Source organism: Nycticebus coucang, chromosome 20, assembly GCF_027406575.1.
Source record: "Nycticebus coucang isolate mNycCou1 chromosome 20, mNycCou1.pri, whole genome shotgun sequence".
Taxonomy (NCBI): domain Eukaryota; kingdom Metazoa; phylum Chordata; class Mammalia; order Primates; family Lorisidae; genus Nycticebus; species Nycticebus coucang.
In genome coordinates, this window is record NC_069799.1 from 40,884,504 (window position 1) to 41,028,682 (window position 144,179).

The window sequence follows — 144,179 nt, forward strand, 5'->3', positions numbered from 1 at the left end:
TTTTTTTTTTTTTGTAGAGACAGAGTCTCACCTTATGGCCCTCGGTAGAGTGCCGTGGCCTCACACAGCTCACAGCAACCTCCAACTTCTGGGCTTAAGCGATTCTCTTGCCTCAGCCTCCGGAGTAGCTGGGACTACAGGCGCCCGCCACAACGCCCGGCTATTTTTTGGCTGCAGTTTGGCCGGGGCTGGGTTTGAACCCGCCACCCTCGGTATATGGGGCCGGCGCCCTACCGACTGAGCCACAGGCGCCGCCCTGTAGAGACTGGGTTTTATTTTGTTCTGGCTGGTCTCCAACTCTTGAGATTAAACAATCCACCCAACTAGGCCCTCCCAGAGTGAAAGGATTACAGGTCTGAGTTATTGCTCTTGGCCAGTAATCTCAATTTAATATTGAGAGTTTAGATTCTGGCTTGGTGCCTGTAGCTCAGCAGCCAGGGCGCCAGCTACATACACCGGAGATGGCAGGTTCGAACCCAGCCCAGGTCTTCCAAATGACAATGACAACTACAACCAAAAAATAGGCAGGTGTTGTGGTGGGCGCCCATAGTTCCAGCTACTTGGGAGACTGAGGCAAGAGAATCGCTTAAAGCCCAAGAGTTTGAGGTTGCTGTGAGCTGTGTTGCACTCTACCAAGGGCAACATAATGAGACTGTCTCAAAAAAAAGAGTTTAGATGCTGATAATCTTTAGAGAGGCCAGGGTGCGTTGGCTCACACCTGTAGTCCTAACACTCCGGGAGTCTGAGGCAGGTAGACCGCTTGAACTCAGGAGGGCAAGATGATCCCAGATTCCTATAAAAAAAAAAAAAAAAGCGGTGGAGCGGGTGGATTGCCTGAGCTCAGGAGTTTGAGAACAGTCTGAGCAAGAGTGAGACCAGTCTCTAAAAATAGACAAGCTTGTGGTGGGCACCTGTAGTCCCAGCTACTTGGGAGACCGAGGTAAGAGGATCACTTGAGCCCAAGAATTTGAGGTTGCTGTGAGCTATGACGCTGTGGCACTCTACTCAGAGTGACTGAGTGAGACTCTTTCTCAAAATAAAAAAAAAAAAAGAGAGAGAGATTGTGTAAGCTGTGAAAGGGTGGGAGGTATCTGGAATTTAGTAGATGGGGGTGTTACAGCAATTCTGCTAGTCCAACCAGAGTTTACAAGGAATGTGACAAGACCAGAGGAATTTCATGAGTAGCAGTCCTCAAACTTTTGGGTCTCTGGACCACTTACACTCTTAATACTTAGTGAGGACCTCAAAGAGCTTATGTTTGTGTAAACTGTTTATTGATAGTTACTATATTAGAACTTCAAGACTAAGCAAGATGGCTCACACCTATAATCCTAGCACTATGGGAGGCCAAGGCCTGTGGCTTGCTTGAGCTCAGGAGTTCAAGACCAGCCTGAGTAAGAGCTAGACCCATCTCTACTAAAAGTAGAAAAACTAGCTGGCCTTTGTGGTGGGTGTGGGTAGTCCCAGCTACTTGGGAGGCTGAGGCAAGAGGATCACTTGAGCCCAAGAGTTTGAGGTGGCTGTGAGTTATGATGCCACAGCACTCTATCCAGGGCAACAGAGTGAGACTCTGTCTAAAAATAAAAAATAAAAACAGGGTGGGCGTGGAGGCCAAGGTGGGTGAATTGACTGAGCCTATAGGTTTGAGACCAGCCTAAGCAAGAGTGAGATCCCATCTCTAAAAATAGACAGGCATTCTGGCAGGTGCCTGTAATCCCAGCTACTTGGAGGCTGAAGCAAGAGAATCGCTTGAACCCAAGAGTTTGAAGTTGCTGTGAGCTATGATGGCACTACACTCTACTGAGTGTGACAAAGTGAGACTCTATCTCAAAAACAAAAACAAAAGACCCAAAAAGAACTGCAAAAGAGAGATTAGAAAAGTTGAATAATTTAAAAATAATAAACCTAAGCACATTTTAATGTTAATTGTTTTTATAAAAAATAACCATGTTTTCCAAAATAAAAAGATTTTACTGAAAAGAATAGTATTGGTTTTACATTTTACAAATCTCTATTTGGTTTAATGGAAGATATCTCTATGGTTGATGTAAATGAAGAAACACAGGCTTTAGAGGAAGAATTTATAGTCTTTTTGGATAACTGTAGATTTTTTTTTTTTATGGTGAATTCAACAAGTGGTAGTTTCTTTTTATTTATTTATTTATTTATTTATTTTTTTGTAGAGACAGAGTCTCACTTTATGGCCCTCGGTAGAGTGCCGTGGCCTTACACAGCTCACAGCAACCTCCAACTCATGGGCTTAAGCGATTCTCTTGCCTCAGCCTCCCGAGCAGCTGGGACTACAGGCGCCCGCCACAACGCCAAGTGGTAGTTTCTTAAACATTTGTTACAATGATGAATCTGAAACCATATCAATGAACTTTTCTTTCACATTCACATTATGTGTATATACACACACACAGATACATAAATATATCCATTCATCTTGCTATCTTGCACTTTGAATGAATCTTTTATTTTGCATGATTTTGTAACACTCATCATTGGTTATTTGGAGAATATTGGTTATGTTGACATACTTTATCATACACCATCAAAAAGTCACATCATTTTTAGCATCACAGTGCCATCAGAAAATTCTTTTAAGCAGTGTAAGCTGTCAAGCTTATGTTGATGAACACGAGTTTTCCAAATTTTCAAATTTCACTTGAAAGCTAAATTCTATCATTGGCAATGAATACCACCATCAGATGTTTGCTTGAAGTGTTAGGCTCACTTTGTTTATTGCGGAGAAAATATTTGTGAATTCCCAAGTTAGAATTTCATGTTTGTCTGTCAATTGTTCTTTCAAGGAAAAATGGTGTTTCATGAAAAATGCAGCCAGCTCATCTTGTGACTCAGGCACACAAGTGCTTTTTCTTTAAGACAACCATCCTGCTTTGGCATGCAGCAGAGATGTGTGTGTACTTCCCATTTCTTTAAACAAAATATTAGATTGCTTTTAAGGGTCAAAATTTAATAGAATTGGCTCAGCACCCATTGCTCAGTGGTTAAAGTGCCAGCCACATATACTGGGGCTGGTGGGTTCAAACCCAGCCCGGGCCTGCTAAAAACAACAATGACAACTACAACAACAACAACAACAACAACAACATAGCCAGGCTTTGGGGTGGGTGCCTGTAGTCCTGGCTACTTGGGAGGCTGAGGCAAGAGAATCACTTAAGCCTAAGAGTTAGAGGTTGCTGTGAGCTGTGATGCCACAGCACTCTACGAAGGGCAACCTAGTGAGACTCTGTCTCAAAAAAAAAAAATTTTTAATAGAATTAATACTTTTTACTAGTTCATCAAGGATGTCCCTAAGTCATTATTTTTTAAAAACAATTCTTTCCTGTATGTGGCAGGGAAGAATACAATGATCTGGTGACCACTGGGACAGGTTGGTGCCACTGTCTTGATTCCTGCCAAGGCATCAGCCGTGTCACTATTGCTTGTACCATTAGTGCAAATGTAAACCCAGCAAAAAAGACAAAGAACATGTTGTATTGTTACAAAAATAGTTTTTAACCTTGAGACCTCTGAAAAGGTCTTGGGAATTTCCTGAGGTCTGGCGACCATACTTTGAGAATTGTCAGATTAAGAAGGAGAACATAGGAGTAAAAAAGGTCACAGAACGAAAACAAAGTGTTGAATTTAGTACATAATAACTCTTTATTAAGATAAAGAGTACAGACTTCAAGTATCATGAGAAAGTCAGAGGAGAAAGATTGATGGGATTTATCAGGTCAGGAGACAGGATTTTTATTACTATTATTATTATTGGTATTATTATTGAGACAGAGTCTCACTGTCCCCCTGGGTAATGTGCCATAGCATCATAGCTCACAGCAACCTCAAATTCTTGGGTTCAAGAAATCCTCTTGCGGGCGGCGCCTGTGGCTCAGTCCGTGGGGCGCCGGCCCCATATACTGAGGGTGGCGGGTTCAGACCCGGCCCCGGCCAAACTGCAACCAAAAAATAGCCGGGCGTTGTGGCGGGCGCCTGTAGTCCCAGCTACTTGGGAGGCTGAGGCAAGAGAATCGCTTAAGCCCAGGAGTTGGAGGTTGCTGTGAGCTGTGTGAGGCCACGGCACTCTACAGAGGGCCATAAAGTGAGACTCTGTCTCTACAAAAAAAAAAAAAAAAAAAAAAAGAAATCCTCTTGCCTCAGCCCACCCAGCACTACAGGTGCCCACCAAAAGGCCCAGGTGGTTTTTCTGTTTTTAATAGAGAAGGGGTCTTCCTCTTGCTCAGGTTGGCCTGGAACTCCTGAGCTCACTCGCCTCAGCCTCCCAAAATGTTAGGATTACAGGCGTGAGCTACCGTGCCCAGTTTAGGAGGCATGATTTTCAGTGGGCCCTGACGTATTGGCACAATTTGGAAGAAAGGGTTGGAAAGCAAAAGCTTGCTCAGAAGGTACCTAGGACCATGAGATCTTGCTGATTTGGAATGCAAATAACGAATAAAACCTGGCTTTTTTTCTCTTGTGGGCCTGTGTGTATGAGGAGGTGATGAGTAATTCTACATTTGTATCAACGTCACCTGCCATTCAAAACTTCTCATACTCAATGGGTATGGTTGGAGATTGGGGAGGATGAGGTGGGAAGTTAGGTGACCAAAGCTGTGAAAAGAAGTTCCTTTATTGAAACTACATTTATGTCCCAGAATTTGTAGATATGCACCCAGTAGAAAAGGAGTTTTTCAGAGGGTAAGGTAGCTTTGCTAATGTTTTTCATCATTTGCAAAGCCTGTGGAATTGTGTTGCCAAGAGGATTGAGGTGCCCTAGCACACACACACAGGTCTGAAACAACTCAAGAAAAAACACTGTTGTTGAGAACGCCATTCTGACGTATTGGTTGTAGTAGTCCTCAAACTTGGTGGGGACTGTGCGTCTTGAGCCCAGCGTACCGCGGTAATCTTGACTGAGAACACAGCAGGGAATCATTTCGAATATCGGTTTCCATGGCCTTTAGCAATGGTACTAAACTGGGCTCCCTGCGCTTGCCGTACCGCGGACTTTACCATTGCTTTCCGAGGGGGGATTTGGAAGCAGCGGAAGAAGGAGACCGAAGGGTGTGTGTTGAGAAAAGCCAGGCGCTCAGGAGCACGATTGTTGTGCCGATCCCGTAATCGGCCCATCCTTTCCCCCTTCTCCCCCGTCCCCATCGCTCCTGTCCCGTCCCGGCTGCGCTTTATTTCCTCGCGGAGGCAGGTGAGTGTCAGCGCGCGGGCTCCCGGATTCGTTCCCCACCCCCCGCGTCTCCTGGGCTGGTGGCGGCGGCCGGCCGGGGAGGCGGCCTCGGCGCACAGTAATGGCAGCGCTGTGATCGGGGAACGCGAGCTGACAGCCGCCGCCGCCGCCGCCCACCTTCCTCGCCGGGGGCTTCGTCCTTCACTCTTTCGGGCCGCCTCCCCCTCCCCTTGTCCCTAGTCCCCTTGCCCCACTTCTGCAGAAGGTAACCCGCTGAGGGTCGCGGAGCCGGGCTGCAGGCGCCGGGAAACTTCCCTTCTCGGTTAATGGGTAGTGGGGATGGGGCGAGGGAAAGGAGTTGGGGGCGAGGAGGAGGGGAGAGGGATGAAAGGGGGAGGCCTGGGAGCGTGGTGTCCTGTAAGTGACCTCGGCTCCCCAGAGCGCTGACCCCTAAGCCCAGCCACCCCCCTGGACTGGATCCTGGGCCTCCCCAACCCGATCTTGGCCGCCCCTCCCTCGGCCCCATTTTCCTCCTCAGGGAGAGAAGGTGAGAGAGTGCGTGGACTCCTGCTTATTTACGTGCTGATGGGGATACACAACTCTGTGTGTCAAGGAGGGGCAGCAATCTCATACATCCTTTCCATGAGTATTTTCACTTTTGTTTCTGCAGATAGGCACGATTGATAGCTTTGGGGAGGAGTATTCTACGTGCTTGCTAGACCTCCTATTTCAGCACTTAGGGTCTGGTGAAATAAGATCCTCAGACTCTCCAGCACTAGCTTGCACTCTGGGGAATCTGGACCATTCCCTACCATTACAAGGATGCAAATAAAATCTGTGAATTGCAGATTGTTATTGTTATTAAGTCTTCACCTTCCCCACATGGATGATTACTATTACCAGTTAAAGGGCAGTGCCGTGGAAGCTTAAATTTTGAAGATAAGCTGTAAACTGTTAAGATGCCCTATAGGCTTTGACTTTTTAATAGGAAGATATTTTGAGTTGGACTTGTTCCAAATCTAAATTCATGGTAAAGTATGGGAAATAATCAGTTTGTTCTGATTGACTACCGAGTACATAGTTAACATTTAAAAATATTCAAAGCGCCATTCCCTGCCCTTTAGAATCTGACATCCTTTTCGAGACAGACAAATGAACAAATTAGTTACTTTGCCCCTTTTGCCTATAAACAGTATTTGAAAGACCCTTCCAAAAGAGTCAGATGAAGTAACAGGTAGATATACACAGTGTTTTGAATTGTCTGTGTTTTCAGCTGCTGTTTATGAGTTTGAGGAACATTTCTACAGTGTGCATATGCATAGTCTGTGAAAAATATCTTTTGATGATTATATGCATCTGAAATACTCTTCATTTGCCATCATCTCTGGCGATTTTCAGTGTCCTATAAATGTGTTCTGTCCATGTCTTCTGTCCTCACCAGTTTGTCACTTAACTAAATGTTGTGGACCTTCTGTAAGGTCATTTTGCCTTATTTATCAGTTGACAAATATTTCTTAAGCATCTGGTTTATCTCCCAAGAGGTATTGCAGGCATTATGGATACAACAATATAAAAGACATATGAAATAACCTCTTCTTTCTGCCCAATTGGATCTTCGATTCTGTCTGGGGAGAGAAAGACAATAAGTAGAAAATAAAAATAATTTCAGAGAATAAGTGATATGATGGAAATACAGATAGGGTGGGAGAAGACTATTTCAGATGCTGTGTTTTGGAAAGGTCTTTCTGAGGTGACCTTTGACCTGATACCTGAGAAATGAGAAGGATGTAGCCTTTGGAAGTTCTGAGAGAAGAGAGTTCCTGTCGGAGGGAGGAACAAATGGAAAAGGCGGAGGTGGTATCAAGGTGATTACCAGCCAGCTGAAAGTAGCTCAGCGCAGGTGAGATACAATAGGTTGTATATGTCCTAGCCAGGGGCAAGATCCTATGAGGTCCTGCAGTCCAAAGGAGTTTGGCTTTTATTCTTATAATATATTGAAAAGCTATTGGAATTCTATGATAAGCTGGGAGTCATATGGTCTGATTTGCAATTTGACTTGTAGATTGGAGAAAAGGGGAGACTAGTGAGAAGAGTAGTGACTATGGAATTTTTATTTTCATTTTTTTTTGAGGCAGAGTCTCAAGCTGTCACTTTGGGTAGAGTGCTGTGGTGTCATAGCTCACAGCAATCTCCAGCTCTTGGGCTTAGGCGATTCTCTTGCCCCAGCCTCCCAAGTAGCTGGTACTACAGGTGCCCGCCACAACATCTGGCTATTTTTTTGTTGCAGTTAGGCCAGGCCGGGTTGGAACCTGCCACCCTCTGTATATGGGGCCGGCGCCCTACTCACTGAGCCACAGGTGCCACCCAGTTTTTCTATTTTTAGTAGAGACAGAGTCTTGCTTTTGCTCAGGCTGGTCTCAACTCCTGAGCTCAGGCAATCCACCTACCTCAGCCTCCCGGAGTGCTAGGATTACAAGTGTGAGCCACCGCACCCAGCCTGTGAGTATGGAATGTTAAGGGACAAGTGAAAAGGTTTTGTGGTGTATTTTGGAGTTAAAGATATTTATTGAACTTGGCATGGTTTGGATGACAGGATTTACATCCTGTTGATTGGGACAGGAATGACTTCTGGGCTTTTGTCTTCAACTGGAGGATGATGGTGCCATGTACTGAGATGGGGAAGAGGTGAGGGGAGCAAACTGCTACATGGGATGGTGTTGGATGGGACATATTAAGTTAGATCTAGTTGTTCAGATGGAGGTGAGAAAGAAGTAGGCAATTGGATCAATTGGATTTGCAAGTCTAGAACTAGTGGTGAGGTCAAGGAGTCATTGATTCATTCAACAAATGTTTCTCAAGCACCAGAGTTGGACCAGATTGTGGAAAAAATGGACATAAATCTCTGCCTTCATGGAACTTAAATTCTAGTGGAGAGAGATGCAGAGTCATCACATTTATTTATTGGTATACTATATTTATGTTTTAAATAAAAACTATATTCACATGGCTCAAAACTTAAAATGCCCAATAGGGAATAGAATTAAAATCTCCCTCACCCAGTTTTCCTTAGAGCCAGTGTTAGCTCTTACCTATCCCTCCAAAGAAATACTTCGTGCACTTACAAGCAAATATATTTATATTAGTCCTCCACTTTGCAGAAATGATGGCATAGGTTGCTTTGATCCCTTGTATTTTTCAGAGTATTAAGTACTATTTAAGTTGTGAGACAGGATGAGAACACCTAAAGAGAAATTGTAGAAAGAAGAGAAAATCTGATTTGGTCCCTGCCCTCTGAGTTTTTGATCTACAGATGTGGAGTTGTTTAAAGGGCAGTTTATAGGCCAGGCGAGGTGGCTCACGTGTGTAATCCTAGCACTTTGTGAGGCTGAGGCTGGTGGATAGCTTGAGCTCTGCAGTTTGAGACCAGCCTGAGCAAGAGCAAGAACTCCATCTTTAAAAAAACTAGCGAAGTATTGTACATGCGTGTAGTCCCAGCTACTTGGAGACTAGAGCAAGAGGATTGCTCAAGCCTAAGAGTTGGAGATTGCTGTGAGCTATGACACCATGGCACATGGCACTCTACCCAGGGCAACAGAGTGAGACTGTCACAAAAAAAAAAAAAAAAAAAAAAGATTGTGAGTTTTTTTTTTTAATAGAAGTTTGCACTATTTCTTTTCTTTTCCTTTCTTTTTCTTTTTTTGAGACAGTGCCACTATGTTGCCCTCAGTAGAGTGCTGTAGCATCACAGCTCACAGCAACCTCAAACTCTTGGGCTTAAGCGATTCTCTTGCCTCAGCCTCCCAAGTAGCTGGGACTACAGGCACCTGCCACAACGCCCAGCTATTTTTTTTTGTTGCAATTGTCTTGTTGTTTAGCTGGCCCAGGCTGGGTTCGAACCCACCAGACTCTGTGTATTTGGCTGGCACCATAACCACTGTGCTACGGGCACTGAGCCAGAAGTTTGCACTAATTCTTTCCTTTTTTTTTTTGCACTATTTTCTTTTGTGCTTCATCTTAGCTGCCTATTTTTTGTATATGTTGGAGAAATGGTTATGATTGAAAACAATTTTTTCATGTGTGTACTATCAAGTTTAAAATATTGATGACAGGATCAGCTTTTGAGTCTTAATATTATCAAGACTTATGACTGGCTAACGTTAAATCTTGGAAAAACAAGCAGAAATTTGGAATGTTACCATGAGATTTATAATAAGTTATTGATACTTGAGATGTATTACTGAATCCTCTCTTAGTAATCAGTTAATCAAAATATCTGTTCAGGGTGATCTGGCTCTTTGCTTGGGTTTGAATTTTAACAGTAATGTGTCTCTCAAATCACACATGTTAGCATAATCCTTGTGCTACCTGTCTTCAAGAATATGTAGATTTATCTAATTCGTATTTGGCTTTTAATTGGGAAAGACTTATTGGAGATACTCCTTTGATTCTTCAAAGTTTTGAGACAATGGGAAGTGTTAAGGTTATGATGTTAGATCTGCAGTGACTTTTGGGGTGCAGTGGAATCCTGAGTGAGTCATTTGTAGGAAAGGAGGTGGAATATTTTTTCTTTCTTTAAGCTTTATTATTTTGAAGAATTAAAAATCCAGACTTGCATTGTATTCTCTACTGAATTTGTAATACGTTTCATATTGGTTGACATTTTAGCCAGATGCTTTTTTTTTTGGAGATAGAGTCTCACTTTGTTGCCCTTGGTAGAGTGCTGTGGTGTCATAGCTTACAGCAACCAGCAACTTCAAACTCTTGAGCTCAAGCAATTTTCATGCTTCAGCCTCCCAAGTACCTGGGACTACAGGTGCCTGCCGCAATGCCCAGCCGTTTTTAGAGATGAGGTCTCGCTCTGTCTCAAGCTAATCTCCAACCTGTGAGCTCAGGCAATCCATTTGTCTCGGCCTCCCAGAGTGCTAGGATTACAGGCGTGAGCCACCTCGCCTGGCCTCAGATACTTTTTGTGTAAATTGTTGTACCTTTTTTAAAGATTGTTCTTGATTTAAGAACTGTTCAGTTCAGTTTGATTTTTTTTTGTTATTTTTGTTATTGTTTCCTATCTTTTAGAAGATTTTTTTTTTTTTTGGTGAGATTAAGTAGCTGGTTTCTAGGTCAGAGAAGCATAATCTTTCGTAGAAAATATTTAATAGAATGTTTTTAAAGCATTAGACAACTATGTATAAGACTACCATATAAAATATGTGTAGTATGTTAGGTTTATATAAACTCTGTAAGTGTACAGATTTGACGATTTTAGTTATTTAAATCTAAAAGATTTCTTTTATATACTTTAATATTATAAATGATGTTACAGTTAATCATTGAATTATAGCCTAATTGTATGTGTCATTTTTTTCATCAATCAGATTGACAGTTTATCATTTTTTTCCTTATCAGCTGTAAGCTTCTTGAAGGTAACATTTCCAGTCCCTATTGGAGGTCTAGACTATTTAATAAGTATTTAGTAACTCAGTGAATCTTGTTCTAACACAGATTGCTTTTCAAAGAATGAAATGTTAGATTTACCCTATGTGAATACTTCTTGAATTTCTCAGCTTTGTTTTAATTTAGTTCAAGGAGAGAAAGCACAGGACACTTTTTTTTTTTTTTTTAGAGACACAGGCTCACTATGTCACCCTCGGTAGAGTGCCGTAGTGTTACAGCTCACAGCAACCTCAAACTCCTGGGCTTAGGTGATTCTCTTGCCTCAGCCTCCCAAGTAGCTGAGACTACAGGCGCCCGCCACAACGCCCAGCTATTTTTTTGTTGCAATTTGGCTGGGGCCGGGTTTGAACCCGTCACCATTGCTATATGGGGCCGGCGCCCTACCCACTGAGCCACACGTGCCGCCCAGTTTTCTTTTTTTGTAAGACAGAGTCTCAAGCTGTTGCCCTGGGTAGAGTGCTGTGGTGTCATAGCTCACAGCAACCTCAAACTCTTGGGCTTAAGTGATTCTCTTGCCTCAGCCTCCCAAGTAGCTGGCACTACAGGCACCTGCCACAATGCCTGGCTATGTTTTGGTTGTAGTTGTCATTGTTTGGCAGGCCTGGGCTGGATTCGAACCCACCAGCTCCAGTGTATGTGGCTGGCACCCTAGCTGCTGAGCTACAGGCTCCGAGCCTTCCCTGGGTTTTCTTCTAGTGTTTTTGTAGTTTCAGGTCTTACATTCAAGGCTTTAATCCATTTTGAGTTGATTTGTATATGTGGTGAGATGTAGGGATCCAGTTTCATTCTTCTGCATATGGCAGTCCAATTTTCTCAGCGCTATTTATTGTAAAGACTGTATTTTCTTTGGTGTATGTTGTCAGCTTTATCAAAGATGACTTGACTATAGGTATATGATTTTATTTCTGGGTTCTCTGTTCTGTTCCATTAATATATGTTTATTTTTTTATACCAATACCATGCTGTTTTGGCTACTATGGCCTTGTACTGTAATTTGAAATCAGACAGTGTGATGCCTCCAGCTTTGTTATTTTGCTTAGAATTGTTTTGGCTATTACGGCTCTTTTTTTGGTTCCATATCAACTTTAGAATTGTTCTAATTCTGTGAAAAATGATGTTGATATTTTGACAAGATCATGTTGAACTTACAGATTGCTTTAGGCAGTATGCAGTATGATCGATTTAGTGATAATAGTTCTGATCCATGTGCCTGGGATGATTTTTCACTCGTTTATGTCATCTACAGTTTTTTTCATTAGTGTTTTATAGATGTCCCTGAATAGTCTTTTACCTTCTTGGTTAAATATATTCCTAGGCATTCATTTTTTGCAGCTATTGTAAATGGGCTTGCCTTCTTGATTTGGTGCTCAGATATGGCACATGAATTCAGAAAAAATTTTAGGATACAAATCCATGTACACAAATCAGTAGCATTTCTGTATGCTAATAACAATCCAGCTACGTTTTTTTTATAGAGTCCTTAAGGTTTTCTAAATATATGATCATATCAGTAAATAGGGACGACTTGACTTCCTCTTTTCCAATTTTGATGCATGGTATTTTTTTCTCTTCCCTAACTGCTCTGTTGAAGACTTCTAATACTTTGTTGAATAAGAATGGTTAACGTGGACATCTAGTTCTTAGGGGGAATGCTCTCAGCTTCTCTTCCGGCTTCATATTGGCTGTAGATTTGTTATATATGGACTTTGTTTTTTTTTTTTTAATTGAGGCAGGGTCTTGCTCTGTCATCATGGCTAGAGTGCAGTGGTGTCATCATAGTTCACTGCAACCTCAAACTCCTGGCCTCTCATATAGTGGTGACTATGGGCATGCACTACCACACCCACCTGTTTTCTTTCTTTCTTTTTTTTTGTAGAGAGGGTCCTGCTTGTGCTCAGGCTGTTCTCCAATTCCAGACCTCAAGTATTTCTCCCACCTCGTCTCCCAATGTCTAGTTTGTTGAGGATTTTTATAATGAAAGAATGCTGAATTTTATTGAATGCTTTTTCTGTGTCTGCTGAGATGATCATATAGTTTTTGTCTTTAATTCTGTTCATGTGATATATCACATTTATCGACGTGTGTAAATTTTTTTTTTCCGACTTGTGTAAATGGAACCATCTTTGTGTCCCTGGTATAAAACCCATTCGATAATGGTGCATGATCTTTTTGATATGCTGTCGGATTGCATTTGTTAGTGTTTTGTTGAGGATATTTGCATCTGTGTTTATCGGGGATATTGATGTGTAGTGTTATGGGCATATGTGTGTTCCCTTGTCTGTTTTTGGTATCGGATGGTACTGGCCTCATAGGAAGGTGGGGAGAATTCGCCCCTCCTTGATTTTTTGGAACTGTGTTGGGAGAATTGGTATTAGTTCTTCTTTGCAGGTTTGATACAATTCATCTGTGAATTCATCTGGTCTTAGACTTTTTTTTTTGTTGGCAGATTTTTTTATTGTTGTCTCACTGCTTGTCAGAGGTCTGTACAGGACTCCTCTTTCTTCTCAGTTCAATCTCAGGAGTTGTATGTTTACAGGAATTTATCCATTTCCTCTGGCTTTTCTAGTTTGTAGGTGTGTAGTTATGCATAATACTCTCTGATGACCTTTTGTATTTCTGTGGTATCATTTATAGTGTCTCTGTTTTCATTTCTTTCCTTCTTTCTTTCTTTTTTGAGAGAGTCTCACTCTGTTGCCCCAGGCTTAGAGTGCCCTGGTGTCACAGCTAAAGCAACCTCAAATTGCTGTCTTCAAAGATCCTTTTGCCTCAGCCTCCCCAGTAGCTGGGACTACAGGTGCCTGCTACAATGCCCAGCTAGTTTTCTATTTTTAGTAGAGATGGGGTCTCGCTCTACTTTAGTAGAGTAGGCTGGTCTTGAACTCCTGAGCACAGGCAATCCACCCACCTTGGTCTCCCAGAGGGCTAGGATTACCATGCCTGGCCTCCTTTTTCATTTCTGATTCTGTTTCTTTGGATCTTCTCTTCTTGGTTAATCTAAATTGTGGGTAATTAATTTTGTTTATCTTTTTTGAGGAACCAACTTTTTATTTCTTTTTAAAAATTTTTTAATTTATTTTAATTTTTTTAACTTTTTATTTCATTGGTCTTATTTTTGCGAGGGGGGCCTCAATTTAATTCTGCTCTGATGTTTGTTATTACTTTTCTTCAGCCAACTTTGGGTTTGATTTATTCTTTTTCTACTTCCTTGTGTTATGACATTAGGTTATGAATTTGTGATCTTTCTAATTTTTGGATGTAGGCATTTAATACTGTAAACTTACCTTTGAGCTCTGCTTTTGCTGTACCCAACAGGTTTTGGTATGCTGTATTTTCATTTTTATGTATTTCAAAAAAACTTTTAATTTCTGTTTTGTTTTGTTTTTTTTGACCCAGTGATAGTTCAGGAGCATGTTGTTTAGCTTCCATGTATTTGCATTGTTTCTGAAGATCCTCTTGTTGATTTCTAGCATATTCCATTGTGGTCTGAAAAGATACTTGATATGGTTTCTATTTCTTAAAAATTTGTTGAGATAGGTTTCGTGTTGGCTGGGCACCTATTGCTCAGTGGTTAGGGTACCGGCCACATGCACCGGGGCTGGTGGGTTTGAACCCGGCCAGGGCCTGCTAAACAACAATAACAATAACAGTAGCCGGGCATTGTTGCGGGCACCTGTGGTCCCAGCTACTTGGGAGGCTGAGGCAAGAGAATCGCCTAAACACAAGAGCTGGAGGTTGCTGTGAGCTATGACACCATTGCACTCTACTGAGGGCAACATAATGAGACTCTGACTCAAAAAAAAAAAAAAGAAAAGATTGGTTTTGTGGCCTAATGTAATCTGTCTGGGAGAATGTTCTATGTGCTGGTAAAAATAATTTTTTAATATTTGCTGTTGTTGGGTAGAATGTTTCTGTAAGTGTCTATTAATTCTGTTTGGTCTAAAGTCCAATTTAAGTTCAGTCTTTCTTTGTTAATTTTTTTCTTTTCTTTCTTTTTTTTTGAAACAGAATCTCACTTTGTCACCCTTGGTGCAGTGCCAGGGCATCAGAGCTCACAGCAACCTCGAATTCTTGGGCTCAAGTGATTCTCTTGCCTCAGCCTCCTGAGTAGCTGGAACTACAGGCACCCACCTCAATACCCAGCTATTTTTAGAGATGGGATCTCGATTTTGCTCACTCTGTCTTGAACCTGTGAACTCAGAGCAATTCACTCGCCTTGGCCTTCCAGAGTGCTAGAGATTATAGGCATGAGTCACCGTGCCTGGCCTTTGTACCTTTTCTTTTTTAATTTGAGATAAGCGTTTCATTCTGTTGCCCAGGCTAGAGTGCTGCGGTGACAGCCTAGTTCATACCAACCTCAAACTGCTGGGGCAAGGGATCCTCCTGCCTTAGCTTCCCGAGTAGCTGCAATTATAGGTGCCTGCCACAATGCCTTGATAATTTTTCCTATTTTTAGTAGATTCTTATTCTGCCTTAGGCTGGTGTTGAACTCCTGAGGTCAAGGGATCCTCCCACATTGGCCTCTCAGGGTGCTAGGATTACAGGTGTGAGCCTCTGCACCTGCCTCTGTATCTGTATTTTTTGAGTGAAGCATTTAACTCATTTATGTCTAAGGTTAATACTGATATGTGAGGCTTTATTTCTGTCATACTGTTAATTATTTTCTAGATGTTTTATAATTCTTTGTTGTATTTTTGTCTTTGTGGTTTGGTGAAATTCTATGATTTTTGCAATTTGATTTATTTCTCCCTTCTCTCTTTGTGATATGAGTTTTCACTACGGCGAATATCAACCTTTCATTTCCATGTTTAACACCCATGGGTATATTTTATTTGGAGAAATGTGTATTCAACGTTTTCCCAGTTTTAAATTAATGAATTTATTTTTTAGAGCCAAGGTCTTGCTTCGTTACCCAGGCTGAAGTGCAGTGGCACAATCTAGCTTACTGTAGCCTTGAACTCTTGTGCTTGGTGATCCTCCCACCTCATCCTGCTGAGTAACTGGGACTGCAGACCAATGTCAGCTTGCTGAGCTAATATTTTTCAAAAATTTTTATGTAGAGATGGCATCTTGCTATTTTGTACAGGCTGATTTTGAACTGCTGGCCTCAAGTGTCCTCCAATCTGCTGGAATTATAGATGTGAGCCACTATGCCTGGCTTGCTCATTTTTTTTTTTTTTTTTTTTTTTTTTGTAGAGACAGAGTCTCACTTTATGGCCCTCTGTAGAGTGCCGTGGCCTCACACAGCTCACAGCAACCTCCAACTCCTGGGCTTAAGCGATTCTCTTGCCTCAGCCTCCCAAGCAGCTGGGACCACAGGTGCCCGCCACAACGCCCGGCTATTTTTTGGTTGCGGTTTGGCCGGGGCTGGGCTTGAACCCGCCACCCTCAGTATATGGGGCCGGCGCCCCACCGACTGAGCCACAGGCGCCGCCCGGTTTGCTCATTTTTAAATGGAGTTGGGCTTTTTGTTGTTGAGTTGTAAGCATTCTTTATATACAATGAATATTAATCCTTTTATTAGTCATATGATTTATATATTTATATATATGTGTATATATATATTTTTTGAGACAGTGTCAAGCTGTCACCCTAGGTAGAATGCCACAGTGTCACAGCTCATAGCAACCTTCAGCTCTTAGGCTCAAGCCTCCTCTTGCCTCAGCCTCCCCAGTAGCTGGGACTACAGGCACCCACCACAACACCCGGCTATTTTTAGAGATGGGATCTCACTCTAGGTTAGGCTGGTCTCAAACTCCTGAGCTCAGACTGTCCACTTGCCTCAGCTTTCCAGAGTGCTAGGATTACAGGCGTGAACCACCTCACCCAGCCAGATTTATAAATACTTTCTTCTATTCTGTGGTTTGTTATTTTATTCTTTTGGTAGGGCCTTTGCATGTATTTTTTTTTTTTTTTTAAGAGTCAGAGTTTCACTTTTTCACCCTTGGTAGAGTGCGGTGGCATCATAGCTCACAGCAACCTCCAACTCCTGGGCTTATGCGATTCTCTTGCCTCAGCCTCCCGAGTAGCTGGGACTATAGGCTTTTTTTGAGACAGAGTTTCACTATGTCACCCTCCATAGAGTGCTGGGGCATCACAGCTCACAGCAACCTTAAACTCTTGGGTTTAAGCGATTCTGTTGTCTCAGCCTCCCAAGTAGCTGATACTACAGGCGCCCACTACAACGTCCAGCTTTTTTTTGCTGCAGTTGTCGGTGTTTAGTTGGCCTGGGCCAAATTCGAACCTGCCACCCTCCGTGTTTGTGGCTGGTGCTGTAACCACTGTGCTACAGGCGCCAAACCCTTTGCATGAACGTTTTAATTTGGGTGATGACTAGCATGTCTGCCTTTTGTTGCTCATGCATTTGCTGTTATGTAGTATATCCAGGAAATCATTGCTAAATCCAATGTCATGAAGCTTTTCCCTTGTGTTTTCTTCTAAGGCTTTTATTGTTTAACTTTTATTTAAGTTTTGGTCCATTTTGAGTAAAATTTTTTTTTTTTTTTTTAAGTCTCACTCTGTCATCTTGTCTAGAATGCAGTGGCATCAGCCTAGTTCACAGCAACCTTGAACTCCTGGTTTAAATGATCTTTCTGTCTCAGCCTCCTGAATAACTGGGACTATTAGCCTACCACAATGCTTGGCTAATTCATTTATTTATTTATTTATTTTAAGTAGAGATGGGGTCTCATTCTTTCTCAGGCTGGCATTATGAGTTAATTTTTGTATATAGTGGAAGGTAAGGACAAAATATATTGTAGGGATCAGCAGTTTATGGCTTTATATTGGCACTTCCAGGTAGGTAGATATTTTAAACTTTGACTAGCTTGTAAGTTAATTTTTAGGCAACTAAAATGAGAGTAATTTTTTTGTTTCGAGACTGAGTCTCACTTTATCGCCCTTGGTAGAGTCCCGTGGCATCACACAGCTCACAGCAACCTCCAACTCCTGGCCTTAGGCGATTCTCTTGCCTCAGCCTTCCGAGTAGCTGGGATTACAGGAGCCCACCCCAGAGCCCAGCTATTTTTTTGTTGCAGTTTGGCCGGGGCCGGGTTTGAACCCGCCACCCAAAATGAGAGTAATTTTAAGGACGATCATCAAGATGAAGGAATTTGTATAACATTCTAATTAAAGGGATTCTATTTCTTCTTACCTAAAATATAGGCCTTAAAACAAAGTGGTTTTGAGAGAAATGGAATGAAGGAAAACCTTTTTGCTTTTTTTAAGTGAGACAGGGTTTCACTGTCTTGTCCAGGCTGGAATGCAGTGGCATCATCAGAGTTCAGTGCAACATCAAACCACTGGGCTCAAGCAGTCCTCCTGCCTTAACCTTCTGAGTAGCTGGGACTATACACCACTACCCCTAGTTTATTTTCTTCTATTTTTAGTAGAGATGGGGGTCTGGCTTTGCTCAGGCTAGTCTCAAGCAAGCCTCCTGCCTTGGCCTCCCAGCATGCTAGGATTATAGGAGTGAGCTACTGTGCCTGGCTAGAATACATACCAGTGTTATATTTCTTAGATTAGTGCTCTTTTTTTTAAGCTTTTTGATTTTTTATGTGCCTTTTTCCTTATACTTATGAAAACATTAATGATGTTGATGATGAGAATAATTTTTACAGTTTCATTCTGATAAATTGTAAATATAGATACAAAAGGAATAAAATAATATATCTCCAAGTCCGTGTCACTCATTAATTATTGTCAACTCTGAGTAAGCAGTTTAATTTTTTTTTTTTTTTGAGACAGTCTCACTTTGTCACCCTCAGCAGAGTGTTGTGGCATCATATCTCATAGCAACCTCAAACTCTTGGCTCAAGCCATCCTCTTGCCTAAGCCTCCCAAGTAGCTGGGACTACAGGCACCCATTAGAATGCCTGGCTATTTTTAGAGATGGGGTCTTATACTTGCTCAGGCTGGTCTTGAACTTCTCATTTTCACATGCAGTTTGTTGATTATCCAGTAGTTTCTGACAATATTCATTTTGCTGATTTTTAGGTTAGAGGGTTAGCAAAGCTTGTGTATATAGTATGTATTGAACAAAAGGCATGCAGAAGGCCTTTAATAAATGGCAGTTGAAGAAAATGGTAAAATCAGTGCAGTTGCTTTTTCTTATCAGTAAATATTGTAACTTTTTGTTATCAAAACCTTAAATGAAGGCTGGGTGTGGTGGTTCATGCCTATAATCCTAGCACTCTTGGAGGCCAAAACAGGCAGATTGCTTGACTTTAGGAGGTAGAGATCAGCCTGAGCAAGAGCAAGACCCCATCTCTACCAAAAGGAGAAAAATTAGCCAGGCATTGTGGTGGGTTCCTGTAGGCCCAACTACTTGGAAGCTGAGGCATCACTTGAGCGCAAGAATTTGAGGTTGCTGTGACCTATGATGACACCACGGCACTCAACAAAGTGAGACTCTGTTTCAAAAAAAAAAAAACAGGCTCAGCACTTGTAGCTTGGTGGTTAGGCACTGGCCACATGCACCGGGGCTAGTGGGTTCCATCCCAGCCTGGTCCAGCTAAACAAAAAATAGCCAGGCGTGTTGTGGTGGGGCCTGTAGTCCCAGGTACTCAGGAAGCTGAGGCAAGAGAACCACTTTGAGCCCAGGAGTTTGAGATTGCTGTGATGTTACGACACTCTACTAAGGGTGACATAGTGAGACTTTGTCTCAAAAAAAAAAGGAAAGAAAAAAACTTTAAATGGGCTTGGTGCCTGTAGCACAGTGGTTATGGCAGCAGCCACATACACTGAAGCTGACAAGTTCAAACCCGGCCTGGGCCAGCTAAACAACAACCACCATAACAAAAAAATAGCCAGGCGTTGTGGTGGGCACCTGTAGTCCCAGCTACTTGGGAGCCTGAGGCAAGAGAATCACTTAAGCCCAGGAGTTTGAGGTTGCTGTGAGCTGTGACGCCACAGCACTCTACCAAGGGCGACAGCTTGAGATTCTATCTCAAAAAGCAAAAGCAAAAAAAAAAAAAAAACTTAAATGAAAAACTTTATTAAAGGTAGTGTGAAATGAGTTTGCTAATAACATTTGAAAACACATTTAGCTTAAAATTACCGATATTAAGTTAGGTATGCATGTCATATCAAACATTAGAGTGTGTTATAAGTTCAAGGAATGAAATGCTATAAGGTCAAAGCTTTTTGTATTAATATGGAATGCTTTACTAAATATACTCTTAAGAAAAAAAGCAAAGTATATAACAATGTGATTAGTATGCCATTTATATAAGAACGATTATATATATTATTTATGTCAAAAGGAATAACAAACCATATGCATAAAATACCCCTAGGAACATACCCTACTTACTACCTACCTCCAGTGATGGAAGCTGGTAACTAGATTATGCAGAAGTAGGGGAAAGACTGAAATTTTGTTCTATGCAGTGATGTGAATGTACCTATTCTCCCTTCCATCCTCATTAAATTACTCTAAATTTTTTGGTAGGATTTCTATAATTCACTTTTTTTTTTTTGAGACAGAGTCTCACTATGTCACCCTCGGTAGAGTTCCTTGGCATCACAGCTCACAGCTCAAAGCAACCTCAAACTCTTGGGCATAAGTGATTGTCTTGCCTCAGCCTCCCAAGTATCTAAGACAATAGGTGCCCGTCACAATGCCCAGCTATTTGTTTGTTGTTGTTGCAGTTGTCATTGTTGTTTAGCTGGCCTGGGCTGGGTTGGAACCCGCCAGCCTCGGTGCATGTGACCGACGCCATAACCACTGTGCTATGGGTGCAGAGCCTATAATTCACTTTTTAAATGCATGGCAGCTTTATTGAGATATACGTCACATACCATTCAATATACCCATTTGAAGTGTACAGTTGAGTGTTTTTTAGTATATTTGCAGAGTTGTGCAACTATCATGGCAGTCACTTCTAGAACATTTTCATCCATTAGCAGTCACTTCCTCCTCAAGTTCCCTAGGCAACCACTAATCTATCTCTGTGTCTATAGATTTTCCTATTCTGGGTATTCCATATAAAGAGAATCATACAATATGTGGTCTTTTGTGACCTACTTCATTCACATAGTATAGTGTTCTTGAGGTTCATCTACATTGTAGTGTATATGAGTATTTCATTTCCTTGTATTGCTGATTGCTATTTTGTTATAAGGCCATAATGCAATTTATTTGTCCATTTATCCATTGAGAAATGTTTGAGTTATTTCTACTTTTTGGTTTTTTTTTTTTTTTGTAGAGACAGAGTCTCACTTTACCGCCTTCAGTAGAGTGCCCTGATGTCACAGGACTCACAGCAATCTCTAGCTCTAGGGCTTCCGCGATTCTCCTGCCTCAGCCTCCCGAGCAGCTGGGATTACAGGCGCCCGCCACAATGCCCGGCTATTTTTTGGTTGCAGTTCAGCCGGGGCTGGGTTTGAATCCGCCACCCTCAGTATATGGGGCCGGCGCCCTACTCACTGAGCCACAGGCGCCACACTACTTTTTGGTTTTTATGAATAATGCTGCTACAAACATTTGTTTGTCAGCTTTTGTGTGAAAATATTTTCACTTTTCGTGGGTATATACCTACAAATAGAATTGCTGATTCATATGGTAACTCTATGTTTGTATAGTTCACTTTTGTGATTATTTAATTTATTATTGGCTCGGCGCCTGTGGCTCAAGCGGCTAAGGCACCAGTCACATACATCTGAGCTGGCGGGTTCGAATCCAGCCCGGGGCCTGCCAAACAACAATGATGGCTGTAACCAAAAAAAATACCCTGTTTCCCCGAAAATAAGAGTCTTATTTTAAGGTGTGCTCCCAAAGATGTGCTAGGTCTTATTTTCAGGGGACGTCTTATCTTTCCTGTAAGTAGGTCTTATTTTCAGAGGATGTCTTATTTTCAGGGAAACAGGGTAGCTGGGCATTGTGGCGGGCGCCTGTGGTCCCAGCTACTTGGGAGGCTGAGGCAAGAGAATCGCTTAAGCCCAGGAGTTGGAGGTTTCTGTGAGCTAAGATGCCATGGCACTCTACCCCGGCTGACAGCTTGAGGCTCTGTCTCAAAAAAAAAAAAAAATTATTATTATTATTGACAGTCATGTGTATTTAGAAAGGGTACTGTGAGAAAATCTAATCAATCAGTGTTCTCAACATGTATTAATTTCACAGATACTATATTTATTAAGGTTGACAATGTTTTCTGTAAATAGGCAATTAGATATTTATTTTTATTTTGTAATGCTTTAAAAATTTGAAGCCTATGTTTTATGTTTAGGGCCCATAACGATCAGGGGCCCCAGACACTGTACTTGTGTACCTAAGTGCTGAAATCTCTGTCACTGCAAGAGTGGAACTCAGAAGAAAGCTAAAGGAGGTTATGGTAGTGTGAGGTTTGAACTTTGCAGATAATTGATGGGACATGGTCTAAATGAGGGGTGATGGGGATCCCTAGGAATATGCAGGAATAAAGCACCAAGCTCATGTATTTTTATGAGTTGTGTGATAGCTTGGGAGGAGGAAACAGTGAAGCAGTTGCAGTCCTGTCTCTTTCCTTGCCCGATCTCTTTCATGTCCTTGTGTAAACTCTCCAGGTTGTCATCATTTAAATGATTTCAAGGAAATGAAGATGTGGCTTGGCGCCTGTAGCAAGTGGTTACAGTGCCAGCCACATACACCAAAGTTGGCAGGTTTGAACCCAGCCTGGGCCAGCTAAAACAACAATGACAACTGCAACAACAACAACAACAAGAAAATAGCCGGGCGTTGTGGCAGGTGCCTGTAGTCTCAGCTACTTGGGAGGCTGAGGCAAGAGAATCACTGAAGCCCAAGAATTGGAGGTGGCTGTGAGCTGTGATGCCACGGCACTCTACCGAGGGTGACATAGTAGGACTCTGTCTCAAAAAGAAAAAAAAAAAAAAAAGAAAATGAAGACATTTTAAGTTTTTTTATTTTCTTATCTTTTTTAGAGATAGAGTCTCACTTTATTACCCAACCTCCAACTCCTGGGCTTAGGCAATTCTCTTGCCTCAGCCTCCCGAGCAGCTGGGACTACAGGCGCCCGCCACAGCGCCCGGCTATTTTTTAGTTGTAGTTCGGCCAGGGCCAGATTTGAACCTGTCGGCACCCTACCCACTGAGCCACAGGCGCCACCTGACATTTTAAGTTTTTTTAGTTACATGGGCTTTAGGGCAAACAGAGAATATACTAGAGCATTTCAGTGTACTTTCTGCATTGGCTTGTCAGGTTGTTTGCTTATTATTATTTTTTTATTTTTTGAGACAGAGTCTCACTGAGTCACCCTTGGTAGAGTGCAGTGGTGTCACAGCTCACAGCAACCTCAAACTCTTGGGCTTAAATGATTCTCTTGCCTCAGCCTCCCAGTAGCTGGGACTACAGGTGCCCCCCACAAAACCCAGCTATTTTTTTTGTTGTTGTTATTATTGTAATTGTCACTGTTTGGCAGGCCTGGGCTGGGTTCGAACCTGCCAGCTCTGGTGCATGTGAGCTACAGGCACCGAGCCAAGTCAAAAACTGTTTTTTGGCCACTGTATCTGAACCTAGAATAGTATCACTGAAAATGTTAGCAAGGTGGTACATTTGTACATAGCAGATGAGAGCACAGGCCCCAGCATTGTTCTCAGTCCTGATGTACCATTACATAGCTCTGTGACCTTAAACAAGTTTCTTTTTTTTTTTCCCTCCAAGTATGTAAAAAGAACATCTTTTTTTTTTTTTTTTTTTTTAGAGACAGAGTCTCACTTTGTTACCCTCGGTAGAGTGCTGCGGCATCACAGCTCACAGCAACCTCAAACTCTTGGTTTTAGGCGATTCTCTTGCCTCAGCCTCCCAAGTAGCAGGGACTACAAGTGCCTGCCACAATGCCCGGCTATTTTTTTATTGCAGTTTGGCCGGGGCCAGGTTCAAACCCATCACCCTCGGTATATGGGGCTGGCACTCTACTCACTGAGCCACAGGCACCACCCATAAATAGAACATCTTAATTTTCTTTCTCCTTCCTTCTTCCTTCCATCATCCCTTCTTTTCTTCTAAGAAGAAACATCTTTATTTTATTATTTTTTGAGACAGTGTCCTTGCTCCATGGCCCAGGCTAGAGTTCAGTGGCATCATCATAGCTTACTATAACCTCAGACAGTTCAACTGGGTTCAGATGATCCGTCCCCATCAACCTTTTGAACAGATGAGACTCATAGTCATGTGCTACCACACCTGACTAATTTTTTTTCAGTTTTTGTAGAGACTCACTCAGGCTGCTATCGAACACTTGGACTCCTAGATGAGATTATAGGCATGAGCCACCAGAGCTGGCCTGAGCAAGTTTCTTAATCACCCTGTGACTTGGTTTTCTTATGCAAAAAATGGAGAGAACTGTGGGACCTACCTATCAGGTTGTTGAAAGGATTAAATTAGCTTATGCAGTTAATGCACTTAGAATAGGGCTTAGCCTGTAGTAAGCACTATGTTTTAATTCTGAAACGTCTGATTTTGCGTCAACAGTTTATTGTATCCTCACACCTGTAATCCTAGCACTCTGGGAGAACAAAGTGGGTGGATTGCTGGAGCTCAGGAGTTTGAGACCAGCCTGAGCAAGAGCGAGACCCCATCTCTACTAAAAATAGAAAAACTGAGGCAAGAGGCTCTCTTGAGCCCAAGAGTTGGAGGTTGCTGTGAGCTATGACACCTCTATGCAGGGTGACAGCTTGAGACTCTGTCTTTAAAAAAAAAAAAAAAGTTTATTGAGAATAAACTTCATATATAAAGTATGTAAGAATTAGTACAGTTACTAAGAAAATGCCATGAAGGCTACGTTGAACAGTTTGATGAGAATATTTCAGATTGTATATGAAACTCGCAAATTGTACCCCTTGATTGCACTAATGTACACAGCTATAGTTTAACAATAAAAAAAAAAAGAATTAGTACAGTTAGTCAAAGTATGCCTAAACTATTGACATAGTTTTTCCATCTGAACAGTAGCCTGTTTATGCCAGCGGTGAAGAAGCCTTGAGAGCAAATGGCAATGAAGTTACAAAAGATGTTATCCGCAGCTTGTTGGGAGTTGAGCACTTTTCCTTGCAAGAAGTAGTCCAAAGCCTGGAAGCAGCGGTAGTTGGTGCAAAGTCTGGCGGAGAAGGTGGATGACAGTTTCCAAGTCTAGCTTCACTTCTGTAGTTTGAGCAAAGTTTATGGGACATGTGATCCAGCTTTGGACTGGTTTGTCTCTATTGACCAGTCTCGCTGCTTAATCACAAGCATCCTCATCATGTCGTCCATTGGGGTGCAGTGGACATCTGCTGTAATCTATTGGCCCGGTTTCATGCGGCTGTAGTGACCATCAAACAGACACTGTTAGGATTTGGGGGTGAATATTTGATTTTGGACTGTGTTTTTGCAGTTCATCTTTATCCAGCCACTGTGCCAAATGCTTGTGATTGTCAAAAAGAATCCATTTTCATCACACGTTAACAGTATGGTGTAGAAATGGTTTGCCTTTATGTTGGGAGAGCAAAGAAAGGCGAGAAGAATTTGAGATTTCTCTTGTGATGCTTGTTTAATTCATGAGGAACCCATCTATCCAGCTTCTTTATTTTACTTTGGCAATTTGTTTCAAATGGTCCAATATTGTTGGAGTAGCGATGTCAAACCTTGCTACTAATTCATGCACAGGTTGAGATGAATTCACTTCCACTATAACTTTGAGCTCATTATTATCTACCTTGGTCTCAAGTCTTCCACATAGCTCATTTTCAAGATTAAAATCACCCAAACTGAACCTCTCAAACATCCGCACTGCATTGGTGCCATGATGGAACTCATATTTGAAAAATAAGAGGAATTTTTTACTTACTCATGGTTTCACAAAAATTGCTGTAAAAAAAAATCAAAAGATAATGACAAGCCAAAAAGCCATGAGTTTGAAAGAAATGAGGATGTACCTTTACAAAAAAATACCCCATATGAAATGTCAAAGTGAAATGTCAGAGCTGTCAAACTTAGTACTTAAGAAAATCGGACACTTCTTACTTAATAACCTAGTAGATGTAACAGCTGTTATTTCTGCTGAGAGCCTGGATCCAGGGCATTTGCAGGGTTGCACAGTAATAGATAGATTCAGGAAATACTCAGGAGCACAGTAGTTGGATAAGATGTGGCGAATAGGAAGAGGAGTGACAGTTCATTCCCTAATTTACAGCCAAGTAAAATTGGTAGGTTTTTCCATAGCCTCCTCCCTACCCCCTACCCTTTGCACAAGAAATTACTGCTATTCCATTCTAGATGGTTCAGGAAAAAATTGAAGGTAAAGAGATGGAGCCATTGGTATGTACTTTGTTGCCCTCTGTAGAGTGCTATGGTGTCATAGATCACAGCAACCTCAAACTCTTGGGCTCAAGCGATTCTCTCTCTCTCTCTTTTTTTTTTTTTTTTGAGACAGAGTCTCACTATGTCTCCCTCGGTAGAGTACCATGGCATCACAGCTCACAGCAACTTCAAACTCTTGGGCTTAAGTGATTATCTTGCCTCAGCCTCCCAAGTAGCTGGGACTATAGGCATCCTCAACAACGTCCAGCTATTCTCTGGTGGTGGTTGTCATGTGGCTGGTGCCCTAATCACTGAGCTACGGGCACTGAGCCTCAAGTGCTTCTCTTGTCTCAGCTGGAACTACAGGTGCCTGCCACGGTGCCCCACTGTTTTAGAGGTGAGGTCTTGTTCTGGCTCAGGCTGATCTTAAACTGGTGAGCTCCAGCAATCCACCCGCCTTGGCCTCCCAAAGTGCTGGGATTACAGGCATGAGCCACCGCACACGGTCCCCTTACACTTTTTGAGAACTACAACCTACATCCCTGCCTCAGGCCATGGTCAGGTGGGGCAGGGGAGTGCCCTTTGTTCTGTACCACTAAAGATGGGATGAATCCAGGTGGCAATGTTGAGATTGACTTAGCCAAGATGGGAATCCAGGCAGTGGTCCCAAGATCATCTTAGCTGAAGATAGGACTGATCAGAACTACAAAAGCTTGTTACTTCTGCTCAGAAGGAAGATTCTGCCAGCCTCTTTGTCTGTGGATCAGTCTTCTGATGTGGCCTTGGGGACAAGTTCTGAAGTCTTGGGTAACATTTTTCTTTGAATTTTTTCCGCCACCCCCATCCCCAAGGATTTTATTCCAAGTTTATTTGTGGGGCTCCTCTTGCGTTCTTTCTTCTCAGGATAGAAACTGGAAGTGCCTGTGGTGGTTTATAGCTCCAGGGTAGCTGTTCTCCACTCCATCTCCTTTGCTCTTTATGTCCCGTTCCCTCTTACCCATTGTTGCTCCCCACCATTTTTCCTCACTGTGGGAGACAAGAGAAAAGATACTTCATCCCTGTTTTACTTTGGCCACAGATTAGGTTGGTGTTTCACAGTCCTGCTAACAAGGGGTGAGTTTGCAGAGGTTGTTAAAACACCAGAAAAGCATTCCTTTGGGCAATTCAGTTTAACTTACAAAGTTTTTCTTTTAATTCTGTTCTTCCAAAGCGATCTTGGGAAAGATTGAGAATCTAGCTTGAACTAAGTTTCTACCTTTTTGTTCTAGAAGTCAGCTACTGTCCTGTAAAGTCCTATCAAGTTCACTGGAACTGGGGTTCCATGCTAGAGCTGTGCTTCTCACTAGAGAAGTCGGTGCATATAAGCCAAGAAGCTGAGAAGGAGCCTAAAACTCTCTGCTGTGATCTTGGCATTTCTTTGAAATCTTTAATTTTTATTTATTGATTGATTGAGTCTCACTCTGTTGCCCTGGATAGAGTGCTGTAGCGTCAGAGCTCACAGCACCTCAATTCCTGGGCTCAAGCAATCCTCTTGCCTCAGCCTCCCAAGGAGCTGGGACTACAGGCATCTGTGACACTGCCTGGCTAATTTTTTTATTTTTAGTAGAGATGGGGTCTTGCTCTGGCTCAGGCTGGTCTCGAACTCCTGAGCTCAAGCAATCCTCCCGCCTTGGCCTTGCAGAGTGCTAGGATTACAGATGTGAACTGGCTGCGGCTGGCTTGAAATCTTAAAGGTCATGTGAATTTTGCATTCTACCCATATTTACTATCTGTTTTAATATAAATGTAAATTTCCTGCCTCATCTGTTACCAACACTGATGCTCCAGGAAGATAAACCCTTTCATTTTCTTGTGTCTTTTCATATTCCTTTGATACTACCACTTTCTCCAGTTTTAGAGTGTCGACATTGAAGGTTTGGGGCCAACACTTTTTTTGTTGAGTGTCCTGCCTATTTTCCATGATGGGATTTGGCTCTGCGGTTAACTGGTCCCAGCTTCTTTCCCTCAGCATGTTCAGTGTGGATTATATATCTGTGAAGCAGTACCCTTAGTCATAAGTAATTTTACTAAAAGCTTTCCATTTGTAAAATTTGTAATAAATGTAAATGGTCTATGAAATTTCTTGTCCAGATAGTTATGAAAAGATGGTAGTCCATGTTCAGTCTGTCCTTACTATGTACCAGGTTCTGTTCTTATTCCATTCATGTATCATGCTATTTAATTATGTGGTGCTTTAAAAATAATTAGCGACACTTGCAGAATTCATGCTAATGCAGTTATTGTTTTTGATTGACAGATTCAACACTAACCTTGCACAATGTCCTTGAAACCAAGAGTAGTAGATTTTGATGAAACATGGAACAAACTTTTAACTACTATCAAAGCTGTTGTCATGTTGGAATACGTCGAAAGAGCAACTTGGAACGATCGCTTCTCGTATCCTTTTAGTGGCTGCTTGTTCTAAAATTGATAAATTTGGGGTGGCGCCTGCGGTTCAGTGAGTAGGGCACCAGCCCTGTATATCTGGTGTGGCGGGTTCAAACCTGGCCCCGGCCAAACCGAGACAAAAAATAGCTGGGCGTTGTGGCGGGCGCCTGTAGTCCCAGCTGCTCTGGAGGCTGAGGCAAGAGAATCGCCTAAGTCCAAGAGCTGGCGGTTGCTGTGAGCTGTGATGCCACAGCACTCTACCAAGGGCAATGGAGTGAGACTCTGTCTCTTAAAAAAAAAATAAATAGGGCGGCGCCTATGGCTCAGTGAGTAGGGCGCCGGCCCCATATGCCGAGGGTGGTGGGTTCAAACCCAGCCCCGGCCAAACTGCAACAGAAAAATAGCCGGGCATTGTGGCGGGTGCCTGTAGTCCCAGCTGCTTGGGAGGCTGAGGCAAGAGAATCGCGTAAGCCCAAGAGTTAGAGGTTGCTGTGAGCCGTGTGACGCCACGGCACTCTACCTGGGGGCGGTACAGTGAGACTCTGTCTCTACAAAAAAAAAAATAATAATAAAAAAAAATAAATAAAATTGATAAACTTGTTGGAAAATGAGAACAAGTTTAAGCTTATATAAATGGTAGAACTTCCAGTGTAAGTATTTTCAACTGTATTATTCTTTTATTTTTTTATTTGTAGTTTTTGGCCGGGGCTGGGTTTGAACCCGCCACCTCCGGCATATGGGACTGGCGCCCTACTCCTTGAGCCACAGGCGCCGCCAACTATATTATTCTTTACATTTCCAAGTTCACCATCTCTTTTGTGGTGGTCAATATTTGATAATTTTTCATTCAACAACTATTTATTTAGTACATAGTATCTGTCAGGTATTACTTTAGGCTTTGGGAATACAGTTGTGAACGAAAAAAACTCCTTTCTTTCCATTGTAATAAGGGATACACCCCCGGTGATGCCTAGCAAGGTACTTAGTTGGTATTCAAAAACTTAATTGATTGATTGATACTGTTATTCGTACTACATCTCTTCTAATAGAATAAATGCTGAGGGACAGTGGATAGGTTGTAGTATATCCTGAGTAATTCTTCGGTTTCTTAGAATTGCTCAGACATGTCTGCCTCTTTCCTTAGCCCTTTGTTGATGCTGCGCTTATATCCATTCTCACATAAACCTTATTCTGTAGGTTTCTGGGTAATTTGATTTTCTAGAGAACCCCTTTGGATTTTAAGCTCTTTTTTTTTTTTTTGTAGAGACAGAGTCTCACTTTATGGCCCTCGGGTAGAGTGCCGTGGCCTCACACAGCTCACAGCAACCTCCAACTCCTGGCTTACGTGATTCTCTTGCCTCAGCCTCCCGAGTAGCTGGGACTACAGGCGCCCGCCACAACGCCCGGCTATTTTTTGGTTGCAGTTTGGCCAGGGCCGGGTTTGAACCCGCCACCCTCGGTATATGGGGCCGGCGCCTTACTGACTGAGCCACAGGCGCTGCCCTGGATTTTAAGCTCTTTAAAAAGGAACCACTTTCCTCATGATGACTTTAAATAATTTTCAGCAAATACTTGTTGAATGAATCCTATTGTGCGGTGTAAGTACATGGTTAAAGTAAGCCTGATTATGCGTTTCCCTTTGGTCATATATATGACAATATTATGTATATCGTAAGACTAAATCAGAAAAAAAGAAATGATTTTTCATTTAATGCCAAGTGAGTTAAATTTCATCTTAAAATTGTATCACCAATGAATATGAAAACCTTAATAATATAACTAGAGATATCTATGCTTTATGTGTGGCCTATCCTGAACCCCTTGGAGAAAGACTTTATACAGAAACTAAGATTTTTTTGGAAAATCACGTTCGGCATTTGCACAAGGTAAGGAATGATCTATCTGCAATATAAGTGTGAAGTTTTGTGTTTTTTTTTTTTTTTTGATACAGTCTGACTCTGTCTCCCTGGGTAGAATGCCGTGGTGTCATAGCTCATAGCAACCTCAAATTCTTGGGCTCAAGCAATCCTCTGGCCTCGGCCTCAGCCTCAGCTTCCCCAGTAGCTGGGACTACAGGTGTGAACCTTCACACTGGGTTTACTTTTCTAATTTTTTTTTAGTAGAAATAGGGTTTCATTCTTGCTCAGGCTGGTCTTGAACACTTGCACTCAGGAGATTTACCCCCTGGGCCTCCCAGAGTGCTAGGATTACAGGCATGAGCCAGTGCACGCAGCCTGATATAAATATTTTTATAGCTATGTAGTTATTGAATAGTTTGCTGTTTTCTCGAATAATTCATTGTTTTTCAGTGCAGGACATATTTGTTTTGTTTTGTAAATATTATTTTCTAAACATATAGTGTATGTAAGTTTGTGTGCATATACTTTTATATATATGAGTAAATAAAAGATTTTGGATTAAACATTATGATGATGTTAGGTTCTCCAAGGGAAGTCAGTTTTCTTGTTCAAGATAATTTAACTAGTAAATGAAGGAGCAAGGTGAACTCAAGATTTGTTGAGTTTTAAAATGTACTCTTAGCCTTGGTGCCCATAGCACAGTGGTTATGGCTCTAGCCACATACACCAAGGCGGATTCCAACCTGGCCCCAGCCTGCTAAACTGCAATGACAACTGTAACAAAAAATAGCCGGGTGTTGTGGTGGGCGCCTGTAGTCCCAGCTGCTTGGGAGGCTGAGCAAGAGAATCATTTAAGCCCAGGAGTTTGAGGTTGCTGGGAGCTGTGATGGCACAGCATTCCACTAAGGGCGATATAGACTCTGTCTCAAAAATAAATAAATAAATAAATAGAATGTGCTCCTAAAGAAAAAAAAAATGTGCTCCTGTATCCTCTGGCTGGTGTTTATACAGCCAAGTTTTCTCTTACTTTTGATCCCTATCTCTTGGTAAATCTCTATATTATTTTCAATATTTTAGCTGCTTTTTCATATGTTATATAAAGTCTTTCAAAATCTAAAATTAAAAAGGGAAATGGTAAACGGTGATATAAGTGGTCTCTGTAACCAATTATTCTGCATGCCAAAGACAGATCTGTGTATAAACACTGAATTTTGCAATATAGACAGTCCCTGGGTTACAGATGACCCACATAATGGCGTTCCATACTTGCACATGGGCTCCTAAGACTCCCCATCAGCATGATTTATAATTAAATAATTAGATTACTAATTGGGAACTAATTTCTTCCACACAGGTAAACAGATCTGCATGGCGTAAGCAGTTTGATAGTGCAGCATCTTTATATTAACAGCTAGTTTCACTGTACATACAGTTGCTAGGCACAGTATCACTTTCATCTTAACTTTCTTATTTGATTTTGAGTCTGTGTTTACCCTTACAATCATGCCTCCCAAGCAAAAGTCTATTGCAAGTCCAGATGATCCTGCAGTGAAGAGAAAGGTAATTACAATGGATTTGCTTTCAGAGAAAGGCCAGATGCCATCATTCATTGGGAAAGCATTGGGCATTTGTTGCTTAAATATAAAGGATACAGTGAGAATACTGGAGCATGTGAGAGGCAGTACTCTTATGAAAGCATCAATTATTACTAAGTGTAGTAGATTAATTATTGAAATGGAGAGGTTATTATTGATTTGGTTAGAAAATCAAAATAAGAATAGGATTTGTATTAGCCTAGGAATTAAAAGATCACAGTAGTTTCTGTAACTCCTTATTACAACTTATGGATAATTATTGGTGTTACAGTATTATACCATATTATTATTACCAAACGTGAGCCATCATTGTATTATTGTTATTATTACTGTTGCCACTGTACATGCGCTGTTCCTCAGGGATCCAGGTTGCATGCAAACCTGACCTGAAAATGATCTCAGAAGGGTATTTTATCCATAACCCTGGGACCATCTGTATTGTGCTGTAGACGGCATTTCTAATGAGCTTATCGGGAAGGGGATGAGCTAATTTGTTGCCCGGGCCAGAATTTTCTTTTTTTTTAATATTCTAGATAGAATCTTGACTGTAGTGGTTATTAGCTGTTGGGACCAAGAATAACTTACTTACCAACTTTATTGAGCTTTAAACTTCTTTAGCTATAAAATGAGAACAACATAATTTATATAAATTGTCTAACCCTGCCAAGGGCTGGGAGTATACCCTTAAAAGTAGAAAGAACCCATGATGCCAGATTTGCAAAATAGTAGAGAATTCTCATATCCTTTTCAACAACTTCTTCTTTTTTTTTTAACGTTTTATTTATTTATTTATTTATTTTTTTTATAGAGACAGAGTCTCACTTTATGGCCCTCGGTAGAGTGCCATGGCCTCACACAGCTCACAGCAACCTCCAACTCCTGGGCTTAAGTGATTCTCTTGCCTCAGCCTCCCAAGCAGCTGGGACTATAGGCGCCTGCCACAACGCCCGGCTATTTTTTGGTTGCAGTTCGGCCGGGGCCAGGTTTGAACCCGCCACCCTCGGTATATGGGGCCGGCTCCTTACCGACTGAGCCATAGGCGCCGCCCTCAACAACTTCTTAATGTTAACATCTTACATAAAATGGTAGCATTATTAAAACTGAGAAATTAACATTGGCATAATTCTGTAATTTAGAAGCATTGTGAAGAAGTTTTATGAAAGATTGCAAAACTTAACATAAATTGTTACATAGCTAACAGAATTAAAGCCGTTTCACCTGAAAAGAAAAAAAAAGCTGTTTCATGGAAATTTGATTTGGTTGAGGGAGTAAACTTTTTTTCATTAGTAAAGTGTTGCATTACTATTATGGATGATTTAGAACAGGGGTTTCCAACCTTCCCTTTGCCTCACATTGGAAGATGAGTTACTTTGGGGCACACCTTAAATATACAAACACTAATGAAAGCTGATTAACAAAAAAAGGGGTCTGAGCGGTGCCTGTGACTCAGTGGGTAGGGCACCACCCCCCCATACTGAGGGTGGCGGGTTCGAACCCGGCCCCGGCCAAACTGCAACAAAAAAAAATAACCGGGCGTTCTAGCATGTGCCCGTAGTCCCAGCTATGCAGGAGGCTGAGGCAAGAGACTCGCCTAAGCCCAGGAGTTGGAAGTTGCTGTGAACTATGATGCCACGGCATTCTACCAAGAGCAATAAAATGAGACTCTGTCTCTAAAACAAAAACAAAAGAGTCTGTGCATACTTTTCATGATATCTGACACCAGAGGTAAGTGAAAAAAGTCCTCACAAAACAGCTGCAGCCTTCTGGCTGCAGGTTGGACACCTCTGATTTAGAACATACAGAGTAGAAAAAGAACACGAACATTGCCCATAATATACCTTTGGAAATAACCAGTGTTCTTTTTTTTTTTTTTTTGCTGGTTTTTTTTTTTTGGCCAGGGATGGGTTTGAACCCACTACCTCTGGCATATGGGGGCTGGTGCCCTACTCCTTTGAGCCACAGGCACTGCCCCAGTGTTCTTATTTTTGATGTAAGAAACAAATAAGATACACTTATTTACTTAAGTGTATCTCTTTTAGTGTATACATGTACTAATATATACTTAATTCTATGAGGACATCCTTGTAGCTAAATTACTGTTGTATAACTAAGTTGTCTACAGGATAAATCCCTAGACATGGAATTGCTGGGTCATACACATTTTTATTATTTTTGACATATATTAACAAATTATGCTGGTTTATGTTATATCTAACCAGTAGCAGTACTTCACATAAGGGTTCCCTATTCTCTAGCATTATTGAGTAGTTACTATTTATAATTTATTTACCAATTGGGTAGGCAAAAAGTGTGATTTATGGGTTATTTTTATCATCCTAAGCCTGAATTGCTAAAACTACAAGTTTTTTTTTTTTTTTTTTTTTTTTTTTAAAGAGACAGAGTCTCACTTTGTGGCCCTCAGTAGAGTGCTGTGGTTTCACAGTTCACAGCAACCTCCAGCTCTTGGGCTTAGGCGATTCTCTTGCCTCAGCCTCCCAAGTAGCAAGGAGCACAGGCGCCCGCCACAATGCCTGGCTATTTTTTTGTTGCAATTAGGCTGGGGCCGGATTTGAACCCACCACCCTCAGTATATGGGGCTGGCGCCCTACTTATTGAGCCATAGGCACTGCGCCAAACTACAAGTTTTAAAGCATAGCATTTCATAAAAGAATTAATTAGATAGAAATTGAGGTCGTGAGTTACTTAAGGGTTTGTGATAAGAGAACCTAAGATCTCCTGCTTATCAGTCCAATGGAGTTTTATTATTAGACTAGTTCCTTTAAAAATAAATTGTTAAAAAACAGGGCTGAGATATCAGTTACATTTTCTTTTTTCAAAAAATAATAGCTTTCTATTAAGTAAATAGAAAGCAACTTATTTTGGGGGAATGTCAAAAAGGTATCAGTTTCCCTAAATAGTCTTGTTCACAGAAGTGAATAGTTCAATTTCGAGTGATGATATACTTGACTCAGGCTGATCAAAAGTAATGGATGCACTATGTAGTGCATGTGTTAATTAGCTAGATTTAACCACTCCGTAATGTATATATACTTCAAAACATGTTGTACACAATAAAAACATACAATATTATCTGTCAATTCGAAAAAAATTTAAAAGAAATGGATCAGAGGAAATGCATAAGGTAAAAAATAATAGAATTGTGTTCTATTTTAGATTGATCTTAATATTCTATCCTAAAAACACATCAGACTTACATTTTGTCCTTCTATCTTTGGGAATGAAACCATTTTCTATTATGGGTGCCTCATGTTCATAGCTAAGTCTTTTTTATTTTTATTTATTTATTTGTTTTAATTTTTTTTTTTTTTTGAGACAGAGTCTCAAGCTGTCACCCTGGAAAGAGTTCTGTGGTGTCACAGCTCACAGCAACCTCCAACTCTTGGGCTCAAGTGATTCTTTTGCCTCAGCCTCCCAAGTAGCTGGGACTCATAGGCACCCGTCACAATGCCCGGCTATTTTTTTTTTTTTTTTTTGGTTGTAGTTGTCATTGTTGTTTGGCAGGCCTGGACTGGATTCGAACCCCCCAGCTCCGGCGTGTGTGGCTGGCACCCTAGCCACTGAGCTACAGGCGCCGAGTCTATTTATTTATTTTAATATTTTTAATTTTTAAAAATTTTTTTGAAAGTTTCATGTCTCTCTCAGTCACCCTGGGTAGATTGCCATGGTATCATAGCTCACACCAACCTCAAACTTGTGGATTCAAGTGATCCTCTTGTCTTAGCCTCCTCAGTAGCTAGGACTATAGGTACCCACTGCAACGCCTGGATAGTTTTTTTGATTTTTCTATTTTTAGTAGAGATGGCGATCTCACTTTGCTCAGGTTGATCTTGAACTCCTAAGCTTGGGTAATCTGTCTGCCATGGCCTCCCAGAGTGCTAGAATTACAGGTGTGAACCATTGCATCTGGCCTCATATCTAAGTCATTGGTAGTTTCATTTTTACTAAAGGTAGTGAAATTAAAATGTAACTGGTAGATATAATTTATCATGCTTGAATTATAAGACTTACCTTTGAACATTAATTTTGATATATTTCATAGTTTATAGTGAAAATAGTGATTTCCAAGTGAAAATATTTTTCTTCTTTATACAGACAGTTCTGGAGTCTGAAGAACAAGTACTTGTTATGTATCATAGGTATTGGGAAGAATATAGCAAGGGTGCAGACTATATGGACTGCTTATATAGGTAAGTATGCCTTTAAAATCTTTACTATCTAAACACTATTACCTGCATTCAGTGAATGAAGAAGTAATATTTTTATTACCTATTTCTCATTGAAATGTGCAGAACTGAAACATGCCCTCCAACATGGACTTTTTTGCTATGGAGAAAGGTCCATAGTCTGAACAAAACTGTATTTATTGGCATGGTGTTTCTGCCCATCATCTGGAACCCATAGCACATGTTAAATCTTGATAGCAATGACCAAAAATTCAACTCACATGAAACTTAGAGGAGCCATTCTAAGTTTATGACCCCTCCAAATGTTATTTGACTCCAGTATTGAGTATTTTATATTTGAGAGAATGTTATTAAAGTACTCAGCATTTTTTCTCTTGAAATTCTCCTTTCCTATTCTCTAGGCATATTGAATTACCTGTAGTTCATAATGCATGCCTCATGGTCTTGCTGATCTTCTTGTCTTTCCTCATGCTATTCCGTCTGCCTCAGTTGCTTTTCTTCCATTCTCTGAATAACAAATGCTGATGTGTTTTGTTTTGCTTTTTAAGACAGAGTCTTACTCTGTTGCCCCAAGGTTGAGTGCTCATAGCACTCATCATAGAGCTCATCATGGCTCACAGCAACCTCATAATCCTGGGCTCAAGTGATCTTCTTGCCTCAGCCTCCCAACTAAATGGGACTATAGACACCTGCCGGAGTGCCTGGCTATTTTTTAGAAATGGTATCTTGTGCTTCCTCAGGCTGGTATTGAACTCCTGAGCTCAGGTGATCACCCTCCTCAGCCTACCAGAATCATGAATGTTCTTAATGACATCTAGAGTAGTGAATCCTTTCTAGAAGGTTATGCCTTGATCCCTGGGCCGTAGAATGATGTTGTGTTAGCAGGCGTGATAACAACATTAATCTCTTCTACATCTTCTGAGCTCTCAGGTGACCAGGTGCATTGTCATTGAGCAGTAATTTTTTGAAAAGATTCTTTTTTCCTGGGCAGTAGGTCTCAAAAGTGGGCTTGAAATGTTCACTACAGTATGCTATAAATGGATGTATTATCCTTCTGGCTTTGTTTTTCCATTTCGGTTTTTTTTTTTGTGTGTGTGGTTTTTTGGCCAGGGCTGGGTTTGAACCCTGTTTTTCCATTTCTAGAACAGAGGCTGGATAGATTCAGCATAATTCTTAAGGGTCCTAGGATTTTTGTGATTTTATTTCTTTTTAGTAGTAAGATAGGATTTTATTAAAAAGGAATACAGAAGCAGTAAAAAAGTGCCAGAGCCTCTGGCAAAGGGGGAAGACCCAAGCCGGAAATCTCTCTTGGGTTCTTTGTCTAGGGGTATATATTGTCTGGAGAATTACATTTTGGCTAGGATTTGGTAGGTGGAAAAATATCCTTTCAAAGTTGAATGCAGTCTCTCCCCTGGGGCAAGGTTATTAGGTCTTTGCTGTTTTTGTCTCAGGGAAGGGATTAGGGTGTGTGTTCCCTACTCAAGGTGTAACTACCCAAAAAATGTAGGCACGGTTTGTGGCCCACATACTTGCCCCCTATTACAATAGGGACACCAAAGATCAATGAACAGGGGTGGCGCCCGTGGCTCAGTAAGTAGGGCGCCGGCCCCATATCCCAAGGGTGGCGGGTTCAAACCCTGCCCCGGCCAAAATGTAACAACCAAAAAAAAAAAAACAGTGAACACAGATAACCGTAACAGATGTTAAGTTTGAAATACGATGAGATTTACCAAAATGTCTAAGAGACCCAAAGTGAGCACCTGCTGTTGAAAAAGGCAGAGTTGCCACAAACCTCTTTTGTAAAGCACAGTGATTTCTGCCCAGTGTAAAAAAGTGAAGCACAATAAAGCACAACAAAACGAGGTGTGCCTGTACTGCACGTTCTTTCTGGGGGATCTTAATTACTCCTGGTTTTAGCTACAACCTGAGTATTGATAACCACCCAGATATGTGTTCATCCCACATGGTCTAAGTTTTAGAGGAGTTTATTTAGCAAGAGCGTATGCCTGGAGGCTGCTCCATCGGTACGTTGTACTACTGCAGATGTTCAAAACTGAGCTTGGCAACTTTCGTACACATCCTGTGCTTGCCCGGTATTAACCAATTTTAGTTATTAGTAATACTAATGTGAGCCAGAAGTCTCAGTTACATTTCAGTTGGGTTTATCTTCTCAACCCCTATTGGTCAAATCCTCAAGTAGCTCTTAAATCCTTTCCTTTGCACCACTATTGTAGTTGAAGCCTTTTATCAACTTGTGCCTGTGATATTAATGAGAAAATTACTATAATTGGTCTTGTAGCTTTTGATTTCCAATTCATTCTATCTAGAGAACCTTTTACATTATCTTTCTTAAAGCATAAATTAGATCACTGTCTCAAATCATTTAGTAACTTTCCACTTCTAGCAAAGACTTAGAACTGATGGCCCACAGGAGTCAGTTTACAGACTTTCTTTTTTTTTTTTGAGACAGAGTCTTACTCCGTCCCCCTTGGTAGAGTGCTGTGGCATCACAGCTCACAGCAACTTCAACACTTGGGCTTAAGTGATTCTCTTGCCTCGAGTAGCTGGGACTACAGGTGCCCATCACCACGCCCGGCTATTTTTGTTGCAGTTGCCACTGCTGTTTTAGCTGGCTGGGGCCGGGTTCCAACCCACCACCCTTGGTATATGGGGCCAGTGCCATAACCATTGAGCCACAGGCACTGCTCTACAGGCTGTTTTGTTTGGCTTCTGTAGCATTGGCATCATGGCCCTGATCATTATTTATATAATTATATTGGTAGGATAAGTGGAAGATCCTTTTCTTAGAGGACACAGTTGACAGTAATTGGATGAAAACTGTGTAACTGTATTTTATATGCTTGGCAGCTGTGTATTCCAGGCGATCCCTTGGTTCTAGTCACAATTTTATAAGGAAATTTATAATGAAATGTAAAGAGAATAAAATCATTCTTATTTCAAAAACATTTTTTAGTAGTACTTTTATGAAGTAATTGCTAGTCCATTCTTTGTTCTGATTTCACAAGATGGCTGTTCTTTAATATAAGTGACTTAGAGATTTTGATTTTAAACATGATCTCTTGTGCCCCATTTGTCTCAATTGCTTTCTGAATCTGTTTAAATTGGACGTTGGAGGTGAGTACTTAAGAAAGGATCTGGCTTGGGAATAAATGACCATTGAAATCCTAGTACGTATTAGCATGAGAATTATTCTTGTGATGAAATTTTCTTGGATAGACTGGAATGCCTGATTTCAGAGGCTCCAATTTACCCTAGGTTATTAGTTCTTGTCAATTACAATTGTTAGTTGTGTTGTTAATACTGCAGAAAAGTAAAGGACACTTGTTAACCATTTGGTTGACAGAATAAATTATAAGAACATGTACTACATTATACTTGAATAGAACAATTAGGTATTGCCTCTGGTGTAGAATATAAACTATTCTAAGAAAATTACTGAGAGCTCTTTTGTTTTATGATTTTTCTAGAATATATATCTTTATTAAGAAACCAAAGTGTGTGGGCGGTGCCTATGGCTCAGTGAGTAGGGCGCCGGTCCCATATGCCGAGGGTGGCAGGTTCAAACCCAGCTCTGGCCAAACTGCAAAAAAAAAAAGAAACCACTGTGTGGCTAATATATTCGATTGTAAAATTCTACAGTGACCTATACAATAAATTAAGAATGGTACCCATATCAAAGTTAAAGATGGTATGTTTACATTTTAAATTATGACTATTTTAAAAGCTAATCAAGCTTAAACTATCAAGAGTAGAAGTCTGGACCAGGTGTGGTGGCTCTTGCCTGTAATCCTAGCACTCTGGGAGGCCAAGTTGGGTGGATTGCTTGAGCTCAGGAGTTGGAGACCACCCTGAGCAAGAGCGAGAGCCTGTCTATTAAAAATAGAAAAATTAGGGCAGCGCCTGTGGCTCAAAGGAGTAGGGCGCCGGCCCCATATGCCAGAGGTGTCAGGTTCAAATCCAGTCCCAGCCAAAAACTGCAAAAGAAAAAAAAAAAATAGAAAAATTAGCTGGGCGTGGTGACATATGCCAGTAGTCCTAACTCCTAAGGAGGCTGAGGCAAGACAATCTCTTGAGCCCAAGAAGTTGAGGTTGCTGTGAGCTATGATGCCATGGTACTCTACCCAGGGTGACTGAGCCAGAGTGAGTCTCAAAAAAAAAAAGTAGAAATTTGTCAGGACAGATGGATGCTAGGCCACCTGGGGATGGGACTGCTATGTGTTACATGTAGAGAACTTTGATCTGTTTATAAGTGGAGTTCAAAAATTCAGTGACTATTGGGTTCATTCCCCAGTACCTCCAAAAAGAAAAAAATTCAGTGACTATTTAATACTGATCTACTATAGTGTATACTATATTTATATGGCTTCAAAGACTCCTGTAATAAAGGATACCCTCCCCACAGTGTCCATCCAGTCCCACCTCGGAGGGTAGGGCAGAGGTGTGTATTTATTTTTATCTCGTCTGTGGGCTTACCTGTTCAGAATCCTGCTTAAGGTTTTAGGATGCCTTCAATACTTTTTCAAATAAAGATATTTCCTATAAAAAAACAAAGTAGAACTCTGGAATGAGAAAATATATAGTTACTATGAGTTAGTTTAAATTGTATTCTGTGAGGGGAAGAGCACAGTGGCTTGTGACATCCAGTTCTTTGGAATGGGTTAGTGAACACAGACTTAATCTAGCTGCTGTTTCTTTTCTGAGACAGAGTCTTACTCTTTGGTCCTGGGTAGAATGCCATGGTGTCATAACTCATAGCAACTTCAGACTCAAGGGCTCAAGGGATTCTCTTGCCTCACTCTCCCAAGTAGCTAGGACTATATGTGCCTGTCACAACTCCTGGCTAGTTTTTCTATTTTTAGTAGAGATGAGGTCTTGCTCTTGCTCAGGCTGGTCTTGAACGTCTGAGCTCAAGCAACCCATCTGCCTTGGCCTCCCAGAGTGCTAGGATTACGGGTGTGTGCCACTGTGCCTGGCTAGCTGCTGTTTCTCTTCTTCTTTTTTTTTTTTTTTGGTTGAGACAGAGTCCCAGTCTATGCCCTGAGCAGAGTACAATGGCATCATAGCTCACTGCAGCCTCAGACTCTCCGGCTGTGGTCATCCCACTGCCTCAGCCTCCAGAAGCCACTGAGATTACAGGCACTCGCCGCGGCACCCAGCTGGGTTTTTCATTATTTTTTTTTTAGGAGTCGGTCTCACTTTCACTAAGGCAAGTCTCGAACTCCTGAGCTCAAGCAATTCTCCCTCCTCAGCCTCCCACAGTGCTGGGATTGCAGGCGTGAGCCACAGTGCCTGGCTAGCTGCTATTTCTTAGAGTGAAGAATTCACTATGCTAAGAAGTTTACACTGATTTTTAGGTCATTAATCTAAAACGTCTGGTTTAGAATCAAACGTTTGATTTATTATATGTTAAACAAGGAGCATTACAGCTGATCAAAGTGGGCACCTAAACTATTGACATAGTTTTCCCATCCTAACAGTAGCTTGTGGGCTGAGCATGGTGGCTCATGCCTGTAATTTTAGCACTGTTAGAGGCTGAGCCCAAGGATCTCTTGAGGTCAGGAGTTTGAGGCCAGCCTGAGCAAGAGCTTGGCCCCCATCTCTAGTAAAAATAGAAAAATTAGCCGGACATTATTATGGTGGGTGCCTATTATAGTCCTAGCTACTTGGGAGGCTGAGGCAGAGTTGCTTGAGCCCAACGGTTTGAGGTTACTGTGCCCCGTGGACACTCTAGCCTGGGGCAACAGAGTGATACTCTATCTCAAATACATACACACTAAAAAATAACTTATGTGTGCCAGTAATGAAGAATCCCAGCAAGTAGATGGCTATGACATGGCAAAAGGCATTTTCCACAGCTTGGTGATAATTGAATATTTTTCCTTGCAGAAGTGGTCCAAGCCTGGAAGCAGTGGTAGTCTCTTGGTGGGAGGTCTGGAGAATGTGGTGAATGACAGAGGGTTTCCTAGTCCAGCTTTGCTTCTATAGTTTGAGCGGCATCGTTTTTGTGACATATGGTTAAGTGCTTTACAAGAGGAATGGCCCGTCCCTGTTGACCAGTGTTGGTTGCTTAATCGCAAGCCCTCTTATCCTGTTGTCTAGTTAGTTTCAGTAGACGTCTGTTGTAATTGATTGACCAGGTTTCATGAAGCTGTAGTGGATACTGGCAGTGGTGGACCACCAAACAGACACCATTAGTGGGTTTGGGGATGATTCCTCTTCTGATGCTCGTTCAGTTCATGAGGAACCCATCTATCCAGCTTCTTTATTTTACCTTGGTGATTTGTTTCAAATGGTCTGGTATTGTTAGAGTAGTAACATCAAACCTTGCTGTGTAGGTAAAGATGGATTAGCTTCCACTATACCTTTAGGCTCATCATTATCCACTTTGGTCTCAGAACCTCCCATGATTCATTTTCAAGATTAAAACCACCAGAATGGAACTTTTCAAACCATCCATGTACTATGGGTTCTTTTGCCACAATCTTTCCCCAAACTTCACTGATATTTTGAGCTGTCTATGCTATATTGGTTCCACCATGGAACTTATATTCAAAAATAACAAGGATTTTTTCTTTTTTTTTTTTTTGAGACAGTCTCACTATGTCACCCTGGGTCGAGTGCTGTGGCGTCACAGCTCATAGCCACCTCAAACTCTTGGGCTTATGCGATTCTCTTGCCTCAGGCTCCCAAGTAGCTGGGACTACAGGTGCCCGCCACAGCGCCCAGCTATTTTTTTGTTGTAGTTGTCGTTGTTTGGCGGGACCAGGCTGGGTTTGAACCCGCCAGCTCCGGTGTATGTGGCTGGCGCCCTAGCCGCTGAGCTACAAGCGCTGAACCACAAGAATTTTTTTGACTTACCCATGGTTTCACAAAAATTGCTCTAAAAATTTTTTTGAAATATAATTGCAAGAAAAAATCTTGCATTTGAAAGAATAAGGATGTGCCTTTGCAATAAAAAAAAGTCAAAGTGAAATGTCAGTGATGTCAACTATCAAACATAGTACTTAAGGAGGACATTTCATCCTTAAAAACCTAATATATCGGTATAAAAGAGCTACTGTAGAATCCTGAATTGGGAAGTGATATTTTGAAAGCAGGAGTTTTGATACCAGAAACTGGGAACAGACTAGTCAAAAGAGTGTTGCTCATGATCTAAGCAGAAGGTTACCAAGTAGCAAAGAGTGACTGGTGACAGGAGACAAAAATGAAAGGACGGGGCGGTGCCTGTGGCTCAGTGAGTAGGGCACCGGCCCCATATGCCGAGAGTGGCCGGTTCAAACCCGGCCCCGGCCAAAAAAAAACTGCAACAAAAAGAAAAAATAGCCGGGCGTTGTGGCGGGCGCCTGTAGTCCCAGCTGCTTGGGAGGCTGAGGCAAGAGAATCGCGTAAGCCCAAGAGTTGGAGGTTGCTGTGAGCCGTGAGACGCCACGGCACTCTACCAAGGGCGGTACAGACACTCTACCAAGGGCGGTACAGTGAGACTCTGTCTCTACAAAAAAAAAAAAAAAAATGAAAGGACGGGGTAAGCGATACTGATGTTTCAAAAACATTAGAAAGTTTGAGAAAGTTGTGGGATGGCCATGAAAGAAAACTGGCTTGGAGCAATGGTTCCAGATAGAAGGGTGCATATAAATGGTAAAGGTGTGACAATTAAATTCCCTCTACTTAGGAAGTATACAAGATCGCATTAATGTACACAGCTATGATTGAATAAAAAGCAAAAAAAAAAAAGGGTGGCGCCTGTGGCTCAGAGGAGTAGGATGCCGGCCCCATATACTGGAGGTAGTGGGTTCAAACCCGGCCCCGGGCAAAAACTGCAAAAAAAAAAAAGAAAAAAAAGGAGGTATACATCATTGTTAAAGTGTTATATTTGTTCGTATGTTCTAGCAGATATAGAAGCTTTTTTGTGGGCAGAGCTGTTTTGTTTTTCCTTTTTTTGTTCCCAGTACCTGGCATACCTTGCATATCGCACACACTTGTCCAATGCTTGTTGAATGAGAGTGGGAGAACTCCTGAGATTCTATGCCAGTTCTGCCATTTACTAGCAGATTGACTTTGGCAAGCTCATTAACCTCTCTAGACTGCAGTTTTCTGGTGTATAAAAAGAGGATCATAGTAGCATGACATCTACCTGATAGTATTCAGTCATATGATGACTTAGGCTGTGTCTGACGTGTCATCTCCATAAATGTTAGAGATTAGTTTCATTTCCTGGCATGCGTGGCTTTTATGATGTAGCTCCTGGCTCCTTTTCCAAGTTCCTGTTCTAACATTAGCTTGTGCTGTCCCTGCTGTCTGGAATGTTATCCATTTACTTACTCAGTAATTCATGAATCAGGTATTTTTTGTGAACTTGGTATTTGCCTGCTAGTTTTGGATACTTTGTTCTGAATGCCTTACGTTATATAGAGAAGGTAGACTATCAAAAAAAGTAAACCAATAAAAGAATAGGGTTGTGTCACATAGTGGCAAGTACTGTGAAGAGACTAAAATGTCAAGTGGCACATCTAGGTTGTAAGCTTTGGATTCCAGAGTTCTGCCACTAGTGAATTTTGAAGAGGAGCTTGTTTAAACAGTTGTGGATATACCGCAATGGAGTTGATTCCAGGAATTATATTTTTCATTGTCTCCCAAAATCGGTGGAGTTAATGCAGTATCAGTTTTTCCTGTGTTTGTTTTAATTTCAATTGTCTTTAAATGCTAAGTGGATCCTTCATTTTGGGGTAATAAGCCTTGGAAAGTATATGTTTTAATATGCAAATTTTATGATTGTTACCTAAATACTTGTATTATCAATAGCTATTTACACATTGGTAGACTCTTTGAAATGAGTAGTTTTAGGTGGTGAGCATTAAAATCTAGGATGGTAAAAAGTGCACAGTTGAACATACAGGTCCTTACCGCATATATTTTATTTTAGGACTCTATTCGTCTCAGTTATTCTTAGAGTTCACCGTAGTCATTAGCTTTAGAATATGTCGAAGCATTTTTCTCTTGAGACAAAGTCATTTTAAGTCTGTCAGTTTTGCCCTTACTGTCTTTAACTGTCAACCCCATTTTCTTGCCTATTGATTATGGTCTGTTTTTATTTAAAAATGAGAAGTTATATTTTTTTCTGGTGATAAAATATAGAAACCTGACTTGATTTGATCTTTTAGCCTTTTTCTGTTTATTTTAGAAAGTGAACTGTATCTTGACTTTACTAAAAAGAGTCTGGAAATTAGCAAATGATACTGTAGAAGGTCAGGGAGAAGAACTGTTGGGCTGTAGGGTATTGGGAATTTTTAGAGCAAAACCCTTGAGGTTTTTAAGTGAGACTGGGGTAATAGTTTTTTTATTTATTTTGCTACTCTAGAAGTCGTATTCTTTGTCTCGTAGGGCCTTACCGAGAGAGATGGACTGATAATTTAAATTTTTATTATATTGGTAATTTCTGCATAATTAACTTCTTCTGGACTTTTTACTGGACTATTCTGTAGTTAATTTACAGTCCTAAAATTATTATTTTAAAGGTACAAATTATTAGCTTTTCTGCTGATTTTGACTTAATATCCAATGACATCACATTTATTTTTCAGGTATCTCAACACCCAGTTTATTAAAAAGAATAAATTGACAGAAGCTGACCTTCAGTATGGCTATGGTGGTGTAGATATGAATGAACCACTTATGGAAATAGGAGAGGTAGGAAATTCTTTAAATGACTGGCAGAGCGTAAGAATGTTTTTATACATTGAGGTAATTTGATTCAATGTCCTTTTTCTAAGGACACTGAGTTGACTGAAAATTATCAAGATTTAAAGCATCCTAAATGTCAAGTAAATAAAACACTGTAATGAAAATTGAGGTGGGGGCAGCGCCTGTGGCTCAGTCGGTAAGGCGCCGGCCCCATATACCGAGGGTGGCAGGTTCAAACCCGGCCCCGGCTAAACTTCAACCAAAAAATAGCCGGGCGTTGTGGCGAGCGCCTGTAGTCCCAGCTACTTGGGAGGCTGAGGCAGGAGAATCGCTTGAGCCCAGGAGTTGGAGGTTGCTGTGAGCTGTGTGAGGCCATGGCACTCTACCAAGGGCCATAAAGTGAAACTCTTGTCTCTACCAAAAAAAAAAAAAAAAAAAGAAAATTGAGGTGGATCTGAGGAGTAGAGCTTTTTCTAATGATTAAATGAATGATGGATGAATGAAATGGTTAATGGTTCTACATTGTAAAAAACCTCATAAAATTATATAGAAAATGTTGGGACACTTGTATTTTTTTAAACTTTATTTAAGATGATTTTTTTATTTATGAGACTCTTGTTGGGCGGCGCCTGTGGCTCAGTTGGTAAGGTGCAGGCCCCATATACTGAGGGTGGCGGGTTCAAACTCCGCCCCGGCCAAACTGCAACCAAAAAATGGCAGGGCGTTGTGGCGGGTGCCTGTAGTCCCAGCTACTTGGGAGGCTGAGGCAAAAGAATCACTTAAGCCCAGGAGTTGGAGGTTGCTGTGAGCTGTGTGAGGCCACGGCACTCTACGGAAGGCCATAAAGTGAGACTCTGTCTCTACCAAAAAAAAAAAAAAAAAAAAAGAGACTCTTGTATTGCTTTAAACTTTATTTAAGATGATTTTTTATGTATATTTATTTGTTTATTTTTTTAAGAGACGGTCTTACTTGGCTGCCCAGGCTGGTGTGCAGTGGCAAGATCATAGCTAATTGTTAACCTCTCATTCAAGTACTAATCAGGCCCACCTCTGCTTAGCTTCTGAGATCAGGGGCATTGAGGGTGGTATGACCGTAGACTGTTTTTTTTTTTTTGAGACACAGTCTCACTTTATCACCCTGTGGTGATAGGAGTGCTGTGGCATCACAGCTCACAGCAACCTCCGACTCCTGGACTTAGGCAATTGTCTTGCCTCAGCCTCCTGAGTAGGGAGGCGCCTGCCACAATGCTTGGCTATTTTTTTGTTATGGTTTGGCGGGGGCTGAGTTTGAACCCACCACCCTCGGTATATGGGGCTGGCGCCCTACTCACTGAGCCATAGGCACTGCCCCATAGCCTCAATGTTAACCTTAAATTCCTGTGCTCAGGTGATTCTCTTCTTGCCTCAGCCTCCCGAGCTCTGGGATAACCAACAGGAAGCACTGCGCCCAGCTGACTCTTGTAATTAAAAAGTGTAGAGGCCAAGCAGGGGTCCTCAAACTTTTTAAACAGGGGGCCAGTTCACTGTCCCTCAGACCACTGGAGGGCGGACTATAGTTTAAAAACAAACAAACTATGAACAAATTCTTACGCACACTGCACATATCTTATTTTGAAGTAAAAAAACAAAATGGGAACAAATATAATCACACTACCTTATGTGGCCTGTGGGCTGTAGTTTGAGGACCCCTAGAGGCTAGAAGAGAGGAAACACAAATTTATAGACATTTCAGATTTATTGAACTTTACTTAAAAAATAAAAATAATTCAGAGTAAAACAATGAAATGTGCTGTTCCAGTAATTCATCCAGTTCTTGGGAGTATGGTGCAAATTTAAAAGTTGAATATTACAATATTTAATGCATGTACTGATTGTGGAAGAAATACTCCTATACAAATTTGTTTATTCACTCAAAACATTTTGAGTAGCTGAATATTGAGAATGAAACTGTAAACAGAAAGTCCTTGTCCACATAAAGCGTATAAATTCAGATAAGGGAAGCACATGCCAAATAAGTAAAGAAAGTACTAAGGGTGGTGCCTGTGGCTCAAAGGAGTAGGGTGCCGGCCCCATATGCTGGAGGTGGCGGGTTCAAACCCAGCCCTGGCCAAAAACTGCAAAAAAAAAAAAAAAAACAGAAAGTAGTATTAAATTGTGATGAGTCTTAGTGCAGGAAATAAACAGCTAAGGTTCAGTATCATTAGAAATTTAAATTTACATAATCCTTTAAAAAAGAAATCGACTAGTCTTTTAGTACACTTTCAAAATATTTAACACTTTTTAACCAAGTAATTTCATGTCTAGAAATCTGTGCTTGGAAAATAATAAATATGGGGGAAAGGTTTAAATCTTTAAAAATGTTTTTTGTAATCATTGGTAATAGAGTGACTAGGGTGAGCAGTAAAAATGATGCATAGAAAAATATGTACAGTATGTTTTGTTATAATGATTGGCAAATGGGCTCTCGCTTAGAAGAGCATCAGAAGGTAGATAAAAGACAGTGGCATTGTTCTCTGTAGCAGAAAACTGGAATCACAAACACATCAGCAGTTATCAGTGGAAAAGTAACTCATGGTGTCTTCATTGGTAGGGTTCTGTGTACCCCTGCCCATTGTTGAGCTATAAGCTATGTGTTTCAATGTGGATGGGTTTCAGTAACAAAGTTTAATTTAAAAAAATCATACACAGAAGAATATACAATGGGATTTTGCTGTCAAGGTCAACTTGAAACTGTTATTGGGGGATGTGTACACATTTGGTAGAATTGTAAGCATGTGAATTGTTTAACACAAAATTTAGGACAGTGTTAACCTGAGGGGAAAAGAGGACATTTGGGGCAACAGTAGTGGTGAAGTTGTATTTCTTAAATTGGATAGTGAATACAGTGGTTGTTTTATTTTATTATTCTTTAAACTTACTTAACTCTTTTTATGTTTGTAAATATCTCATAATTTAAAAAATCAGCCAACAGCCAAACAAATCACATTCTATTCAATACCAATCCTTTGCTTCTGTTACAGCCTTGGGATCTGTAGGCCATCCATAATGTCGAGCATTTAACAATCAGTATAGCAAGGTTTTATAATAATCAGATATTTCTGTAAGATTTTCAGTTAGTAATAAACCCTAATTCTATTGTTACAAACCTGTTATGATAATTGTCATCTTAAATTAGAATTTGCTTCCTTTGAATTTTTGAATTTTTACGTAGTTTTCATCAAACTGAAATATTAGATATAAATTCTTCTTTTGACAAGTATCTTTACTTTAAAAAAAAACCTTGAGCAGCTCTTAAAAACAAATACTGAGTAATTCAGCCTTGATTATTCTTTTTTTTTACCCTGGCAGCTAGCATTGGATATGTGGAGGAAATTGATGGTTGAACCACTTCAGACCATTCTTATACGAATGCTGCTCCGGGAAATCAAAAAGTGAGTGCTGGCATTGATGTTTCTGAGTCAAGTCTGTTTTGCTCTCTGATCTGCTTTAAAAATTGGCTGGTCTTGGGCCTAGTTTTACAGTAATGAGCCTTCTTTTACTTCTTAATAACAGTATTTTAATGTTGCTTTATAATTTTTTCTTTTTTTTTTTCTGATTGCTTTTTAAAAAATTATTGTTGGGGATTCATCGAGGGTACGAAGAGCCAGGTTACATTGATTACATTTGTTAGATAAAGACCCTCTTATAATTGTGTCCTGCCCCCCAAATTCTTTTTTTTTGTTTGTTTGTTTTGAGCATATCTCTTCTTTACTTATATCGTAATATGCTTAGTAAAAAATTGTGAGAGACGTGACTTGTTGCTTTTCAATCCCGAAACCTCGTGGACCTGCCAGCAGTGCCTAGAGGTGTTTGTACGTATTCTCAGTTTAGATCCTGATGAGGATTATTATTCAAGAAAACAGTTTCTTCTAGGTAGTTGGTTACCTTTCAGCCTCCAGCATTATCTGTAGCTCACCTAATATTGTGATGTAAATTTATGGGAAAATGGCTTCCCACTCTACCCAGAGTGGTTGCTTCTTTACCGTATGGCTGTGTGAGTGCAGTTTGGGACAAAGAAAGTTTTCCTGTGAGGTCTATAGTAGAACATCTCTGGATCAGCTCTGGCCTAGAAGATTCATAGACTTTAGATTTAGAGAAATGAAGGCACTATGTTAGTCCTTCAAATATATGTGTAATAAATTCCAGGCTATTCAAACTGATGTTACGGGAATTAACTATTCAGGCCAGTGAATAGTGTGGGAATGGCCATTCCAACTGGATCTATTTTCTTTAAGACCCAACTATAGAGTTTTTATGTGAAGAATAATTTATCCAAGGGTTGTCATTACTGTGGTGCTCCCAGTAGGAGGTAAGAGGTTAAACACACACACACACACACACACACACACCCTTCACAAAAGAGGATAGAGGAGGTTTTTAAATTCTATCTACTGCCCAATAGAAAGTAGTAGTAGAGGGTGGCACCTGTAGCTCAAAGGAGTAGGGCACTGGCCCCATCTGCCAGAGGTGGTGGGTTCAAACCCAGCCCCGGCCATAAACTGCAAAAAAAAAAAAAAAGAAAGTCGTAGTAGAGCTTAGTAACTTGATTTTATTTACTTTTTTATTTCTCTCTCTCTCTCTCTCTCTCTCTCTCTCTATATATGTAAATGCATGTATATATGAATGTATATATTTAAATTTGGGGTTAATAGGAGGGTTCATGTAATTAGATAAAGACCCTCTTATAATTGTGTCCTGCCCCCCAAATTCTTTTTTGGGGGGGTTACACAAAATTTTCACTGACCATTTTGTCACATCTCATTCCTGACACCACTTGTCAGGGCCTAAGACTGGCCAGGTCTCTGGCTGGCTTAACTAGGTTCCAGACGTGGAGCGCTAAGTTACCTTGCTCAGGTCTGTTAGGTGGCTGGGGGCTATCTACTTTAGTTGGAGAGTTCTTAGAGAGACTAAAGCACTCTTAGAATAGATAGATCTTAGTCTTTAGTATATAGCTTGGTAATCTTCAGCAGAGAGACGCCGTGCTGGCGTTCTGCAGGCAGAAGAGAAGACAGAGTCAGAGTTAAGAGTAAGCGTGTCTAGCTGGGCTTTGTGGCGGGCGCCTGTAGTCCCAGCTATTCGGGAGGCTGAGGCAAGAGAATCGCTTAAGCCCAGGAGTTGGAGGTTGCTGTGAGCTGTGTGAGGCCACAGCACTCTACTGAGGGCCATAAAGTGAGACTCTGTCTCTACAAAAAAAAAAAAAAAGAGTAAGCATGTCTGTGATAGAATGCGCATGCTCCCAACTGCCTGCTTTTCCAGCCTAATATAAGGCTGATCTCGTGCCTGTCAACACCACAGGTGTAGAGACTGCCAAGTCACCACTGCTCTCATCTCATGAGCTCTCATGCTTGGTAGGAGAGCTAAATCCGTCTCCATGCCCTTTCCACCAAGGTGTTCCATTATTGAGCTATACAGGTATTTCTTATAACTCTCACTCCTCCTAGCCATAGGCTGTATGGGCTGCTACACCACTTTAATGATTACATTGTTTTCAAAGATTAGACAGATGGAAAGAAAAGGCAATAGTGAAGCAGTAGGGTTGGGACCATTTTCCTTTCTCTTTTCTCTGCTAAACTATGACTATTTAAAAGAACATTTCTGGGTGGCACCTGTAGCTCAAAGGAGTAGGGCACTGGCCCCCATATGCTGGAGGTGGTGGGTTCAAACCCAGCCCCGGCTAAAAACTGGAAAAAAAAAAATAAATAAATAAAAGAACATTCCCAACATATATGTTCTAAAATAATTTATTTTGGTAAAAAATACTAATTTCTTTTTTTACTTGGAATTCAGCTATTTTATATTAAAAGTATAAAGAAAATATTCTTATACTTTCTAAATGTACTTTTTAATATTAAATTTTATCGCAACCTAGTAAATTTTTTTAAGTGTGATTATTAGCTTGAATGAATTTGATAAAAAATGAAACTGTAAGAAAAATAGTACAACTATAGAATATTCTAGAGAAGACAGAGATCATCTGATCAACTTGTCTCATTTTTATTGTCAGCTTCCATTAAAGCATTATCGAATGTGCTGCAATAATAATCTCATTTATTCTTGTGTCAGCTCTTAGGTACAGTTTTACATTTTATAGCCAAAGAAAGCATATTAATAATAGTAAAAATGAAACATGGGAACTATGTGCCAAGCAGTATGCTAAAATTTTTGCATGCATTTTCCTATCTAATCCTCATAGCTCTGGAAGGTTGGGGCAATAACCATCCATCACCATTTTACACATGAAGAAGTCAGTGGTGATGATCTCCCTGAGATAATTTAAGTCTGGATCCCATCTTCTCAATTCTAGGGATTCAGATCTGGGTTTAGCTACCTCCTAATCCATTGCCTGTCTTGTCTTTTTTATTTTACTAAATCATAGCTGTGTACATTAATGCGATTTTTTTTTTTTTTTTTTAGACAGTCTCACTATGTCGTCCTGGGTAAAGTGCTGGGGCGTCACAATTCACAGCAACCTCAAACTCCTGGGCTTAAGCAATTCTCTTGCCTCAGCCTCCCAAGTAGCTGGGACTATAGGCGCCCACCACAACGCCTGACCATTTTTTGGTTGTAGTTGTCGTTGTTTGGCAGGTCCGCACTGGATTCGAACCTGCCAGCTCTGGTGTATGTGGCCGGCACCCTAGCTGCTGATTACAGGTGCCAAGCCATTGTCTATCTTTTTAATTCATAAAATATTTCTTCTTCTGGCTCCAATACCTTTAACTTAATGATGAGTATAATTTAGGTTTTTTTTTTTTTTTTTCCTGAGACAGAGTCTCAGTATGTCGCCCTCGGTAGAGTGCCATGGTGTCACAGCTCACAGCAACCTCAAACTCCTGGGATTAAGTGATTTTCTTGCCTCAGCCTCCTGAGTAGCTGGGACTACAGGTGCCTGCCACAATGCTGGCTATTTTTTTGTTGCAGTTGTTATTGTTGTTTAGCTGGCCTGGGCTGGGTTTGAACCTGTCAGGCTCCATGTATGTGGCCCGTGCCCTAACCTCTATGCTATGGGTGCCGAGCCAAGTATAATTTAGTTTTATAATGCTTTGAATATTCTAGCATTTTCTTACATATTTTTTATTTGGTCCTATAGAGACAGCGGGTTTTATTTATGTGTAAGTAAATTGAACTTGGTAAAGCTAAGGAAATATAGACATGCTTCTGGACTTCCAACTGGGGTCTTTCCACCGCATTGCTTCCACATGTCTTTACCCATTGTCATTTAGCTAATATTGTCATAATATCATAATTTCCATTGCCATAGTTGAGCAGCTGTGGTAGATACTTTCCATTTCTAATCTCATCTGATCCTTATAACAGGATATAATGATGAATATTATCATAAGCTCACTTTGCAAGCAAGAAAAATGAGGTTTGAGAGGATAAGCAACTATCTTATATAACTAGCAAAAGGCAGAACCAGAATTAAAATTGAGGTCATTTAGGTCCCTGTATAATATATATTCTTAGAAATAATTTGCACAAGTTGCATCTCATTGCCATTTTTACTAAAAGAAAACAGTTTCATTGTACATATCTATAACTTCATATGGAAAGAGCTCCACTGTATATACTGAATGGAATCTTTTCAGATCCTAGCAGAGGGTGTTGCAAATTGATTTCCTATCAGTTTATTCATAGTTTCCCTTTCCTATATACTTCCCTGGGTTCCTAGATATTTTCTCTAAATCCCTAAGAGCATTACTCTGTGCTAGTGCTTTCTTAGATCCGGGCAATGAAAATCAAGATTACACTGGGAATGTTTAAAAAGAGTTATCTTTCTATAAAAATATTGTCAGTAGTATATGCTAATTATATTTTTTTAATGTGCAGAAAGTTAAAAAGTAAGTGACCCTTTTCTGTCAGTACCTCAATTTTGCTATTTATTTATTTTTATTATATTATTATTATTTTTAATTTTTGAGACAGAGCTGCACATTGTCACCTGGGTAGAGTGCTGTGGCACTGTAGCTCACAGCAACCTTGAACTCTTGGGCTCCACCAACCCTCTTACCTCAGCCTCCTGAGTAGCTGGGTCTACAGGTGTGCACCACAACATCCAGGCACTCTGGGAGGCTGAGTTGGGTTAATCGCTTGAGCTCAGGGGTTCCAGACCGACCCAAGAAAGAGTAAGACCCCATCTCTACTAAAAATAGAAAAATCTAGCCGGGTGTCAAAGCAGGCACCTGTAGTCCCAGCTCCTCAGGAGGCTGAGGAAGGAGGATCACTTGAGCCCAGGTGTTTGAGGTTGCAGTAAGCGGTGATTACACCAGGGCTTTCTACCCGGGTGTGTGTGTTGGGGGGGGTGGGGGCATTCTATCCAGGGCATCTGAGTGAGGCTCTGGCTCGGGACAAGAAAAGTTTAAATAAGAACAAATCAGTGGTTGGTATGAGACTATAAACTGGCAATATTTGGAAATTACTTTATTGTGTCTTCAATATGGTGGTGGGACATGAATCTAGAGATGTGGTAGAATTACATAGATGTATGCACAAGCATACATTAATGATAGTATGTAAAAACTGGAAAAGTCTGATTAAAGTCTGTAGATGGTACCAATGTCAGTTTGTGATTTTAACATTGTGCCATAGTCAGCCGGGTGTTGTGGCGGGCGCCTGTAGTCCCAGCTACTCAGGAGGCTGAGGAGGCTGAGGCAAGAGAATCGCGTAGGCCCAGAAGTTGGAGGTTGCTGTAAGCAGTGTGATGCCATGGCATTTTTATCTACCGAGGGTGATAAAGTGAGACTCTGTCTCTACAAGAAAAAACAAACAGTGTGCCATAGTCATGTCAGATACTACCTTTGGTGAAAGGCATATGATGGGTATGCAAGACCTCTCTAAATTATTTTTGCAACTTACTGTGAGTCTATAAATATTTCCAAATGTGAAAAAAATTTTTTGGTTTTAATAGTGCTTAATTTTCTCTTCTTGATTTATCTCAGACTTTCTTTCCTGTCCTCATAAATATCTACTGAAAACAGTTTGGTTTTATCTTTATATTTGTTGATTTAGCTATATTGGCTTTCATCCCTTTTGGGAGGATCCTGGTATTTCTTTAGGGTCATGATGAAAGGTGTGGAGCTTCCCAATAGAAAAATACTTGGGTTGAGGCCAGGTGTGGTGGCTCATGCTTGTAATCTAGCACTTTGGGAGGCTGAGAGGGGAGGATTGCTTGAGTCTGGGAGTTCCAGACCAGCCTCTGCAGTATAGCGATACCCCTTCTCTAAAAGAAAAAGAATAATCGGTCAGGTGAGCTGGCGTGTACCTATAGACCTACCTACTCAGGAGGCTGAGGGGGGAGGACCACTTGAGCTGGGAAGGTTGAGACTGCAATGAGCTATGATGACACTGCTGCACTCTAGCTAGGGCAACAAGGCAAAACCCCCATCTCAAAAACAAAATGAAACAAAATGCAAAAAAATCTTGGTTTGCACATGCACAAAAAATTCTAGCTTACTTTGAGAAGGTTCATGGATTCCCAAAGTTAGGATTGCTGCCTTTTCATTGACTTATTGGGCTTCTCTGTCCCTAATCAATCAGGGAATCATTTGGGAAATTGTCTTCACACGTAATGTTTGGTGAAATGGTAAAAGTTTTTGTATGTTCAGAAGCAAAAACTCAAGAGGAAGACAGTCTTGACTTAAGCACTGTCTTTCTGTTTCAGGGCTCCTTTCTGTTTTATCAGTTTGTCTGTCCTTGTTCTTTGTCACTTTATTCTTCCATGTAATTATTATAGTCATCATTTCTAAATTATAAATCACTTTCTGTGGGATTACAATTGAACTGAGTTTCTAAGTTAGTTTGAAGATAATTTATATCTTTATGGTAAGAAGCCTTCTAACTGTGAATATAGTAAGTCTTCTCTTTATTGTACTTTCTTTGATCACTTTTTACAAATTTTAATATATTTTTCTTTAAAGGACGTTCATGCCTTTTGTTAGATTTATCTCAAGATATTTGGTATTCTCTGGTAACTGTTACAAAAAGTTTTTTCTATATAGTTACCCATTCTGTTTGTGCTAGTGTATAGAAATACAACCTACTCTAGTATATAAATCAGCCACTGGATTAAATCCTGTTATTTCTAACAATTTCTCTGTGTTTTTTTTTTCATTGTCTGTGTAAGCTATTACAGTCTATATATAATGATGGTTTGGTTTCCTCCTCTTGTGTGTCAGTGACATGTATAACATTTCCTCATTGAAGGTGATGTTTCCTCTAGTTTTTTAGGAATTTTAAAAATATTAAAATTAACTTGGTGTTGGCTTTTCTTGTTTATGTGGCTGGCGCCCTAGCTGCTGAGCTACAGGTACTTCTGTTGAGGGATCACATGGTGGTTATCTTGTTCTGTTACTCTGTTAATGGAGTGAATTACATTTGTGGATTTTCTGATACTGAACCATCCTTGTATAATATAGGCAAAAACCTAGGTTGGTCATTTTACATTATAGTTTTTTATACTTTGTTGGATTTGATGAACTTTTATTTAGAATTTTGCATCTATATCCATGAGTGGAATGCATCTGTAATTATTCTTTCTTGAAATGTCTTTCTTTGGATTTGGTATGCGGCTTATTCTTATCATGTGAATTAATGGATATTCCTTCTCTGTTTTGAATAGAATAGTTTGTATAAAATTGGGATTATCAGCTTCTTAAATATTTGGTAAAATTCCTGCAAAATCATCTGTGGCTGAGGTTTCTTTGTAAGAAGATTTGTTTTTTGGGTTTTGTTTGAGACAGTCTCACTTTGTCACCCTTCATAGAGTGCTGCACCATCACAGCTCACAGCAACCTCAAACTCTTGGGCTTAAGCGATTCTCTTGCCTCAGCCCCCAAGTAACTGGGACTACAGGCACCTGCCACAACGCTCAGCTATTTTTTTGTTGCAGTTGTTTAGCTGGCCCAGGCCAGGTTCGAACTTGCCACCTTCGGTGTATGTGGCTGGCGGCTTAACCACTGTGCTACAGACACTGAGCCTTGAAATTTTTGTTTTCAGACAGTTTCACTCTGTTGCCTGAGGCTAGAGTGCCTTGTCACAGCTCACAGCAACCTCAAATTCCTGGGCTCAATCTATTTTCTTGCCCCAGCTTCCATGAGTAGCTTGGACTACAGGCATGTGCCACCAGATGCAGCAAGGTTTTGTTTTGTTTTGTTTCTTTTTAGTAGAGCTGGGGCCTCGCTTTTGCTCAGCCTGGTCTTGAACTCCTGAGCCCAAACAATCCACCCACCTCGGCCTCCCAGAGAGCTAGGATTATAGGCCAGGCCTTCTTTTTGATGGGGCTGAAATGGAATGCAGTATCCTTGCAGAGGGGGATATTACACTTTTCTTTCTTTCATGTATTTTCGTGGAGTATAAGTGACACTGCACTGTGAAGTCATGGCCTTCACTGCGCATCTGTCACTGGAGCAATGCACATGGAACCCGTCAAGCAACTTCTTATTATCCACTCACCACCTTAAAAATGGTAAACCAAATCATTTCTTTTTTTTTTTTTTTTTTTGTAGAGACAGAGTCTCACTCTATGGCCCTTGGTAGAGTGCCGTGGCCTCACACAGCTCACAGCAACCTCCAACTCTTGGGCTTAAGCGATTCTCCTGCCTCAGCCTCCCGAGTAGCACCAAATCATTTCTTACTCTAATCTGATGTTTTCACTCACAGAATTGAGGGACTATTATATGGTTATACAGTAGACAAACAAAAAATGGAGGTTGAGGCAGGGTTCCTGATGCGAGTCCATACCTTTGCCTTATAGTGAAAAGAATGCCTATTATTTAAGAACTGTTTTCCTGACAGTAATCTCAGTTAAAGGAAATAAATTAATAATTTAGTGTAGAACAGTGTGTTAGTTCTCCAGCAATAATTTTTGAAAACATTTGAAAGTTATAATAAGAAATGGTAGTTGAATAGTTCTGCTGTACATTCCCATTGACAGTAAAATAAATTGATGGAAAAGTATGAGTTTTTCAGATATCAGGATGGAATAATTTATTTCAGTGTCTTTATGCCCTTCTGTGATTCAGCTGCCAATTATTATTATTATTATTTTTTTATGCCAAAAGGATTTTATCCCTCTGGTTATAAAATTAAGTCATTAAATGAGTGTTTTAAGTTACACAATAGTTTTATTATGAAGAGGAAATGAGGTGCTTTATGTAAAGTATTTACTACAGTGCTTGGGGTTTAGTAAGAGTTCAGAAAAATTAGCTATGTCCGAGTGAATACTTGCCATAATACCTTCCTAAAGCAAACAGCTTGTGTGGATGTTTTTCTTTCTTTCTTTTTTTCTTTTTGAGACAGAGTCTCACTTTGTCGCCCTCAGTAGAGTGCTGTGGAGTCACGGCTCACAGCAACCTCCAACTCCTGGGCTTAAGTGATTCTCTTGCCTCAGCCTCCCAATTAGCTGGGACTACAGGCTCCCACCACAATGCCTGTCTATGTTTTGTTGTTGTTGCAGTTGTCAACTGTTGTTTTAGCTGGCCCGGGCCGGGTTCGAGCCCAACACCCTCAGCGCTGAGTTACAGACACCGCCGTAGGTGTTTTCTTTTCTTTTTTTTTTTTTTTTTTGTAGAGACAGAGTCCCACTTCATGGCCCTCAGCAGAGTGCCATGGCGTCACACAGCTCACAGCAACCTCCAACTCCTGGGCTCAAGCGATTCTCCTGCCTCAGCCTCCCAAGCAGCTGGGACTATAGGCGCCCACCACAACGCCCAGCCATTTTTTGGTTGCAGTTCAGCCAGGGCCGGGCTTGAACCCGCCACCCTCGGCATATGGGGCCGGCGCCCTACCAACTGAGCCATAGGCGCCGCCCGCCATAGGTGTTTTCTATAAGCAGGGTCTTATATAAACTTGTCACAGTTTACTGATGGATGCAATTAACATATCCATTATTCTTTAAGTCTGCAATATATTTATCAAGTTGAAATTGCTTTTTGGTAGGATCAATTTTGTGTCTTTTTTTTTTTTTTTTAATTCTTCGGGATTTTGCTGTTGTACTTTCCTGAGATTAGTTACACATACTTATAGTCAGTAAAATGACTCTCACCCTGTATGGTTATATGATCTTTCTTATTTTTTCATGATTACTTTTGTTTGATTCCTTAACCTACTTCTTGGTTTTTTTTGTTGTTGTTTGTTTTGTTTTGTTTTGTTTTTTTGAGACAAAGTCTCACTCTGTTGCCCAGGCTAGCGTGCCATGGCGTTCAACCTAGCTCATAGCAACCTCAAATCCTGGGCTCAAGTTATCCTCTTGCTTCAGCTCCCAAGTAACTGGGACCATAAGTGCCTGCTGCCTTGCCCCATTTATTTTTCTATTTTTAGTAGAGATGGAGACTTGCTCTTGTTCAGGCTGGTCTCAGAAATGTGGGGCAGCACCTATGGCTCAAGGAGTAGGGCACTGGCCCCATATACCAGAGGTGTGGGTTCAAACCCAGCTCCAGCCAAAAACTGCAAAAAACAAACAAACAAACAAAGTGTGAACTTAAGCAATTGACCTGTCTCGGCCTCCTAGAATGCTAGGATTAGGCAGATGGTCTGTTTTTTAATTTTTTACAGCTGCTTTCTCTGAATCATTTGGGTGAACAACCATTAGATTGTAAATCAGAAGATTCTAGTTTCCTTAAGACATTTTTTTCCTGAGTAAATGACTTCACTAGATGCCTTAAACTATACATAAGGAAGATTGGATCAGCTGACCTTTGAGGCCCCTTTTAGCTCTAAATTTCTATTTTTTAGTATGGAGTTATTTATATGAGGTCCAATTAGTTTCAAATTAGAAAGCTAATACCCATAAATAGGGTTACCAAAATGGATGATGTTCACAAATATTTTGTGATAAGAGATTGGTAAATTGGGAAACACAGATTGAAAAAGATGAGAGGAAGTGAGGATTATGTAGTGAAAAGACTTCAGGGTAGAACTGATCCGCCGGCAATCTGTAGTAGCCAGACCGTGGTCTTGCTTGGTGCTGAAAGTATTTAATGTAGTCAGAGAGGTTATCTTCTTATCATATTGGCCAAGAGTTGCTAAAAGAAAAGATATGTATCTTTGGTAGTTCTTAAATACGTTTAGTACTTAGTACATTTTTTTCACTCAGGAAAATCAATATTTATGAGGTATTGTGACTTTCATTTGTTTTGTCTTTGATTCTTGGCCCTTATCCTTTAGCTGAAATGCTGGCTTCCACTATGCAGGTCGTTAACTTATGAGATTGCTTACTTATCTGTGGGGGCAGATATTCATGAAATTTATGCGTGAATTTTTTTGTTGTTGTTCATCAGCTTTCTTTAGTGTTTGTGTATTTAATGGGTGACCCAAGACAACTCTTAGATGAGCATTCATTGCTAGCTGGGAGCCCTGGTTGGGCTCCCTTGGCAGGTAATCTCTACTTCAGTTAAATTTGTGATTATTCTTTACCTTAGCCAAGTAATGTACTTTTTCCCTCATTAGTTACAAGTTGTCTTAGACTCATCAGTGTATGGATTAATTTAATTGGTGCCTTTAGACAAAAGAGATAAGAAGACTTTCTGACTTTGCTGCCCCACCACCTACATCTCTTTAGAATTTATTGTGTATAATCACACATTGAATTTTCTTCATTTGCTTACTTTAATAGTATACAGACCATAAAGACTTCCTAGTGCCCTGGGTAATGTGTTAACCTTCTTTGAAGATTTCAGGAAAATGAAGGTCATCTCAACATTGAAAGAAGTAAAATTATCTCTCAGTCCAATGAAGGGGTTTTTTTTGTGAATTTAAAATGTTCCACTAAGTGAATCTTCTTTTGGTTCATGATTGCTGAAATGCTCAATAACATGCAGTCAGGGGTTTCATGACGTTTGAAAGATGTCCTGGCTGAAATGGGGTCTGCAGGGAAGCTGAGAAGAAGGTCTCAAAGGATGCAGACAGAAAAACAAGACAGCACTGAAATGTGTTAGAAAGAGAGGGAAGGAGGAGCCCTTGGCTTAAAGATCACAAGCTGCCTGCTTTAAAGATAAGCTGGAACTATTACAGATGGCTCCGTTGAGGTATAAAAATGCTATGGGAATAATATCCTATTTCATGCGGTTTGAAAAACTGTTTCAGTGAAGTACAAGGTAAAAAGTTGTATTAGTTCTATAACCTATATTCAAAGAATTGTTTGCTTCAGAAAGCCTTTGCAACAACTGTTAGTTTAAATTTTTTTTCACGGTATCATAAATTCTGTACATGCAAAATTTAATTGATAAACTAAGTAGTGGGTGTCTCTTCTATATAAGGAAGAAAAAACCCAGTGAAGTAGCCATAGGTGATGAATGTATCTGCATGTTTTCATAGTACTTAACTTCACTAGGAAAGGTGATTCTATTTATATAATAACTTACCTATCTTTTTTGAGTGATATATTAGACTTCTTTTTTTTTTAGAGACAGAGTCTCACTTTGTCACCCTTGGTAGAGTGCTATGGTATCACGCTCACAGCAACCTCCAGCTCAGGGGCTTAGGAAATTCTCTTGCCTCAGCCTCCTGAGTAGCTGGGACTACAGGTGCCCGCCACAACGCCCGGCTGTGTTTTGTTGCAGTTTGGCCGGGGCTGGGTTTATATGGGGCCCGCGCCCTACTCACTGAGCCACAGGTGCCGCCTGATATAATAAAATTCTAATTCTACTATATCACTATGTTCACTATAGTAACAACCTAAGTACTTAATAATTTTAACAAAATATTGTATTTTTATGGATCTATGCGTTATAGTATAAGAATTTTAATACTTTTTGTGATACATGAAAAAGCAAGCATAACCAAACAAATAATTGGAAGCATAAGCAACAGTGCTTATTCTGGTATAAATTTTCATCAAGCTCTTTAGTCTTACTTTGAAATTATAAATGGATAAATGAAATTACAAAAAGAAAAATTACTATAGATATATATTTTTATTTCATTTTATTAATTTTTTTTTGAGACAGAGTAGAGTGCTGTGGCATCCCAGCTCACAGCAACCTCAAACTCTTGGGCTCAAGCAGTTCTCTTGCCTCAGACTACCATGTAGCTGGGACTATGGGCGCTGAGCCTGTAGATACATATTTTTAAATCCAGGTAAAAGGAATTGCTTAGATGCTTAAAGATGCCTTTGAAAACACTGACTTTGTTGTGCTAAAGGGATTCAAAATTGCTTTTCTTTTTCCCAATACTTTGTAATAACTTTGTAGTGCTCTTTGAGAAAAATGAAATTCTTTCTTCCTCTTTAATTGGAAAAAATATCGGAAGGCTGTGTGGCTGATTTGCATTTGCCCTGACATGTCCGTATGCACGAAGCATGTTTATACGTTCCTTTGTCTTCTGTGTTTCCTGCAGATTGGCGGTGCAGGGGTTTACTCAACACTCAGAGTTGATTCCTCTGGCAAAACTGAGTGATGTTGTATTCTTTCATAATTTCCAGTTTTCACTATTCTTTGGTATTAGCTGATGCTCAATACTGACATCAGTTTGTTAGTATTTGTAAAACTGTCACTCTAATCCTATCATTTTGTTTTCACTTATTACTTGGACTTACTTTATAAAGATATGCTTCCTCTCATCTACTGTTGGCTCCCTAGTGGTAAAGTTCACATAGGATAAGCAAAATAACTGTCCGTTCCTTTCCTTTTTCAACCTGGTTTTTATGATAATGAATTAGTTTGCTGCCATCCTCATGCAACTAATTAGCTTTTCTTAATTTACTGTGATAGACTCACTTGATGAGTTTCTGTTCATTGTAAGTCTTACTTTATCATAGTTTAAGTCGCCTCCCTTTTGGCTGGTTGATGCCAGTCTTTTTGACATGACCCAGTCATCTTGGATAGCTTTTTTGCTATCTGATATGTCAGGATGTTCCAGATTTATCCTGTACATTTTCTTCCCAACACTTGCCACCAGCTATTCAATAAAAAACTTAGTTCTAAATATACAAATGATACATAAATACATTCTTGAAAACTAAATATTCTAGGGCAGTGCCTGTAGCTCAGTGGGTAGGGTGCTGGCCACATACACCGAGGCTGGAGGGTTCGAACCTAGCCTGGGCCAGCTAAAACAACAATGACAACTGCAACAACAAAAAATAGACTGGCATTGTGACGGGCACCTGTAGTCCCAGCTATTTTGGGAGGCTGAGGCAAGAGAATCGCTTAAGCCCAAGAGTTTGAGGTTTCTGTGAGCTGTGACAGCATGGCTCTCTACCCATGGTTTCATCTTGAGACTCTGAAAAAATTAGAAAAAGAAAGAAAGAAAAACTAAATATTTCAGATCCTTTTCTTAATCTTCTTCCTTTCCACAGTTGTAATCTGGGTTGTCATTTGGCTAACTTTCTTTTCCTAGGAATTTTTTTTATCTTCCGACAGAACTAGAAAATTGTTTTATTTGCTTTTATAAGTGTATATTTTTCCTTTTTTCTAACTTTTGAAAGTCATAAATGATATGTATGACATAGCTTGATAATTTTTCTTGTTAGTGTATAGAGCTCTACCACTTTCTTTTACAACTGCTACACAATATTTGATATAATTCTACCTCATTTTAAACAGATTTTTGTTTTTTGAGACAATCTCACTCTGTCAACCTGGGTAGAGTGCTGTGGCATCGTCATACCTCACTGCAACCTCAAACTCTTGGGTTCAAGTGATCCTCCTGTCTCAGCTTCTTGGGTAGCTGGGACTACCTACACCCACCAGGATGCACAGTTTGTTTTTCTCTTTTTAGTGGAGATGGGGTGTTGCTCTTGTTCAGGCTGGTCTCGAACTCCTAAGCTCAAGCAATCCACCTGCCTCGGCCTCCCATAGTGCTAGGATTACAGGTGTGAGCCACTGCGCCTGGTCCGTTCTACTTCATTGTACTAAACTCTTCTTTTAGTGGTAATTACTAGGTTTTTTTCAATTTTTCCACTAGTGCAACTTCACAAAGCAGATGTTGTTTGGAGTCATGTGCATTTAGATTTTCACCAATTTGCCCTCAAAACTACCTGTTCTTCCCCTCAAAGCAAAATAAAATACCTGTTTCTCTGTCAGTCATCAATACTTGATATCAGATTTCACCAATCTGAGGCCAGGCGTGGTGGCTCATATCTATGATCTTAGCACTCTAGGAGGCCTAGGCAGGCAGATGGCTTGAGCTCAGGAATGCGAGACTAGCGTGAGCAAGAGCAAGACCCCCATCTCTACTAAAAACAGAAAAACTAGCTGGATGTTGTGGTTTGAGCCTGTTGTCCCAGCTACTTGGAAGGCAGGAGGATCGCTTGAAACCAAGAGTTTGAGCTCTGACGCCACGGCACTCTACCTAGGGTGACAAAGTGAGACTGTTTAAAAAAAATTTTATTTTTATTTTATTTTATTTTTTTTACCAATCTGAGCATGAGTAACATGCCAGGATTTCCCAGTGCCTTTCTGAGGGGGAAGAGAAGAAGCCTAGCAGGCGCTTTTGGGCGGTGCTGCAGCCGGCTTCTGGGTACAGAGGGTTCCCAGTCCAGGGCTACCATTAGGTCTGAGGCGCCGGTGAGGCCGCTGCTTGCTGCCTGGGTGCAGAGACCAGCCTGTTCTCTTGATAAGCCCTTGTCCTCCCTCCAGCTCTTGGCCTCTGCCCCTTCCTTCTCCCTGCTCTTTCCCTCTTGTTGCAGTTCCTTCCCTTGTGCATTTTGGTCTGCGGCTTTATTTTCTTCCTCTTTCTTTTCTTTCCACCTTTTTCCAATTTTTTCAAGCCTGGGGCTACTGATGACAAGGAAGTATTAAAAATGTGTCTTCCCAGGGCGGCGCCTGTGGCTCAGTCGGTAAGGCGCCGGCCCCATATACCAAGGGTGGCGGGTTCAAACCCAGCCCCGGCCAAACTGCAACCAAAAAATAGCCGGGCGTTGTGGCGGGCGCCTGTAGTCCCAGCTGCTCGGGAGGCTGAGGCAAGAGAATCCCTTAAGCCCAGGAGTTGGAGGTTGCTGTGAGCTGTGTGAGGCCACGGCACTCTACCGAGGGCCATAAAGTGAGACTCTGTCTCTACAAAAAAAAAAAAAAAAATGTGTCTTCCCTGTCATTTCTCAGATTTAGAGTGGGAGCAGGAGGCAGCATTTGAGTTTGGCGGAACCCTATTCTCTTCAGAAACACAGGGGTTAATGAGAATGCTATTCGAGTGTTCCCTAGGCTCACTTTTTTCCCTCAGATTTTAAAATTTCATTTGCACCCTTTAAAATTGTGCAATCTAATAGTTAAAATCACTTGAACAACGACAGAAGGCCCTGACCTGCATTTTACAGCCTGCCCAGACACCTTGAATCAGCCTGCTTTCCTAGATTTCACTGTCCACCCATCTAGCTTCTCTCTTCTTTCCCTCCTTGCAAGCCAGACAAGCAGATGGAGAGATAGTCACAACCTTCCTTGTCGGTTGCTCTTGATTTTTTGTTGTGAAAAAGGCCAGCACAGTCGTTTAAACTTGATCTTGTATCTTACACAGTAATAAAATCGCTAAAGGAGCTGAAGTATACCAAGGCTTGTGGAATGGACAGCACATATGGCAGCAACTCCCCCGCCCCCATGATTTCCCTGCTTGTTTCTCTTATCGGATCATCTCTTTAGAAGGCAAGGGATTTTTCTCGTGAGCTTCTTCAGTTTACTGAATAATTTCTCTGTCAGCCTTATAGGATTTGTCAGACATGGAGGGAGTCACATGAGTGAGCTGCCTGGTGGCCGCTGGAGTTTCTCCCCAGCCTAACCTTTAACCCGTCACACACCTGCCCTGTTTTCTGAGTTACAGGTTCAGTTAGTTGGCTTTAAAAGCCTTTAAAATTCACAGTCTGTTTTTTGATCTCTTAGCTTTTTTTCTCTTCTCTGATAAATTGAAAATACTCCATATTGACTCCTGTCAGTATTTAAAATACTGAGTAATGTTTATGGTTTACTTATGTACCAGGTGCTATGGTTTCTTGGATTATGCTTAATCTTTACCACTCCCCAGTAAAGTAGGTGCTTTTATTATTTATCCTCACTTTACAGAAGAGGCAGTCTCAGTACTGAGAGGTACACAGCTGTCTAAGGTGACATATTAATGCATCCAGAATTCAAACCTAGGCAGTCTGACTCCAAAATTCTGGTCTTAACTGCTGTGCAAAACTTCAGCTCATAATCCCCTTCATCCCAAGTAAGTGGTTTCATTATCTTGATAATTTCATTATTGATTGTGTGGGCATTTCTTACACAGTCCTGTTAAGATCAAAAATGCTAAGTCATATTTCTAGAGATTCTTCGTATACTTTTCTCAAGGCTCATCTTTTGTGACCACTGTTTTTGGATGGGAACACAGTTTATTCTGATGACCAATTCTATCAGTGCTTTTGTGAATTAACAGCATCATTTTCCAATTTACTTTCATTATCTGTCAGCCTAATACATTATAAATATGATGTATTTCCATTGATTTTGAGTAGAACGTTTTGTGGAGTTATAAAAATATGTGTTTTTGTGTATTGTATAATCATGCCTACCCTTAGGGTTTACTTATAAGGAGGACAATTTAGTTGTTAAGCACTAGGAATGTCAGTGTTTTTTCCTGTTTATCTGGGAATTAGGGGATTAAAAACAAATGGAGGGAGTGCAACAAAGAGAAAGAAGGTGTAGGGTGGCGCCCATAGCTCCATGGGTAGGGCGCCAGCCACATGCACCAGGGCTGGTGGGTTTGAACCCAGCCCCGGCCTGCTAAAAAAAAAAAAGAAAGAAAGTGTAGTTTTCCTGGTGTTGAGAAGGGACAATAGGATTTGGTCATGAGAAGAATTTGAGATAATTAAGGTATTTTTTGAATATTCAAATATTTCTTATTTTTGACTGATTGCTTTTGATTCCTGGCAATGTTCAAAGGGGAAAAAAGTGACATGTTCCAAGTAGATAACATACATTAAGTCATTACTTCACCAGACTAAATATATGCTTAAGAAGGAACTAATGGATGGTGAACTGCAGAAATGAGCTCACTTACACGAACTAATTAGTAATTATTAGAAATGAGAAGGTGTAGACTGTGTATCTAACACTCTATCACTGACCAAATTCCTGTAGCCATATTAATTCATATATGAAAACTTTACCCAGAATATCCAGATAATTAAAGGAAGAATCAAAGAGGATTAGAGGGCTGCAGAGGCAGGGAGGGACACTAATATATGAAGGTAATCACCTCCATGCTTTTCTTAAATGCTAGAAAATCCTTATATCCTCTATCAAGAGCAAGAAGCTTTTACTTGGGAATGATGACAAAATATTTTTCTACTGCTGTATTTGTAAAATAACTAGTAGTTCTAAGAAAAAATTATTTTAAAATAGGGTGGAAGATTGCCAGTAGAAAGATAAACCTTTGACTGCAGAATGGTTTGATTTGACCATTAGTACTAGAGTCAGAAACTTCTTTAAGAGCCAGACTGTTCCACTGTGGTGTTAGGCAAACTATTTTTTCTTATTTCATTTTTCTATTTCTGTAATTCACCTACATTTTTTAATCTGAGCCTTGGGTTGCAGTAGTGCCTTCATACTAAGTTGTAACATGTCAAGTAAATGTCACATCCATAATTGAGATGATCTTAGATCTCTTTGCAACTGTAAGGGAATGTAGAAATATTAAAGCATTATCTCTAACTTTTTCAATAGAATGACACCTTTGTACTCTAATGGAGAGCAACTTTCATTTTATAATTATAGCTTCTATTGAAATGATATCTAATTTGTACATTATCATAAATATTAAGTCAAGTGTGGTATGAAAAAATTGTTTTACTACGTTACATTCATTTTAATGCTTTATAATTTGATTAAATCAATAGAATAAGCAGCCATATTTTGGCATACGTTGGCGTATTAGAGATTTGTATTCTTAAGAATATTTTGTGTTGTACCTTTTTTTAGTGATCGTGGTGGAGAAGACCCAAACCAGAAAGTAATCCATGGGGTTATTGACTCCTTTGTTCATGTTGAACAGTATAAAAAAAAATTCCCCTTAAAGGTAAAAACCTCCTTTAAAAACATAATTAGACCTTTTATTCCTTACATTAGTGTTCTAATTTTTTCTAATACGATGTTAATTGATTTATTCAGTTTTATCAGGAAATATTTGAGTCCCCCTTTCTGACTGAAACAGGAGAGTATTATAAACAAGAAGCTTCAAATTTATTACAAGAATCAAACTGCTCACAGTATATGGAAAAGGTAAGAAGTAACAAATACTGTGTTAAATACATTTGTCTTTTGTATGTCTGGCATCGTTTTATTTAATACAGTTTTCTTAAATTTTTGGTCGAAAAACTTCTGTTTATTTGCTTGTTACCTCTGGTGTCATGTGCAATGTCTTTCAATAAGTCTTTGCTCTTGCTGTAGCATTTTATCAGAGAGAAAAACACTGTTCTGGTCACCATGATGATTGATGCCTTTGATTATACCTGTTTGCTTGGTTTGCTTATTCTTAAAATTAACATACATGCACATTTTTGTCAAAATAATGAACTGGGTTTTGTGCTAGGTGATTCAGAGGGTGGGACAAGCAGGGAAGTTAGGTGAGTGGTATACCATTATGTAGTTCACAAATCCCAGGTCTAGAAGTCTGAGTTATTTCTCTTCTTGCTTTGGTCACCAATTAGCGTTAGACCCTGAGTAAATCATCTAGGACTCTTTGCCCCATCCAGTAAATGCAGGTTAAACTAGTCAGTCAGAGTTCTTAGCTCTTCACCCTTACTGCATCTTAGACTCTTGGCAAAGCTTTTAGAACCAATGCTAAAATCACACAGAGTGTCCTTGGTACGTACATGTCTTATTATGTCTGGTCTCAAAAAGAGGCCATTGGCAAAGGGAGGAAACAACCCAGATGTCTAACAGGAGTTGAAGGGATAAGCACCATATGGTGTGTACATGCAATGGAAGATTATTCAGCCTTAAAAAGGAGTGAAGTTCTGATAGATGCCACAATATGGACGAACCCTCAAAACATGCTAAGTTAAATAAGCTAGATGCAAAAGAATCAATACCACATGATTCCACTTATATGAAATGTTGAGAATAGAAAAATTCATAGAGACAGAACATAGAATAGAGGTTGTCAGGGAGGAAGGTATGGGGAGTTATTGCTTAATGGTTATAGAAGTTATATTTGAGGTGATGAAAACGTTTTGTAAATAGACAGTGGGGATGGTTACTAACATTGTGAATATATTTAATGCCACTAAATGGCACACTTAAAAATGGGTAAAGTGACAGATTTTATGGTATGTATTATACCATAATATAAAAAATGTTAATGTAATATTCAAAACTATTGAATTATCCACTTTAAATGTGTGAATTGTGTATAAGTTTCATCTCAAGATATTAAAGGGGGGCATTGGAATAAATTATGTTTGGGAAATAGTGTTTATTAGAGAAGTTCATTTTGGGAAATAATGGTGAATGAATCATATTAGCTTCAAGTGTTAGAATCCTGGAATTTGATGTCCATACATTTAGTTAATTAACAGTAATTAATGTAGCCTTCCAGCTTCCCTTGACCTTCTTAGTCAATGAAATATGTGAACACCTTTTTTTTTTTTTTTTTTTGTGGTTTTTGGCCAGGGCTAGGTTTGAACCCACCACCCCCGGCATATGGGACCGGCACCCTACTCCTTGAGCCACAGGTGCTGCCCGTGAACACCTTTTTCATTTAGATCCTTTCTTACCACCCTTTGTTTCTGTGACTTTGTCTGGAGCTTCTGACTTCACAGGGTAGCACAGTAGGAAAGACAGGACCGTCGGGACTCTTCTTATGTCCAGGAAGACTCAGCAGTACTTTCCAAAGGCTTAACTGTACATAGCTCCCCGGCCCTGCTTATGGTCAGAAACTCCAGCTACATACCTTCACATCAAAGAGTGTCTTCTAAGCCTGTGCATTTATATGTGTATGTGCTGTGCTCGTGTGCTTTTCATTGTGACAATGTTAGGGTGTTGTTTTGAGACAAAAATTGGTCACATTCTTTAGCTTTTACTAACTTGTTCTCGTTTATATTGGTCAGTGTATTGTTTGTAGCACAGAGCTTTTTATGTAGGATATGTTTTAATAAAGGTTTTGATTATGAACATATTTGTCTATGACTAAATATATATATATATTTTGCTTTCTTTCTTTCTTTTTTTGAGACAGACTCTCAAGCTGTCACCCTGGGTAGAGTACAGTGGCGTCACAGCTCACAGCAACCTCAAACTCTTGGGCTTAAGCGATTCTCTTGCCTCAGCCTCCCAAGTATCTGGGACTACAGGTGCTCGCCACAACACCTGGCTATTTTTTTTTTTGCAGTTGTCATTGTTGTTTAGCTGGCTCAGGCTGGGTTAGAACCTGCCAGCCTCGGTGTATGTGGACAGCGCCCTACCCACTGAGCTACAGGCACTGCCCATATGACTAAATATATTTTTACTTTGGAAAATTTTAATGAAATCTTCCATGTGATAGTTAACATGCTGTTTATTTCCATTTTACAAGAGAAACCAAGGTAAAATAATTATTCTACTTTGTCTAGTTGATAATAAATTACTTTTTAGTTTGGTAGTTAAATATTCATATAGAGACCACCTGTGTGGTTTTTATTTATTTATATGTACTTATTTATTTATTTTTGGAGACAGAGTTTCAGTCGCCCTGGGGTTAAGTGCCACGGCATCATAGCTCACAGCAACCTGAAACTCTTGGGCTCAAGTGATCCTCGTGCCTTAGCCTCCCAAGTAGCTGGGACTATAGGCGCCCGCCACAATGCCTGGCGGTTTTTTAGAGATGAGGTATCCTTCTTGCTTAGGCTGGTCTCAAACTCCTGAGCTCAAGCAATCCACCCTCGTCGGCCTCCCAGAGTGTTGGGATTACAGGCGTGAGCCACCGTGCCCAGCCTTGTTGTGGTTTTTAATAACCTTTACCTGCTTTTCATTTTACATGTTAAGTTTCAATGCAGTAAGGTGAGTGGGGTTTATAAATGAAGACAAATGCAGACCATTTAGTTTGGGTTCTTGTTCATAAGACTGGTGAAATGTAGGTGACAGCTAGTAGCTTAAATAAAAAAATTGAAATGGGCTCGGCGCCTGTGGCTCAAGCAGCTAAGGCGCCAGCCACATCGGGTTCAAATTCAGCCCTGGCCCGCCAAACAACGATGATGGCTGCAACCAAAAAATAGCGGGCGTTGTGGCGGGCGCCTGTGGTCCCAGCTACTTGGGAGGTGGAGGCAGGAGAATCGCTTGAGCCCAGGAGTTGGAGGTTGCTGTGAGCTGTGATGCTACGGCTAGGTGATGCTAGCTGCAATGCTAGCTGTCTACCCAGGGCGACAGCTTGAGGCTCTGTCTCAAAAAAAAATTTGAAATGATTTATGAATGAAATTAAATTGAAATTGTTTATGTAAACCTTATTTTAATATTTATTACCTTTCCCATGTTTACTTGAGCCATTAAAATTCAGCTACTTCAGTCACTCACTGATACTACAGATTTTTCCCTATAGCAATACTTAGTGACTATAAAAATGTATTTTCACAGGTTCTAGGTAGATTAAAAGATGAAGAAATTCGATGTCGAAAATACTTAAATGCCAGTTCATATACTAAAGTGATACATGAATGTCAGCAACGAATGGTAGCAGACCACTTACAGTTCTTACACGCAGAATGTCACAATATCATTCGACAAGAGAAGAAAAATGGTAAGTGACATCAGACCAAATGTGAATAGAAAAAAAGTTATAAACCCACTTTCTACATCATCTCTTAGCCTTCATTGTTTTAAAGTGTATTTTAGTCAGTGTCTTAAAAATATTAGATATATATCATAATCTTAAAAAAGAGAATTAATAATGTATTTTGAAAGACTGCTTTGGAAAAGTATATTTTCAAAGTGTGTTCTAAAGTCAAGAAAAATGACTTTGTAAGAAAATGTGTTTATATATTTTTATGTATCTGAAGGACTAATTTTCGGAACACACTAAGAATTTTCTAATAAATAGTGAGAATAAAGGCAGAGACTTTGAAAAGGAAATATAGATTTCAAAAATAAGAAGAGATGCACATGTCATTCAAAGTAGGAGAAATACAAAATAAAGATACATGATACCAGCAATAGACTGCACCTGTAGCTCAGCGACTAGGGTGCCAGCCACATACACTGGGGCTGGCAGGTTTGAACTGGCCCGGGCCAGGTAAATAACAATCACAACCACAAGAACAGCAAAAAAATGCACCAGCTGGGTCTTGTGGCGGGCACCAGCTACTTGGGAGGCCAAGGCAAGAGAATTGCTGAAGCCCAAGAGTTTGAGATTGCTGTGAGCTGTGATGCCATGGTACCCTACTGAGGGTGACAGAGTGTCCTTTTCGCTCAAAAAAAAAAAAAAAAAAAGGGCTCTTCACCCATAGCACAGTGGTTACGACGCCAGCCACATATACTGAGGGTGGCAGGTTCAAACCCGGCCTGGGCCAGCTAAACATCTGCAACAAAAAATAGCCAGGCATTGTGGTAGGTGCCTGTAGTCCTAACTACTTGAGAGGCTGAGGTAAGAGAATCACTTAAGCCCAAGATTTTGTGGTTGCTCTGAGGTGTGACACCATAGTACTCCACTGAGGGCAACACAGTCAGACTCTTGTCCCCACCCCACCGCCAAAAATACCAGCAATAAACAGTGGGGAAAGATGGAATTTTTTAGGAAAGTGAAAATAATATAAAAAATTACCAAATAGCAGAGAATAAACATAGTAACACACCTGCTAGACCTATATGGAAAGCTAACATAAACTTACAGATCCTGGGCAATCTAATCAAAACCCAATAATTTGGCTTGGCACCCGTAATTCAGTGAATACGGTGCCAGCCACAAACACTGAGGCTGGTGGGTTTGAGCCCAGCCTGGGCCTGTTAAACAATTATGGCAACTGCAACCAAAATATAGCCAGGTGTTGTGGTGATACCTATAGTCCCAGCTACTTGGGAGGCTGAGGCAAGAGATCACTTGAGCCCAAGAGTTTGAGGTTGCTGTGAGCTGTCACGCCACAGCACTCTACCGGGGGTTACTTGGTGAGACTCTGTCTCAACAACAACAAAAAACAAAAACAATAATTTTTTTTTTCTTTTTTTAATTCTAAAACTTATACTTTTTTTTTTTTTTTTTTTGTAGAGACAGAGTCTCACTTTATCACCCTCGGTAGAGTGCCGTGGCATCACACAGCTCACAGCAACCTCTAACTCTTGGGCTTAGGCGATTCTCTTGCCTCAGCCTCCCGAGCAGCTGGGACTACAGGCGCCCACGCCGACTATTTTTTTGTTGCAGTTTGGCCGGGGCTGGGCTTGAACCCACCACCCTCGGCATATGGGGCCGGCGCCTTACTCACTGAGCCACAGGCGCCGCCCCCTTTTTTTTTTTTTTTTTTTTTTTGTGAGACAGAGTCTTACTTTGTCACTCTCGGTAGAGTGCTGTGGTGTCACAGCTCACAGCAACCTTAAACTCTTGGGCTCAAGTGATCATCCTGCCTCAGCCTTCTGAGTAGCTGGGACTACAGGCGCCCGCCACAACACCCGGCTATTTTTTAGTTGCAGTTTGGCCGGGGCCGGGTTTGAACCCGCCACCCTCAGTATATGGGGCCGGCGCCTTACCTACTGAGCCACAGGCGCCGCCCAAAAGAGTAACACTTCTAAAAGATAATTTATAATAGTAGAATATATTCATAACCTTGAGGTAAGGAAAGCTAGTTTATTTTTTTATTTTTTTATTTATTTATTTTTTGTAGAGACAGAGTCTCACTGTACCGCCCTCGGGTAGAGTGCCGTGGCGTCACACGGCTCACAGCAACCTCTAACTCTTGGGCTTACGCGATTCTCTTGCCTCAGCCTCCCGAGCAGCTGGGACTACAGGTGCGCGCCACAACGCCCGGCTATTTTTTTTGTTGTTGTTGTTGTTGCAGTTTGGCCGGGGCTGGGTTTGAACCCGCCACTCTCGGCATATGGGGCCTGCGCCCTACTCACTGAGCCACAGGCGCCTCCCCATTTTTATTTTTTTTTTTAGAGACAGTCTTACTTTATCACCCTCGGTGGAATGTCGTGGCATCACAGCTCACAGCAGCCTCCAACTCCTGGGCTTTCTCTTGCCTCAACCTCCCAGATTAGCTGGGACTATAGGCACCTGCCACAATGCCCATCTATTTTTTTTTGTTGTTGCAGTTTGCCTGGGGCTGGGTTGGAACCCGCCACCCTCGGTATATGGGGCTAGTGCCCTACCTACGGAGCCACAGGCGCCACCCAGGAAAGATATTTTAGATAGGACACAAAGGCACTAAACACAAAGGAAAGATTGATCCAGTGGACTGTGATAAAATAAACTTTGGGTCATTAAAAGACCATCAAAAACAGTTTAGGGTAACATACTTGCAATGTTGAAAAATTTATATCCCAAATAGAAAATGGTCAAGAAATTTGAATGGGTTCTGCAGAATACATGCTATCCAAATGGTCACGTGGACGGAGTGTGTGGAGTAGCAGGAACGTGTAAAACCCTAGAGTGAGAGTAGAAATTGGTGCAGTCATTTTGAAGACTGCTGATCAGGATAAATGCTTATTTTATGATCCAGCAATTCTAAGCATATAACCACCCCCCTCCCTTCACATTTGCACACATGGTCAAGAAGATAGATGACAATGTTCATAGTAGTGTTACTTGTGATACCTCCAAACTGAAATAGCTCAAATGTCCAATAATAGAATGGATAAAGTATAGTGTATTTATACACTGGAATTTTTTAAAGGAGTGGAAATTAACAAATTAAAGCTACATAAAACAACATAGATGGTCCTTATAAATGTTATATTGGAAAACAATCAGACATGAACAAATTACGATTCCACTGTTAAACATGGTTCGAGCTCATCTGTGGTTGAGTAGTCATGACAGTGGTTACCTTTACAGAGGAGGGGAGTAGAGATTGGGAGGAGGCATGGAGGAGACTTCTAGGTATAGGGAATGTCTGTTTCTTACCCTGAGTGTAATTTCTTTTTCTTTCTTTTTTTTTTTTTTAAAGGGACACAGTCTCACTTTATCACCCTCAGTAGAGTGCTGTGGTGTCACAGCTCACAGCAACCTTCAACTTCTGGGCTTAGGTGATTCTCTTGCCTCAGTCTCCCAAGTAGCTGGGATTACAAGTGCCCACCACAATGCCCGGCTATTTGGTTTTTTTGGTTGCAGTTTGGCTGGGGCTGGGGCGTACCCGCCACCCTCCGTATATGGGGCCGGTGCCCTACCCACTGAGCCACAGGTGCTGCACGGCCCTGGATGTAATTTCATGGGTGTGTTGTTCACTTGTGGTATTGTATACTTTTCTGTATCTGCTTTATACCAGTAAGAAGTTTAAAACCCACTATACTGAAACATCATATTTCACGTCTCACTGTCAGAGATCAGCATTTGGTAACTTGCTGTTGGCAAAGGAACTCCCCACGATTGGGAGGTCTATTTAGAAGGATCTATTAAGCTTTAACATGACAGTCCCACCTTTAGGTGACTTATGCTACATATATTCTTGTCCATATACTAGATTATTATTTTTTTTGAGACAGTTTCACTATGTCATCTTTGGTAGAGTGCAGTGACATCACAGCTCACAGCAACCTCAAACTCTTAGACTTAAGCAATTCTCTTGCCTCAGCCTCCCAAGTAGCTGGGACTACAGGTACTATCCACAATGCCCGGCTATTTTTTATTTTCCTTAAAAAAAAATTTTTTTTGACAGAGTCGCACTATGTTGCCCTCAGTAGAGTGCTTTGGTGTCACAGCTCGCAGCAACCTCAAACTCTTGGGCTCAAGTGATTCTCTTGCCTCAGCCTCTCGAGTAGCTGGGACTATAGGTGCCTGCCACAATGCCCGGCTGATTTTTTGTTGTAGAAAAAGCATTGTTTAGTAAGCCCCGGCAAGATTCGAACCCACCAGCCTCAGTGTATGTGGCCAGCTCCGTAACCACTGAGCTAGGGGCACTGAGCTATCGGCTATTATTGTTATAATTGTCAATGTTTAGCAGGCCCAGGCTGGGTTCAAACCCGCCAGCTCCGGTATATGTGGCTGGCACCCCAGCCCCTGAGCTACAGGCACTGAGCCATATACCAGATTATTAATTGCAACATTATTTGTAATGTCAAAAGATTGGAAGCCACCTAAATTTCCATCAATTTTTAGATAATTGTAATTTATCCATATCATGGATTATTGTGCAGTTGTAAAATATGTGGAAACACTTTACATACTAATCAAATATGCTACATTATATAAAAAAGGACGGAATATGTGTGTTTGCTTGAATGTACATAAAACATCTTCAGAAAGATATTAAATAACGACAACATTTCGTTCCTGTGGGAAAGGGGATGATAAGGTGGATGGGAGATGGCTGCGGGGCGACTTTCCTCTGCATGCTCTATTGTACGTCTGCATTTTGAACCATATATTCCTACTGATTTAACAGTATTTGGGAATTTAATCATCACATTTCTTTTTCCCCTTAGACATGGCAAATATGTATGTCTTACTCCGTGCCGTGTCCACTGGTTTACCTCATATGATTCAGGAGCTGCAAAACCATATCCATGATGAGGGCCTTAGAGCAACCAGTAACCTTACTCAGGAAAATGTGAGTCATGGAAGGGACTGGGAAATGTGTCTCTGAATCAGATTTGTTATGGAGTTTTGCTTTTGTCTTTACCATCTTTTCAAAGATAAAAAGAAAAAGTCTTGCCATGCCAATAAATGGAATGTCTTTCTTTTCTTTTCTTTTTTTTTTTGAGACAGAGTCTCACTTGGTCCTCAGTAGGTAGAGTGCTGTGGCATCACAGCTCACAGCAACCTAAATGGAATATCTTTATTTAAATGTTTTAAGCCTAGAATTTGTTGGACTCATTTTGGAATTAGCACATGAAAACCATTGAATGAGATAGGCTGCCTCTTGGCATCTTATGTGTTCATTTTAACAATTGCTAACTTCTCACAGGAAAATGTGTTTATTGTTTCTAGATAATTGGTTTCTGTGTGATTGGCATTGATACATAGTCAGTTGTAGTGACAGGGTTGCAATTTGCTTTCTTCACATGTTGTCCAAATTTGGTTGTCCATGAAGCAAATTTAGGTTAAAATAGTCCTCCATAAACATACACTTGCTGCCCCAAGTAACCAGGGGTAGGCTTTGATGTAGGAGAAAACCTACATCAAAGTTGTAGGAGAAAACCTACATCAAAGTTGTAGGTTTTCCCTACTACCCATCTTTCTGCATAGTACTTTGCCGAGGAGGTCACTGTTTACAAGAAATGGCTTTTCCTAGTTGCCTTTCTTATTAAAGCGTGTTCCTATCATCAAATCTTGTAGTACCCACTTCCTTGTTGTTCCTCGTGATAGTTGATGAGTAAGAGACATAATATGAAATATGTAACAAGAACTCTTTGCTCTTCATCTGCAACATAGTAGATCCCATTGGTCAAGAGCATTTATTAGATGTCAGTTACCTGAATTGTAGATTTGTCTATTTGTATGTTTTCATATGCATAATACATACGTTTTCCATTTTTTTAGAACTCTTAGTTGATATTATTTAGTTTTTTCACTCTGTATTACTTATTAGACACATTAGTTTATATTATTAGATTTACAGATTCAGGGTACAAAGTGGGCATGGAAGCAGAGTTTGGTGTCAAGGCTGGGAGGCAGAAATACAAGAGAATGCATTTGTAGTAAACTCAAGTACATGCTTAAGTCTTAGATGCTAATTTCTTCATAGTTATCTCTATAAAGTGGAAAAATTCACTTTTGCATTCTTTCCCCTGAGATGTGGGGGATGGTATTGCCACCAAGTTCCAGGGGCCTCTGTTTTCGCAGAAACTGGCTTTTTAATTCTTACAGCTCTGTCAGCTTTTAGTGACTTCGCAGGTACTCTGTGTTTATATGATTCATTATGAAAGTGACGGGCCTGGTAGTTCAGAAATCCTATCTTGTTATCCTAAAGATAAGGTATTCCAGTGCGAGAGAGAAGGGTGTTTAACAGCACAGTAAAGAAGTGGGTTCTTCGGCCAGAGGTACTAGACAGCCTCTGGCCTGCTGTTGAATGACAAACTCATTTCCGCATCAAAGTTGTAGGTTTTTAAGACTGTCTTAGCTAAAACATTTTCTGAGGAGTGTTAATGAATAAAACATAATTTGAGAGAAGACTTCACTATTTTAACAAGTTTTAATAAACCACATTTTATTCCTGAACCTCTTAACATACGATTTTATATTTATTGTATTTATAAAATACAGTTTTATATTCCGTGTTTGCAGATGCCAACTCTATTTGTGGAATCAGTTTTGGAAGTACATGGTAAATTTGTTCAACTTATTAACACTGTTTTGAATGGTGATCAGCACTTTATGAGTGCATTGGATAAGGTAACTTACAAATATATATGTATATAAAGTTCTTTTTCATTCTTTAGCCAGTTTCAGGGTTAGACTTTTAATTATGAGATTTTTGATCTAGACCTACAGATTAAGGTTAAGTAACTCTTTTTCCTCCTCCTCCTGCTACCTTTTATTAGGTCAAGTAACTAATTTAAATGCGAAAGTTAAATAGAAACAATATAACTTTTAACTAGTGATTATGCCATATAAGGGGAACTGTTAATAAACTAGTATCTTTTCGCTATATATTTTAATATTTTTAGTACTAATTTTTTCTTTGAATGTAATACTTACGCTATAATATTTGAAAGTAAAAGAAATATATTTTATAAACTTCTGAATTTTTGTATTCTTCAAAGGAAATTTGTTTATAAGGTTTTTTAAAAAGTAGAGTTATTTTATCTGTGTTAAAATTTTAGTAATGAGTTATAGAGAATATCTTGCAATAGGACAGGATATATAGTTGCTGTATAATTAGGAATAAGGTTAGAGATGTCTGCCCTGTGTTAGATATGAAAGCACTGTTAAACTATCACCACATGCTGCCTTTTAGGTGGGGTGGTCATTTTAGATGTACAGGTTATAGATGATTATAATACACTGGCTTTCTTTTTGCCCTGTTGCTGGTAGCTAATCACTGGCCTATTTTCTATTTAGGCCCTTACATCAGTTGTAAATTATAGAGAACCCAAGTCTGTTTGCAAAGCACCTGAACTGGTAAGTTTGATGGCTACTTAGAAAGTGAAAACCAACGAGAATGTCAAATTTAACTTGTTTTTTTTTGTAGCATTTTTCTAAAAAATAGAAAAAATTATATCTTATATAATTTGGCATTTATATGTGGCTTTTCTTTTCTTTCTTTTTTTTTTTTTGAGGCAGAGTCTCACTATGTCCCCCTCGGTAGAGTGCTGTGACGTCACAGCTCATAGCAACCTCCAACTCTTGAGCTTAAGCGATTCTTTTGCCTCAGCTTCACAGTAGCTGGGACTACAGGAGCCCGCCACAACGCCTGGCTATTTTTTGTTGTTGTTGCAGTGCCCGGGCTGGGTTCGAACCCGCCAGCCACGGTGTATGTAGCCAGTGTCGTAACCTCTGTGCTGTGGGCGCCGAGCTGATATATGTGGCTTTTCTTAAGAATAACTGAAAGAGAAAATATTTCATTTTACAGTAGTTTGCATTACATTTCATGAAGATTTTGTTATATCTGAAATCTAAAGGAAATCTGATGATAAAGTTTTGGTAACCTTTGAAGATTAAGAAATGTACTTATTTAACGTCAAAAATTACAGAACTACTCAAAACTCACCTAGGGGTTCTTTTAGAAATTTATATTACATACACCAGTGCTTTATTGGTCAGTGGGTGTTGATTACGTTCTTGACTTATTTCTAGTTTGATTTTTTTTTTTAATTTATCTTATGACATATGTTTTAAATTAGATAGTTTATGTTCATGATTTTGGTGTGTGCCTCTAGCCCGGCTATTCAGAAGACTGAGGCAGGAGATCTCTTGAGGTCAGGAGTTTGAGGCTGTAGTGCACCATTATGCTGCCTATGAATGGCCACTACCCTCCAGCCTGGGCAGCATTGCAAGAGCCCATTTCCTTAAAAAGTAAATAAATAACTTTATTTATTTAAGCTTATTATCTAAGCTTTAGGATAGCAAAGACTCTGCCTATGGATGTTATTTTGTATTGCTGGTTTGCCTTCTTGGAGGCACAATATGTATAGAAGGGCCTTTTAAAAGATTTATTGTCAATTTTTATTTGAGCTTGCTAAGTACTGTGACAACTTACTAAAGAAATCAGCAAAAGGGATGACAGAGAATGAAGTGGAAGACAAACTCACAAGCTTCATCACTGTTTTCAAATATATTGATGATAAAGATGTTTTTCAAAAGGTAAGTTGTGAATAGAAACATTTTGTTTGTATTTTAGTCAACTTTGACTACTTTTTGAACTTTAAATCATTAGAAAGGGAAGTAATCTTAAACATTTATTTCAATGTAGTTCTACGCAAGAATGCTGGCAAAACGTCTAATTCATGGGTTATCTATGTCTATGGATTCTGAAGAAGCCATGATCAATAAACTGAAGGTAATGTAAGTCTTGGGTCCGGTAATGTCATAGGAATTATTCCACCATCACATAAGAAGTCCATTGTAACACTGTATATAATAATAGGAAATAATTCATCAGTAGGTCTGTTAGATGTATAATGGTGTGTATTCATACAGTGAGATATGTAAATACAATACTAAAAGGAAAAAATATATATTGATATGGTAGTATTCACAAGATATCAGAATTGACTTAAAAAAGACTAGTATTGGCCGGGCGTGGTGGCTCACGCCTGTAGTCCCAGCGCTGTGGGAGGCCAAGGCGGGTGGATTGTCTGAGCTCAGAGGTTCAAGACCAGTATGAGCAGCAGTGAGCCAGAGTAAGACCCGGTCTCTACTAACAATATCAAAAACAGCCAGCACCGCTGGAGGAAGAAGAAAATGAACAAGAAAGGAGTACTTCAAAGAAAGAAGAATGAACAAGCAAACTGAAATTAAAAAAAAAAAAAAAAGAAGAAGACTAGTATTGCTTATAAATGAACATACCTAAAATACTCTGTTAAGTACAGGTTTTGGAGCATAGCTGAATTTTGTTTTTTTCACATCATTTCAGCTGACACACTGATTTTTGTTAGCTGGCTCATGTTTATCCTGAATTAATTTCAGCCATTGAAAATGTTGTATAGAAGACATTGAATAAAACGTGTGTTTCTTTTTAAACCTACCAAAAACATAACTGATCTTTTAATGTGTAGAAAACATGTTAACAGAACACAAAGTTTTTTATATCCCAAGTTTAGAGATTCAGATTTTTCTAACCCAATCATAACAGTTTTGAATAATTTCAAAGAAATAGACTTCTTCATCACTCAGTAGATGATATTAAAAATAACCCTGGGTGGCGCCTGTGGCTCAAGGAGTAGGGCGCCGGTCCCATATGCCGGAGGTGGTGGGTTCAAAACTAGCCCTGGCCAAAAACCACAAAAAAAAAAAAATAATAATAACCCTATGTACCACCTTTTTTTTTTTTTTTGCAGTTTTTGGCTAGGGCTGGGTTTGAACCCACCACCTCCGGCATATGGGGCTAGCGCCCTACCCCTTTGAACCGCAGGCGCTGGCCTGTACCACCTTTTTAACTGGCTACTGGTTGGAGTATTCTAAGTAATCTTTCATATAGATAGTTGTTACTATCTATAGATAGTAGAGAAAAGCTGTGTGTGGTGGCATGTGCCCATAGTCTCAGCTACTCAAGAGGTTGAAGCAGGAGGATTGCTTGAGCCCAGGAGGTCGAGGCTGTGATCAAGCCTTCGAGTAGCCTCTGTGCTCTAGCCTAGGCAACACAGTGAAACCTTATCTCTTCAAATGAATAAACAAACCTTAATGTATCTCATGTATAGTAATGGAGCGTTTTGCAGTGTTGGCATAAGATATATAGATATTGTAAAGTCAGGTTTATTGTTTAAATGTTTTCATTCACTGATTTAATCAGCCTTTAAAAGAAAGGAATTTTTAAATGATTTTGAATAGGTACTTTGAATTATGAATATTATAGGCCTTGGATGTAAACATACATGCAAGGACCTCTGACCAAAGACCTAGCAATAGCAGCACATTTTTATTAATCAATTATTTTTCTTTTTAATTCATAGATTTTTAAAACCTTTTTTTTTTTTTATAGCAAGCCTGTGGTTATGAGTTTACCAGCAAGCTACATCGGATGTATACAGATATGAGTGTCAGTGCTGATCTCAACAATAAGTTCAACAATTTTATCAAAAATCAAGACACAGTAATAGATTTGGGAATTAGTTTTCAAATATATGTTTTACAGGTATGAATATATGTTTTATTGTGGGTCTTGATTTAGTACTTGATTTTAGTACTTTGATACAAAAAGGATTCATACATGGATGCCTAATTACATTCGTTTCACATAGTGGACTGTGGTTTCTGAAATTACATGTCATATTGATTTAGAATATGAAATGTGCCACAGTAGTGATGCTCAGGGGTTTTATCAGCATTTCAGGGAAGAAAAAAAGGTGTTCTAGTTTGTTAAATCATATATTTACTTCCTGGTTAGATGTTGACCTCTTTAACTTTTTATTTTACTCTTTTCCTTCTAGGCTGGTGCATGGCCTCTAACTCAGGCTCCATCATCTACATTTGCGATTCCCCAGGAATTAGAGAAAAGTGTACAGATGGTATGTTTGCAGGAAATGTATTAGAAGACTTAAGGAATTTTAATAGGCGTGTCCATATTATCTCACTTTAAATATTTTTCCGAAGTCTTAAGAGTTTCTACAATGAGAAGAGTCACAAATTAGAGTTAGCCTGCTCTTTAGGAAGAATATAAATTACTGTAGTTACTAATATTAAAACTAAAAATACTAAGGATGGCATAGAGTTCTCTGTCAAAGCATGTCCCTTACTCTTAGTAAGTCTATTATCTGCTTTTACGCAGTTTTAAGTCACATAAAGTTTGATATTAGAAAGCTTTGAGTCCAACACTTAAAAAAGTCATTTTCCGGGCAGTGCCTGTGGCTCAGTGAGCAGGGCGCTGGCCCCATATGCCGAGGGTGGCGGGTTCAAACCCGGCTCCGGCCAAACTGCAACAAAAAAATAGCTGGGTGTTGTGGCGGGCGCCTGTAGTCCCAGCTGCTCGGGAGGCTGAGGCAGGAGAATCGCCTAAGCCCAGGAGTTGGAGGTTGCTGTGAGCTGTGTGACGCCACGGCACTCTACCGAGGGCAATAAAGTGAAACTCTGTCTCTACAAAAAAAAAAAAGTCATTTTCCAGTTTGCCGTTTGAATTTTGAGCCATTTTTATACCTCATTTATCTCTTATAATATTTTTATTTCTGGGTTGTGGTTTTTGTCAGTATATGCAGACTATGAAATATTCTAGAAAAAAATGGATCGAAGCTGGGAAATTGAAGTGGAAATTGCTTTAAAGTGTGACTGAGTAGAAACCGTAGTATGCTTATCAAAAAGCTTTTAAAGGCACCATAAAGATGTGTCTTTTTAAGAGCAATTTTATTGGGATAATAAGATATATATATATATGTCCACCATATAATTCACCCATTTCAAATATACAGTTTTAGTAGTTTTTAATATTTTAACAACCATCACCACAATTTTAGAACATTTTCATCACCCCAAAAGAAACTATTAGTAATTACTCCCCATTATCCTTCAACTTCTTTCTGCTTCCCCCTCCCTACTCAGGCTTCTGTCTCTATAGCCAGTTCTGCACATCTCAGATAAATGGAATCTTATCTTCTGTTGTCTTTTTTGACTGTCTTCACTCATTTACCATAATGTTGTGAAGATTCATCCATGTTGGAGAATGAATCAGTAGTTCATTGCTTTTTATTGCCAAATACCACTCCATTGTATGGATAGACCACTGGTGTATCTGTTTTTGTTTTGTTTTGTTTGTAGAGACAGAGTCTCACTTAACCACCCTCGGTAGAGTGCCATGACGTCACCGTCCAGCTCTTGAGCTTCCGCGATTCTCCTGCCTCAGTCTCCCGAGCAGCTGGGACTACAGGCACCCGTCACAACGCCCGGCTATTTTTTGGTTGCAGTTCAGCCAGGGCTGGGTTTGAACTCACCACCCTCGGTATATGGGGCCGGCGCCCTACACACTGAGCCACAGGCGCCACCCAGGTTTTTGTTTTTTGTTTTTTTTTTTTAAGTCCACTCATCATTTGATGGACATTTAGATTGTTCCCACTTTTTTAGTGTGTGTATCTGTGTGTTTTTGAGTGGCTGTGTTTTTGTTTTTCTTGAAATTGGTCACCTTTTCTTTCTTTCTTTTTTTTTTTTTTTTTTTTTTGAGACAGAGCCTCAAGCTATTGCCCTGGGTAGAGTTCTGTAGCATCACAGCTCACAGCAACCTCCACTCCTGGGCTCAAGTGATTCTCCTGCTTTCACTTCCCAAGTAGCTGGGACTACAAGCACCTGCCACAATGCCCAGCTGTTTTTTTTGGTTGTAGCCGTCATTGTTGTTTGGGGGGCCTGGGCTGGTTTCAAACCTGCTAGCTCAGGTATATGTGGCTGGCGCCTTAGCCACTTGAGCCACAGGCACTGAGCTGATCCCTTTTGATTTTCTAACACCAAAAAAAGCCTTCTTATTTCTTGACTAGATAGACATTTGGGTGACAGGGTGTTTTTTTGTTGCTGTTGTTTGTTTGTTTTTTAAGAGAAAACTTACATTCCTTTAGTAGTTTCTATTTAAGTCATAACCTAAGTTTGTGAACCAGTGAATTATGCATATGTTTATGGTATTTAAAAGGAAAATGTTATTCCATTGCGCTGTTTCTTAAGGATTTTGGCAAGGGGTAGTTTGTGTCATTTTTTAATAGGCATACCTCAGAGATACTACAGGTTTAACACAAAAGATTCTTTTGTTGAAAAGCACATATATTCTTTGTTACCTTTCTTAGAGAGTGGTGTGTTGCTTATGTTGTTTCAAGGAAATAAATAACATCTTTTGAGAAGTGATTATCATATATTGCTCCTTTTTAGTCTGTGTGTTAGTGCTAATTGGCCAGATATAGGATGTCATTTTGGCTTATTAGTGTGGCTCCCTCTAGAGGTCAGTATGCCAATTTTAGTAGGTTTGCATTGTAACATGTTCTTTTTGTTTCTTTTAAAATATTGATTATAGGGGCGGCGCCTGTGGCTCAGTCGGTAGGGCGCCAGCCCCATATGCCGAGGGTGGCGGGTTCAAGCCCAGCCCCGGCTGAACTGCAACCAAAAAATAGCCGGGTGCTGTGGCAGGCGCCTGTGGTCCCAGCTACTCGGGAGGCTGAGGCAGGAGAATCGCTTAAGCCCAGGAGTTGGAGGTTGCTGTGAGCTGTGTGATGCCACGGCACTCTACCGAGGGCCATAAAGTGAGACTCTGTCCCTACAAAAAAAATATATATATATATTGATTATAAGCAAAACACGGTGCAGCCTCCAGAATCATAAACTTTGGTTTTATAACCAAAATCTTCTATGTCATTTGTTATTATTTGGGTTGGAGCAAATAACTTTTAAGATTCTCTTAACTGATAATTGTGCTGCCTCAGAAGATTAATGTGAGGGTGAAATGAAATAATCCATTTGAAGCATTTAACCTAGTATACAGTTAAGTACTAAATAAATGGTAGCTGATAGGAGAAGTAGTAAGAGTGACGACAGTGGCTGCAGTATGGCGGTCAGAGTAGAGGAACAAAATTAGTCAAGGAGATTTGGGGAGCATAAGCATAAGGTAGACATTTAGAATAGAGTCTAATTTTAGGATTTTTTACATCTGCTTTGAAAAGAGATTATAACACTCTCTTAGAAGCTATGTGAAGAGGAGCATTCCTGCAAGTGTTCATTGGCTCGGTTGAGCACGATCTCACCTTATTATACGTTTTGCAGAAAGAACAGCTGCAGGCTGGGGCCGGAGACTGTGGGGTGGGGCAGCTAAAGTGTTTTGATTTGTCTGTGTCTAGGCAAGAGAAAGAAAATTGACCCCTCTCTTTTATCAGTCTTAACACTTACTTCTTAAAACCTTGCTTCTCCAATTGAATTTAAGGGAGAACGTGGAAGCTGACAGAAATAGTTTTCCTTTTAACTTTGTTTTACTTCCCTCTGTCCCTGAAATAGTCATTTTCCACAATTTGATTTCTTTCTGATTGTAAAATTATGATTCTAAGGATTTGTTCTCTCTTTTCGGATTTTCTGAAATTACTAGTAGAGGGAGTTTGTCCTTTATTTTTTTTTCCTAGTAAATCCAAATTTTCAATTACATAGTATTGAAATCTACTTCTGTATTTAATAGTGTACATTTCTTGGGTGGCGCCTGTGGCTCAGTGAGTAGGGCGCCGGCCTCGTATACCGAGGGTGGTGGGTTCGAATCCAGCCTCGGCCAAACTGCAACAACAACAACAACAAAATACTGGGCATTGTGGTGGGTGCCTATAGTCCCAGCTACTTGCAAGACTGACGCAAGATAATTGCCTAAGCCCAGGAGTTTGAGGTTGCTATGAGCTGTGACGCCACGGCACTCTACTGAGGACAACAAAGTGAGACTCTGCCTCTTAAAAAAAAATAGTGTACATTTCTCACATTGAATTCATCTTACCTTAGTGATGATTTACATTTTTGACATGATTAAGATGTAAACATAACTATTTATCAAATGTTATTTCTATTTTACACATAAGTATCTCAAAACTATGGAAACAAAGCTGCAATTAAAGTAATTTATTTTGCACTGTAAACCAATAAATCTTGTTATATTTATTTTTTACCTAGTCCAAAAACCTGAATAAATTAAAGAAAGATCTCAAATAGTATATATTAATGCAGCTGTCTATTAGAGGTAAATAAACTCATTAAATAGCCAATGTTAACTTTTAAGACTCTTTGAGAGCTAATTGATGCCTCACATGGTATATGAAAAATGCTGTCCTTGGCCCAGGTGTGGTGGTTCACGCCTGTAATCCTAGCTGTCTGGGAGGCCAAGGCGGGTGGATTGCCTGAGCTCAGGAGTTTAAGACCAGCCTGAGCAAGAGTGAAACCCTCGTCTATAAAAAATAGCTGGGCATTATGGCAGGCAGCTGTAGTCCCAGCTACTCAGCAGGCTGAGGGAAGAGGATCACTTGAGCCCTGGAGTTTGAGGTTGCTGTGAGCTATGATGCCCCAGCACTCCACCCCGGGGGTCACAGACTCCACCTCAAGAAAATAAAAAATAAAAGGAAAAGTAAAGAAAAATACTGTCTTTTATCCTACTACTATAAATTGAGAAGTTTAGTCAACATGTATTTCTTACTAGTAAATTTTGATAATACAATTATTTTAATGATACAATTGAGCAAGGTTTTCTATCTGGTCTTTATAATACCAGATGAATTTATACTCCATTTGGAATTGAATTTTGTTTGTGAGTCTCGGTAATCAGATTTCAAATGTAAAGATGGAAAAATAAAATTTAAAGATGAAACAATTTCTTTTGACATATTGATATCATCAATAAAACTTTACTGAATGGTACTGCTAATGAGGTAAAGCATTTTTTAAGAGATTGGAATGTACATCTTAATGCTAGTTTTTCACTTAAATTACTTATAAAAAACATAAAGAGCATTTTTAAACTTGAGCTTATTTACAGAAAGTTTCAATTTTCTTTTGCCCACAAATTCATTGTGTTTTATAGATAAATTATGAGTTGTATAGTATGAACTGAATTTTATTGATACCCTACAAGGTTACTAATTAGTTGAATGAGATATTTTGAGTTGCTGTTTGTCTGGATTAGACCCAGACAGATGATCTTAAATATTCCAGATGCTATTCATTTCCTGTTTATCAGGTCCAGGGCTGGTGGATATTCTGGGAGAGAAGGATGCTGCACTACTGGAGAGAAAATGTGCTCAACAAATTTTTGCTTCCCAGACCTAGGCAAACTTAGAATAAACTGCTGAAAGAATTCATTGATTCTCTTGGCTGGAGCCTTAAACTTTTGTTTTAAGGAGTGGGCATAGTCCAGCTGATAACTGTTTCTGATTGCATTATACACACTTCTTTTTGAAAGTGCTAAAGGTAAAGTTGGATATACAAATGAAAGTTTTAGGCTTGGCGCCCATAGTTCAGTGAGTGGGGCACCAGCCACATACACCGAGGCTGGCAGGTTTGAGCCCAGCCCAGGCCTGCTAAACAACAGTGACAACTGCAATCAAAAAAAAGCTGAGCGTTGTGGCAGGCGCCTATAGTCCCAGCTACTCAGGAGGCTGAGGCAAGAGAATCACTTAAGCCCAAGAGTTTGAGGTTGCTGTGAGCTGTGACGCCACGGCACTCTACCCAGGGTGACATAAAAAAAAAAAAGAAAGTTTTAGGTATGGTACATATAGCACATCATGCTATAACAGTGGTTCTCAGCCTTCCTAATGCTGCGGCCCTTTAATACAGTTCCTCTGGGTCACAACCCACGGGTTGAGAACCCCTGTGCTAAAAGTATGTTCACAACTCTGAGCTTCATATAGTTGTTTATTTTTTCGTTTTATAAAGAAGTTGAATTTTTATCTTTTTTACATTTTTACTTCAGAATATTAGGGTGTACACGTTTTATTTACGTATATTGTTTTTATAGAAATTAAGTCAAAGTTATACAGTAGGTGTTCCCTGTACCCTCTTTTTCGCTTTTCCATATCATTTTCCTCATACTATAGTATATACTAGCTCTTAAAAAAATGAACTCTGTTTTGTTTTGTTTTTGAGACAGAGTCTTACTTTGTCATCCTCAGTAGAGTGCTGTGTTCATATGGACCTCAAACCCCTGGGCTCGAGCAATATTCTTGCCTCAGCCTCTCAAGTAGCTGGGACTACAGGCACCCGCCATAATGCCTGGCTGTTTCTATAGATGGGGTTTCACTCTTACTCAGGCTGGTCTGAAACTGAGCTCAGAGTGCTAGGATAATAGGTGTCAGCTACATTGTCCAGCCCTGAACTCTACATTTTTGGATTAATGTCCTATAATTCCCCATTCAATCCAGGGAAGGAGTTTTTTAAATTTCCTGGCTACATTAATAGAATGTTAAATTTAATTATCACAGAAGACTATCCAGGGACACATACCCTGAATCTTTGTATTAGCGTTCTCCTGGATGTGGAAGTAAATCACACATACTACTTTATAGGTCACCGCACAAACGTTGACCAGGCTGTCACTGCAGCAAGGGTATGCAAGGTCAGACAATTAAGTTCACAACGTCATCCTAGAAAAAGTGCTATGTACCTCGTTGCTGAAAAGCACTAAGGTCACCTTTGAAGTACTCCCCCTCGGGAGTACAGTACTGATAGTCACCAGTGACCTAGGTAGCACTTTTTCTAGGATGAGTTGTAAACTCGTCATACTAATGTTGGCCAACAGATTAGAAACAAAGGTATAATTTATATTTTCATACTGAAATATATGTGATGGTGTGTTCGGTCAGTAAGTAAAATTCATAAAGTCCAAATTAATATTATTTATAAATGACAACAAATTACTAACGAGATCATTTCTGAACTTAAACAGAAAGTCCAATTGCATCTACTTTGTGTTAAGTAGAGAGAGCTGTGCACCAGGTTGCCTATTAAAAGAGGTGGGATTGTATTTGTATGATCTCGGTCAAGCACTACACAGGTGGATGTGTTTTCCCCTTTGAAAAACAAGAACATTTACCAGATGGGCTAAACTATCTTTTCTAACATGGGCATTTTTTACTTTTGTAGTATGGTGATAACTAGGTAAGTTAGTAGCTGAAAATAACAATGCTTTTGTTTTTGTTTTTTTACAGTTTGAATTATTTTACAGCCAGCATTTCAGTGGAAGGAAACTGACATGGTTACATTATCTGTGTACAGGTAAAATGCATTTAATCATATCTTATTTAATGGCAGTGACCTAATACGATTATGCTAATTTAGAGAGATGTCCTATAGTCTACTTGTAGTTTGTAACCTTTTCTCTTCCATCTGCCTTTCTGATTACCACTAAAGTAACTAACAATGAAGTTCTAGTACAGCACTTTGGGTTTTACAATTATTCTCTTTTTTCTTTTTGAAAGTAGATTTTTTTCCCCTTAATTCTTTTTTTTATTATTATTTCAGATTAATATGAGAGTATAAATGTTTAGGTTACATTGTTTTTAATTCTAAAGTAAAGTTAAAATTGTAGTTGAGCCCTAATTATGCTGCTTTTAAGAAATGTCCTGAATTTGCTGATTTATTACATTTCTGTAGCCAACCACTTTGTATGAATATTAGAAAGTTTATTCAGAAACTCAAATTTAAGGGCTGGGTGGGGTGGCTTAACGTCTGTAATCCTAGCACTTGGGAGGCCGAGGCAGGTGGATTGCCTGAGCTGACAGGTTTAAGACCAGTTGGAGCTAGAGCGAGACCTTGTCTCTAAAAATAGCAGGGCATTGTGGTAGGCGCTATATTCCCAGCTACTTGGGAAGCTAAGGCAAAAGAATTGCTTAAGCCCAGGAGTTTGAAGTTGCTGTGAGCTGTGATGCTATGGCACTCTACTGAGGGCGACAAAGTAAGACTCTGTCTCAAAAAAAAAAAAAAAGAAAAGAAAATCAGATTTGATAGGTCAGATACTCCTAAAATCGATTCTCTTAAGTTATGCCAGATATCCTTTGAAATTTCATTAACTATTATAGCACAAGAAAATCCAAGTGTTTGACTTTTAATTTATGATGCTGTAATAAACTATACAACTATGCTAGTAAATTCTTTTTCCACAAAGTCTCAATTTCCAGTAGTTTATAGTTTTAAAAAAGCTTTAATTAGAATCTGATCATTTCCTCTGCTGCTTCTGGAACAGTGGGGCTTACTGATTGGCACTAGAGTTAAAACCTAAAGGATTGTAGGCAGTGTACAGTTGCCTGAAGATGTTATACAAAGCAAACACTAACATTTTCTCTCTTTTCGCTAAACTATGCTTTGAAAAGGATCACTTTTTCTTTGTACAAGAAGGAAAGAGTATATATGTCATTGTCTCAGAAATGGTATTAAGAGTAGGAAATTCTGTCTACTCACACAAAGATTTCATCTAAGTAATTTGCCATGTATTTAACTAATTTGCAGCTTGGAGTATGATAGCTCATTGTGTAAGTGATACATGTTGCATTATTTGTGCAAGTTCTTCATTGAACAAGTTGGGCATTTACATTTTTTAATACTTTGTAAAATAAAGAGATGTTTATTGAGTGGCCATTTAATTTTTGACCTTTTGTTTTACACATATTTATTAATCCCCTAAGAATGTAAATATTTTACACATATTAGAGATTTTTTCTATTCTGATTTAGTAAATATAATTGATTTTGAGGGAAAAAAACATTAGACCAGTGTTTTAGATAACATGTTTTTTAAGAAAACTAATAACATGCTAATGTAGTTGAATTTTATTTGTTTTTAATTACCCTGAATATCTGCCTTGGGGAGTTTGAAATTTCTTGGTTATCATCATTACCTAGCTATTACCAACCTATTTCCTAAAGTGATTTTACTGAGGGGCTCACTGTTTTCTTTTTCTTTTTTTTTTTTAAAACAGTCTCACTATGTCGCCCTTGGTAGAGTGCCATGGCATCACAGCTCATAGCAACCTCAAACTCTTGGGCTTAAATGATTCTCTTGCCTCAGCCTAGAGTAGCTGGAACTACAGGCACCCGCTACAACACCCCGCTATTTTTTGTTGCAGATGTCATTGTTGAACCTGGCCCGGCTCGGGTTCGAACCCACCAGCCTCAGTGCACGTGGCTGACGCCATAACCACTGTACTACAGGCGCCAAGCCAGTCTAGTTTTATCCATTGAAATTTAGCCTGAAAATTGCCACCAGTAACACCTAGATAGGAAAGAGAACAACTTTTTCTGTTTTTGAACTATACTAAATTCCCAAACTGGTATATAATAACCAGATGTTGGGAGCTCTTTTGTTTGTTTTAATCTGTCTTAGTGTTGTTTGTGTTTTAGTTAAAACTTTCGTTAAGTTTCTTCCTTTAGGACAGAAATGTTAACCTTATCGAGTCACTGAACTGGAAACACCCATGACCTATCAGGGAAACCATCGGGTAGAGCTGGAGGGGTTTTTCCCCCACCCAGCTTTTTTTTTGGAGTTGGAGTCTCACTTGTTGCCCACGCTAAGAGTGCTGTGGCCTCACTCACAGCAACCTCACATGCCTAGGTTCAATGATGCTCCTGCCTAAGCTTCCTGAGTAGCTGGACTATTGGCACATACTACAACGCCCAGATAGTTTTTCTATTTTTAGTAGAGATGGGATCTCACTCTTGCTCAGGCTGGTCTCAAAACTCCTGAGCTAAAGGAATCTTCCTGCTTTGACCTCTTTAAGTGCTAAGGTTCCTTCCCAGTTTTATTAAGGTATAATTGACAAGTACAAATATTATATATGTGTGTGTGTATATTTTCTTTTTTTTTTTGAAACAAAGTCTTACTTTGTTGCTCTTGGTATGGCATCACAGCTCACAGCAACCTCCAGCTCGTGGGCTTAGGCGATTCTCTTGCATCAGCTTCCCAACTAGCTGGGACTACAGGCGCCTGCCACAATGCCCGGCTATTTTTTTGTTGTTGCAGTTTGGCCGGGGCTAAGTTCGAACCCGCCACCCTTGGTATATGGGGCCAGCACCCTACTCACCAAACCACAGGTGCTGCCCTCCCAGTCCATTTCTACATCCCCATGTTATCGAACACCTAAGAAACAGTTTAATTTTTGAGTTGTAACCCAAGATGGTTGCAAATGGAATATTTGGAGGAGTTTAGAATCAGAAGACTTTGGGTTAATTATTTATTTATTTTTTTTTTTTGTAGAGACAGGGTCTCACTTTATGGCCCTCGGCAAAGTGCCGTGGCCTCATACAGCTCACAGCAACCTCCAACTCCTCAGCTTAAGCGATTCTCTTGCCTCAGCCTCCCGAGTAGCTGGAACTACAGGCGCCTGCCACAACGCCTGGCTATTTTTTTTGGTTTGCAGTTCGGCCAGGGCTGGGTTTGAACCCGCCACCCTCGGTATATGGGGCCGGCACGACTTTGGGTTAATTATTAACTCATCACTTAATAGCTATGTAACTCAAGCAAGTTACTTAATTTCTTTGAGCTTATTTCCTTATCTTTATACATATATTTTTACCTCTTTCTTACACATATTTTTTCCTCTTCTTCTTTTTTTCCCCTACAGACAGGGTCTCACTCTGTCACTCAGCCTGGAGTGCAGTGGTGCCATTACAGCTCACTATAGCCTCCAACTCCTGGACTGAAACCATCTTCCTGCCCCAGCCTCTGGAGTAGCTAGACTCTAGGCATCTCCACAGCTGGCTGATTTTTTTTTTTTCCTTTTTGGTAGAGCGGAGTTTGGGGGAAGGGGTGGGTGTTGCTTAGGTGGCTCTCAAACTCCTGGCCTCAAGCCAACCCCCTCCTTCTTGGTCTTCCAGAGTGCTGGATTACGGGTGTGGGCCACTACTCCCAGCCCACTCACCTCTACCTTTGTTATATTCATTGATTAAGTCAGAGAACATCTTCTGTGTTCCAAGTCTATCTAAATGCCAAGGGAACAGAGATAAAATACAGAGCCTCAGCCCTCAGCAAGCTCATGCTGGAAACAGTTTCAGTAGGAAAACAGACAAATACATGGTTACAGCACAATGTTTCAAACTGTTGGGATAGATCGGCCAGCCAGGGTATTTAGTATTAAGTGGAATGGTGGTGGCAAACATACATTGGCAAGGGGAGATGTCTGGATGACATCTAAACTTGATTTTGAATAACAAATAGGACTTAGCCAAGCTAGGCAAAGATGAGTGTTGAAAGTATATTGCCAACGGAGGCCAGAATTTTGAGAAGCAATCTATGATATCAGACGTGACAGTAAGAAAAAAGCTGAAAATCCTTCTGGATTAATGATAAGGGCTTTGGATAGAATTATACATGAGAACAGTTTGATAAAGGCAGATAAGAGATCTATCTTGATGAAGAGATCTATCCAGGCATTGGAGTGGAAGCCATCCATTATAGATGAGTTTGATTTGTGGCACACCAAGAAGTTGCAGAAATGCCGAGTCAAATGTTGAATGATAAGTTGAGAAAGGATGAACTCAAGGGAGGTAACACTGCCAGATAACACATAAATATTATCTAACATCTTAGTAATATCCAACATCCAGTCCATATTCTTAATTGCCCCGATTGTCCTCAAAGTGATGGTTGTTCTAATGTAATCAAAGGCACTGATTGCATTTGACTGTTACATCTCCCCGTGTCCTCTCCTACTTCCTACCCCCAGATTTCTTTGGTTTTCTTTGATTTCTTTGATTTTTCTTTTTTCTTTTCTTTTTTTTTTTTTTTTTGAGACAGAGTCTCACTATGTCACCCTGGGTAGGGTGCCATGGCGTCACAGCAACCTCAAACTCTTGGGCTTAAGCGATTCTCTTGCCTCAGCCTCCCAAGTAGCTGGGACTACTGGTGCCTGCCATAATGCCTGGCTATTTTTTTGGTTGTACTTGGTCACTGTTGTTTGGCAGGCCCAGGCTGGGTTCGAACTCACCAGCTCTGGTGTATGTGTCTGGCGCCCTAGCTGCTGAGCTACCAGCGCTGAGCCTGGCATACTGTTTTGAACAGACCAGACCAGTCAGTTATCCACTCTTCGGGGTTAGTCATATTCTTTAGTTGTGATTTTTAAAATTCGTCTTCTGTTCCCAATATGTTCTGTAAAGTAGAAATTAGGTCTAAAGTTTTAATCACCTTCTGATTGATTACTATTGGCAAGAACACTTCTTTGGGGGTCCTGAGTGCTTCACACTGCATTACATCAGAAGACATGATAAATGTCAGGTTGTCTCACTGTTAGAGATGGCTGAATGTGGTCACTTGATTCAGGTGGTAACCAGCAGATGTCCCCGTTGTAAAGGTGTTCTTTCCCTCTTTCAAGTAGCAGGCAGTCTATGTGGTGATACTCATGTCACATACAAACACCCAGAAATAGCCTTAACTAATGGTTTTAGCATCCTCTTGACCCTTGCCAGAATCATTTATTATTGTTGCAAAATGGTGATATTCTATCATACCTTCCACATTTATCAGCAGACAACATGAGGTGGTTACTTGGATGAAACTATTGTGAGAATTCTGCCCACTCATTATTTCCTATGGTTGTGAATGCCATGTGAATTATGGTTGACTTATTTTCGTTTGTTTTGTTTTGTTTTTGAGACAAAAAGTTTCATTCTGTCATCCTGGGTTAGAGTGCTGTGGCATCCTAGTTCAGAGCAACCTCAAGCTCTTGGGCTCAAGTAATCCTCTTACCTCAGCCTCTGGAGTAGCTGGGGCTACAGGTGCCCACCACCACACCCAGCTATTTTTTTCTATTTGTGGTAGATACGAGGGGTCTTGCTTTTTGTTCAGGATGGTCTTAAACTCTTGAGCTCAGGTGATCCACCTGACTTGACCTCCCAGAGTGCTAGGATTACAGGTGAGCTACCACACCTGGCCTCATGGTTGACTTATTTTTAAGAGCATGCAGTTATCAGATTGTTTTGGTCTTAGCATTTGTCAACCTATCCTGCAGGTTAAATGGCCACTCTTTTGTCATTTTTCTTCTCTGATTACATGGCAGTAATTAAATGAATCATGTAAGTTTGGAGCTTGCTTCCTGCCCACGTGTCCCCTTAGTCTTTCACTAGCCCTTGCAGCGGGAGCTGACTAGTGAGAGATGGTACTGAAAGGAGTGGAAGAGGTCCATGTGCCCCATTCCCTGGTTAATGTATTGAAAAGTAGCACACAAAAAAGCATAATACCAAACTAGCTAGTCGTCGTCTTCTCCTTCTTCTTCTTCTTCTTTTTTTTTTTTAAGGGACAGGGTCTTGGTCTGTTGCCCAGGCTGGACTACAGTGGTGTGACCACATTTATTTACTGTTATCTAGCTCCTGAGCTCAAGCAGTCCTCCCACCTCATCCTCCAAGTAGCTGGGACTACAGACATGCACCACCTCACCCAGCTAATTTTTAATTTTTTGGTAGAGATGGGGTCTCCCTGGGTTTATGTTGCCCTGACTTCCTGGCCTCCCAAAGTGCTGGGATTACAGGTGTGAGCCACAGTGCCAAACCGACACAAGTAATTTTGAAATGTGTCTTTGAATGATTGCAATTTTTATTTGAATTATAGGTGAAGTTAAAATGAACTATTTGGGCAAACCCTATGTAGCCATGGTCACAACATACCAAATGGCAGTCCTTCTTGCCTTTAACAACAGTGAAATGGTCAGCTATAAAGAGCTTCAAGACAGCACTCAGATGAATGAAAAGGAACTGACAAAAACAATCAAATCATTGCTCGATGTGAAAATGATTAACCATGATTCAGAAAAGGTATGTGCTAACTCCAAGCAGTTTAAGCATTACCAGCATTAAAGCTTTTCACAGGATGTTTGCAGTTTTAAGAGTAAGGCTATAACTGTCAGTACTCTTTGTGCTTTGGAAAATACTGTAGTCAGCTATATTCCCGCAAGCTCCTTACATCGGTCAACCTGAGGCATCACAGAGAATGCTATCTAAATTGGTGCCTATGTACCCTCTGTGGTTTGATTTTACTTGTCCCGTACTGTTGACAGCTTACTATAAAGAATTGTCATCTGGGCGGCGCCTGTGGCTCAAAGGAGTAGGGTGCCAGCCCCATATACCGGAGGTGGCGGGTTCAAACCCGGCCCCGGCCAAAAGAAAAACTGCAAAAAACAAACAAACAAAAAGCAAGAAAAAAAAACAATTGTCATCTGGGCGGCGCCTATGGCTCAGTGAGTAGGGTGCCAGCCCCATATACCAGATAGATTCAAACCCAGCCCTGGCCAAACTGCAACAAAAAAAATAGCTGGGCGTTGTGGTAGGTACCTGTGGTCCCAGCTACTCGGGAGGCTGAAGCAAGAGAATCGCCTAAGCCCAAGAGCTGGAGGTTGCTGTGAGCTGTGACGCCATGGCACTCTACCAAGGGTGACAAAATGAGACTCTGTCTCTTTAAAAAAAAAAAAGAAGAAGAAGAATTGTCATCTAGGCCGTGCCCTTGGGAGGCTGAGGCAGTAGATTTCCTGAGCTCACAGTTCAAGACCAACCAGAGTAAGAGTGAGACCCTGTCTCTAAAAAACAGCCGGGCCTTGTGGTGGGCACCTGTAGTCCCAGCTACTCAGGAGGCTGAGGCAAGAGAATCACCTAAACGCAAGAGCTGGAGGTTGCTGTGAGCTGTGACGCCATGGTACTCTACCAAGGGCGACAAAGTGAGACTGTCTCTTAAAAAAAAAAAACAACAAAAACAGAATTGTCATCTAGGCTGGGCGTGGTGGCTCATGCCTATAATCCCAGCACTTGGGAGGCTGAGGCAGGTAGATTGCCTGAGCTCACAGTTCGAGACCAGCCTGAGCAAGAGTGAGAACCCCATCTCTAAAAACAGCTAGGCCTTGTGGTGGATGCCTGTAGTCCCAGCTACTTGGGAGGCTGAGGCAAGAGAATCACCTAAACGCAAGAGCTGGAGGTTGCTGTGAGCTGTGATGCTACAGCACTCTACCGAGGGCGATAAAGTGAGATTCTGTCTCAAAAAAAAGAATTGTCATCTGGAAGATTGTGATTAATTGAAGTTTTTAAACTGTAGTCCATCGTAAATCTTTCTGGTTTTTTAAAAATATGTTCAGTTAATTTAATTTCTTGGTTTTGTAACAGGAAATGGCAGCTTGTTGGTATCTCTTTGTACTGATATTAATAGGTGTACCTCCATTCCAAGTGCTCTTGGCTACCTTGATGTCCAGATTCAGTTGACCACAATATATTTTTAATGTCCATCACAGGAATAACAAACCAATAGTATGTTGCTTCTTTTTATTTTCTTTCTTTTTTTGAATTTTTTTTTTTTTTTTTTTTTTGTAGAGACAGAGTCTCACTTTATGGCCCTCGGTAGAGTGCCGTGGCCTCACACAGCTCACAGCAACCTTCAACTCCTGGGCTTAAGTGATTCTCTTGCCTCAGCCTCCCGAGTAGCTGGGACTACAGGCGCCCGCCACAACGTCTGGCTATTTTTTGGTTGCAGTTTGGCCAGGGCCGGGTTCGAACCCGCCACCCTTGGTATATGGGGCCGGCGCCTTACCGACTGAGCCACAGGGGCCGCCCGAATTTTTTTTTTCTTTTTGAGACAGAGTCTCACTCAGTCACCCTCTGTAGAGTCCTATGCCATCATAGCTCACAGCAACCTCAAACCCTTAGGCACAGTCATCCTCTTGCCTCAGCCTCCAAGTAACTGGGACTGCAGGTGCCTGCCATAATACCTGGCTAGTTTTAGAGATGGGGTCTCACTCTTACTTAGGCTGGTCCTGCGCTCATGCAGTTTTCCCATCTCAGCTTCCCAGTGCTGCTTTTTGTTTACAGCTTTTTTTGTAATAACAGGTTTTTACTGTTGTGTTGTTATAGTATACCTAGATGTTTAAATGGTTAAAAAAAAGCCACAGATGTGGATTAAGTCCCCTGCTTCAAATTATTGTGCTTTATAAAAAAAATTCTTATGTTTCATTTTTACGTTGGCGAGCTTAATAACCTATAATTCATTTCTCTCAGTAGTTCACTTTACTGACAATCCCAAGATTGTGATGACATTTTATACTCTATAATTGAACATTTTATACTCTATAATTGAAATGACATATTCTCAAATTCACATCAGTCTTTTCATAGTTTTGAGAAGTGATTAATTTTTCTGGTTCTGAATTGTAACAGAATATTAAAATTTCTTAATGTTAATTAAGGTTTTAATTAAGCTTAATTAGGATTTAAAAATTTAAAGCAATTGATGCTTTAAAAGTTGGTTTTTTAAGCATGCTATTTTTGCTGTCTAGAAGCGTACAAAATAAATAGATTGTGTGTTTGCACTTTAAATATTAGTCATGGCAGAATTCCTCAGGTTATTATTGAGAACGAGTCCATCTGCCAAGGACCTCTTGATTCAACTGCCAGAGAAATTCCTCTGTAGGATGTGACTGACTCTCTATTATACCTGAAACAGAAGTCATGCTTCTAAAAATTGGCTTAACCATTTTCCCCTGAGATAAGGCCAGTGCTTCTAAGAGAATGAATAAAACATGGATTGTAGGGTAAACCCTGTCACTATCACCCCACGTCTCAGAGAATTGACACTTGTGTGCTACTAGTGACACAGCTTTCTTTTGCAGTCAGGTTATTCATAATTGCTGTCTTGTTCTTGCAGCATTTGAAAAAAATAGTCAGTTGTTTCGTTATTCTTTTCTTTTTGTTTCTTTGAGACAAAGTCTCACTTCGTGACCCTGGTTAGTGTCATGGAGTCGTAGCTCACAGCAACCTCAAACACTTGGGCTCAAGCAAACCTCTTGCCTCAGCCCCCAAGTAGCTGGGACTACAGGCACCCACCATAACGGGTCTTGCTTTTGCTCAGGCTGGTCTCAAACTCGTGAGCTCAAGCGATCCACCCGCCTTCGCCTCCCAATGTGCTGGGATTACAGGTGTCAGTCACCACTCCCAGCCCTAGTTGTTTCGTTTGTCAGAGCAAAGTGATAGAAAAGTTTGAGTCTTGGGTGTTTCATAAGAAGTAAAATGTCAAATTATGTTTAAGCAATTGAGCTTGCCTCTTGTTCATCAAAAGGTTTTATATATATAACAGTTGGACCAGAAAATCGCTTATTCCTAAATATGAACTGATAGAGATCATGGCAGATGTAAAATTAGAAAATAATTGGGTTTCGCTTGTTTAACAAAAGGCAGTTATTTTTCTCTTAAATTCAATACTCTTTATAATGTAAGAATTGCAAGTGTTTAGTCTTTCCCTCTTGGTTGTTACTTATTTCATGGTTTATTACTTATAGTCACTTATTTAATGATTTTGTTTTTTATAAATTTTTTTCACATGTAGGAAGACATCGATGCAGAATCTTCATTTTCATTAAATATGAACTTTAGCAGTAAAAGAACAAAATTTAAAATCACTACATCTATGCAGAAAGACACCCCACAGGTAAGTGCTTCTAATGCCATCTTGGGGAATTTTTAAGCATTGGACTTTGTAAATGTAATTTGCATTGAGAGCATGCAAAACTTTGCATGCCAAAATAAATAATATACATCTTTTCTGGTTTATCCTTTGCATTTGTAAGCCTTAATCAAACAGAAAAGAGCAGAGGGCAGCTAAGGAAAAAGGTGTTACAGTTTAATTGTATTTGCTCTTAAACTATTAAAAATGTGTAGCTTTGCTTCCTACTTTGAGATGTAATATATAGTCTCCCATATTTCTCATTTGTAAAACAAAAGAAAGTTTTATACCTCATTTCTCTCAAAGAAAAGTGGTCATATAGAAAATGCTTCTCAAATTATCATTGGTGGGCAAATGAGTCACCTGAGGATCTTATTAAAAGTGGTCTCTTGGGTCTGGAATGGGGTCTAAACTCCCTGGTGGGCCAGGTGAGGGGGGGACCTCTGTTCTTGATTTTTTTTTTTTATTTGTATTTGAGACAGAGTCTCACTTTGTCACCCCCGGTAGAGTGCCGTAGCGTCATAGCTCACAGCAACCTCAAACTCTTGGGCTTAAGTGATTCTCTTGCCTCAGCCTTCCATGTAGCAGGGACTACAAGCACCTGCCACAATGCCCGGCTATTTTCTGTTGCAGTTGTCATCATTTAGCTGGCCCCAGACCAAGCTGGAACCTGCCAGCTTCTGTGTATGTGGCTGGCACCATAAGCGCTGTGCTACAGGTGCTGAGCCCCCGCTATTTTTTTGTTGCGATTGTCATTGTTGTTTAGCTGGCCCGGGCCAGGTTCAAACCTGCCAGCCTGTCGCTGTATGTTGCCAGCGCCCTACCCACTGAGCTACAGGCACCATCTTAATTCCCTTTCCTGAACTCCAGTTCTCTCAGTGCAGTGCTATGGCTTAGCTCACAGCAACCTCAAACTCCTGGGCTTCAGCAATCCTCTTGCTTCAGCTTCCCAAGTTGGTGGGGCTACAGGTGCCCACCACAATGCTTGGCTAGTTTTTCTGTTTTTTAGTAGAGACAGGATCTCACTCTTGCTCAGGCTAGTCTCAAACTCCTAAGCTCAAGCAATCCACCCTATTTGGCCTTCCAGAGTGCTCGGATTATAGACATGAGCCTCCATGCCCCACCTTGATTGCTGTTAACTTTGAACCTTAAGATGTTCAAGGTTACTTTTTCTTTTCAGCTAATAAATAATAATTTATTATATATTGATTGTATTTTATCTTTTAAAAACTATTATGAGAGTGCTTCTATTCCCCATGGCTGGGTTTTCCCTGGGCTCTGAGGAGATAGGCCCTCTCCAGCTCCTTCTCCCTGGCTTCTCTACTCAAGCCAAACAGAACCCTTTGCAATTCTTCACCTTAAAGCCTGAACCAGGATTGTGCCTGGTACCTGCAGCTCCCTCAGAAGGTGTCGTGATGTAGATTCTGTAACCATTGATGAAACAACTGTCTTAAATTATTGCTCTGTGTCATTTAAGTCCTATATACAGTCCTATGTACACCCTTCCAACTTCAGCCCTGGAAATTATGTAGATGTTGTTTTGACAGTCTTCGTGTGATACTGGGCACAGCATAACTGCATAATTTAATACTCAATATTGACTGGAAATTTACTTGAACTCGTTGATGAAATGAATTTTAAAAATTTGATGACCTCATGTCTTGTTCGCTCATTTTTCTTCGGTAAAACAGGAAATGGAGCAGACTAGAAGTGCTGTCGATGAGGACCGGAAAATGTATCTCCAAGCTGCTATAGTTCGTATCATGAAAGCACGAAAAGTGCTTCGGCACAATGCCCTTATTCAAGAGGTAAAAGAGAGAGTGTCCCAACAACTTCTCAGAGGGACTTACCAGTGTGTAGATGCAGTCTTTGTCTTCTTAAAGGTGACATAGAATAATATGCTCCCCAAATAGCATAAAGAAATGTTTTGTTACTTCAGAAGGACAGTACTCACTTAGAATTTCAGAATTAAATTCAGATTTACTGTGGCTTGAATTTAGGTAAAACCTGCCAATTTACTAACTGATTCTTCAGTTACTAAAGGAAATTGATGATGGGTGGCTCCTGTGGCTCAAGGAGTAGGGCACCGGTCCCATATGCCAGAGGTGGCGGGTTCAAATCCAGCCCTGGCCAAAAAAAAAAAAAAAACCACCAAAAAAAAAAAAAGAAAAAGAAATTGATCACATCAAATATTCATTTATCCCATACATTTTTCGGTGGCTCCCCCCCGTGGCATGCTGGACTGGTTGCTGGGGTGCTGTGCACAGCAGCTCAGGACTGGCAAGCCCTTTGGGAATTCTCAGTCCAATGGGAAAGAAATATCTATGTTCTACATTTTAATCCCTTCACAGTAGAAACACATATCTTTTCTGATTGCATTAGGTCTATTAAAACCTCAGTAAACTTGATGCACTTTTTAACTGATTGGTTAAAAGTCATTTTCTTTTTGAGACAGGGTCTTCCTCTGTTGTCTGGGCTCAAGTGCAATGGCATCATTATAGTTTACAGCAACCTCAAATTTCCAGGCTCAAGCAATCCTCTTGCTTCAGCCTCCCACATAGCTAGGACTACAGGCATATTCTACCGTGCCCAGCTAATTTTTTAATTTTTTGTTGAGATAGGGTCTTGCTGTTGCCCAGCAGGTCTTAGACTCCTGGCCTCATGCACTCCTCCTCCCTCAGCCTCCCAAAGTGCTAGGATCACAGGCAGGAGCCACTGCCCTCGGCTGACAGTAATCATTTAGAGCAGTAGTTTGACTTCTGCGTCTCTCTTACACAGGTGATTAGCCAGTCAAGAGCTAGGTTTAATCCCAGTATCAGCATGATTAAGAAGTGTATTGAAGTTCTGATAGACAAACAGTACATCGAACGCAGCCAAGCATCGGCAGATGAGTACAGCTACGTCGCGTGACGTCACTCTCCTCCAGTGTGAGACGATCATCGCCATCACCATTTGGTGTGTTCCTGTGGGAAGAAGCAGGCCTGTGCCTCCATAATTTGGTCATTCGGCAGCCCCTGTTTTTCTGCTGTTTACAACATCACCAGTGCCACGTCATGAGCGTCAAAGAAAATGCCTAGAGATACTTCAAGCTCATGTCATTGTGACATTTCTTAAAACTTTATTAAAAGAGTGAGTGAAGTATTGCTGAAATGTGGAAATTTGGTTGGGTACCATGCTTTTTTCCCCCTTCACGTTTGCAGTTGATGTGTTTTTGTTTTTTTTTTTTAATGTATCTTAAAGGACATAAAATAAAAAAACTTAAATATTGTAATATGACAGATAACCTAATAATTGTATCTACATCAAAATGACAAACATGATATTGCTGCTTGTCAAATAAAAAAAATAAAGAAATAGTATGCCTTTTTTTATGTGGATGGAGAATCAGGTTGGCCACAAAATTACTAGACTCAAAGCAGCAAATGCCGTTTTAGTTGTGCTTCTGTCTGAATGGTTCAAGTCATTTGTCCTCCTATTTAAGCCCTACATGAAAAATGTCTAGATTATTGCTCTTGAATGCACAGAAATCAGCATAAAGAATGTTTTATTTGTTTTGGATTAGAACGACAGTGGATAAGCATGTAATTCCACCAACAGTTTCTGTTCATGTGCTCCCTACACCACAGAAACAAAAGGAGGAAGAGGACGTGCGGTGACCTCAGGTCTGTACAGAAGGAGCTGTTCATTCAAAAGTTGTCGTACTTAATATATTAATTGTAATAGAGACTAATAGCCCAGCTCTGTTGCCTTCCCTGGGCTGTGGCAGAGCCCGTGGCACCCACGTGTTCCTTCCGTCTCTGTGCCTGTCACCCTTACTGCTCCTTTAGCAGTTTAGATACTAGAGTCACTCTGATAAGTCACAGGTGTGCTTAGCAAGGCATCACCTAAATACCTTTAAAAAGAAGTTTTTATATAGTACATTACACCAGGTGCCACTTACACAGAGACTTAAAATTCCATTATTTTATTTATTTTACATACATATATATCAACAGCAGTATTAGAACACTCTGATCTATTATCACAGTTATTATCCATCCATCCGTGTAACAAAACACAATAATTTTTTAAGCTGAAATATTTAAAGCATATCCCATACAAATTATTTCACTTATAATACTTTAGTTTGTATCTTGAACTGATAAGGCCTTTAAAAAATTAAAAAACCACAACGATAATACTATTTTTAACAAACAGTAATTATCAGTATCATCTAATATGTGGTTCATATTTAAATCTCTTGTTGGAAAATGGCTTTTACAATTGGTTAATTCAATTGCACTTTTTCTAACTCGTGTCTCTTAAGTGTTTTAAAAAATCTATTGAACTTACAATGCCTTATACTGTATTTCTCATTTTATTCTTCTTCCTAGAGAGGAAATAATGGCAAACCATATAATATTGTACATTCACTGTCAAAAAACCAACCCTTGTTTTGAAAACTTGTTGATAAAGTTTTCCAAATTGATTCCTTTTTTCTTAACTATTTATAAATGTTAAGTCTCATCCTGGTATCTAATCGTCAAGAAAATATATTATATTGAAAAATGGACAAAATACTTGTGCTGAGATCTACAGAAATGGCTGGCTACGGTTTTCTTCTCATCTTTCCCCCATTTTACCTGAAAGAAAACATATTACAGATATGTTTGTGCATGAGGGAGAAAAGAGGCCACGTAGACACAACTGAGGCACCATCCAGAAAGGGAGCAGCGTGTAGAATTCAGGTTAGCACGTGCTGTGCCCGGAGGAGCCTGGAGAGAACGGGTGCGGGCTCCTCCGGTCAGCTCAGGTGATTTAAATCCTCGCTGCAGAAGCCTTAGCGCACAGCTGGGGCCATCAACCTGGTAGGCCCTGCTGTGACTACCTAGTGCTTGAGGGCAAATGGGTAAGAGCTACAAAAAGAGGGCAAGAGGATTTTCATAGAAAACAAAGATGATGTGAGCAAAACTCCAAAGTTTCTTAAAAATTAATAATACTAAGTTAATTAACATGTGAGTCAGTGTAGTATTTTATAGCCAGACAAATAGAAGCCCTTGTCAATGTTCCTTTTTTTTTCTTTTTTTTTTTGAGACAGAGTGTCAAGCTGTCACCTGGGTAGAGTGCTGTGGTGTCACAGCTCACAGCAACCTCAAACTCTTGGGTTTAAGCGATTATCTTGCCTCAGCCTCCCAAGTAGCTGGGACTATAGGCGCCCGCCACAATGCCCAGCTATTTTTTTTGTTGTTGCAGTTGTCATCGTTTTAGCTGGCCCGTATGGGGTTCAAACCCACCAGCCTCGGTGTATGTGGCTGGCACCATAGCCACTGTGCTACGGGTGTTGCCCCCTTGTTAATATTTATCCTTTCCTTTTGAAACCAAATATTTTAATTGCTACTGAAGGTACAGATCTATTTTAGAGTCTAATCTGGTGTTTCATGACTTGATTTTAATATAAACAACAGACACTCTTGGGTTTGTTTTTCTCTCTTTTTTTTTTTTTTTTTTGGTGCGGTTTTTTTTGAACACGCCACCTCCGGCATATAGGGCCAGCGCCCTACCTCTTTGAGCCACAGGCGCTGCCCTGTTTTTATTTTCTTTATAACTTTTTTTTTTTGAGACAGAGCCTCAAGCTGTCATCCTGGGTAGAGTGCTGTGGCATCACAGCTCACAGCAACCTCCAGCTCCTGGGCTCCAGGGATTCTCTTGCCTCTGCCCGCCACAATGTCTGGCTAATTTTTGGTTGCAGCCGTCGTTTGGTGGACCCAGGCTGGATTCGAACCCGCCAGCTCAGGTGTATGTGGCTGGTGCCTTAGCCACTTGAGCCACAGGCGCCGAGCCTCTTTGTAACTTTTTATGGACTTTATAACCTATATATGTTACAATGCTTTTGCATTTCTGTTCTTCTTTAAACTTTTATTGAGTGCAAATTCTGATAGCTGCTTCCGTCTATATTATTTTAATATTCGGATAATCCTTTTAGATTTATCTGAAGGATAGAGATTTAGGCCGTGTTTTTCACTTTCATAGATGAAGAAACCAAATGAGGAGACTTTTCCAGGAGTCATTGTCAAAAATTACAGAACCTAAGTTTAAATCCCAGACAAAACTGTACCTGGGTGGTGCCCATAGCTCAGTGATTAGAGTGGCAGCCACATACACCCAGGCTGGCAGATTCGAACCCGCCCAGGTCAGCTAAACAATGACAACCACAACAAAAAAATAGCTGGGTGTTGTGGCAGGTGCCTGTAGTCCCAGCTACTTGGGAGGCTGAGGCAAGAGAAGCTCCTAAGCCCAAGAATTGGATGTTGCTGTGAGCTGTGACACCACAGCCCTCTACCCAGGGTGACATAATGAGACTCTGTCTCAAAAAAAGAAAAAGAAAAATTTGTTTCTAGTTAAATAATGTGTTATAAACACTTTATATTTTAATTTCTTAAAATACTTAGTTGAGATGATATAAATGGGGTGGTGCCTGTGGCTCAGTGGGGAGGGCACCAGCCCCATATACCGAGGGTGGCGGGTTAAAACCCCGGCCCCGGCCAAATTGCAACAAAAAAATAGCCGGGCATTGTGGCAGGCACCTGTAGTCCCAGCTACTCAGGAGGCTGAGGCAAGAGAATCGCCTAAGCCCAGGAGTTGGAGGTTGCTGTGAGCTGTGACGCTACAGCACTCTACCGAGGGTGATAAAGTGAGGCTCTGTCTCTAAATTTAAAAAAAAATCATATAAATGGTTAAGGGATTTCTTTGTCTTGGCTCATAGCTGATTTGTAGCAAAGGGTACTCAGGAATTCAATATTTTGCATTCACATGTACAGCTATAGAAAATTTATTTCTCAATATATATGTACTTAAAAGTTATCAGTTAAAACTTTTTTATCTTGTGGCTCCTGCCTGTAATCCTATCACTCCGGGAGGCCGAGGTGGGTGGATCTCTTGAGCTCAGCCTGAGCAAGATCGAGACCTCATCTCTAAAAAATAGCCAGGCATTGTGGCAGGTGCCTGTAGTTCCAGCTACTTGAGAGACTGAGGCAAGAGGATTGCTCCAGCCCAAGAGCTTGAGGTTGCTATGAGCTATGATGCTACAGAACTTTATTGAGGGCGTCAAGGGAAGACTGTCTCAAAAACAAATTTTTCTCCCCCTTTTTATAGAGGCAGGGTCTCGTTCTGTTGCCCAGGCTGTAGTGCAGCGGCAAGATCCTAGCTTACTATAACAACACACTTGGCCTGAAGCTTCCCAAATTTCTGGGATTACAGGTGTGAGCTATTGTGCCTAGCCAGTTAAATTTTTTTTTGACACATGCAATAGTAAAGAATAATTATCCAGCTCTTCATTTCGGTTCCAATGACAAATCTGTGGATTAGTGAGGTCAAAACAAAAGATGTGAACTTTAAAAACACTAGTCCTAAGGGGTGTTGCACATGGGCTGGAGCTAAATGAGTGTAAATTATTACGGAGAGAGACCCAGTGGTGTAAAATTACTGTGTTCATGAAGCCTATCAAAGGCCAAAACAAATTAGGCAATCCCTGTATGAGATATACAACCCATAGGCTAGAATTCATTAAAGGGAGGACTCGCTGATGGGGAGAAATGATCATTTTCATAAGCAACGCTGTACTCCCTAGGAAGTCCTAAGAGTTTTTCCCCTTCCCCTGGGCCCCATCCACAACCCAGGCGATTCCTTTTCCTTTCACCATCTAGCAACCATTTCCTGGTGCCAGGATATTATGCTGGGTACAAGACCAGCAATGATGAACAAAATAGATATGGTGTGTGGAGCTTTCAGTCCTGCAACAATCAGTTGTGTCATAAGTGCTTCAAGGGGAATGTTATAAGAGAGGTTAAAAGGGTGGAGAATGGTGCACATTTCATTGACCTGCTTTCTTTATATGTGAGCAGTGTTATTTCTTTTTTTTTTTTTTTGTAGAGACAGAGTCTCACTTTATCACCCTCGGTAGAGCGCTATGGCATCACACAGCTCACAGCAACCTCCAACTCCTGAGCTCAAGCGATTCTCCTACCTCAGCCTCCAGAGTAGCTGGGACTACAGGTGCCAGCCACAACGCCCAGCCATTTTTTTTTTGGTTTGCAGGTCAGCCGGGGCCGGGCTTGAACCTGCCACCCTCGGTATATGGTGCCGGCGCCCTACCGACTGAGCCACAGGCGCCGCCCGTGAGCAGTGTTATTTCTAATGTGCTATACACATAGTTGAAGGTTAATTAGCAGTATAACTATAAGTAGTAATGCTGGCAGTCTCCTTCAGATAAGAAACTTTATAGAAAGTAGTTACATGTATTAGGTAAATAACGGGTCTTTATCTACAAAAGATGTGACCATTTAGGTTTTGTGTTTTGGGAAACTAGGATTTTAAAAGATATGTTTGAAGGTTAGTATAATCTGTGTATGATGGTTCAGAGCAGACTTTGGAGTTGATAGCCTGGAATTCTAATTCCAGCTTCAGCAATGCTCTGATTCTCTGAGCTTCAGTTTTTTTCCTTGGAATAAAATGGGCATGAATTCTGCTTGCCATGACTGCCACGGCATTGCATATAAAAGGTGCTAAGTAAATAGTGGCTGTTATTAACCCTGTTTAAAAAAAAAATGGTGGAGAATGAAAGTGAGCACATTCTAGAAAGAACAGAACCTAGGAATGGAAAGACTGGTATGGCTGAATTACATGCATTTTATTTATTTATTTTTTTTCAGAGACAGAGTCTCACTTTGTCGCCCTTGGTAGAGTACTGTAGTCTCACAGCTCACAGCAACCTCCAACTCTTGGGCTTACGCGATTCTCTTGCCTCAGCCTCCTGAGCAGCTGGGACTACAGGTGCCCGCCACAACGCCTAGCTATTTTTTGGTTGCAGTTTGGCCGGGGCCGGGTTTGAACCCGCCACCCTCCGTATATGGGGCCGGCGCCCTACCGACTGAGCCACAGGCGCCGCCCGATAACCTACATTCTTACTATGCAGAATGGATAAAGTAAAATTAGCCAGGAGACCCGGATGTGAGGGTAGTGTGCAGGAGTGGTAATGGCGGTGGCCATCTCCAGAGAGATAAAGTAGACTTGACATGACTTTGTGGGTTGGGACTGGGGGGGTGAGTGGGAAGGAGTTAAATCAAGGATGACGCCTAGATTTTTGGCTTTCATGACTAATGTCATTCAGTGTGTTAGGGGGATCTTGGAACAGGACTGGCGAGGGGAAGGAACCTAACAAGCTTGCTTTTAGACACCTTGCCCTTGATGTGCCTTTGAGTCAGAGAAGTGCAACGGGCGGTTGTAAAGGTCTGCAGCTCCTCCGTGCAGCTGTTCTCATCCTGAAGCTCAGAAACCAATCTGTAGAGGCTTTTTGATCCGTCTTCATTTCTCTGACTCTTCGGCCCATGAATTAGGTTAGCCCAATGTTCAGCTTAAATATGACTCCAGAGTAACATGTAGTATCCCATGAACGCAGTTCATAATAGGAAGATTGTTTTATGAGTCACTTGCAAACATTCTAGGATTATGCTTCCTGTATTTCAGTGAGCCATCTTGTCACCCCACTTGGAGGTGAGGACACATCTACGGAAGTAGAATGATTGAGCCCAAAGCAAATCTGCCTTACAATTATCTCTCATATTCACCCATCTTTGCCAGCTACTCATTGTGCACTGCTCTTAACATGTTTTGCATTCTTCTGGCGAGTTTAAAGACATCATCTACCCATCTATCCACAAAGGAAGGAAACTTTGGGAACCAACTTGCAGAAAAGAATTTTAATAAGAAAAGGTTTTTGAATTTTCATTATTTTTTTCTTTCTCTCCATTGTTAGTGGCTTGGTATTTATAGTGACGGTAATTGAAGAATTGCAGGCTGCGTTGAAGTTTGCAGCCTTGGGGAGGGAGTAAAGTTCACAGGCTGCTACTTTTAGCCTGTATGGCTAGATCAATATTTTCTTTGGAAGCTCTTTGGTATTATAGAAAGAGATGAAAACGTTGTGACTTATAGCCAGCCCGGTCAGGTATCAACTAGCCTGTGGGGCTAGCCCTAACATAACACTCAGTCCTGTGCTGAGACCCTCAACTTCTTCAGAGGGTGGGTTTATTAATTTGTCTTCTAGGAAAGAAAGGAGAGGCTTTGGAGTGGTAAGCCAAGATCTACTTTTAGCAGAAACAAAGCTGCCCTCGCATAAGTTGCACCAAACATTTGGCCCGAGGAGGTCAATAATGCAGCGAGCCTATGTAGACATTAAAGAAAAAGTTAAATGCTTTAGCATTTTAGCTTATATGGTGCTGAAATAACTAAATTCAAACCAAAGCTGTGCGGCGAGGTGTCTGAGACGCCTTGTTTAGATTGTACGTTTCAAAATAATCGTCTCCAAATGTTGAGAGCCAAGAAAGATGAGGAGCTTCAGTCACTTCATAAATAGTAAGTGGGAAATGTGTGGTATAAAGAAGGCAGGAAGTACGCACTCTCTTCACATGTAAATTAGATACTTGACCTTGGTTGGGACTACCATCTCCACTGCTGCATAAGGCGAGGGAGAGAGCTTCTCAAGGAAGACAGCCCCAACTCCCTGATTTTTCTGAACTGTTTTCCTCCACCATTTGTCCTCTAAGTCTAAGTGGAAAGTGGCAGTTTGCATTTCTTGGGAGATTACACCCTTAGGGGGTCAACTTTAGCTCTAGAAAAGTCAGGTCAGGCTTACTGCTGGCTGAGTACCTGAAAGGCAATCTTATTAGATCTGAGAGTTCTGAGACCAACTGGACGTCCTGAAGCAACCAACTGGGGACTCTTGGGAAAGTGGAGAAAGGAAGAGAAGGACCAGACAGCTCGACTCTGCTAGACCATTAAACCCATAAAAGGGCAAGTACACGGCCAACTGAGGAATCTCAGGGGACATAGCAGAACAAAGATTTATAATAGAAAGCTGTGGTTTCCTGTAACCCCAGTGTTTTAGGAGCCAAGACCAAGAGAGGATCACTTGAGGGTAGGAGTTTGAGATCAGTCTGCGCAACACAGTGAGACCCCGTGTGTACCAAAACTTTTAAAATGAGCTCAGGTGTTGGGCAGCGCCTGTGGCACCTGAGTAGGGTGCTGGCCCCATATACTGAGGGTGGCGGGTTTGAACCCAACCCCCACCAAACTGCAACAAAAAAGTAGCCGGGCGTTGTAGCAGGCACCTGGAGTCCCAGCTACTCGGGAGGCTGAGGCAAGAGAATCGCCTAAGCCCAGGAGCTGGAGGTTGCTGTGAACTGTGACGCCACAGCACTCTACCAAGGGTGACATAGTGAGGGTACAGTGAATTATGATCATACCACCACACTCAAAATAAGGGTATTTGCAATGGCCGTATATATATTCATTTTTATAAAAATCATCTAATATCTCGTTGTATTAGAGTTCTCCAGAGAAAGAGAATCATAGATGGAGGTCACACACAGAGTTGTCCGTTGGTATCCATGGGGGATTGGTTCCAGGAGCCCCCACAGATGCCAAAACCCACCGATGCTCAAGTCCCCTATAACAAAATGTAATATTTGGATATAACCTATGCATCCTCTTATCTACTTTAGATCTCTCTATATTACTTATCATACCTAATGCAATGTAAAAGGTTTGTAAGTAGCTGTTATACTATATTCTTTAGGGAATAATGGCAAAAACAAAATCTGTACATGTTCAATACAGGCACAACCATCGTTTTCTTCAGATAGTTTTGATTGGTGATTGGTTGAATCCACAGATTCAGACACAGAACTCACGGGTACAGAGGGCTGTTTATGTCAAATTAGATTTAATGCAAGAAATTCACTCACAAGATCTTGGAGGCTGACAAATTCTACAATCTGCCATCTGCCAGTTGGAGACCCAGGAAAGCCAACAGCATGAATTCCAGTCTGAGTCCAAGGCCTGACTGCCAGCGTGTAAGTTTCATTCTAAGGGCAATCAGGCACAGAGAGAGATTCAACTTTCCTCTACTTTTTTTTGAGACAGAGTCTCACTTTCTCACTCTGGGTAGAGTGCTGTAGTGTCATAGCTCACAGCAACCTCAAACTCAAGTGATCCTCTTGCCTCAGCCTCCCAAGTAGCCGGGACTACAGACACCTGCCACAACGCCTGGCTAGTTTTGTTGCAGTTATCATTGTTGTTTGGCAGGCCCAAGCTGGTTTGAACCCTCCAGCCCCAGTGTATGTGGCCAGCACCCTAACTGGTGAGCTATAGGCACCAAGCCCTCGTTAGAATTTAGAGACTTGGCTCGGTGCTTGTAGCTCAAGCAGCTAAGGCACCAGCCACATACACCAGAGCTGGCAGGTTCAAATCCACCCCGGGCCTGCCAAACAATAATGACAACTATAACCAAAAAATAGCCAGGTGTTGTGCCTGTAGTCCCAGCTACTTGGGAGGCTGCGGCAAGAGAATCGTTTAAGCCCAGGAGTTGGAGGTTGCTGTGAGCTGTGATGCCACAGCACTGTACCCAGGGTGACGGCTTGAGGCTCTGTCTCAAAAAAAAGAATGTAGAGACTCAATGCTCCCAGCTGTGTCAAGGTCTTGCCGCATGTCCCCAAATCATGTCCTTTCTTTCCCAAGAAATGCCCTCACTTTAACAATTAGGTACCCTGCAAGGCTAAGAGTACAAATTGAGTTGTAATTCAGCCATTAGCAGGATAACCTTCCATGTCTGATTTTCAGTGATCTCAGCCCTGCAACTAAAGGTGCTAAAGACAGCCTTCAGGGCACACACAGATGCCTTCAGGTCATTTGTGAGTTTGAGCCAGGAATTCAAATCTCTGAGCTCATCTTTTCTTTCACCATTTTGTCCAATGACATTAGGATCAACCAAGCAACTTCATTATATTTGCTGATTCTCTAAAAATGTTCAAGCATCACGAGAATGGATAAATTTGAATTCTATGTATTCAATCTTGATTTGAGGACAATTAATGACATGGTGGGGGTGGGAGAAAGGAAAAGCAGAGAGAGGGAAGGAGGGAGGGGGTGGGATCTTAATGTGTGACACATCTTGTACCCTCAAAAAAAAAATAATAGAACCAAAAGTATTATATACACAGTTACTTAGCTCCTTGCTTCTTCTAAGTGGTTGAATTAGAATTTAGAGACTTGGCTCGGTGCTTGTAGCTCAAGCAGCTAAGGCACCAGCCACATACACCACAGCTGGCAGGTTCAAATCCACCCCGGGCCTGCCAAACAATAATGACAACTATAACCAAAAAATAGCCAGGTGTTGTGCCTGTAGTCCCAGCTACTTGGGAGGCTGCGGCAAGAGAATCGTTTAAGCCCAGGAGTTGGAGGTTGCTGTGAGCTGTGATGCCACGGCACTGTACCCAGGGCGACCCAATGCAAATATTTTCCATGTTCTTATAAACTGTTCATGCCGTGGGCTATCAATGTTCTCTTTATTAGTAGAAATGGAGTCCTGAGTATCTTTAAATCTCGTCAGATTGGAGAATCAATTCCAGAATCCCTAGATCCAGTTTAGAAAACTCACCCTTAAAATTCTGTTCATCTAGAGCCACTCTCAGTGCCAAAATCTGTATTAGTCAGGGTTTTCCAGAGAAGCAGAACCAAAGGGAATATCTGTTATTTATATAGATTATAGGGAATTGGGTCATCCAATTATGGAGGCTGAGCAGTCCCATAATCTGAAAGCTGAAGACCCAGGAAAGCTGAGTGAATTCCAGTCTGAGTCTGAAGGCCTGAGAACCAGGAGGGACCAGGGTGTAAGTACCATTCCAAGGGCAAGAGAAGGCCAGAGTCTCAGTTCAAGGAATCAGGCAGAGAGAAAGAATTGAACCTTTCTCCACTTTTTTATTCTATGTGGGTCTTCAAGGTTTGGATTATGGCACTCACATTGCTGCTTTCCTCAATCTGCTGATTCAAACAGCCACTCTCTTCTAGAAACACCTTAGTAGATAGACTCAGAAATAATGTCTAACCAGGTAGCTGAGCATCCTGGGGCCCAGTCACACTAACACATGAAATTAACCATCACACCCATATTTAATTACATATCGATGATAGTTCGCTCTTAGTTCCTGTACTGGGTTGGATGGTGTCCCCCCAAATTCATATTCATCCAGACCTTGTGAATGTGACCCTGTTTGGACATAGATCTTTGCAGATATAATTAAAATGAGGTTGGCCTGGATTAGGATGGGCCCTCATATAATGTCTGGTATCCTTCTAAGAAAAGGGAAATTGGGGCACAGACACACAGAGAAGACCTTGTGAAGACAAGACCGAAGTTGGAGTGAGGCGGCTTCAAGCCAAGGAGGTCCAGGGAATGCCGGCAGCTCCCAGGAGGTAGAAAGCGGCAACACAGGGGACACAGCTTGCTGATGTCCTCCATCCTCCAAAACTGGGAGGGAATAAATTCTTGTTGTTTTAAGCTACCAAATTTGTGGCACTTTGTTGTGGCAGTCCTAGGAAACTAATAGAGTTTTCTTTATACATTTTTAAAGTGGGTGCTTAAATTTTTTAGTGGTTCTTATATTTTAAATATTTTATATTTTGGGTGGCGCCTTGGCTCAGTTGGTAGGGCACCGGCCCCATATACCGAGGGTGGTGGGTTCGAGCCCGGCCCCGGCCAAACTGCAACCAAAAAATAGCCGGGTGTTGTGGCGGGCGCCTGGAGTCTCAGCTGCTCAGGAGGCTGAGGCAAGAGAATCGCTTGAGTCCAGGAGTTGGAGGTTGCTGTGAGCTGTGTGAGGCCATGGAACTCTACCGAGGGCCATAAAGTGAGACTCTGTCTCTACAAAAATATATATATATATATTTTATATTTTAATTAGGAGATTATACTTTGGTAGGCCGAGGTCGGTAGATTACCTGGGCTCACAGGTTCAAAACTAGCCAGAGCAAGACCTTGTCTCTAAAAAAGAAAAGTAGCCAGGCACTGTGGCAGGCACCTGTAGTCCCTGCTACTCAGGAGGCTGAGGCAAGAGAATCGCTTAAGCCCAAGAGTTGGAGGTTGCAGTGAGATATGATGCCCTGGCACTCTGTTGAGGGTGACAAGGTGAGACTCTGTCTCAAAAAAAAGGGAAAAAATAGTTCCCCAAGAATCACATTTACCACATGAAGAGTACATATAGGAACAAAAAGCCAAATGTTTACCCACAGGTATGATTGGCTAGCATAGTAGAGAAAGAAGATTGTTCTTAAATCTCACATTCATGGCTCAGCGCCCAAAGCTCAATGATGAGGGTGGCAGGTTCGAACCCGGCCCAGGTCTGCTAAACCATGATTACAACAACAACAACAAAAAAAGAGCCGGGCATTGTGCAGGCACCTGTAGTCCCCGTTACTTGGGAGGCTGAGGCAAAAGAATCACTTAAGCCCAAGAGTTGGAGGTCGCTGTAAGCCATGACACCACAGCACTCTACCGAGGGCAACACAAGGAGACTCTGTTTCAAAAAAAAAAAAAAAAATCTGACATTCAATCCAGTGTTGTCCTGTAAACTTCACTGTTTGTTGGATACAGTCTTTTCTTCTGCTCTGCTACATTTTACTATAAATACACAATGTCTGTCCCACATGTATCAGGAAAAAATGAGAAAGGCCTAGAGCAAATTTATGGCCTGCATGAAAAACTATCCAAAGACAAGTGCTAACGGTAAGGATGTAGCATCAGACCTGCCTAAGAAGTAAGGTACACGCTATGAAGGAACAACTATAGAGAGGAAAACTCTGGTTCAACATCACAGATGCTTCTATTATGGTCGTATTTACTAATTATTTGCTGGAAAAAGTAAGCAGTCTTCCTTGTTGGTTGTTCCTTCTTGTCAGTCCTCAGTTTCTCTTTTTTCTGTCTACATGGACATTTTCATGCTCTCACCTAGTGTAATGGCTTAAGTACTGTCCACATGCTAAAAACATGCAAAATAATAACATCCAGTCCAGGGGGCTTTTCCACATCCTAGAGGTATATGTCCAATTGCCAGCACAACCTCTATACCTTGAGGGCCAATGGACGTCTCTAACTTAACATGTCCACACCTGAACTCCTTTTTTTTTTTTTGAGATGGTGTGTAACTCTGTCACCCTGGTAGAGTGCCGTGGCATCATAGCTCACAGTGACTTCAAACTTTTGGGCAAGGAAGTCAGCAGACATCAGGGCCCCAGCTACGGAGCATGGAATGTGCAAGCCAGACCCAGGGTTGGAAGAACTGAAGCACCAGGCAAGTTTCCATGATGGAGATCCGAGTAGGAGAAAGAAGGCAAAACCCCCAGTTAACCCAACCAGGGCGTGACAGTCTCCAGAGGAGAATACCAGACAAGCCTCAATTAGCTGCCCTGGACCATATAGCTCTTCTCCTGCAGCAGGGATTGAACCTGAGCTAGAAGTCAGGAGACTGAGGGATACTGAGGTAGAAATCAAGCTGGCATGACAACATCCTAATAAGGATTGCCACAGAATGCAGCTTCTGGGCCAGGTGCCGTGGCTCATACCTGTAATCCCAGCACTCTAGAGGGCTGAGGTGGGTGGATCTCCTGAGCTCAGGAGTTCAAGACCAGCCTGAACAAGAGTGAGACCCCCATCTCCACTAAAAATAGAAAAACTGAGCAAGAGGATCACTTGAGCTTAAGAGTTTGAGGTTGGAGTACTTTTGCAATGGCTTCCTGTACCCAGCTCAGTGGCTCAGTCTGGGGCCCTGGACAATGGCCAAAATTCTCCACACTCCTGCTCAAGCTCTCCCCAAGGCAGTTCAACTGAGTGCCAAGTCCAAGAACACCAAAACAGTTCACAGGTGCAAAGGTATTCAGGGACACTTTCTTTCCTTTTCACTTCATGGATTTGTAAGAACATGGAACAGTGTGGTTTACACCTACTTCTGCCCTGGAGTGTTGTAGACCAGGAGACCAAGCACAAAAATCAGACACTGATTTCACAGACCTGACAGCTGGGTTTGGGACTGAAATGTTCTTCCTATTCCATTTGCTTGAGATGACCCATTAAGGTGTTGGCTTCTTCTCTTCCTGTTTTCTTGATGAAGATCTGATAACTGGAAATAATGTACAACTCAAATTCATCAATAAGAAAGGAACAAATAATCTCATTTATATTTGTGCAAGAGATTTGAACAGAAACTTATGTGAAGAAGACAAGTACCTCTCCTCTACACACATGACAAAATGCTCATCATAGTTAATCAGCAGTGAAATGTAAATCAAAACCACTTTCAGATCTTGCCTAACTCCAGTAGGATGAGCCCAGATCACAAAATCCCAATCATACAGATGGTGGCATGAATGTGAAGAGAAGGTAAAACTTCTACACAGCTGTTGGGAATGCAAGCTAATATGGCAATTTTGAAAATTCTTTATTAAATCATAACTGTGTACATTAATGCATTTGGGGGTGCAATGTGGTGATTTGATATACAATGTAGAATGCTTACATACAACAGAAAAATAAAAAAAAATAAAGAGTTTGAGGTTGGCATAAACTATAACACCATAGCATTCTACCAAGAGCCACAGGGTGAGACTCTGTCTCAAAAAAAAAAAGCTACTTCTGCAACATCTGGATTCCAAACAAAGGGAGAGATGACAGTCAGGTATGGACCAAGAGATGTCACTTCCTGGGCCTTGGATTTTGTGGGCCTCAGAAGGATCCGTTGAATTGAGTCTTACAGGGTTAGCCTTCTGCACGCTGAAAAATCCCCTTCGCAGCAGCTTGAAGGTCATCTGGTCCCTATATGAGCCTTTCCGGTGTTTCCAGCATGCTCACCTCCCCAGGTTGCCCCTTTGGTGGCCACTGCTTTGTCCTCTCTCCTAGCCTCCCAACTCTGCACGTGGCACTCAACTCCCCAGGTCCAGGGCTCGGCCACACTTTGCACAGTGTGTGCACTCTGGCCCCATTGCATCCTGGGCCACATGGAGCAACCTCACGCCTTAGCACTCCTGCCCCTCCCATTTCACTGGCCAGTCCACTGGGCTGGGCTTTACCAAGGCTCTGCTTCCTTCAGCTACCCAGCTACCCAGCTTCTAGCTAAGCTTGGGGCCTTGTCCAGAGCCCAGCGGGTGATGCTAACACCTAACACTAGCACCTTGCCTTTGCCTTGGCGTATCCTGCCCTCCACACTCTACCCCCAGCTGCCAGCTGTGATGCTCCTTTGAGGAAGGACCTTCCTACGCATCTCCCGCTGTCGTGCCCTAGCCCCAGAGTGGAGCACCTGGTCCCAGTGATTGGCCAAATGGTGTTGCATTTATTACATCCTCTGACAGTGGGTTCTGGGTGGCCAAGAAACCCTCAATACGGTCAGACACTGGCTATATTGTTTCCCCCACTTTGTCCATGCCCTGGTCCCACGACGTCTCAGGGCCTCTACCCTGCCAGACTACCCTGATGCCGTGTGCCCGAGAGCGTACAGTGGTTCTAGATGGTTCTCTGCAGTGGCAGAGAAGACATGTAGTCCCCCGCTACATGATAATTCTTCATGACTTCTTTCCTGCAAGCTCAGCACTCCTCGTTTATGATGCTTTCCAAATAATTTTCTACAATGGCGCATACTCTTTTGCTCCCTAAAAGTCCTGTTGGGAAGTGCCACGTGTCATGTTGAAACCAGAGCAACTGAACAAGGATTTACCGGTAAAGATGCTCCTGACTTGTCTCTGATGACTAGTTGTTTTAAGAGAAAGGTTTTCTTTGAATCCAGTCGCTACTTTGATTTTTGTCTCAAATAAAATACTTTTTCTTTTATGAGCGGCAGAATTACCCAGAGAGACGTTCAGTTCTCTTGGGTAGAGCATAAATGTTATAGAGATTCCCTCTGTGAGCCAAATAAAAGGAATCTCCAGAAATCCTACAAGAACTTGATGTGTGAGGGTCCACAAATGCGACCCTGCTTTTTCCAGAGGGAGGAAGACTGAGGGCGCCCACCTCCCTGACACCAGGCTGAAATTGCTTGGACAACTGGAAATGTGCTCTCCAGAAAGGAAGCAGGGTTACAGGTCTCTATGCCACTCGGAATTGAAGGGTCTAAAATAATCTCAGATCAGAACACTTCCAGAGCTTGGTGCAGTGGTTTATGCCTGTAATCCTTTCACTTTGGAAGACAGGCAGGATGATCGCTTGGGGACAGGAGTTTGAGACCAGCCTGGGGAACAAAGTGAGACCCTGTCTCCAAAAAAAAAAAAAAAAAAAATAGAAAAATTAGTTGAGTGTAGTGGCACACACCTATAGTCCCAGCTACTAGGGAGGCTGAGGTAGGAGGATTGCTTAAGCTCAGGAGTTCAAAGCAGTGGAGAGCTATGACACACTGGTCTTCACCTCAGGTGACAGAAGGACACCATCTCAAAAAACAAAACAAAACAAAACAAGGCTGAGTGCAGTGGCTCACGCCTATAATCTAGCACTCTGGGAGGCCGAAGCAGGTGGATTGCTTGAGCTCAGGAATTTGAGACCAGCCTGAGCAAGAGTGAGACTCCTTGTCTACTAAAAACAGGAAAACTTGCTGGGCATTGTTGTTGGGCACCTATACTCCCAGCTATTTTGGGAAGATGAGGCAGGAGCCCTGGAGTTTGAGGTTGCTGTGAGCTAGGCTGATGCCGCAGCACTCTAGCTTGGGGCAACAGAGTGAGACTCGGTCTCAAAACAACAACAACAAAAAATACAAATACCCAGTTTCCCCGAAAATAAGACATCCTCCAAAAATAAGACCTACTCACAGGAAAGATAGGACGTCCCCTGAAAATAAGACCTAGCGCATCTTTGGGAGCATACCTTAATATAAGACACTGTCTTATTTTCAGGGAAACAGGGTACTACCTTCACAAATGTTACCACCTTAGTGCCTAAAATTTCTCTATTCAAGACTCTTATGGGTTCAAGCATCAATGTTCCTGGTTGTTGTGAAAACTGGTTTTCTTGAAGGGTCATGTTTCTGAATGCCTCTACTTTTCCCACAGGAAAAGTCACCCTTCTGTTGCCTTCGGGGGGGGGGGTCCCAAGTCTTCAGCTCTGGTTGGGAGAAGATAGTTCAAAGGCCTCTGAAAGTGGCAGACCCCTCAGCTGTGGCAAGAAGCAGGGCCACTGAGAAGAAGCTGGATTTGGAAGACAAGTGTGTCTTATCGTGGCCTGCTGGAGATCCTTGCCTCCCTCTGGTGGTTTGAGTTCCCCCTTATAAAGGCGTTCTTTATAAATAACTCACACACTCCAATATTGGGGTGAGTTATTACTCTTTGGGGATATGACATTTTCTCCAACTAGGATGACAGTACTTTGTCATGTTGTCATGGCAACTAGTGGGCAAGCTGCAGGAACAGAAGCTGTGAGCTAGTTTTTCAGAAGGCTGCCTGGCCCCAACCCAAGGGGGAACTGCAAAATCTTCGAAGATGTTGCATAATTCTAGCCAACTTTATAGCTTGCTGAGATGACCCTAAGATGTTGCATAATTCTAGCCAACTTTATAGCTTGCTGAGATGACCCTAGGCAAGTTACTTAATAACTCTCAACCAGCAAAAACTATAGCTTTGCTGTGAAGATCATCTGAAATAATTTATCTGAAGTACCTAGCACTATGCCTGATGTACTATTTCAAATGTTTGACAAGTAATGTTTGCCTTCCACGGAGTCAGACTGCATAGATTGCTTATCCCCAAACTACAACAAGGGGACACACTGGCAACTTTTCCTTCTGAGCTCCTTTTCAACCACCACCTAGCTTGGTGGCCTCCTGCTCTGTCGAGAGTAATGACTAAAACACTGGTCCCAGGTAGGGACATTCTCCAGGGCAGGATGGGAGTGGGACCAGCAATAAGGAACTCAGAGCAATGACCAGAGCTTGCTGTCTGGTGAGAGCTGGGCTAGAGTAGGTCTATGCACTTGCAGATGTCCCAGGCAAAGAGCAGGTAAGGGCCAAGGGCAGTGTCCTACAGCATGAATCCACAGAGGGCTAGCTTTTGCAGTTGGGGACAGCGACAGCGGAGATAGCAGAGCTTCCCAGATTCCCTTTCACCTTGCCAGCCAGTACATCATCTATGACAGGGCAGCCAATCCTGGATTCGTGACATTGCAAAAGTATCACCTTAGCTGGGTCTGGACCCCTAAGGATAGAGCCCTGAGTGACTGAAGGAATGTAATGTAATGAAGTACAAAAGGAACATTAAATGTACAATAAAGTACATTTACTATTGATAAATGCAGCAATAGGGATGAATCTCAAATGCATTACGTTAAGCGAAAGAAATCAGAGATTCCATTTGTATGATGTGATGGTCAATTTTCATCATCAACTTGACTGGGGCACAAGATGCCCAGATCTCTGGCTAAACGTTATCTCCGGGTGTGTCTGTGAGGATGTTTCTGAAAGAGATTAGCACTGAAGTTGGTGAAGGGAGGAAAGCAGATGTCCCTCTCCAACGTGGGAGGGCGTGGTCTGATCTATTGAGGGCCTGAATAGAACACAACGGCAGAGGAAGGGTGAATTTTCTCTCTGCCTGATTGCTTGAGCTGGGACATCGATCTACCCTTCCTGCTTCTAATTCTCAAGTCATCACACTCAGACTGGAATATATAAACGTACAGCCCTGACGCTCTGGATCTCAGGCTCTGGAAATACACCACTGGCTTTCCTACGTCTCTAGCTTACAGAAAGATGTGGGCTTCTCAGCCTCTGTAATCCTGTGTGCCAACACTTAGAATAAATCTCATTATCTAACCTTCTATTACTTATCTATCTCCTATTGTTTCTCTTTTTCTGGAGAACCTAATACATTTGCCGTTCTTGAAAAGGCAAAACTGTACGCATGGAGATAGGTCAGTGATTAATGGAGGTTAAGAATTACTAGGTTTGGCGGCTCCTGTGGCTCAAGGAGTAGGGCGCCGGTCCCATATGCCGGAGGTGGCGGGTTCAAACCCAGCCCCGGCCAAAAACCACACCCAAAAAAAGAATTACTAGGTTTGACTACAAAGTGGAACATGAAGGAATTATTGGCAGGGGACAGAAAGGGGAGTACAGTAGAATTGTTCTTCATCATCACTGCAGTAGTTATTAGATGCCGTGACCATTTGTCAAAACGGACAGAACGGTACATGAGAAAGAGTAAATTTGACTATATGTAAATTTAAAAATAAAGAAAAAAAACACTTCCAAAATGACTCTTGGATTAAAAAAGAAATAAGAGTAGAAATTAAAAATGATGGAACATTTTGTGCCAAAACACACAGGATACACTTAATGCTATACTCAGAAAAAAAAATTTACGGCTCGGCACCTGTGGCTCAAGGGGCTAAGGCCGACCAGCCACGTACACCTGAGCTGGTGGGTTCGAATCCAGCCTGGGCCCGCCAAAAAACAATGACAGCTGCAACCCAAAAGTAGCCAGGCGTTGTGACGGGTGCCTGTACTCCCAGCTACTTGGGAGGCAGAGGCAGGAGACTCGCTTGAGCCCAGGAGTTGGAGGTTGCTGTGAGCTGTGATGCCACAGCACTCTACCCAGGGTGACAGCTTGAGACTATCTCAAAAATAGAAAAAAAAATGTAAAGGCTTAAACGCCTTCATTATTGAAGAATAAGAAACAAAAATATAAAATAATTTAGCACTCATCTTTACAAATTAGAAAAAATGCAATAAAATTAAAAAGAAAGTACAGAAAGGGAATTAAGACATTAAAGCTGAAATCAATAAAACAGAAAACCAAAAAAAAATTTTTTTTTCTTTTTGGAGGCAAAGTCTCACTATGTTGCCCTCTGGGACTACGGGCACCCGCCACAACACCCGGCTATTTTTTTGTTGCAGCTGTCATTGTTGATTTTAGCTGGCCCAGGCTGGTTTTGAACCTGCCAGCAACGGTGTATGTGTCTGGCGCTATAACCACTGAGCTATGGGCATAGCCAGAACCAAAATAAATTTTTTTGACATTTTATAAATTTAATTGCAAGAAAATGCAAACTCTACTAATAATAAATCCAAAAACAACCTTACAAAGAAATTTATGATGAATACACATTAATGAGTTAACATGGATGACAAACAATTCTTTTAGATCAAAAATCAGCAACACTGGTCTGAAGTTTGGGCTTGCTGGAAGATGGCCTTTCATCTCAGAAATCGCACTGGGTTTTGAAGTGAACCTGGATTTGCTGGGCAGACTTTCAGGGATCCAGTCTTTGGCACAGTCATTTTGTCCTTCATATAATTGATTACAGAACTTTCTCAATCTTTTGTGATTTTATAAACTTGACATTATCTCATTAAACATATTGGCATCTTCATGCTTTTCATATATACCCTAGTATATTGACAACTACACAACAGGTCAATTGTTGAAACAGGCAAAGCATAATACCCATTACAATATGAATCACCACTCACAATATGCCTTGGTCAAAGTTCTTTGTCTCTTAAGAAACCGTGTTTCAGAGGAACCAAAGTATTTTTAAAAGTCGAGTAAATTCTAGTGTTATTTAAAAAACTCAATACAAGGCTGGGTGCGGTGGCTCACGCGTGTAATCCTAGCCCTTGGGGGGCCGAGGCGGGTGGATTGCCTGAGCTCGCAGGTTCGAGACCAGCCTGAGCCAGAGTGAAAGCTCCTCTCTAAAAATAGCCAGGCATTGCGGTGGGCAGCTGTAGCCCCAGGTACTTGGGAGGCTAAGGCAAAAAAATTGCTTGAGCCCAAGAGTTTGAGGTTGCTGTGAGCTATGACACCATAGCACTCTATCAAGGGTGACAAAGTGAGACTCTGTCTCAAAAAAATAATAAATAAATAAAATACTCAATACAGAGAAATATCTGGTGAGCCTGATCAAGAGAGAAGAGAAAAAATGTACAATTTGAAAAGGGAGAAAGGAGACATAATACAGGTACATAGGTATTAAATTATAAGGAATACTCCTTGTAGTTCTTTGACAAAATTTGAAAACTTAAAAGTATGGATGACTGCTCAGAAAGATTCAAATGCCAAAACGGATGCAACAGAACAATTACTAGAGAAGAAATTTAAGAGTTGATCGAAAATCTGCCAGTAATAGATGATCTCACAGTTGAATTCCATCTGATCTCTAAAGAAGGCTGGGTGTGGAGGCTCATTCCTGTAATCTTAGAACTCTAGGAGGCAGAGGTGGGAGGATTGCTTGAGGTCAGGAGTTCAATAACGGACTAAGCAAGACCAAGACCCCCTCTCTACACAAAACAGAAAAAATTAGCCAGATGTGAGGGTGCACACCTGTAGTCCCAGCTACTCAGGAGGCTGAGGCAGGTGGATCACTTGAGCCCAGGAGTTTGAGGCTGCAGCTCTAATAATGCCACGCTGCACTCTAACGGGGCAACACAATGACACTCTGTCTCAAAAAAAAAAAACATTAATTTCTAAAGAAAAGTTCATTCTAATGCTATTTAAACTCTCTCAGGCCATTAAAAAATATAAAGTTCTCCAACTCCTTTATAAATCCTGCATAACCTGCATCAAAGCCTGATAGACAAATCAAATAATAAAATTCTAGATCAATCTCACTTATCAATAGCAATGCAAATGTTTTATTTTTATTATTATTTTTTTTGAGCCGGAGTCTCACTCTCACCCTGGGTAGAGGGCCATGGCATCATCATAGCTCATAGCAACTTCAAACTCTTGGGCTTGAGCAATCAATCCTCTTGCCTCAGCCTCCAGAGTAGCTGGGACTACAGGAGTTCACCACTATGCCAACTAGTTTTTCTATTTTTAGTAGAGACAGGGTCTTGCTCTTGCTCAGGCTGGTCTTGAACTCCTCAGCTCAAACAATCCACCTGCCTTGGCTTCCCAGAGTGCTAGGATTACAGGCATGAGCCATCTTGTCCAGCTGAAATGCAAGTATTTTAAATAAAATATTAGCAAATTATTAACTTTGACTAGAAATGTCAGGTTGATACAATATCAGGAAATCCATTGGTATAATTCAAGCATAAACTAAACTATAATCATACCCATAGACACTGAAAAGTCATTTGATAACAATTAGCATTTATTGTTTAAAACTAGAAAAAAAGAAATAGAACAAAAAGGAACTTGAATGTCATTTTATCGGATTCATCGCAGCTGCAGGCAAAAATCAAAACAAAACAAACAAAAGTCTGTGGCAATTATTGATAATATGGTACACTTATGTTGTTCTTTCATTCTTTTCAAAACACTTCCAGAAACAATCATCTCACTTTGTTCTCATAGCTCTGTGGAGCCAGAGTTGGAGAACAAATTTAAGAATGCTTTTCTTCATTTTTTGTGTTTGTAAAGAGAAGTTTTGGTTTAAGTGATCCCTGAGGACTCGCAGAGAAAGCAAGTCTGACTTCTGGCTCAGAGCTTCCGCAGGCTCAATGGCAGCAGAGCCACACAAAAAGGCTGAAGTTTTCCAGGCCTGTTCTCATCTCTGTACTCAGTAGATAAGCCATGGCCTCGATTCCATGGTATTCCAGGGATGCGAACTTTCAATGTCTTAACCGTGGAGCTATGAAAAATCATCCTTGCTGAGGGTTTATCCTTTACTAGGGGTAATTCTTAAAATGTCTAACATGCAACAATATTGTAAGAATAATAATACAAAGAACCCTGACATGCCCTTCTCTCCCAGGCACTGATTGTTATTTTTTAGTTTTCTTTTCTTTTTTATTGATATACAGGGTGTCCATAAAGTTTGTGTGCAATTTAAAGTATTGAACTATTTTATAATAATATTTGGGGGGTACATTTGATATTTTGATACTGTATACAATGCGTAATGATGAAATTGGGGTGACTGGGATGTCCATCACTTCGCACATTTTTCTTTGTGCTGGGAACATTCCAAATTTTCTCTTCTAGCTATTTTGAAATATACAGTAAATTATGTTAACTATGGTTGCCTACTATACTATCAAATACTAGAACTTATTCCTTCTAACTGTAGTTTTAGACCCCTTAATCCATTTCTTTTCCTCCTCCTTGTCTCTTCCATCTCAGTCTCTGGTAACCACCAATCTATTTTCTATCCACTTTTTTAGCTTGCACATTTGGGTGAGAAAATTTGGTATTTGGGCTTGGTGCCTGTAGCTCAAGCGGCTAAGGCGCCAGCCACATACACCAGCGCTGGTGAGTTCCAATCTGGCGTGGGCCTGCCAAACAACTATGACAACTACAACCAAAAAATAGCAGGGCGTTGTGGGTGCCTGTAGTCCCAGCTACTTGGGAGGCTGAGGCAAGAGGATCGTTTAAGCCCAGGAGTTGGAGGTTGCTGTCAACTGTGATGCTGCAGCACTCTACCCAGGGTGATAGCTTGAGGCTCTGTCTCAAAAAAAAAAAAAAAAAAATTGCGGTAGGGCGGCGCCTGTGGCTCAAAGGAGTAGGGTGCTGGCCCCAAATGTTGGAGGTGGTGGGTTCAAACCCAGCCCCAGCCAAAAACTGCAAAAAGAAAAAAAAAATGCGATATTTGTGTTTCTGTGTCTGGCTTATTTCACTTAACACAATGACCCTTAGTTGCATTCATGTTGCTGTAAATGACAGGATTTTATTCTTTTTTATGGCTGAATGATATTCTATTGTGTGTATACACCACATTTTTTTTTTTTTTTGAGACAGAATCTCAAGCTGTCACCCTGGGTAGAGTGCTGTGGCATCACAGCTCACAGCAACCTCCGACTCCTGGGCTTAAGTGATTCTCTTGCCTCAGCCTCCCAACCAGCTGGGACTACAGGTGCCCGCCACAATGCCCTGCTATTTTTTGGTTGCAGTTCTCATTGTTGTTTGGCAGGCCCGGGCTGGATTTGAACCCACCAGCTCAGGTGTACATGGCTGGCGCCCCAGCTGCTTGAGCAACAGGCACCGAGCCGTACCACATTTTCTTTATCCATTCATCTGTTGATTTGATGGACACTTAGGTTGATTCCATACCTTGGCTATTGCCAATAGAGCAGCCATAGGGCACATGTCCCTACCATATGCTAATTCGGTCTGTCTATGCAAATCTTTTTTTTTTTTCTTTGCAGTTTTTGGTCGGGGCTGGGTTTGAACCCACCACCTCCAGTATAAGGGGCCAGTGCCCTATTCCTTTGAGCTACAGGAGCCGCCCCTGTCTATGCAAATCTTTTTCTTCCTGGCCATATACCCCTTCCTTTCTAAATACTTCAGAATGTATTTCCTGAGAACAAAGGCATTCTCTTATGTAACCACAATATAATTATCAGAAGCAGGACATTTAACATTTACATATTACTATCTAATACCAATCCATATTCACATTTCATATTTTTCATCCAGAATCGAATATTGTGCAGCGTCATTTCTCTTTAGTCTATTTTAATCTGGAAGAATGTCTCAGTATTTGTTTTTCACAACCTTTTTTAAAAGAGTAGGAGCCAGTTTTGTAGAATGTCGCTAGGAAGGGGAAAAATAGCCCCGATTTACCCCTGTGGCTTAGGCCCCAACAACAAGTCTTGGTGTTCTCTTGTTAAACACAAACCAGCGCACAGAACACCAACACCAGACAAAACCATGCTGTGACCATGACAAATCATGACAAAATCAAGACTGCTCTATAATAATGTCTGAACACAAACAAAACATGAACATTGTTGAAACTAGAAAATACAGAACATCCCCCTCTCTGGCTCATATGAATGACTGGTACGACCAACTGTCTATAGTCTACCTTGTAGATGAGGTTTAATAAACTGCTCAATGGACTGACTTCTGCTCCCTAACAATCCCCAATCCAGAGCAAAGCCCTGCTTCCTCCTACACCAAACCGAGCAAAGTCCACATCCTAAAAGTTTTTTCCAATACCCTCTGACCAAGACACCGCATGCTCTCAAGTTTGTCCCTTGTGTGAGGGTGTGTTTGTCCCTCACCGCCAGGAGTAATAAAGCTGCTACGTCCAAATGCAGGTGGGCTTGTATGCAAAATACTGACCCTCTGTTTGGGCTTGTTTCCTGGTGATTAGATTTAGGTTAGGGTGGCATGCGCCAGGACTCCCCACTGCAGAGTTATTACTTTTCTTTTGTAATGAAGAGTAATTTGGGGGGGACATGCTTTTAATCTCTGGGAAATACCCTGCTACTCCTGAGACTTTCACCTACTTTACTGTTTGTGGTTAGCTGAACCCCGCCACGCCAAGACGTCCACATCCTAATCCCCAGAATTATGAATTTATCACCTTATATGACAAAAGGGGCTTTGCTGATGTAATCGAGTTAATAATGATTTTATAGGGCCCCATGTAGTGACAAGGGTGCACACCCAGGCCCCATAAGTGCCAGCCAGCACGCTTCAGGAAGGCGAGTTTGACCGGAGCGCTCTTCCGCCCACGTCACTTCCGGGACCTGGCGCTGGCTTCCGCCCGTCTCCCGGGGCTCTGCTTCTGCCAGGCCTCCTCCCGGGGTGCCTGAGTGAGCCGCAGCTCTCTACCCCGACCTGGCACCTGGAAGATTCCTGTCAAAAGAAATTTGGTTGACACGCCCACATTTCTATGAATTAAGAAGACTTGAAAGGTTGGCCCTCTGACTTGCACAATTTTGTTTTGATCGTGCATTCGGAGGGGTGGGAAGATGGCTGCCAATCACTTTATTGAGTGCAGGTGAGAAGCTCCAGCTTTTTACCAGGGATGCACTATACTTAGAAGATCTAGACTTCTGAGATAATTTTTGTCTGTTGAGAAAAATATTGGAGAAATCAAGAAGGACAGCAAGCAAGAAATGTCACCTAATGGTGTGGCAGAATGGACACCATGCTTGCAAAGGACAGTTACTGATTCTTTTTTTTTTTTGCAGTTTTTGGCCAGGGCTGGGTTTGAATCCGCCACCTCTGGCATATGGGGCCAGCGCCCTACTCCTTTGAGCCACAGGTGCTGCCCAGTTACTGATTCTTATCACATTAAAAGGAAACGCTGAGAACAGGACAGTTTCCTGGCAAGCCTAGAGATGTTTTGTGACTTGGGAGCAATCCCCCAAGTGACTCAGTGTTACAGAATGAGATAAGATCAGTCACTAACTCACTCTGTTAAACATTGATGCTTAGTAGTTCTTCATGAGGGTTGTGGGGAAAGAACACAGGAGGAGAGCACGTGGCAATCCTTGCATGCAGCCCTCATATGTAATTACCTTAACTCTCCGCACCAGTTGTGTATGTCAATTACCTTAACTCTCACACCAGTTGTGTATGTCAATTATCTTAACACTCACACCTGTTGTGTATGTCAGTTACCTTAACTCTCCACACCTGTTGTGTATAACCTTAATAAATAGCCATTGGGGAGGCAGCTCGGGGCTACCCTTCAACTAAGGTTAGTCCGCCTCCAGCAAGGTTGTGCTTGTAATCCGTGACAGCCTGGTTCCTTCCTGCAGCGACCAAGACCAGTGCCATAGGGGTTGCGACATAATGGTAATGTATAGTCTTTATCTTTATAATATCCATGGGACTATTCAAAGTATAATAAACACGTATATCCTGAAAATTGTGTGGTATGTAGTGGCCACGTGTAGGGTGCTACTTGTTTGTAAGCTGGTCTACATGAAGTAGTCCTAATGCATAGTGGAGGTTGGCTAAATTTTATTGAAACTTAAATAACTTTGTGCTTATAAAAGTTGTAATGAGGTGTTACATTATTTCAGCTCTTGCAGAGCTCTCCAGCTTGTTTTGTTCTTTAAATCTTACAGTATGCTACAAGTATAAAGTTTATGGAGTATAAATGAGCCGGGCATGGTGGCTCACACCTGTAATCCTAGCACTCTGGGAGGCTGAAGCAGCTGGATTGCTTGAGCTCAGGAGTTCCAGACCAGCCTGAGCCAGAGGGAGCCTGGGCATTGTGACGGGCACCTATAGTCCCAGCTACTCAGAAGACTTGGGCAGGAGAATCAATTGAACCCAAGAGTTTGAGGGTGCTGTGAGTCACAGCACTTTACCAAGGGTGACAAAGTGAGACTCTGTCTCAAAAAAATATATACATATTATACATATATGTATGTATATTAGTATAAATGATCTTGTTACAAAAGCAAAAAAGTTTCCCAGTTGTTTTATCTCAAAAGTGTAAACAGGATGTTTTACTGTCTTTGTTCTAACTATTCAGAATATTACTTTCCCTGATGTGAATTTCTTAGATTTTCTGCCCGTATTGGTTTAAGTGTGTCTGATGAGATGGTGGACAGTGACTAGAGACAGCCTTCAAGTGATAATGTCTTGCTTTCTTGCTGTGTCTTTAGCGTGATGATTAAGGTACAATTCTTTTAGAAACCAAATGGCATCATTTAGTATGTTTCCCAGAAGAAATCAACTTTAGTTAATATTTTAGACAAATGTGAAGTCATAACAAAAACCATCATTGTTTTCATTCCAGAGTATTAAGGAATGAAAAGAGGTTAGAGAGATGTAATGTTTAATTACATTAGACAGTATTTGTTTCCAGTATTATTAGAATGAGTAATTTTTTAACCTCCTTTAAAGATGAATAATATTTATAGAGAAATGATAGTTAAGATACCATTTCAATTTCAAGATCTTTGTATTATGCATTGTCCAGTGGAAAGTAGAATTTCGTCTTTCATGAAATGCCTTAGTTTTCTTACCTACAAAATAAAGGCAATGTAAAAATTTTTTAGAGAGTTTGTATAGGCAGGGCATGGTGGCTCATGCCTGTAATCCTAGCACTCTGGGAGGCTGAGGCAGGATCACCTGAGCTCACGAGTTTAATATCAGCTCTGGCAAGAGCAAGACCCTGTCTCTAAAACTAGCTGGGTATTGCCGAGGTGCCTGTAGTCCCACTATTCAGGAGGCTGAGGCAAGAGGATTGCTTGAGCCCAAGAGTCGGAGGTTGCTGTGAGCTGTGACACCATAGCACTGTACAGAGGGCAACAAAGTGAGACTCTGTCTCAAAATAAAAATAAATAATAAGGCCAGGCGTGATTATGTGGCTCACACCTGTAATCCCAGCAATTGGGAGGCTGGGGCTGGTAGATTGCGTGAGGTCACAGGTTTAAGATCAACCTGAGCCAGAGGGAGACGTCTCAAAAAAAAAAAAAAAATAGCCAGGCGTTGTGGCGGGCACCTGTAGTCCCAGCTACTTGGGAGGCTTAGGCAAGAGAATTGCTTAAGCCAGGAGTTTGAGGTTGCTGTGAGCTGTGACGCCACAGCACTCTACCAAGGGTGACAGAGTGAGACTCTGTCTCAAATAAATAGGTGTATGTGGAGCTCTTGGTATGGGCAGGAGGGTCAGAGTGAGAAGATCAAATGTGATGGAAGCAGAGATCTCAAAGTGACTGATACTCTAAGCCAAGGAATGCGTCAGCCTCTAGGAGCTGGGTAAGGCAGGAGAGCAGATTCTCTCCTAGAGCCTCCAGAAGGAAGGAGCCTCCTGAACTATCCTGGACTTGTGACTTGCAGACCTATAAAACAGTACATTTTGTGTTGTGTGAAGCCACTAAGTTTGTGATCGTTTGTTACAAACACCAACAGGAAACTATACATCCATTGGTGATTCTTGCCCAAATCAATTACTACTATAATGTTTGTTAAATGATGCTTTACTAACCCTATCATTTCTTCTATGTTTTAGTTTGCACTCTGCTGTAAGGAAAAGTTTTCCCTTGTCTTTCATTGCTTGTTTGTTCATATGTCATTTTCTGTGTGCTGGCTCTCACCTTTGGAGCTGCATGGAGGTGATCAGATGGAAGAGCTCATATACATTCTGGAATCAGTAGGAACGAATAACTGCCACAGGGCTTGATTCCTCATATGTGACGACTGAACGCAGGGAGCGATTTCAGACTCTGGCCTGATGCATAGCATTTCTGCTGTCTGTATTTATTTCCAAATTAAGTTTTCACCAATGCCTACAATTGATCAATTTTTGGATAGAGTACAGTATAAGGCCTGACTTTTTTTTTTTTTTTTTTTTTTTTGTAGAGACAGTCTCACTTTATCGCCCTCGGTAGAGTGCCGTGGTGTCAAACAGCTCACAGCAACCTCCAACTCCTGGGCTTAGGCGATTCTCTTGCCTCAGCCTCCTGAGGAGCTGGGACTACAGGCACTCGCCACAATACCCAGCTATTTCTTTTTTTGCAGTTTTTGGCCGGGGCTGGGTTTGAACCTACCACCTCTGGCATATGGGGCAGGCATCCTATGCCTTTGAGCCACAGGCGCCACCCCCGGCTATTTTTTTGTTGCAGTTTGGCCGGGGCCGGGTTTGAACCCATCTCTCTCGGCATATGGGGCCGGTGCCCTACTCACTGAGCCACAGGTGCCACCCAAGGCCTGACTTTTTTTGAGACTGGATCTCTGCTCTGTTGCCCAGGCTGGAGTGCAGTGGTGTCATCATAGCTCACTGCGACCTCAGACTCCTAGTCTCAAGAGATCCTCCTGCATCAGCCTCCCGAGTAGCTGGGTCTACAGATACATGCCACCATACCTGGCCACATTTTGTATTTTATGTACATCTTCCCAAAGAACTGCTGTAAAACTCTTGACATCAGGTTATTAACATTTACGTTACTGTCATTCAATCCTCACACCCCATGGAAGAATGACCAGTTGCTCTAATAATATCCCTTATAAGAAAAGGATCCAGGCCAAACCAGATGGGACATTGAGCTGTCGTGTCTCCTCAGCCTCCTATTTGACAGAGTTTCTTGGTCTTTCCTTGTTGGTTAAGACTTTGACACGTTTGAAAGGTTCAGGGCAGTGTTTGTGGAGATTGTTCTGCAGTCTGGTTTTGTCTGATTTGTCTCATAATGGGTGCATCCTCAGTTGTTTATCTTCGGCAGTAATTTATTTTTTTGAGACAGAGTCTCACTGTGTCACCCTGGGTAGAGTACCGTGGTGTCACAGCTCATAGCAACCTCAGACTCTTGGGCTTAAGTGATTCTCTTGCCTCAGCCTCCCAAGTAGCTGGGACTACAGGTGCTCACCACAACGCCCGGCTATTTTTTGGTTGCAGTTGTCATTGTTGTTCAGCTGGCCCGGGCTGGGTTTGAACCCATCAGTCTTGGTGCATGTGGCTGGTGCTGTAACCACTGTGCTACGGGCGTCAAGCCATTCAGCAGTAATGGAATGGAAGGACTGAGTAATGGAAGGACTGAGTCCTTCCCAACAATGTGCATCTCTTCAGCTGACTCACGTGTTTGATTTGTCTGATTACTAGGGACATTACTTTTGATCACTTTGCCCAGGCTGGTCTTGCACTTATGAGTTCAAGCGATCTGCTGGCCTCGGCCTCCCAGAGTGCTAGAATTACAGGAGTGAGCCACTGCACCCAGCCCTCTAGAACATTCTTTATAAAATTAGGACAATCTATTTTTCAAAGAAGCAGACTTGCCTATAAAACTAATTAGCTGGGCATGGTGTGATGCATCTATAGTCTCAATTCCTCCAGAGTCTGAGGCAGGAGGATCTCTTGAGCACAGGTGTTGGAGGCTGCAGTGAGCTATGATTGCATCGCTGCACTCCAGGGTGTACAACTGTCTCTTAAAAATAAATAAAACTGAGCTTGGTGTGCGAGTAGAGCCCATTTCTGACATCCGTTATACTGTCTAACAAGCCACTAACTTTACAAATGAAAATCTATTGATAACACATCAATTTTTCTAGTAAAAATTCTGTCCTGTTCATCAAACATATGTCTATGGAGCCTTTGTAGTAGCTGATTCTGAACTCATACACACACAGACACACACACAAATACATATCTTGTGTTTGCCAAAGTACTTTAAAGAAAATGATTGCATTTGAAAGTAAATTAATCTCCATCTGTTGATTTTTAATAATCTGTTTTGTGATCCTGGGCTGGCTTATTTTTGACACCAAGTTAACGTCTAATCGTTTGCCTCTTGACTTGCTGAAACATGAATACCTGGAAAGGAAAGCTGTCAGGGAAGCAGAGGTTGCTCTATGAGAAAGAAGAAAGACAGGAGCCCATAGCAAGCCTGAGCAAGCCCCTTAGGTTCAGTCATTAAGATTCAATCCTTGAAAAACAAATTGAACTCTTGCTCTCAAAGATAAGATCAACTTTTTGGAGGCAATGTCAAAAACTTAAGAAATCTGAATAAAGGCTTTTATTAACCAGTCCTTACTGGATGGCTCCTGTGTGTAAGGCTCCATCATACACAGCAGGGGTACAAAGAATAACTCGCCCTCAGGCAACTCACAGTCTAGAAAGAATAAAATAGATAATTAATTACACACAGGCTATTCAGGGAGGGGAAGCAGGGTGTTTATTTCTGGTGGAGAACTGATGCTCCAAAGTATAAACTAGGCCTGGAGGTCGTTCCCAAAACATAATCAAGATTTCATTTTCAGTAAAGAGCAAGTGATGACTTCTACTACTGGATCTGAGCGAAACTATTTACTACCACAATGCTCTTGCTAAATCCAACCAAAACAATTAGAAGGAAAAAAAAAGGCTTTCTAAAAATATCAAAGAACCAAAAAGATAATGAGTTACAGGAATAACATCTGGACTGGGTGTGGTGGCTCATGTCTGTAATTCTAGTACTCTGGGAGGCTGAGGCGGGTGGATTGCTTGAGCTCACGAGTTTGAGACCAGCCTGAGCAAAAGTGAGATTCCGTCTCTCTTAAAAATAGAAAATCTGAGGCAAGAGGATTGCTTGAGCCCAGGAGTTTGAGGTTGCTGTGAGCTATAATGCCGCAACACTCTACCCAGGGCAACAGCTTGAGACTCTGTCTCAAAAAAGGAAAAAAAAAAACAAAAAAAATAAGGTCTGAGATGAGACAGGACTCCAGAGAATTAAGTCCAGCATTTGGAACTGCTTTTACCTAGGGGATATTTCCTGGTCTGAAAGAAGTGCTGAGTGATGGAGCAGCACTGTGAGGTCTTCCCAGGGCTGGGGGAAAAACCTGGACCCCACAGATAGCCAAGTGGGAGAGCCCTGTGTAGATCCCTGACTAGGACTGGGAACCTTCAAGTCTGCCCCTTAGGAGCGAAGGAAAAACCGAAGTAACCCTGACATCAGCTGCAGCCTGCTTTCAACCTTGAGATTGTTCAGAAAAACTCAACTAATGCTCTGGTAAGCTAAAACTGGATTATCTGAAACCCTGGCAGAAACTTAAGAAAATCATCACTGAAGAAAGTACTATCATGCGTAGAACACCTTATTTCTATAAATAATTGCAAAACTGTGATGATTGACACAAAATCAGATCTAATCCGCTGCATGAGAGGAGGAGGCCAAATAAATAGCACAGGCAATAGGAACAGCCTCACAGATACTCCAGAGCCAGGGGTCCTCAAACTATGGCCTATGGGCCACGTGCGGCGGTGTGATTGTATTTGGTCCCATTTTGTTTTTTTACTTCAAAATAAGATATGTGCAGTGTGCATAGGAATTTGTTCAGAGTTTTGTTTTGTTTTTTTTTTTTTTTTAAACGATAGTCCGGCCCTCCAACAGTCTGAGGAACAGTGAACTGGCCCCTTGTTTAGAAAGTTTGAGGACCCCTGCGAGTGCAGTTACATGAACTGTGAAATAACCACACTGGTTATGTTCATAGAGATGGAAGCCACACTTTAAAATTTCAGCAAGGAATTATAAAAAGTAACATTGCATGTTTGAAAAAGAATTCTGTCTAGGTCTACATAGGAAAGGGAAACCTCATTGTAATTTAAACAGGGAAAGGATTAATATAAACAATTACTGTGCCAGGCATGCTAGCTCACACCTGTAATCCTAGCACTTTGGAAGGCCAAGGTGGGAGGATTCCTCAAGGACAGAAGTTTGAGACCAGCCTGGGCATCATGCTGAGACCCCAACTCTACAAAAAAAAAATTTAAAAATTAGCCAGATGTGGTGGCATGTGCCTGTTGTCCCTGCTATTTAGGAACCTGAAGCAGGAGGATCCCTTGAGCCCAGGAATTTGAGATTACAGTGAGCTTATGACTGACCACTGTACTCTAGCCTGGGCAACAGAGTTACTCTTGTCTCCAAAAGAGAAACAAAGAGGCTCGCCACCCATAGCACAGTGGTTACGGTGCCAGCCACATACACTGAGGCTGGCAGGTTCGAGCCCAGCCCGGGCCTGCTAAACAACAATGAAAACGGCAACAAAAAAAAATATCTGGGTGTTATGGCAGGTGTCTGTAGTCCCAGCTGCTTGGGAGGCTGAGGCAAGAGAATTGCTTAAGCCCAAGAGTTGGAGGTTGCTGTGAGCTGTAATAGCAAAGCAGTCTACCCAGGGTGATATAGTCAGACTGAAGAAAAAAATAAATAAAAAACAAAAAAAACAGAGCTGGGGGTGGTGGCTTACACCTGTAATCCTAGCACTTTGGGAGGCGGTTGGATTTCTTGAGTTCAGGAGTTCGAAACTAGTCTGAGCAAGAGCGAGACACCTATCTCTACTAAAAATAGAAAAACTAGCCAGGTGTTGTGGCAGGCACCTTTAGTTCCAGGTACTCAGGAGGTTGAGACAAGAGGATCACTTGAGCCCAAGAGTTTGAGGTTGCTGTGAGCTATCATGCCACAGTAATCTACCCAGGGCAACAGAGAGAGACTCTGTCTCAAAAATAAGTAGATAAATGAAACAGAATTACTACAGCAAATGATTAGAGTAAGTAGGGATTGGCTAGTGAAAAATAGAGAACCTGAGCTGCCTATGGTGGCTCACACCTGTAATCTTAGCACTCTGGGAAGCCGAGGCAGATGGATTGTTGGAGCTCCGGAGTTTGAGACCAGCCTGAACAAGAGTGAGATCCCATCTCTACTAAAAATAGAAAAACCAGCTGGGTGTTATGGTCACCTGTAGTTCCAGCTGTTGGGGAGGCTGAGGCAAGAGAATTGCTTGAGCCCAAGAGTTTGAGGTTGCTGTGAATTATGACTTCACAGCACTCTTCCCAGGGCAACTACCATGGGCGATGGAGTGAGACTCTGTCTCAAACAAACAAACAAAAAAAAACAAATAGAACTTGAAATAATACATAATTAGCGAATATAAGGAGCAATCACTGATTCTAGGGCTGATTTAGAGCACCATACCCCATTCCCAGTGCTGAGATTCGGAACTTGTTGAGAGGCCATGGTCACTTGTGACTCACTGAAGGGCAGACAGGTTGCTATGGTGCTGCACTAGTGGAAACGCTGGAAGCAGCTTAGGGTCCTGAGGAAAGCTGTTCACAGGGAAGGGGGTCAGAGATGATGTACAAAACCATCAGAGCAGGCAGTCCTGGGTGCATTGTTGGAGGTGGGTGCTGAAAAAGGTGCACTCTTGCAGCTTCTGTCCCTGGTGCAAGAAAAGTCATGCCTTCTGTTGGGGCGCAGTGGCTCACACCTATAATCCCAGCACTCTGGGAGGCTGAGGTAGGTGGATTGCCTAAGCTCGTGAGTTTGAGACCAGCCTAAGCTAGAGCAAGACCCCATCTCTAAACATAGCCAGGCAATGTGGCAGGCGCCTGTAGTCTCAGCTACTTGGGCGGCAAAGGCAAGAGAATCGCTTGAGCCCACTATGAGCTATGACACCATGGCACTCTACAGAGGCGACAAAGTTGAGACTCTGTCTCAAAAAAAGAACAGCAACGGTGGCGCCTGTGGCTCAGTGAGCAGGGCGCCGGCTCCATATGCTGAGGGTGGCGGATTCAAACCCAGCCCCAGCTGAACTGCAACCAAAAAATAGCCAGGCATTGTGGTGGGTGCCTGCAGTCCCAGCTGCTCGGGAGGCTGAGGCAGGAGAATCGCGGAAGCCGAAGAGCTAGAGGTTGCTGTGAGTCCTGTGACATCATGGCACTCTACTGAAGGCGGTAAAGTGAGACTCTGTCTCTACAAAAAAAAAAAACCAACACAAATGCAAACATTGTAACCTTCTCATTACCCTATAACAATCATTTTTTAATTTGGAGGTGAGAGGTAAATGACAACAAGCCCAAGAAATGAGAAGAAATTTCAGAAGTGAAAAATAGCATAACTAAGATTAAGAATTCAATAAATAGGGCGGCGCCTGTGGCTCAAGGAGTAGGGCGCCGGTCCCATATGCCAGAGGTGGCAGGTTCAAACCTAGCCCTGGCCAAAAAAAAAAACACACACACAAAAAAGAATTCAATAAATAGACACAAATGGAGAGGGAATTAGGGTACTGGAAGATAGATGGATAGAATATACAGAGGCAAGGGTAAGGGATATTTATAACAGAGTTGGGAAATTCTAAATCTGCACTGTCCAGTATAGCAGCCAGTAGCCATGTGTGCCTATATTTAAATGAATATAATTATTATATAATATATAATCAAATATATTTAAATAAAATCTATAATTAAATAAAATTTAAAGATTCAGTCTCTCCATTACACGAGCCACATTTCAAATGCTCAGTAGCCACAGCCAGTATATAACACAAATGCTCAAAAGCCCCAGCATGGATACAGAACATTTTTATCACTGTAGCAGGTTCAATGAGTGCTGGTCTAAATATTTGTTTAATCGGAGTCCTATAAATGAGAAAATGGAGCAGAAGCAATATTTAAAGAGTTTTAATTGAACATTTTCCAAAACTAACAAAAGATACCCAAGCACAGTTTTCAGATTACCAAAAAAAGTTCCAAACAATGATAAATAAAAAAAAAAATTCCAGACCTAGTAAATCTCCAGGAAAACCAAAGACTTAATGGCAGAGAGTTGAAACTTTTCTCTTTAGGCTCGGTGACTCAAGTGGCTGTGACTCAAGTGGCTAAGGTGCCAGCCACATACACCTGAGTTGGCGGGTTCGAATCCAGCCCGGGGCCCGCCAAACAACAATGACGGCTACAACCAAGAAAGTTTTCTCTTTAATGTAAGAAACAAGACAAAGATGTCTAATTTCACTGCTTCTATTTCTTGGCCAGTATCACAAATCAAGGAAAGGAAATCAGAGGCACGAGGAAAGAAGGGGGAAATTGTTATTTGAATAAAGTACTATTATGTTCTTAGAAAAGCTTTAAAAATTTAAAAATCAATTAGCATTAATAAGTTGCTGAATATAAAGTCATAAAAATTTAGCCATATATGGTGGCAAAATAAATTTGAATAGGATGCCACTTACAGTGATATAAAAAAATACAAACTACTTAAAAACGAATCTTAGATGAGTAAGACACCTATTTAGAAAACTATAAAATATTTTTGCAAGAAACTAAAAAGAGCTGGGCCAGGCCCGATGGCTCATGCCTCTAATCCTAACACTCTGGGAGGCTGAGGTGGGTGGATTGCTTGAGCTCACAGGTTTGAGACCAGTCTGAGCAAGAGCAAGACCCTGTCTCTAAAAATAGCTGGGCATTGTGGCAGGCACCTGTAGTCCCAGCTACTTGGGAGGCTGAGGCAAGAGAATTACTTAAGACCAAGAGTTTGAGGTTGCTGTGAGCTATGATGTCACAGCACTCTGAGGGCAACAAAGTGAGACTCTGTCTCAAAAAAAAAAAAAGACATTGAGTAGAATAAATATAAGGGCAGCCAGAGACTGGGAAAATATATTTGCAACCAAAAAATGGGCTTATAGTTAGAATTTTTTTTTTTTTTTTTAAGAGACAGAGTCTCACTTTATGGCCCTCGGTAGAGTGCCGTGGCCTCACACAGCTCACAGCAACCTCCAACTCCTGGGCTTAAGCGATTCTCTTGCCTCAGCCTCCCGAGTAGCTGGGACTACAGGCGCCCGCCACAACGCCCAGCTATTTTTTGGTTGCAGTTTGGCCGGGGCCGGGTTTGAACCCACCACCCTCGGTATATGGGGCCGGTGCCCTACCGACTGAGCCGCAGGCGCTGCCCTAGAATTTTTTTTTTTTAGAGATACAGTCTCACTTTGTTGTCCTCGGTAGAGTGCTGTGGCATCACAGCTTGCAGCAACCTCCAGCTCTTGGGCTAGGGTGAGTCTCTTGCCTCAGTCTCCCAAGTTGCTGGGACTACAGGTGCCCGTCACAATGCCTGGCTATTTTATAGTTAGAATATTGAAAGAATTGCTGCAAATCAATAAAAAAAAGAACAGATAACTCAATTTACAAATTGGGAAGAAATTGAATTTTTCAAAATCAGAAATTCGGATGGTCAGTAATAGGAATGATGCTCAATCTCACTAGTAGTTAAAAAAGTAATAAAATTGCAATGAAATGCCATTCCCCATTTGCCAGAATGGCTAAAATTTAAAAAAAATGAACTATTCCAGGATGTGATGCAACTGAAAATTTTGTGTCTTCTGGTGGAAATAAATTGGAACAATCTCTTTGAACAACAGCATGGCTCTGTCTTCTAAGGTTAATAATATGTAAACCCTGCAGCCCGGCAATTCACCTCCTAGGTATAGACCCTTTAAGATACGCTCATATCAATGAAAAGAGGCGTCTAATAATGTACATGATAACATTATTTGAAATAGGCAGCCCTCGCGAGACTGGAAAGAACCCAATGTCAATCAACAACAGAACGGATACTGGTGGTGTATTCATACAAGAAATGCAATGGAAATTGTATTCTTGGAAAGCAACAACGATAAAGTATAACTATAAGCATCAAAATGCCTGAATGGGTTCCAGGAACAATCAAAGTCAGCAGGTGGAGCCTGATGTGAGCTAGAGAAAAGTGAACACATCAACCAGAGGAACTCTCAGATGGGGATCCCTAAGTCTCGAGCTCCAAAACCTGCAGTCCTGTCTGCTTCTGCCTGGCTGTTCCTTCTCTTTCTTGCAGTGAAGGGGGTATTCCTTTTCCCCTTGTCTCGGGCTCTGAAGTCCTTCCCATTCCTGTGTCTCATCCTCTTAATGAGAGCTTCTTTTCTCCCGGGCTCCTTACCTCAGCAGTTATTTGCTTACTATCGTTCCTGCTGACCTGTGAGCTCCTGCAGGGCAGGAACCTTACCCGTCCTGCCCAGCCATGGCCTTCTCAGGCCTGGTCACATGGAAGGGGCTTGGTGGCTGCGGACCACTGGTGCATGGCATGGTCCCACCTTTGCCTTGACTGGCAGTGTGGCACTTCGCAGCCATCTTATCCTCTTCTGGGTTCCCTTCATGCAGCCATAAAGGAGCTCTGCTCCAGAATTCCAGATTTTTCTGTTGCTGGGACTGGCCTCTGTGAAATAATACCCACAGTGCTGGCAAGTGGGCAAAGAGGAAAATATTTTCCTTCCCCTTGTTCCTCTATCCTCTTTTTCCAAAAAAGTATTGAGAGGAGAAGCCGAAAGGCAAAGGAGCGTGAGCTCAATTCAACTGAGTGCCAGGGTCTCTGATACGGTTCCTGTTTTAAAAGTAATTTAATTTTCAGAACAAGCCTTTGAAGCGGTTATCATCATCCTGTTTTTACAGGAGCATTTGCTGAGGTTTAATTTGCATGAGGTCACCAGAGAGAGTGGCAGAGCTGAGAATCACCCAAGAGCAGAGTCCCTGCCCCTTCAAGCTTCCCTGGGCCTGGTCAGGAGATGCTGGACGTACAGAAAGAGCATCACCGTTGGCATCAACCTCTATCCTGAGTTTGACACTGGCCTTGAGTGGTTTCCTTCACATCTCTGGGCCTCGGGCTTCTCACCTGTAAATTACTTCCCTGGCCTGGCTTGTATTGACTTGCTCTCCCGGAGGCGTGGTGGGGGGCGGAGCTCAGGGACCGGTTTCTCCAGGCTGGCAGTTCGGGTGTGTTTTATCTTCTGCCCCTTCCTGCTCCCCGAGTTTGAGAGGACCCAGAGGAGGGGATTCCTGAGAGGCAGGTGGCCCATGAGGGAGGCCCTTGCCTGTCCTGAAAACCCCCAGGGAGGAGAAGACAGATCATGGGTCTTGGTGGGGTTCCCCAACCCCAGGTCATCACCAGTCGCCATGTGTGACGTGTTGGCAGCAGTACACTCCTAAAGCGTACTGGACATTACAAAGTGCCCTCCTCTGACCCTTGGAATCCCAGGGGCATTTCTTCCTTAGGCTCTACCTTGGACGATACCCGTCTCTTGAGTTTTGTTTGGATGCCTTGGTCTAGAAGAGGCTGAAAGTTTTCCAGGCCTTCTCTCTTATAACTGTAATCTGTTTCACAGTCTATAGACCCCCTGCCAGCTTGCTTGCTTCTGCTCTCTTAACACTGTCCTCCACATTTTCAGATCAAACTCCCACTCATTCTTCAAAGCTCAGAGATCTGAGATAAAAGCCCTTCCTTGGAAACCCTGCTGTGCCTTTTTTGTGGCACTTGTGTTACATTTCTGCAGATTTCTCAGTTTCCACACGCTGAACATGAAACTCCTTGGTTTGTCTCTGTCACCTCCGATGCCTGGACCTCACTAAATGCCTGAGTGCATAAATGAATAAAGAATTGGAAGTTCTTTGGGTGATCTTAAGTCCTCTGTTCCGTCACTGAGCAACCATAAACCACATTGAAACATTGCTCCCTGCCCACTGCACTGCCCAGTGCTCCTTTGTCTCTCTTGATCTACCAGCCATTCCCTGGGTTTAAGGGATCCTCCTGCCTCACCCTCCAGAGTAGCTGGGACCATAGGTGCACACCACTATGCCTGGATAAGTTTTATTTTTTGCAGAGATGAGGTCTCACCCTATTGCCTAGGCTAGTCTCAAACTCCTGGGCTCAAGTAATCCTCCTGCCTTGGCCTCCCAAAGTGCTGGGATTATAGGCATGTACAGCCCCTGGTTCTAGTTGGTCCTTTCAGAAGATACAATCTTAGGAAAACAAGTTACGCCTTTGTCCAGTGATTGTCAACCAGGCCTACTGGAATGCCATGAAAAATTTTAAAGATCATGAAATTATTTTTGAAAGAAGTTCAAAGCACAATAAGTATATTCATTATTTTTACTCTTTATTTTGATCAGTATAATTCAAGTTAACTATAGGTGCAAGTTAGATTAAAAAAGTTGAAAACACTGCCTTAGTCTCTGAGGACCTTCCCATAAGGTGACCTAAAGCAGAACATCAGGCCTCTGCTCAGGCCAGAAATGTCTGTAGGACTCCCCCCACTGCAGTTCTCTTCCTTACCTCCATCCTCCACCTTAATTTTGAAAGAGAAAAAAAATTTTTTCTTTGAGATAAGAGTTTCACATTGTCGCCCCCGGGTAGAATGGCATGGCATCATAGCTCATGGCAACTTCTTGAGCTCAAGCTGTTCTCTTGCCTCGGCCTCCCAAGTAGCTGGGACTACAGGAGCCCACCACAACGCCCGGCTATTTTTAGAGATGGGGGTCTCACTCTTGCTCAGGGTGGTTTCGAACCTGTGAGCTCAGGCAATCCACCCACCTCAGCCTCCCGGAGTGCCGAGATTACAAGTGTGAGCCACCGTGCCGGACCTTGAAAGAGAAACTTTAACCAGAAAGAGCTGCTTCAAAGCTATGTTATGGGAGCTCCCAACAGTGACAGGGTGGCTGTAGTTACTGCGGGGCTCCACAAGCTATGTGAGTTGACAGGGCTCAGGAAGGAAGGAGAAGCAGACAAGGTTCTTATTCTGGGGAAGGGCTAACGCTCTCAGACTGTTTTCATGAAAGCCTCTGGATTCTCTAACCCATGGGTTTGGGGGTCTAACTCCAAGCATCTGCCAAACAAAACAAAACACCTTGTTCCCGGTCCTGCACTATTCCACATCTGTGGTCTGGCCCTTGATGGAGGCCTTCACAATCCTAAGGACCTGTCTGTGGCCCACATGAGGGCATCAGCCTCTGTCCGAGGCCCAAGGTCACAGTCTCATCACCTCCTGTATCCTTGCCAGTCCTTTCTACCTTCAGGGTCTTTCATGCTTCTGCCTGTATTTATCCAGCTGACCCCCCTGTGCCTGCCTGGTTCTCCTTTATTTCACAGACCTTCTTGGCTCTGAACTTGGTGTTGCCAGTGAGTGCTTATTTCATTTTAACAAACATTCCTCGAGCTTCCAAGAGACATGTGGTCTCTGCCTTCAGGGAGCCTTAAACTTTGTAGTGAAAAATCAGACCCTTGCGCAAAAAAGTAAAATGCACAATGTGGTAAGCAGTTCAGTAGACAAGAAGCTACTGCAGCCAAGGGGAGGAGATTCGTTGTAAATGAGCAGAAAGAAGAAGGGGGGGCAGGCCTGGGAAGAGTTTTTGGAGAAGGCCTGAGTTTGAAGGATAAAGATGCTTCCAGAAGCCCAGATGGGGGAGGAGGACATGAAACAAGGGGAGAGCATGCTTGGGGGAACCACTGGCATTCCAGTGTGGCTCAAGTACAAGTTAAGAGAGAGAGTAAGGTTGCCAAGCAAGGATGGCGTGGAAGGTCTTCATGCCAAGCCCGGGAGCTTGAGCCTCTGTCGATTAAGGGGATTGCCCAAGCATCAATGTTTGATCCCCAATTAGTCACCAAATCGACACCTGTAACCTCTTTAGAATCCACCCAACTCTTTCCCCACAGGGTCCCCTGCAGCCTTGGTTCATGCCACCATCTTGTCTCTCGGGATTAATGCAGCAACTGGTTTTCCAGTTTCCAGACTCCCCCAGCATACATCCTCTGCAGATACATTCCTCCCAGCAGCCAAACTTGGTCTTGGCCAAGTGCAGATCCAATCTTGTCAATTTCCTGCTTTGGAACTCAAGTGCTTCAATGG

General features: G+C 41.4%; 1 protein-coding gene and 1 non-coding gene across 3 annotated transcripts; both read left to right on the plus strand.

The window, feature by feature from the left end:
* Positions 1 to 5,038: 5,038 nt before the first annotated feature.
* On the plus strand, positions 5,039 to 102,926 carry CUL2 (cullin 2). 2 transcript variants are annotated; one of them, XM_053572939.1, is made up of 21 exons: positions 5,039 to 5,209; positions 28,204 to 28,343; positions 30,118 to 30,220; positions 35,902 to 35,996; positions 45,593 to 45,698; positions 49,041 to 49,123; positions 67,610 to 67,706; positions 67,799 to 67,909; positions 71,237 to 71,399; positions 76,229 to 76,353; positions 78,030 to 78,137; positions 78,807 to 78,866; positions 79,920 to 80,048; positions 80,158 to 80,244; positions 81,886 to 82,038; positions 82,334 to 82,411; positions 89,528 to 89,594; positions 95,913 to 96,115; positions 99,660 to 99,761; positions 101,468 to 101,584; positions 102,555 to 102,926. In XM_053572939.1, exons 2-21 carry the CDS (start codon positions 28,225 to 28,227, stop codon positions 102,684 to 102,686), a joined length of 2,238 nt encoding a protein of 745 aa, XP_053428914.1. In that variant the 5' UTR covers positions 5,039 to 5,209; positions 28,204 to 28,224; the 3' UTR covers positions 102,687 to 102,926. The 2 variants fall into 2 exon arrangements, with proteins under 2 accessions (XP_053428914.1, XP_053428913.1); XM_053572938.1 differs by lacking the exon at positions 5,039 to 5,209 and adding an exon at positions 5,263 to 5,453.
* A 4,971-nt stretch (positions 102,927 to 107,897) lies between these two features.
* On the plus strand, positions 107,898 to 108,026 carry LOC128573227 (small nucleolar RNA SNORA19). The gene has a single exon (XR_008376382.1). It is a non-coding gene; the product is annotated as a small nucleolar RNA SNORA19 (small nucleolar RNA).
* Positions 108,027 to 144,179: the final 36,153 nt, after the last annotated feature.

Excerpts from the sequence above, each read along its gene's own strand:
- CUL2 (XM_053572939.1), top strand. The coding sequence starts at position 28,225 with ATGTCCTTGAAACCAAGAGTAGTAGATTTTGATGAAACATGGAACAAA. Across the intron at positions 76,354-78,029 it reads GTAACCTTACTCAGGAAAAT|ATGCCAACTCTATTTGTGGA; the intron begins GTGAGTCATGGA and ends CCGTGTTTGCAG. Across the intron at positions 96,116-99,659 it reads TTAACCATGATTCAGAAAAG|GAAGACATCGATGCAGAATC; the intron begins GTATGTGCTAAC and ends TTTCACATGTAG.